This window comes from Marmota monax, unplaced genomic scaffold, assembly GCF_021218885.2.
Source record: "Marmota monax isolate L192 unplaced genomic scaffold, Marmota_monax_Labrador192_F-V1.1 WCK01_AAM20220418_F8-fsc00160, whole genome shotgun sequence".
Classification (NCBI taxonomy): Eukaryota; Metazoa; Chordata; class Mammalia; order Rodentia; family Sciuridae; genus Marmota; species Marmota monax.
The window spans coordinates 1,694,360-1,810,952 of NW_026694183.1; the positions used below are offsets into that span (position 1 = coordinate 1,694,360).

Sequence of the window (116,593 nt, forward strand, 5' to 3'; positions counted from 1 at the left end):
TGGCTTTGAACTTGTGATCCTCCTGCCTCAGCCTCCTCTAGCAGCTGATTTTAAAGTCCAGATATCACATTATTCCAACAGAGAATAACTCAGTATCTTTGGTATGTTTCAGATATGGGTTGAGTGTGCCCCACCCCAAGCATTCTGTGTTGCAATTTAACCCCAAATTTGAGGTATTCAGAGGGTGGAAGCTTCCAGCTGGGAAGGCTGAGGTGGGAGGATCACAAGTTCAAGACCAGCCTCAGCAACTTGGTGAGACCTTGTCTCAAAATTAAATTTAATAAAGGGCTGGGGATGTGGCCCAGGGGCAGAGCAACCCTGGGTTCAATCCTAAAAAAAAAAAAAAAAGTGGAAACAGCATAATCTAATTGTGATGTTTAGGGTTGGGGACTTTGGGGATGATTGGAATTGGATAAGGTCATCAGGAACCCCAAGACTGGGTCCCGTAGGCTTTACAGGAAGCCCTTCTAATTTTCTCTTAACTATTATAAGGTTTGGGGGCGGGGTGGGAGGCCCAGCTCGCCTCAATCACTTTTGACGCAGAGTCATTCAGGTGCTTAGGTTTCTAAGCCATAGCAGCTCTGTGATAGCTAGGACAGGGCTTGGGAAACGTCCCTGTAAAGTGACAGAGAACAAATGTTTGGGGCTCCTGGGGGAACACAGCCCAGGCTGCCAGCACCAGCTCTGCCATCGCATCAGTAGACCAAATCCACAGAAAACAGGATGTGGCTGTGGCCGTGCCTGGAAAATTTTCTTTATGAATGCCGAGTTCTGAAGTTCATATCACCGTTATGTGCCATGAATATTCTCCTTCTTTTGATCTTGTCCAGCTGTTTAAAAAATATGAAAACCATTCTTAGCTCAGAGGTGGCACAAACAGCGAGCCCTGGGGCCCAGAGTCTGCCGTCCCTGAACCGGACACCAGCCCAGCTCCGGCCAGGAGGCTGCTTCAAAGATGGTGAGAGCCCAGAATCGTCACCACGGGGCTCCTGACCCGCTCTGCAATTCCGCCTTATCATCAGCATCTCCAAATACAGCTCCATCTCCACCAGCTCCTCACCTGTCCCCACCCATGCCCGGGTGGCGTCAGAGGTGTGTTGTCAGAAGATCTCCTGGCTCAGAGGGGTCAAGATGTGCTTTTTTGAATCATCAAGTTCAAGTTCAAGACCAGCCTCAGCAACTTAGTGAGACCTTGTCTCGAAATAAAATTTAATAAAAGGCTGCGGATGTGGCCCAGGGGCAGAGCAATCCTGAGTTCAATCCTAAAACAAAACAACAACAACAACAACAACAAAAAAAACCACAGAATTTCAATACACAATGCCCAGGGTACAGAATACATGGTACCTCTTCCAAAGGCGGAGCCTCCTTAACCAGAGCCAGTGACTTTTCTTTTTCTTTTAGTTGACAGGGGACTTTATTTTATTTGTTTTTATGTGGTGCTGAGGACTGAACCCAATGCCTCACACATGCTAGGCGAGCACTCTGCCACTGAGCCCCAGCCCCAGCCCCAGCCGGTGCCTTTTCTAAAGGCAACACAAGACAATCTGTGAGGCTGTTCTCGCCAGGCTGTGCTCTACCTGGATTTGGGGATTGCTTCTCGCTGTGGTGAAATCCTAAATGTATTTCTCCTGCTGCTACATAATCTGCAGCTTTTTAAAATCATGGTGCCCCATGAAGTGTTAATGGCATCCTTACCCAGTCCTTTCTTGGCCCCAATGGCCCAAAAGTCAGGGGTGTTTTTTCTTCCTAAGTGTTTTGCTATTATAAATAGGGCTGCAGATCATGTCTTTGAAGATAAAGCTTTTCTCCACATTTAGGATTATTTATTTGTTCTGGATGCCCACAAGTGCCCCACAGAAGAAAAGATCTTGTCTTTACCATCCAGGAGGATATGAGAACCTTACGACAGCACAGGATGGATTCTTCCCCAGCCTCATCCAGTGGCTCCGGGGATTCTTGTTAGATTCCCCCCTTTACTGGGACAACTGGTGGTGTGTGTGTATGTGCGCGCGCGTGCGTGTGTGTGTGTGTGTGTGTGTGTGTGTGTGTGTTTTGCTGGGGATCAAATCCAGAACCTTGCACATGTGAGGCAAACACTTCACCACTGAGCGACAAACCCAGCCCCGATTTTGGGTCTTGTGTCGTGGAGTGCCTTCCTGAAATGGTCTGTGGCTGTTTCTGTGTGTGAACCATCTCCTCGCGTCTCTTGTCTACCTGCCTCCTGGAATCCAGCTGCCCCTCCCTTTCCTATGCCCTTTACAGAGAAGATTATAAACTCTGCTTCTGTCACAGGGGAGACAAGTGCTCCCCCCACTCTAAGTCTATTTCTTGACTTGTCAGGAAATTTTAGGCTGAGGGTTTATTTTTTTAATAAGCTGAGTTATTAGTTCAAAGGCTGTCAAATCTGTATCCTTAATACAAGAAAAAAAAATTAAGTATGTTAAAATTCAAGCTGTGTTGGCACACAGTATGATCCACACTTTTTAGGGGCAGTTCTGAGATTCCTCAAATGCATAACTTGTGTGGCCAGCCCAGTCGTGACACAGAAGAGTTCTGTTGCCCCAGATTCCCTGTGCCCTTTCACACCTGAGTATTTTAAAACAAAAGAAGAATGCAGGAAGATGGGAGTCTGTCAGAGTGGCTGCTGAAAGATGCAGGGCTTCTTCTTGAGGTGGAGAAAATGTTCTAAAATTGGGGGGCAGTTGCACAAATCTGTGCCATACACTTGAAGTGTGTAAGTTGTCTTCTACGTGAATCTCAATAATCATTAGCTCTAAACTAAGCCACACACGTTTGCTTGCAATTGCATTAAACCTATAAATCATTTGTCAGGTCTTGACACCCGTGTGACCGTCAATCACCCCAACCAAGAGCCAGGGACATCTTTGTTTTTATTTTGGCTATCCTGAAGTTCCATTCAAATTGGAGATTAAGTTTAAGCAGCAGAAGTTTATTCTTTCTTCTTTGCTAATTTTTGCACGATTATTAGCTTTGGGTGGGATTTAAATGGTATATTTAATATAGGATGTTTGTTTATTGCTGATGTAAAGAAATGGAATTGATTTTTCTCGGGTTCATCTTGCCACAGGAGACCTTGCTGAGATCTCTTATTTGGGGTCTAGTAGTTTATCTGCTCATTTATTGACTTTACCGGGTATAAATTATATCATATTTAAGTAGTGGCAGCTTTCTCTCTTCCTGTCTAGTCTCCACACCTCTTGTGTCCTTTTCTATTTCAAGGAAACGTTAGTCAGGACTTATCTTCGGCTCTACACAGAGCAACAGCCGTAAGGGGGACATCCTGGCCCGCTCGTGATCCAGAAGGAACGCCATCCAAAATTTCTGTGGTGTTTGCTGGAAGCTCTATGCAGTTAAGAAAGTTCCCTCTTTCCTGGGTTTGCTAAGTATTCTAGCTTTTAACCATGGACAGGTGGCGAGCCTTATCAAATTGGTTTTCCACATTAATTGAAACCATGATATTTTCTTCCCTGGTCCACTGACATGATGAATGACACTGAAAGATTCTACAAAGTCCGAACCATCTTTGTATCAGAGGCCCAGATTCTACCTGATCATGATGAATTTTGATCCAACATTAGATTTAATAGGTTATTTATTATGTGATTTGAGTGTTTTGCATCTATGTTCATGAGAGAAACGGAACTGTATGCAGTTCTTTTCTTGTATGTGGTCATTTTCCAGTTTGGAAATCACGAGAATCATCAATGGATGCTAAATCTAGGGGAAAATTTTAATGAGGAACCAGATTTTACCTGGTCTTAAAAGTATCTGTCCACAGACTGCTCATTAGTTACAGAGGAGAAGAAAAAAAAAAACAGCAATTACACAGTGGAAGAAATGGACATCATGTTGGCCAAGCGATCAAACCTAGTGACAAAACAAAGGACAGTCGGGCACTGACTGTCCAGATGAGAAAATCAGAAGGACGCACTTCACCTCCTGTATCCTGGCGGAGACCAATCATCATGAGGAAACGTCAGACAAACTCAAAATGAGGAACTTTCACTTTTAAAGGAGGGGCAGAGGGGATGTTCTTCCAAAATGTCAGTATCATAAATGGGGGAATGTTCCGGATGAGAGGAGCTTGGATCATCCCTGAAGAGACCTGAGAACTAATGCAGTGAGACTCCACACTGGATCCTGGACCAGAGGGTGAGTGCTGTGAGGCACATCACCCAATCAACTGACAAGACTGGAATGTCACCAGGAGATCAGACAAAAGTGTTGCGTAAATATTGTGTTTACTGAGGTTGATTACTGCAGTTATGTAAGAGAGTGCTCAAATGCTTCAGAAAACACCTATATAGTGAGAAAGGAAAACTAGCTAGGACTGTGAAAATCTTCCCTGCCCTCCCTTTATGGAAACAGATAAAGTCAGCTGCAAGGTTAACTGGAAATATTTCATCCAGGGATGTGCCGGGCCAGTACCTGTAAAGTGTCATTGCAATCCCTTTGTGAGTAACTACTGCTGTGCTATCACCAACAGCAACATTATTGCTATTTAAAAGTATACACATAAGAATGGAACACCAGCCATTTGGACACAGATGAGAAGCACTGATTTCCAGCCCTGGTGGAGAGCTTCAAATAAAGGTGTCTGAGCACAACATGATACATTTATATTAACATTGTAGTTTCCTAGGAAACAGGACCCTGGGTCCACTCTACTTTTGGGACTTGATGCTTTGAACTATAGTTCTCAAACATCCTTTCAACTGTCTTTCACCCAGATTCCTCTCTTCCTCTAAATCCTAAAACTCCAGCACAGCTTGGATCAATCCTAAAGAAAAGGGAAACAGTAAAAAAGCACGTCCCTGAATGCCCCTCTGTGTTCCCCAAAACCTATCCAAGTTAAGGGAACAACAAAAGCAATCCTGGGCCCGAAAGTCCAGATATGAACCATCTTGAAGGATTGCACACACTGGGAACTAGGGCGAATCAGAGTGGCTGTAGAAAGCTACTTTCTTGCATGCACAGCAGGACAGGTGCTTCCTGGGAAGCTGTTCACACAAGCACACTCAGCAAGTTGATGCTGATGATGCCGCTGCTTCTGCAGCCTAAGACGTAACAGCCCTCTCCTGAGTGGGAATAGGTGCGGAACTAAGGGTGCTGTAGAAAGGATAGTGTCACTCATCCAACTGACCACCACTGGACAAAACACCCTGAGGGAAAGGAGACACTGTTTGACAAAGCACCCTGAGGGACAGAGGTGCTTTCAGTCAGAATGTCACCAGTGAATATTTTGCAGCAGATTCTGATCTCTTGTAAGTTTTCCCAATAAGTTATGTCTCCAGGCACTTTCTTTGGCCTATCTGCAACCTGCCCCACTGCCCTGGCACACCTGGGCTGGGATGGGAGACAGCTCTTCCCTGAAGCGTGGTCTCCTTCATTGCAATGGGGTGACATTGTCCCTGGTGGCTGGTCTTGGATGGGTGGGTAGAATGACAGAGCTAAAGCAAAGGAATAAACAGTTACTCACTAGCATTAAGTCTGGATAAGCGTATTTGTGCAGGTTGTGTGTAAATTTAAAATTATTTCCCAATTAAAAAAAAAAAATGTTGTTGTTCTTTTCTTTAAGAAACTAAGTTGGTGTGGACCAGTGTGTAGCAAACATTTCCCAGGCAAAAGAAATTTTGTTGTATTTGAGATGGTAGTTCCGTACAGACTACGATGTTCAACTTTTTGAGATATATTTCTTGCCATTTTCTAGGCACACTGAATTCATTTCACCGTTAAATAATGGTTATGATCGCCCCACGGTAAGCCAGCCGTATTTGCAAAACTCTGGGTGGAAAGACATACACAAGTGGACTCTGCTGCTTCTGGTTTTCCTACTCCTGGCCCAGGGAATCCACTACATTTCCCAAAGCACCTCAAGGAGCGGGGGGGGGGGGGGGGGGGAGAGGTCTGAGCTCTGATTGGGGACTGCTGAGCTCTGACCTCACTGATGAGGGCGTGGTCACCAGGTTTGCTGGGAAATGTAGGCGAAGCCCACGTGGAAGGAGGGGGCGGGGCTTGTGAGAACGCTGCAGGAGACTCCCGACGACTGCTGGGACGTGAGAACGCGCCTCTCAGCCTCCTGGGATTCGTAGTCCTGAAAGTCCATAGGGCCCCTGGTTTTTCCTGCTCCTCTGGACTATATATTTTCGTGCTCTTTCTGGACTATAATCTGGGATCCTTTAATGCATCCGTCCCAGTCAGCTGCCCTGGCGTCCTCTGGTCCATAACTCTGGCCTCGAAAATTGAAAAGCCAGAGAAGGAACATTCCCAGCTGTAGTCCATGGGACGCCTGGAGGACTTCCTGGCAGAGTGGGCAGGTTTCCCAGTCCTTGACCACATAAAGCCACGTACGCGCGCGCTGCTCTGGTACATAAACAGTCCTCGCCAATGTGCACCATTCCCCACCCATATCCTCTCTTCATGCCATAACACTTCCTGAGCTGGTGTGGTGGCCCTGGCCACCTGTCAGGGAGAAGACCAGATAATAACACCTATGGTGATGTGGAAAGCCTTCCCCGTCCCCAGGACCCAGTGGGTGCCTGACTTATCCTAGGCAGGGCAGGGAGGAAAAACTGCAGAGATCCAACTCATTTTTGGGTTACCTTCACCATCATGGTCCCACATTGTATCTTCATTCAGTGGGCTCCCATGTGCCAGGGAGGCTGCGGGCAACAGTTGGTCCTACCTATCCACACCTACCCCTGCCATCAGTGTCCCCCAGCCTGGCTGAGTCAGGTGAGCAGGCAGTGGTTTTGGAATACAGAAGAGGGACATTAACTGTGGGGTATTGAGAAAAGGCTGGCTCTCGTAAATGGGTGTTCACCCTGCAGAAAAGGGAGGACAGGGACTTCTGCGTGTGCAAAGGCAGGTGTCAGGAGACAGCGGTGAAGGTGAGGTTGGAATAACCAGTGGATTGCCTAGGTATTCCAGCCATCTTTTAGAAGAGGTGGGAATTATTACCATTCCTGCATAGCAAGGCAAAATCCCACTCAAACTCATCTCGTAGATAAGTGGCTAAAATAGAATTAGAACCTGGGCAGTCTGGCTCCAGAATCCAGGCAGGTCTCTATTGTATAGTCTCAACCGTGTCCTGTGGTGAACCCTCTGGAAATGGCACATACTCGTCATTGTGGCCTGATCTGTCCTGGTTTGCTGTAAGTATCCTGTTGTCTGTCCCCTCTAATCCTGGGAAGCTGCTTAGAGTGGAAAGACTTTCGAGCCATGTCTGTCCCCACCAATTGAAGCCCTCCTGACCATAGGCCATTCCCACCTCCATTTTCTGTACTTCCTGTGCAGTCCTGTAGCTGAAAGATAACTCCACAATGGACAAGAGGAAGTGCTCTACTCTGCTAGAGATGACAGGAGTGGCTTGTCCCCCACCCCCACAACAGTAGATCCAATGATGACACTTTAGGCATGTGGTGCTATGGTGGAAGGAAGGTCAAGAGCAAAGATGTAATGGCAGCCGGGGTCACATCCCTATTCCTGGACTCCACAATAATGTCAGGGTCAGGCCCATGATGCCAACATTGGCAGTAGCATTGGGATAATGCCATGAGCTCCTCCCCGAAATAATGTGGTAAAAATGCTGAGGCCCAGGCTGGCCAACTCCTGGGTATTTTCACTGCTCCCAGGGAATAAAATTATGAAAAACAGCAAGGGAGGAAGATAGTGTGTGGCTTTATGTTCAACCTCTTCCCAAATACTCATTTTCCCAGCCTCACCTGAACATCACAAGAGCCATACAAAGTAAGGGAGATGGTACCCATGTTCAGATACAAAAATTGAGGTTCAGACAGGAAGAGCCTGACTCATCCTTTCATTGGCCAGGAAGTAGAGGCAGCAGCATTGGGAAGGAACCTGAGCTTCCTGGCAGGGAAGGTTGTTAATCTCTGAACACAGAGCCCAGGAGTTTGGGAGAGGGAAAAATAGTAGGAGGTGTCTCTCCTTTCAAATCAGGGCTTGATGAAATGGTACCATCTGGAAAAAATGAGCTTGAGACACACTAATTAACACTAAATAAAATTAAATGGGTTCTTTCCAGTAGGACCTGCCAGATCCTTCAGCACCTTCGTGTTTCCCAGATCTCTGACCAGGACCAAGGCCAGGGTCTGGGGCAATGATTGACAGAACTTGGGTCCCAAAGGCCTTCAGAGGGGACACAATGGAGGTGAAGGCATTTGAAGTGTGTGCACATTTGCACTCGTGACATATGTGCAAGGGAGCACATAATCGTGCACACATGCACATATGTTCTCAGTCATTGATACTGGGCTCACATGTCAACCATAAAAAGCAGGTCTGTAAGGTACCCAAGTGCCAGAATCTGCTTCGCCGAGGCAAGATAAGTCAAAAGTGCCTCCAGAGTCCCTCAAGACATATTCCACAAGGCTTTATTGGCGCCGGACCAAGCCTGGTATTCGCAGCTTCAAGAAAAGGCACAGACACTGAAGGGACCCCGAACCCGCAAGAGTCCTCCCAGGAGCGCCCAGCCCAGCCGGGGATGGGGACACACTTTCACCGCGGGGCCCAGGGAGGGAAAGGCGTCTTGGTGTGTGTGGGGGGGTGGGGGAGGTGTGCACAGTGGAGGGATGGAACGGAGAGGCGGGGGACTCGCCCGCTAGAAAGGGAACTCGCAGACGAAGTAGAGACGCCGCTGGCAGTCGTGGTCCCACCAGGAGCCGTCGTCCGAGGCCTGTGCCACGCAGTTCTCCAGCGCACCGCCGTTTGGCTGGTCGGGACTAAGCGGGTGCGGCGCGGCGCTGGGTTGAGCGCCCGGCTCGGTGCTGGGCGAGCGGTGCCAGGCGAAGAAGGACACCCGCTGGCCGTTTTCGAAGAGGTAGAGCCCTTCGGCGCGCCGGTCGTGCACGCCCAACCACACCGGCCAGTTGTAGGGAGCGAGCGCTGCACGCAGGTAGCGAGTGAGCGCTTCCATCTGCTGGCGGTCGGCAGGCTGTGCTAGGCTACCGCCTCGCGCCACGCACCGCGCCTGCGCCGCCGCTTGCACCTCGAAGTCGCGCGAGAGCAGGAAACACTTGTGGCCCAGGCGCAGCCCCTTTAGACAGCCTGTGGGCGGGGCGGGGAGGGAAGGCGGGGTCAGAGCTTTCGGGGCGGGACCAGGGTCTGTGCGGGAGGAGGCGGGGTCAGAACCCCGGCGAGCTACAAGGCCGACCACCAGGGCTGCCGGGGGTGGGGCCAGTCTGCTGGGGCGGGCCTTTAGGGGGCGTGGCGCGGCCCGAGTTGGTCAGCACAGTTGCGAGGGGAGGAGTGTCTCGCGCTTGGCCCATCCCAGTTACTCGAACCTCCTGGGCATCAACACACCACAATTCTCTCGGGACACTCTCGCCCAAGACATCCAGGGTCCCCAACTCTTTATGCCTCTCAGGGCCCCTCCTCCCACCAGTGCCCAGCCTGGTCCGGATCGTCCCATTTTCCCTTCTGTGTGTGGTGGGGACTTACCCTCCAAGCGGCCGTGCTCCCGCTCCGCTCGGCCCTGCGCCTCCTGCAGGACTTGCACTGCGTCGCGGGTGTCACCCGCTGCTTCCCGCAGCTGCCGCAGCCCTTGGGTCAGCTCGACCACGCGGGTGTCCAACGCGTGCAGACGGACGTGCAACTGGTGCAGGCTTGCGTCCAGACCGGCCAGGCGTCCCACTGCGGAAGCACAGGGCAAGCGCTGGAGGAGGAACCTTGGGGTTCTGGAACTTCTGGAAGTTCTGGATCAGTAGCCTAGACTCTTGGAGGCGAGGACTGGGGCGGGGCCCCCTGGGATGTGGGGGCTCTGGGCTGGGCCGTGAGCAGCTGAAAGGCCACACCAGGTTCTGCTTACTCACAGATATAAGTGATGGTGTCCTCATGGGTGGGAGAGGGACTGGGGATGATGGAAGGGGTTGGCGTTGCTTCCTCCTCCTCTTCCTCCCCCTGATCCTCTTGAGTCTCCCAGGCCAGTTTGCCTTCAGGAGTAACAGCAAGATTCTCATCCACCCCCACAGCTGGCAGCCCCAGAGCCTCCTGCAAATGCTGGGGTAGGGGAGGGATGGTCAGCCCCAGCTTGCCGCTCCTGATGCCCCACTGTCCCCTCTCCAGCTCAGCTCATGCTCTGAGCCTGAAGCCTTTCTCTGAACCCATCACCCCCATCCTCTGAGTCTATCCTCATGACTCCCCCTTAACCATTTCCCTAACCTTGGAATACCCCCTCCCAAGCCCACAGTTCCCCAAAACTCCACAGCTCACCTTCAGCATCAGGGCCTCCCTCTCCCGCTCCTCCTCCAGGGCACCTCCCCAGCCTCCCTCCCATTCCCTCTCGACTCCCCGAGCTCCGTAGCCAAATCCTAAGAGTTGGGGGACCACCAGGGCCCCAAAGAGCCAAGCTGCCTGCATCAGGCTGGGCTCTCAGCACCCAAGGTTGCAGATGTCAGGGTGTCTGGTGTAGGGCTAGGGTCTCTGGAGACTGGTGAAAGCTCCTGTCCTGTGTGCAGATCACTAGCCCCTGGTTCCCGCTTTTGCCAGCCTCTTTCTTGTGCCTCCCCTCCTGCTCCTGTCTCTGTCCGTTGGTCTCCTCCGCCCCTCTGTGTGTGTCTCCCCGCCCTCTTGGCTCCCCAGAGGTCCTGCCTCTGTGGCCGGAAACCTCCAACGTTCCAAAGCCTTGATCCCGCCTTGGGTCTCCCTACACCCCCCCTCTTTCCACAGAGCTCGCTTCCGCCCTGTTCTTTCCTTCTGCCTGGCCAAGAGCTCAGATGGTCAGGAAGAGGATGGAGCTGGATTTCCAAGGGATCCTGGGGATGGCAGGCCCTGGCCTTGGAAAGGAACCCCTCAGGACCAGGCTGGCAGTAGTGGGCTGCTGGGGCTTCAACCTTATTCCTTTCTCGCCCTCCTGGCCATTCCTGAGGAGGGGGGAGAACTCTGGGACTCACTAAGGTTGTTATTACCCTGCAGCCACCATCGCCCACACACCCTGATGGAAGAGACTTTTCCACCACTCTCAGGCTCTGGGGCACCTCCTGCACCTGGATGGCCCACCCTTGGCCTCCCAGCCCTTGCCTAGTGATGCAAGTGGGTGTGAGAGGATGAGTGCCTGTGGGGACATGTGTGAAAAGCATGCTATGGTTGTGTGTGCAGCCCCAGATGGGGTTCCTGGATTCAGTGCCTACATTTTACTGGAAGCCTCCTGCAGGCCAAGCACTGGGCAGTGCTATGCTGGAGACTGCATATGCTGAGCTGCTCACAGTCAAGCAGACAGAGAAGTCCCCAGGGTAAGAGGCTGGGCAGAGGGTGGAGACTGGGGGCTAGTGGCCAGAGAAGTTTGCTCCAGGTGGTAGAATAGACAGATGCTGGGCTCTGAGCATTCGGCAAGCTGTCTCAACCCAGCCTGGACCACTGCAGTCACCTCCTCCCTGCCCTCCCCCTCCTTCCTCCCAAGCCCCTCCAATCCCGGCTGCTTGCCGCAGCCAGAGCAATCCTTCCAAACCATAAATCAGATCACATCATTCCCCACTCCCCTGCTCCCCCACCTTCCCATCATAAGCAGGAGGGAAGCCAAACCCGAGCCTTAGTCCTCAGCATAGCCTGCCTGGCTGGGGGCTGGGAAAGAGGAGCCCTTGCAGGTTTGCAGGTCTGCAACCTCATCGCCCCCACTGCCCCTGCCCCCATGGCTCCAGCCTTGCTGGCCTCCTTGCTCTGCCCCACCTCATCCTTTGCACTCGCCTTTCCATCCTTCTAGAAGGTTCTTCCTTCAGCTCCCCCTCATTATTGGGGTCTCAGCTTCAAGAAGCCTTCTTTGGAAGCTTCAGGTCCATAAATTGCTTTATAAAGTGCCTCTCCTTATCAATTTGGTGTACTCACTTGGCATGATCCTATCAGTTAACACATATGCCTCCTGCTAATGAAAGCAGGGATTCTTGTACACGCTGTTTCCCCCGAGCTTCCCTAGCACATAGTAGGTGTTGACTCTCGCTGAGTAAGGAGGTAGCTGTTCCTGGTGTGGCAGAGCTTGGTCAAAGGCCCGGGGCTTGGCTGGTGTTTAGCATGCATCCTGAGTTTCCAGGGTGGTGGCTGCAGCTTGGGTGGAGGCAGTGAGGACAGTGGGAGAGAGGCTCAGAGGCAAGGGGAGCAGAGGCCATGCCATGGCCACCCTGTGCCAGCCCTGTGAGTCATGCAGGGCTTTTCCAGCGTCAGGCTGGCTGGTTGTGCCAACAAGCATGGAGCTCATGAGCCAGGAATCAAGGGGTCCGCGCTTCAAAAGAGGAAATGGAGGCTCTGAGAGGGGAAATAGCACAGCCCTCTGGAGGTCACCAGCCTGGTGGCAGCTGGCCAAGACTTCTGGCTCCTACAAAGAGCAGGGCATCTGCCCTCGGCTACTGGGAGCCCCAGGAGGGGCCTTGGAAATCAACACATCCAGCTTTCCATTTTCCAAGAAAGCTGGTACACCGAGGGCAGCGTGACCTTGGGCAGGCTGCTCACTGCTTTGGAGCCTGGGTCTCTCCAGTGCCCATCTGGGCCCAGAAACCCCTCACTAGGCCTCGAGACCTCAAGAGGTAATGTGTAGGTCCAGAAAGGCCTTGTAGGCTGTAGAGGGGGCACCGCTTCTCACTGCTGGCGCCCAAAAGAGCAGCTGTTTCCCCTGGGCCCAGCTGCTCACCACCTGGCGGGTGGGTGTGCATCAGGATAGGGGCCTCCCTAGGCTAGGCTGGCACCCACTCCAGCTCATCCCAGGAGCCCTGGAGAGCCTGCAGCTGGAGGCAAACTGAAGAGTTGACTAGAACTCTCCACTGTAGGTGCCTGTGTTTACTGGTGACCAAGGTGGTGCCATTGGAGCTGGAGTAAGGTAGAAGTCTGGGCTGCCCTGTGGAGTTCACTCTTTCTGAGTGCATCCTGGGCACAAATGAACACAGCTGACTGTGTGTGTGTACATGGGCTCTGAGCACATGGCTGTGCAAGACTATTTGTGATAAGTGAAGATATGCAACTATGGCGCCCTGTAGTGCACATAGAGGACAAATGAAGACTTTGGATCCAGCCTGCCTGTCCCTAATTCTGAATGCTGCCTCTTTATAGCTGGGCAACCTTGGGCAAAATACTTAGCCTCTCTGTGCCTCAATTTTCTGTGCCTTTGGAACACAGGAAAGGTGAAAGTCTCAGAGCCTGGCACACTGCACCTGCACAAGAAATGTCCTGGGGCGGAGTTATGGCACAGTATTGTGCAACTAAACAGGTGTGTGCAAACCTGTGTGATGGGTGGTACTGTGGGTGTGTTAGGAAGGCACACACACTCCTCCCTACCATGTGCCTCTGTTCCAGTTTGTGAGATATGAGCACGCACCCCCAGGTGTGCTTCTGGGCGTGTGGTAGGTGAGCCCTGCACTGTGCTGCATGCATGCTCTGGAGGGCACAAGGGTATGACAAGCACAGGCAGCTGGGTATGTTTGTAGTCGTGTGTCCCCAAGTACCTTGTGCCTGGACGGCATGCCCAGTATGCACACTTGGGGTTGTCTGTGAGTTCTATGCAGGCTGGTGACTCTACACACCTGTGCCTTGGGGGACACAGTGCCTGTCAGGTGTGCCCACGTGTGCCTTGCCCTGTGCTTAAGTAGTGTGGGTATGTGTGTGTGTGTGTGTGTGTGTTGTGTGTTTAGGGGCACAGGACAGGAATCTATAACCCTCAAAATCCAATTTGGGGATTCGGGTGCCTGACAACAAATACTTAATGCACCCCACTGTGTGTAGAGGGGGTGGGAGGCACTCTGGGGCAGGGCAGTCTCCGGATGTTTGTTGGGTACCCTTGGGGGGGGCGGGACCCCATCGTTGGTGCACGGGGGCAAGCAGGGTGGAGTCCGGGGTTGGGGACTTGGCAGTGGAGAAGAGTGGTGGGGGAGGGCAAGGGGAGGGGGCGGAGCCGGCGGTGGGGGGGATGGGCGAGGTTTGGGGGCGCGGGGAGGGGCGATGTCTCCTCTGCTGGCTCCCGGAGGGAGGGGAGAGGGCGGAGGGAGGGGAGGGAGGGAGAGAGGGAGGGAGAGAGAGACAGGGTGAGGGAGAGACAGTGAGAGCGAGAGAGCGAGAAGGGTGGCAGAGGAGGCGCGGAGCGGGCGGCGGCGGCGGCGGCGGCGGCGGCCCGAGGAAGAGGAGGAGGAAGAGCAGGCGGAGACGCGGCGCCCGGAGCCGGCCGGACCGAGCCGGGGGCGGGCGAGGAGGGGCGCGGCGGCCGCGGCAGAAGGGGGGGCGCTCTGCGGATGGCCAGGCCCGGCCCGCGGGGGGGGTGAGGTCCTCGGCACCCCCGCCCTCCCCCCCGGCCCCCGCCCGCCCCCTCCCCGGCCCGCTCGCCCTCCGGGGCGGTGGGGCATGGCCTGAGGGTCCCCCGTCTCCGGGGGGGTGGGGGGTGGGGGGAGGGGGGAGGGGCCGCGGGCGCCGCCGACCGGGACTCAGCAGCCCCGCCAGGCAGGTAAGGGGGCCGGGAACCTGGGGTTTTGGTGGAGCTGCGGGGCTGGGGCTGCGGGGGGGGGGTGGACGGGGGCGCCCCGGATGTCCTTGGCCCGGCGCCGGCTCCGGGCCTGGGTGTGCTGTGGGGGGTGCGGGTGAGGAGGGGATCGTTGTCCCGGGTGACACCAAATTGGGTTACGCCCCGGTCCCGGGTGCCCCGTCCCAGATCGCATCCTTGGTGAGAGGGTGCGCCCCATCCCCCGCCAGCGGAGCCCCTAGCCCGAACCCGCCTACCGGCTCTTTAGGGCCAAGGGTCGGTGGCGGTACCGCCTCCTGGCCCTGCCCGGCCACTCCCCCGCCTCGCCCACCCTGGCGCACCTGGGCCCCTCCCTCAGGTCACCCTGGTTCCCACCCCCTTCGGCGCGGGTCTAGGCCCTAGCATCCTCCGCCCCCCTCGACCGCCTCTAGCTCCCACTTCTTCTTCCCGGAGCCTCGATCCCTTCCCACCCCCGACCCAGGCTCCCCCCATCCCCACCGTCTCCAGCCCTTTCACCGCCGGCCGGCGCACCCCCTCGGCTCCCGCCCCCGAGTCCCGCTCCCGAAGCCCCCGCCCCTCTCCCCGGCCCGGGGCTCTCCCCCACCAGCCTCTCGGCCTCAGCCCGAGCTCTCTCTCCTCCCCCCTCCGCCTCCATTCATTCTCCCGGGCCCGCTCTCGGCCACGCCAGTCGCCCCCTGTCCCCCCCGCAGCCTCCCAGGGCACCCCCTCTCCCCTTTTCCACCCCCCCTCGCCGATTCCTCAGCCCGTCTCAGTACCAGCTGCGTGCCAGCTATTCTTAGCCGCGGAGCGTTTGATTCATGCCGCCCCGGCGGAGTGTGCCCGCTCCCTCCCTCGAGGCCGGAGGGGGAGGGGCCGAGCTGGTCCTGGGGGCTGGGGCAGTCGTGCGCGCGGGTGGCCGGGGACCAGCTTTTCTTTCATCCAACTGGCCACCCCATTCCTGCGGGACTGGAGCTGGGGGTCAGCCAGGGTCAGCCGAGGGGGAGTGGCTGTGGCCCCAGATAGAGGCGGGACGTGTGGTAGGGCGGACGGAGGATTGGAAGTAGGCTGGGGTCTCTGGCAGGGCACGGTGGGTGGGGCAGCCGGGCTGCGTACCTGGAGGGGGAGGGGGCTTCCAAGCTCCGGCCACGCGTGGGGGAGGGGTCCTGGCCGTGGTTAGATGCTCACTCGCCCACAGTTCTTGGAACTCTCTTCTCTCCACACACATTTTGTCTTCCCTTCCCCAACCCCCTAACCCATCCCCACTCCCCCAAAGTCAGCAGTACCCTCCACTGCTTCCCATCTCCATGACAACGGTGCAGGAGCCGGGCCTGGTGTTGGGGGTAGGGACCAGACCAGACATTCTGGTTTCCGGTGCTGGGGTGGGAGTAGGGGAGAACATGAGGGAGGCAGACCCCATGTGGAAGGGACCCACCTTCTTAGAGCCACCTTAGGGGAGAACCGTGAGGATCCAGAGGTCCTCTACCCCTACCCCTGCCCCCAGATCTTCACCTCACTTCTTAGTCTCCTCCCAGCCACCCCCCAACCAATGCTTCTCCATGGAACCACCAGTGCAGGCAATGCCAGCCCAGCTGCCCTGCAGCGCCAGTCCTGAAACACTCCCACAGGTTATTCACAGCATCCCACACCCACCCAGGCCATCACACCTGGGCAGCTGTCCCTGGGACAGCCTCCCCACCCAGCCACATGCCCTCTTAAGATGCCCCAATAACTGTCAAAGGCCATTGCTCCTAGTTCCCTAGGGTACACCCCATGCAAGATGCTCTGATCTGTGACAACCCATCTCAATGCCCCTTGCTCCCCTGGAATGGCCAACTCCCAGCAACCCTCTGCACATGTAGTCAGCCACACTCAGTGAAGTCACCGACTCCACCTGCTCATGGGCACCTCCTGCTGCTCCAGGCTCACCACACCTCCATCTCCCCTTTACTACAGCTCAGCCTCAGCCTCCCTCAGGGTGAGGGGCCAGGCCAAGGCCAGGAGGGCGGGATGCCGGTGGGTTGGTCCACCTGTCTGTCCTTAGCTAATTTTAGCTGCATTTTCTGTGGCCTGACAAAGTGGGCCAGTAGCTCCCGCGGTGATTCTGCGGTTTCTGGGACACGGCCACACTAGGTCAGCGGCAAAGTGGGGCGCAGGGGGGGCAGGGGCTGCTAGCAGGGCCAAGGGCACAGAAGGAGACAGGTGCTGGGAGCATGGCAGGATCGGGGGTGATATGCACTTGCAGAGGTGGCACATGAGAACAGTGGGGAAAACCTGCCCTTGACCACTTGTCCATTAAGTGGTGCCAGTGGCCTCAGAGGGGTTCTGGGCTCCTATTCTGACAGTCACCCTTGGCCCCTGCAGCCGCCTGTGATGCTGCCGTCCCCCATCGCCCCGTGGCCCCACGATGACCCACAGCCCTGCCACAAGCGAGGACGAGGAACGCCACAGTGCCAGCGAGTGTCCCGAGGGGGGCTCAGAGTCCGACAGCTCCCCAGACGGGCCAGGGCAAGGCCCTCGGGGGACCCGGGGCCAGGGCAGTGGGACACCTGGTAGCCTGGCCTCTGCCCGAGGCCTCCAGGGTCGCTCCATGTCTGTCCCAGACGACGCCCACTTCAGCATGATGGTCTTCAGGATTGGCATCCCGGACCTGCACCAGACAGTGAGTGACCACCTACTTGCCAGAAGCAGAGGTGGGGACAGAGTCTGAATGGCACCTGGGGCTGGGTGTCCTCCCAGGAAGCCCCCTTGGCTCCCATTTCAGACGCCATGTGCTTCCCCTTCTCCTGCCCCTGTGTCCAGAATCACCCCCCACCCCAGCTGTCCACTTCCTTCCCAACCTACCTTGGACCCCTGACTCACCCTGGCCCCGGTCCCCCCCCACACCAGAAATGCCTGCGCTTCAACCCGGATGCCACCATCTGGACAGCCAAGCAGCAGGTGCTCTGTGCCCTCAGTGAGAGCCTGCAGGATGTGCTCAACTACGGCCTGTTCCAGCCGGCCACCTCAGGCCGGGATGCCAATTTCCTGGAGGAGGAGAGGCTGCTGCGGGAGTACCCCCAGTCCTTTGAGAAGGGGGTACCCTACCTGGAGGTGAGGTCCACAGCCTCCTGACCCCTTCACTGACAACATGAGTCCTGTCCTAAAGCCATCAACCCCCAAACACATACTGGTTCCAGTTGAGACCTTAACTAGGGGAACCCCGGTGAGCTCTTCTGGATATCCTAGGACCCACAGGGAGTCCGAGGCTGAGTTCAGATCACCATTTGTTCTGAGTGGCCTTGGGGAAATCCCTTCACCACCCCAAGCTTCTCTTGCCCCATGGATTGGGGAAGGACCCCCAGTTACAGTAGGCATTCTAGAACATTCCTTGTGGGGTCCTCATGCCTGCTTCTTCAAGGTAGGAGTTGTAGGGAACTATGCCTCAAGGACCCAGCACTCTCAGGAAAGCTCTCTGCCACTGTCTGCCCCCCAACCGAGGCTCCAGAGCTGTTTCCACATCAACCCTGAGCTCCTCCTGGGGGATGAGAAGGGGTCAGACCTACCTGCCCAGGTTTCCGCTTCTAAGTCTGTGTCTCTCCCCACACCCTACTGCTGACCTCAGTTCCGATACAAGACCCGCGTTTACAAACAGACCAATCTGGATGAGAAGCAGCTGGCCAAGTTGCACACAAAGGTGAGAGACCCCTGCTGGCATTGCCCCCAACCTCACCCCTTCCTTCTTCCCTCTCAGGCCGCTCATCCTTCCCAGGAGCATTCTGTGTCTACCTGGCTCCTTTGCCTCCCGCTTCTCTTCTCCTGAGACCCCATGTCCACTCAGGGTCATTTTCTTACTCCTGCTTGCCCGTCTGGGGACTACTTTATAGATGCCCTGAAACTCCCCAATCCCATAGCCTGAACTTCCACCAAATTCAAGGATCAACCCCTCTTCTCCATTGATATTTGTTCTGGGATCTAACCCTCCAATCCTGGGGCCTCATCTCCCCGGTGTCTCCCCTAGTCACCTAAGAGCTGGAAGGAAGTCAGGGGCCGCTGTGGCCGGAGAGGGAGGATTCTTGATGCTTCAGAAGGAAGAAACCCTGACCCCCTTCTTACCTGCTCCCCCACACTGTGCACCCTCTTTCCTCCCCAATCTTGCCATCCACTTTGGGAGCCACTTGCCTTATGTGGCTTCTGTGCACCTGCAACATGGAGTTGGGTCACAGGGGATTGCAAAGACTCTGTGAAAAAAAAAAAAAGTGAAGTGTCTTATTAATAACTTTCCTATGGATTGCCTGCTGAACTGGAGCACTGTGGATATATTAGTACAGAACATAGCTCTTCAGATTGAATTTCAATATAATTGATGGTTCCTCTTTTCTTTTGCTTTGGAGGTGGCCACAGGAAATTTCAATGCCACTTGCGGCTAGCTGTGCATTTCCACTGGGTGGTGCTGCTGGAGACCTCTGCCCTTCCCCCCAGTCCCTAACCAGCCTGTGTTCTCTCTCTGTCCATGACACAGACGGGGTTGAAGAAGTTCCTGGAGTACGTGCAGCTTGGGACGTCAGACAAGGTGGCGCGCCTGCTGGACAAGGGGCTGGACCCCAATTACCATGACTCAGATTCGGGAGGTAGGGAGGAGCCCACGTCGTGGGGGACAGCAGGGGCCAGATAGGGCAGCAGGGGCAGGAATGCCAAATTCCCTACCACTGTCACCATGGGACAGGGGGACCATGGGACCACAGGTTGTGGGTGTCAAGCTGGGGAGCCAAGGAGGTGGTGTGGGAAGGGCTGGAGGCTAAGGGCCTGCATGTGACTGGCCTTTCTTGCCCCTCAGAGACCCCCTTGACCCTGGCGGCCCAGACTGAAGGCTCGGTAGAGGTGATTCGAACTCTGTGCCTGGGTGGGGCCCACATTGACTTCCGGGCCCGGGATGGCATGACAGCACTGCACAAGGCCGCGTGTGCCCGGCATTGCCTGGCTCTCACGGTGAGGCTGCCGTGACCACCCCCTCGCCCTGGGACCCTGTCTCCATTCCCCCTGGTCCTCTCTCAAACCCTAGTTCTTTAGTTTGTTATAAATAGCTGCTCCTGCTATCCCTGGTACAAAGCCCCCTTCCACGGACTGACAAATACACAGTCCCTATTGTCATTCCAACTCCTCAGGCCCCAGGTGTGCCCACCCGTGCAGCACTAGCTGCCCAGGTAGCTCCTGACTCTCCCCAGCACAGCCTCCTCCCTCAGACACCCAGACCCTCAGACACTCACCTGCGCAGCACCCATCCTACTTCTGTCTCCCAGGCGTCAGCCCACCTCATGTTCCTTAAAACAGCGACCTGCTGTGCTCCCACCTCTCCATGCACACGGTGGCCACCCTCCACCTGCCCTTCCTCAGCCAGTGCCTGCTGCCCGTGCATCGCCTCTCCTCTCACGTGCAAGCTCAGCCCTGCTTCACATCCCCCTGTGCCTCAAATGCTCTTTTCCAAATAGGCCCCCCGGTACCCACAAAATACATCACAGAAGGACCCCCCCATCAGCACACTCCATTCTCTTCATGCACAGCCCAGGATTGGCTGCACCCAAGGGTGGCCATGGACGAACACCCCTTTTCTCAGAGGATCCAGTGGACTTGGCACACCATTCTCTTCTCCAACTCTTTTCTTGAAGAACCCTTAATGTAGCCAAGCGCCAGCCACACAGAGCTGCCTTTTATCAGTGGAATCAACCCCTGCATACTCATCCCCAGACCTCCACCCTGGACACACACACCCAGCCCCTAGGCCTCCCCCAACCCATTGCCACCGGCCACAGTGGGGTTGTTTAAATTCAAATTAATTAAAATGAAGTAAAACTGCAATTTACATGCCTCAGTCTCACTAGCCACTTTCGGGTGTCATTGCCGTCCTGTGGCCACCATAGGGGTGGCACCATTGAAGATCATCTCTAGCATTGCAGAATGTCCCCCTGGACAGTGCTGCTGCAGGCTGTCCTCACACAGGGTTCCTTCAACGCTTTCTCCTATTAGTATTCGATGTCACCCACCTTCCACACCCAGAGGTATCTCTTAAATAGGATAATTCCCCACTCCTCAGCCTGCACCCCCAAGGAGGCTGGCTCAGGACTTGCCTCACCCCACGCTCGCCCTTTCCCAGGCTCCCTCCTGTCCCCTATCTTCAGGACACCCACAATTTATCTCTCATTGTCCCCCAGTGTGCGTCCTCTGGGGTGAGGGGCACTGCAGCTACCGACATTCTTTAATGACTCATCCACGGTCACCCGTGGATGAAAGACTGGGCAGTACGTGAGAAGGAGATGTCCTCGGAGGCATCTACCTTGTCCCTTCATTGTTCCCCAGGGATGGGAATGGCCTGGCAAGGGGAAAGGCCTGGCCCGAGGCCTAGAGGGCGTCATGATGGGCAGTCATGCACGGGCAGCAGGCACATGGCCTAGAGGGTCACCAGGATTCCTCACCAGCACTTCAGAATGAGCTGGTTCTAGTGTGACTGTCATCTGTCCTTTCTTCCTTGGCTCTCTCTCCCTTCCTAGGCACTCCTGGACCTTGGGGGCTCCCCCAACTACAAGGACCGCCGTGGGCTGACCCCTCTGTTCCATACGGCCATGGTGGGGGGCGACCCCCGCTGCTGTGAACTGCTCCTGTACAACAGGGCCCAGCTGGGCATAGCTGATGAGAACGGCTGGCAGGAAATCCACCAGGTGCTCCAGACTTGGCCCCAAGGGGTAGGGGTGGGCAAGGCCCGGGCCCCAAGGCATGCCAGGGGCTAGAGCTGGGGCAGGGATCCAGATGCTGGGGTCCTGGCAGAGGGCAGGAGTGAGAATAGAGTGGTCTGCACAGGGTAAAAGGTGGCTGCATGGACATCAGGACCAAAGGGGTCATAGGCTGGGGAAGTGAACATCACAGAGATGTGCGGGCCTGGCCTCTTGGCCCTCTTGAGTACCAGACTGGACACCCAGGCGTGGAAATGACCAAACATTCAGACTTGTGAAGCTGACAGCCTCGTCCTTGGGCAGGAATGGGGTGGAAAGAGAAGAGCGGGTAGATGTGGGGGTTCCTGGCTCCAGGGGAGAGAACCTGGACGGTTTCAGGCCGTGTCTGATCTGGCCCTTGATCTCTGACCTCCCAGGCCTGCCAGCGGGGCCACTCTCAGCACCTGGAACACCTGCTCTTCTATGGGGCTGAGCCTGGAGCCCAGAACGCCTCGGGGAACACGGCCCTGCACATCTGTGCTCTCTACAACAAGGTCTGACCCCGCAGGGCCCAGCCGGCTCCGCACAGCCACCTCCCCACAGCCACCTCCCCAGTGCCCAGCCAGGCCCGGGGACTCCAGCCTCCACACCTCCACAGTCTCTGCTCCTCCACGGTTTTCACCCTTCATCCTCCATCCTTCCATCCGTCTGTCCAACCATCCATCTATCCATCCAACAGATACCGACAGAGTGCCTTCCCTGTGTCAGGCCCAGAGCTGGGTGCTGGAGACAGTGTGCTGACCTTGTGGCCCGGAGGGGAGCAGACAGTAGCCCCTGTTGGTACAGTCCAGGATGCTCAGAGTGAAGTCACAGGGAATCCAGGTCCCCACAGAAGCCCACCCCCAGGCTTGCCTTGGGTGGAGGTGCCTTCCTGGAGGGTGCGCCCTTGAGACGAGCCGGAGACGGCCGAGCAGAGGGCACAGCCTGTGCAGAAGAGCAGAAGGAGGGCAGGTGGGACCACTGCAGGAAGGAAAAGGGGTTCAGCAGGTCCCTTGGCCATGTGTCTCCAGCCAGCCAGCAGGGTGCCTGGGAGCTGTGTGGGGGCACAGCTGGGGACCGAGGCAAGGCCAGAGTGCAGCCCTGGCAGGGATGAGGCAGGGTTGTGCCTTTAGCAACTTGAGGCTGGGTGGACACTGCCCCCAGGAGGTCCCGGGAGAGGTGGGCAGTCACAGCAGCAGGAGGGCTCACGTAGGCGGGGGAGCTGTACTGGACAGCCATTGGCCCCCGCCTGTTTCTCCATGCTCCCTGCCCTTGAAGAACTTAGGGAGACAGGGCCTGGCATGAGGCTGCTGGTCTGGCAGCCCCCTTCCTCCAGGAAGTCTTCCAAAACAGCCCAGCCCCTTCTGCTTCAGGAGAACTTGCAGTGCTGGGGACTTGGCAGGTGGCCACGTGCTGCCTGGTGGCGGTGAGCAGTATGCCGAGCACTGAGGAAGGACTGTGTTTGTCAAACCAGACCACTTCCCCTCCTGCTTGCTTCTGTCTCTCCTGCTCCCTGACAGCAGACTTGGTGTCCAGGTCCTCTGATTCTGAGGCCACTGTGCAGTGGAGAAGGGGGACCCCCCAGTCCTGGGCAGCCTGGGGGACCCTGGACAGGCCCCTTTTCCTCTCCAAGACTCTGTCCTTCTCCCTGAAATGGGAATAAAGCCAGCTGATTGAAAGGGCTGAGTGATCATGTATATTAAGTGTTCATCCCTAGAAGACAGTCATGATAATAATAATTGTTATTATTATTATTATCATTTCCAGTGTCAATCAGGATTCACTCGGAAGACATACCATTCATTTGAGCAGGGAATATTTAGCACCAACAATTAATGATATAGCAGGCACAGTGACTCTTAGACTGGTTGAACACATCATTTCCCCTTCTTGGGCTTCCCCTGTCTCAACTGTGAAATGGGTCAGTAATTGATGCCCACCACACAGAAGGATTAAGTGGGTTAACATTTTGCTTGCTCTTGGCATGGTGGTAATAAATGGGAGCTCACCTTCCACTTCTCAAGATCCCCTGGTCTTCCCTCCCAGGCTTTAAGCTTTCCAAAGGCTGGGGCTGGGGCTGACCATCTTTCCTTGATCTTGCTCCCTGGCCTCTTGGTCTGCCTGTCTAGCCTCTGTGGTGAAGGTCAGGTCCATGTCTAGACTGTTTGTTCTTGTGGGTGGGGGTTGAGTTTGAGGACTTGCTCTGTCCAAGCCCCCAGCATATAGTAGGCCGGCTGCATCTTTGTGGAGCGAATGAATGAATGACGAGTCAGCCATCCTGGGTTCCTGCAGGGCTGTGCGCAGTGCCCACCTCAGAATGCTCCAGGGGTGTCTGTTTCGACAGATTGAATGACTCAGGGAATGAGTGAATGAATGAATGACTCAATGAACAAATGAATTTTGACTGACAGTTCCACATCTTCCATCTCCTCATCCTTTCCATGTGCATTTCTTAAGCACCTACTGTGTGCCCCATGCCAGGTGCTGGGGATGCAAGATGAATCAGAGACAGCATCTGCCCTGGGAATGGTGGGGGGAATTCACAGTCTGGCGTGTGAGATAAGCGCTAGTTTGCAAGTAAATATGCGGTTCCCCAGGCATCCAGAGGAGGGAGCTACTAACTAAGACTTGGGCATTTTCTGGACTAGGGTAGAGTAGAAGGAAGAGCCCGGGAGCTAGTGGATGGTGCCTGGGCCCTGTACCCCCATCGTGGGAGCTGGAAGTGTGTGAGAATATGCAGAAATACAGGTGGAGGTAATACCAGTGCCGTTAGGGGACAGTGTGTACATACTCGGACACACACACACATTCTTAGCACACACACACAACACTAACTGGAGTGACTCTGCTGTTCAGGGGGTGGTCTTGGTGATCGGATCCTCCTCTATGAGGGGTCATTTGTAGGAGACAGAGGAGCACCAGCATGAGAAGGCCAGGGTGGACTCCTGGCTGCTCCGCTAACTGCCTGTGGGTCTTGGGCAAGGGATTTGGCCTCACTGGACCTGGCCTGTGGATGGGCCTGTGCCTGTATCCCTGGAGGGTCTTATCTGGACTTGGCCACGCCAAGGCAGGGCAGAAGAGTTTCCCCACTGACTGACTGTCCACTGAACAGTCCCTGTGTGCAGGTACTATTCCTGGTGGCAAGTGCCATAGACAATACAATGCCAAAGAGAAAAATGACATCAAAACGGAATGTCAGGACATGGTGTTAGAAAGAAATGAGTTAACATTGGCTTCAAAGAATGCCTGTCACATGCAAGAGTGTCACATAAAAATAAATAAAACAATTAGAAAGGAACAGAACAAGGGAGTTCCTTTAGACAGAATGTTCAGAGAAGGCCTCTCTGAAGCATGGCGGCACATGCTATAATCCCAGCTCATTGGAAGGGGAGGCTGAGACAGGAGGATCAAGTTCAGGCAGGCAAGTTCAAGGCCAGCCTTGGCAGCTTAGTGAGACCCTGTCTCAAAATGAAAAATAAAAGATTAGGGATGTAGCTCAGTGGGAGGATGTTTGCCTGGCATATGCAACACTCTGAGTCGCATCCTCACTACAGCAAAACAAAACCAAAGCACTTATCTAAAGAGGTGGCATTGAGTGGAAACCTGAATGAAGTGAGAAAGCAAGCAGTGGGGAGACCTTGGTGTGAAGAATTCCGAACAGAGGGAGCAGCAGGTACAAAGGCCCTGGGGCAGGAGCATGCCTGACAGAGGACGAAGGAGGCCAGTGTGGCTAGAACATGGGCAGCAAGGAAAGATGGTAGAAGGCGAAGTTGGTGGGTAGGGGCAGGGCAGACAGCTCAGGTGGGGCCTCCCAGATCATGGCAAGGACATGAGGATAGACCAGAGAGCACTGAGGAGTGACATGCTGTTGATATTGATACAGAATCGATAATGGCTGCAGATGGCATCCCTGTCCCCACTGCCCCCAGTCCTCAACCCTCTGTCCTCCATGGTGTGTGCCCCCTCCCTTCTGGACCTGGCAAAGTATGTGGTTAAGATCAAAGGCTTTAGAGTCAGACAGATGTGGGTTCAAATCCAAGTGCTGATAGTCATTCACTGTGTGACCTTGAGCTCCTCTGGAGCCTTAGTTTCCTCATCTGTAAAATAGGGACCATAATTTCCATCTCACTGAGTTGTTAGGAAATTCGGTGAGCTCAGTTCTGAAGGGCTGAGCACCCGACCTGCCACGTAGTAAGCCCTTCCGAAGATTTAGAGTGGTGGTTCTCCACCGGGTGCTTCTGCCCCCCAGGGGACAGTTAGCAATGTCTGGAGACATTTTTGGTTGTCATGACTGGGGAAGGGACTGCTACTGGCATCTAGTGGCAGAAGCCTGTGATGCCACTCTACACTCCACAGTGCAGAACATAGCCCCGTGTGACAAAGGCTCATTGGCTTCCAAAGCCAGTATGCCAAGGTCGAGAAGCCCTAGTTCCGATCAGCACCCTCCGGCAAAATATAACGCAAGCCACATCTTCCACATGTCCTTAAACACCTCATGGCCACGTTTAAGGAAAAACCATCAAGCGAAATTCATTCATTTTAGTAGCATCTTTTATGTAACCCAATGTATTTAATATCTTCTCACCTCAATACAGAATCAATACAAAAATTATTCGAGATGTTTAATTTCTTTTGCACAACTCTGTGTAAGTCCTTGAAACAGGAGTCCACCTTTAAAGTGCTGGTGGGCTACACTCACCGTGAGTGGCTGCGCCCTATGCAGCATGGGTTCAGGTGGGGTCATTCCCAGAGTTCCCAGTGCAGTGCCTGCGTCCACTCATGGTGACCTTCATCTTTTTTTTTTTTTTTAACTTTCATCCTGTGCCCCTGGCTGTCACCTTCAGGAGACCTGTGCAAGGATCCTCCTCTATCGAGGCGCCAATAAGGATGTGAAAAATAACAATGGACAGACACCCTTCCAGGTCTGGGGCTGGTAGGGGGTCTCATGGCTGCAGGGGCCGGGAGGGAGGATAAAGAGGACCCAGTGGACAGACAGTTGGGACAGGAATGGTGGGAGGGGTGCCCCTGGTCAGGGAGAGGGGAGGGTTTGGGCTGGAGGGGACCTCAGGTGGTTTCCTGTCTTCTCTCCGCCACCTGGGCCACCCCCTCCCTGTGCCTCTCCGTCCAGGTGGCAGTCATTGCTGGCAATTTTGAGCTGGGGGAGTTGATCCGCAACCATCGGGAACAGGACGTGGGTGAGCGAGTGGGGTCTAGAGCGAAGAGGGGGGTCGAGGGCAACTGGGGTTCATGGTGGGATTGGGGGGCTGGGGTCTTGACAGAGGAGCCAGGATGGGATGGAGAAAACCCCAAAGGGCCAGAATGGCCTCAAGAGTGGTGGGGGGAGCAATCCCAGGCCCCTGCTCTTTCTCATCTCTGTCTCTCTCCGGCCCCTCCCCCACCACCTTTTGCCCATACAATGCCACCTGCCTTTGTCACCTCTACCTCATCTGCCCCCAACCACCACTGCCCTCTCAGTGCCCTTCCAGGAGTCCCCCAAGTATGCAGCACGGAGACGGGGACCCCCAGGTGCAGGGCTGACGGTGCCCCCCGCGCTGCTGAGGGCCAACAGCGATACCAGCATGGCACTCCCTGACTGGATGGTGTTCTCCGCCCCGGGGGCCTCGTCCTCTGGGGCCCCTGGCCCACCCTCGGGACCCCAGGGCCAGTCTCAGTCCTCGGCCCCCAGCACCAAGCTCAGCAGTGGGACCCTCCGAAGTGCCAGCAGCCCCCGGGGCGCCCGGGCCCGCTCCCCATCCCGAGGGAGGCACCCCGAGGAGGCCAAGAGGCAGCCCCGAGGACGACCCAGGTAGGGAAGGACTTGGCCCTGGTCCCACAGTGCCCTGCCAGCCCAATGCCCTCCTCAGAGCTGACACGTTCCCCAAGGTCAGCCCAGCTGTTCTGCTCCTGTCCTAAGAGGGGGAGCCCCCCCATCTAGGCGTCAGTCCCCAGGGATAAGTGGGGACATACCAGCTGCCCTCCTGACCCCCTCCCCAAATCACCTAATTGTAGCTAAGCACCTGTGCATGACAGGGGCCTGGGACTGGGGGTCCCCAAAAGAAAGATCAGTTCCAGCCCCTGAGGACAGACAGAATGTCAGGGTGGGGTGAGCAGGAGGAGGGTTGTGGGCATGGGCAGGGGCTTTGGGAGGGGTGTCCAGACTTGGGGATGAGCCCAGGGAGGAGAAGAGGTCACCAAGGGCAGAGGGAGGATGGGCAGGAGTCATTCGAGGGCAGGGAGGCCGGCCTGGGCAGAGAGAGCAGGGCCAGCCAGGCACAGCGAGGAAGTGGGAGAGGCTGGGAGTGGTGGGCAAAGGACCTGGACCAGACCCAGGAGGAGTCTGGGAGTCGCTGAGGGCTCCTGAGCTGAGGGATGACACAGTCCCAGCTCCGTTTCAGGAAGCTGAATCAGGCAGTGTGTGCAGGACTGCGGGAGGGGGCAGAGCGGAAGCTGGGAGCCAGGAGAGGGGGCTGGGGTGCATCGGCGGGCAGGCAGAGGGAGCCTCTAAATGCCCTCTTCCCCGGAGGACTCCAGAGCTAGGAAACCCACTCACCCCTCCCCCACTCTGGTGCGCCATCCCCCTCCCACCCGCGGACCCCTGTTCTCCCAGAGATGCCCCCTCCCTCCACGCCCCCTGCCTCTTACACCCTCTGTGTATGCAGCTCCAGCGGGACGCCCCGGGAAGGGCCAGCCGGGGGCACAGGGGGCTCAGGGGGCCCTGGGGGCTCCCTGGGCAGCCGCGGGAGGCGGAGGAAGCTCTACTCAGCGGTACCTGGACGCTCCTTCATGGCTGTCAAGTCGTACCAGGCCCAAGCTGAGGGGGAAATCTCCCTGAGCAAGGGCGAGAAGATCAAAGGTAACAGGATGGGCCACGCAGCACTGTGGGGCCAGGCGGGGGCAGGCGCGCCACATTCGTTTGGGAGGAGACATGGTGAATCTGAGCAGCACCTAGGCACCTAGAACGTCCCTTGCACTCTGGGGACCCCAGTGAGCCCCAAGAGGTCCCTCTGCCTTGGAAGAGAAGGCACACTGAGAGGATCCTGCCAGGAGCAGGGTCCAGGTGAAGGAGGGGAAGGAACTTTCGCGGAACCCTGATAGCTAGGTTGGAGTATTTCACCCCTGTGATGTCTGATCGCCCTTTCAGGAAGGGATCCTGAGCCCCATTGTATAAGTGAAGGGACACAGATGAAGTGACGCGCCCAATGTCCCCAGTCCAAGCCCAGCACCCTTGACTTCACCTCCTGCTGCAGCCAGGTGTTCTCATCTGAGAAATGGGAGGGTGCTCTGAGGAGGTGGCAGGTGTGTGAGGCTTGGCTGAGGCCAGGGCTCCGTCAGTGGGGGCTGCTGATACCAGGGTGGCCTCTCTGGTTTTCCCATTCTCCCCTGGAGAACAGTGCACTGGCCCCCACATGCAGACCCGGCCGGGCCTTCGGTGTGTTCTTGGATGGCACAGTGCTTTGGAGGAGGGAGGTGAGCTGCAGACACAAGGTCAACACCAGGAGAAGGAGCAGTGTGCTGGCTGAGAGCCAGGCTGCCTGGTTCAAATCCTGCCCCACCACTTCTGAGTGGGCCTCAGTTCCCTCATCTTTAAAATAAGACCCTTACAAGGCTGGAAATAGTCTTATAAAGCATTTAGACCAATGCTTTGCACATAATAAGCCCTGAGTAAGGGCTAGCCATTGGTGTCATAAGTGGCCCTACTTCAGGCACTTAGAGGAGGACAGCCCGGCCACCCAGACTAGCAGAGGAAGGCCTGAAGAGGCACATGGGGACCAGGTTGATTCCTTGGTCTGCTTTGTAGTCTGTCTCCCCATAGTCTGAGTTCCTGCAGACAGTGAGGTCACAGGTCATTGGTCTCTGGGTCACCAAGGCCCAGTTTAGTGACCCAGCACACAGGAGGCCCAGTGCACATTTGCTGAGTGAATGGATGAATGACAAGATGCGTCAGAGCCAGTGGCCTGGGAAGTGGGGGGAGAGGATGAGGGAAAGAAGAAAGGGGAGCCGAGGCCAGGGCAAGGGACCTTCAGGGTGCCCAAGACCAGAGCAGTATCTTCCACTGTCTTTCTGTGTAGGGAGAGGACCCACTTCCTCCTGTTTTCACATCCCCCTTTCATTAAAGGGACTTGGTTGTCTCAAGGCTGGCCTGCATGCATGAGGCCCCTGAGCTCCCCACCAGCTCCCTCTGCTGTCAGAGTCAAAGCCCAACCTTGTCCCCTGGCCTCGGCGCCCTCCTGCCCACTCTTCCTTCACGCATGCGGTTCTGGAGACCTTCTCCTTCTCTCCGCTCTCCACACACTTTACATCCTTTTCTGTGCCAGACTCTTCCTTCTGCCTGCAAAGCCCTTCCTCCCGCTCTCTGCCTCCTCAACTCCTGGGATCCTTCTGCTCTCCAGCCAATATGTCAATCCTCAGGGACCCCAGGGCCCTGTGCCATCTAGTTTATGCACGCCCATCTGCCCTCTCTCCCAACACCCTGTTCTTTCCCTTTGATTTCTGGCCTCAATTTCCAATCCTGCAGTGGCTTGTAGAGTTACTTCTCCAACAGCCACTTGTCTGGGACCTCCATGAGCCACAGTGATTGTGTGCAACAGTATCTACCCTGGTCATGACTGGCACTAAATAAGTATCCATCCAGTAACAAATGACTGATTACAAGACTGCCCAGCCAAGCATGGCAGAGCCAGCCAGGAACCCAGGCCCCTGGACTTGCTATCTCTGCTCTTGTCCATGACCCTGGACACCTCAGCTGAATTCCCCACATCCTATCAAAGGAGGCCGTTTGTGTAGGGAAAAGGATCTCAACTCCTAGAGTGGCCTGAGCCATCTCCAGATAGGGGATTTTTTTTTTTTGTCACCTTCAGTGTCCTCATGCACAAAGTGGAAAAACAGTTGTTCCCTCCCTGGGTGGGTGCAAAGACTGAATGAGGTGGAGGAGTGGGGACAGAGTCATGAGGAATGCTGAGAACAGGGAAGACAAGTGTCTATCACTTGTCAGCAGCAGCAGCAGCAGCGAGCCTTGGATGAAAAGTTAGCAGCACATTAATGACTCAAAGCATCAGCTCTGGAAACTGATCTGTGTTCAAAGCCACCCTGCCAGTGACGGGCCCTAGAACCTTGGGCAAATGATGTCGCTCCCTGAGCCTCAGTTTCCTTGTCAGTAAAACAGCGATAGTGAAGATGCTCACTGTAGGGTTCTGGCACAGAGTGATAGCTGGGTAAACGTTGCTAGCCTGGTCACCTGTCTCTGTACTTCAATGCCAGGCATGTAACAGGCAGAGGGTGAAGATGTGCCCACTGGCCAAGAGGTGGAGCTGGCAGCAAGCATCCTGAGTTGTGGCGAGGAGAAGGAAGGAGGAGATTTTAATTTCTTTTTCTTTCTAGAGCCAAGGGAGGCAAAGAGGGAGGGCCCTGGAGGAAAGGATAAAAGACTAAGTGGCAAGGACACTTCAGAATGTGGCAGAAGCAGGGTGGCAGGGGGAGCACAGCTTGTCCTTGCAATGGCCACCCAAGTTCACAGGGCCTAGGATGGTTTAGGGGAATTATACAGCTTGGCTGCGGCTGATTATCAGGGGAGATAGATAAGGACGGAGGACCTGCCCCTAACCTGGGAGGACCATGTCAGGAAATGCCTTTTCCCCCGATGGCTCTTTTCTTTCTTTCTTTTTTTTTAAGTTTAATTTTAGTTAAACAATACCTTTCTTTTATTTATTTTTATGTGGTGCTGAGGATCAAACTCAGTGCCTTGCACGTGCTAGGTGAGTGCTCTACCACTGAGCCACAACTGGTACTGGCGATTGAACCCAGGGTTGTTGGCACTGAGCTACATCCATCCCCAGACCTTTTAATTTTTTGAGACAGGGTCTCACTAAGTTGTTTAGGGTCTTGCTGAGTTACTGAGGCTGGCCTCAAACTTGCGATCCTCTTGCCTCAGCCTCTGGAGTCCCTGCGATTACAGGCGTGCACCATCAGGCCCAGCTCCCCTCACTCCTATGTTTCTTGATGTCCCCCTTGGGTCCAGAAATCTTGAAGGTAATAGTGACATGGTTTGGTTCTCCCATGATCCCCTCACCCTTCTTCAGACATTTCTTGAGGATGCCCGTAAGCCAGGTGCTAGGGATTGTGGGCAGGCTACTTGTTCAGGAGTGTGCTGGCGGCTGGGGAGCAGCATAGACACATCAAAATGTTCCCATGTCTCTGCTCCCGTCCAGTGCTCAGCATCGGGGAAGGAGGCTTCTGGGAAGGCCAGGTCAAAGGTCGTGTTGGCTGGTTCCCTTCTGACTGCTTGGAAGAGGTGGCAAACCGTTCCCAGGAGGGAAAGCAAGGTAACGAGGAACTCCCAACTGTCCCCAGTACACCCTAGAATCCTCATCTCCCTTCCTCTCCTCCTCCTGGGGAACGGGTGGGGTGCTGGAGGTAGAAGAAAGGCTCAGGCCAGGAGCCTGGGGTAGGTTCATGGATTCCAAAGCAAGGGTTCAAGATTGTTCCTTGTCCTCCTGCAGAAAGCCGCAGTGACAAAGCAAAGAGACTCTTCCGGCATTATACTGTGGGCTCCTACGACAGCTTTGATGCCCCAAGGTAAATGTCTTTACACTATCAGGTGCCCCCCGCCCTAGTCTTCCTGCAGACTCCACACTTTAGCTATGTCCACCAGCTCTAAGCCCCCATCTCATCTCCTCCCAAAATTTGAAGGGGTGTCAAGGGTGGGAGAAGGCATTGGCTTCAGACAACTCAGCCCAACTTCAAACCATGCTTGGCAGCCACTGAGACTGTCCATTTTGGGGTAGCCAGAGACTAATGAGGTGGCTGGGTACCCCGGGGGTGTTCGTGTGTGTGGCTGGGTGGAGGCTCTGGTCTCCTTCATGTGCCCCATTGTGCAGTCACATGCAGTGGAAGTGTGTGTGCATCCCCTGCCTTGCACTGGTGTAGGGAGGGGACGGGCAGGGCCAGGTGGGATGGGGTCGGGAGAGGGGCACACTGACACCTTTCCCCTCCCTGGCTGCTGGCTGACTTGCTTCTGAAGCTTGATGGATGGGATTGGCCCAGGGAGGTGAGAGGGGAGGGGCAGGGAGGGGACGGGGTCAGGATGGGAAGGACGGGGTGCCTGTGGGGTGAATGAATGTGTGCGTGTGCACGACCAGAGCTGAGGTTTCCCAATGTGTGGATGTGTGTCTCTGTAGGTGTGCATGACACCCATCTGTGTGCATGTGTGGCTGGAAGGCCTTTAGATGGAGGTCCCTGTAAAAATGCTCTGTCCCACTCGATATATCCGGGTGCATTTGTGACTGTGCTAACTGTGCAACTGGCTCTGCATATCTGTGCTTCTCTGAGTCTGTGGGCAAGCACTGCCAGAAGTGTTCATGTGTCTGATCACACATGTGGACAGGCGGGTCTCTGTACACATCTGTGGGTCTGTGCATGTTGCTGTGTGTGTCAGCACAGAGGAGTGTGTGCATGCATCTGCATCTATCTGATTGATCTGGAATCCAGGATCTGGAATGCTGGGGGAGGGGAGAGCAGAGGAAGGGAGAACTCCAGGGCTTGGACTTCCAGAGGGCAGGGCTGTGGGAGAGGGAGGGTCATAATCTGGTGTCTGAGAGATGACACTCTCCTCCGCCGCCCCACAAGCCAAGGAAGGGTCTCCTTGTTCATAGCGTCCTTCCATTAAATGTGTCCAAACCTATGTGTCTGTGTTCTGGCCAGTGGGGAAGGGTCAGGGTTGGGGTGGGAAGAGAAATGACAACATGGGGAGAGGGAGTGGGACTGGAATGCCACCCTGCGCCCCGAGGGTCTGAGGCGCTTGACCATTGTGCGTGTTCACCTGGCACGTCTCCGGCTCTGGGCACCGGGTGAGTATCAAGGTTTCCCCCACCCCTGGTGTTCTTGCTTCAGAGAGTTGGCCTCTGCTTCTGTCTCTGTCCACATCTCTCTGGGCCTCTCCTTGGCCTTGGTCTGGGAGGTCACTTGCTTCACCAGCTGTTTGGGGATGGTCCACTCTCTACCTCCTTCCCCTCCTGTTAGCTTGTCTTGCTGTCTACTGTAGTTCCTGTCTTTTCTCCTCCACTGCTCCTGGGGCTCCCTGTGCTGCTGTGTGTGTGGAGTGCCTGAGGCCCCCTCCTCCTGCCTTCCCTCTGTTCTACCTGGCCCTTTCTGTGGTGACCTGGCCTGGCCTCTGTCTGTCCTGCATCCCACTACTGGGCCCCAGCACCCCTGCTGGAGCAGGGCCATCCAGCTGTATATCCCCCTCCTGGTGTGTGCCACTCTCCCCTCTTGCCGGCTCGGGGTGCTGTGTGTCTCCCTCTGGCAGGGCTTCTGGGCCATGGGGGAGTGCTGTCTTGCCTCCCCAGGGGCCAGGTCTGAATGTCCTGGACTTCCTTTCTGGGCCCTTTCAGGCGGTGTTGGGGTGCCTTGTGTGTTGGTCTGTGGTGGTGGGTTGCGTGTCCGCTCCCGGGGCCTCTCTCACCCGTGGTGTCCCTGCCCGGGAAGTGAGGCTCTGTCCATGCGTCCCTGCACGCGGTTGCGAGGCATCTTGTGTGATGTTGTGCGTCCCTCTCTCCGCTCTCCCTCGCTCTGCACCTGCGCGGGAGGGCTCTGGAGGGGGGAGGGGGGTTAAGGGGGGGCAGACCGGAAGTGCCTCCCCCTTCTCCCCCCGCGCCTCGCCCCTCCCCCTTCTCCCGCCAAGGGGGCCCCCGCGTTCCCCTCCCAGCCCCCTCCCCCTGCCCGGCCCCCTCCGCCACCCGGCGCAGGACGCCAAGGGGTTAAGCCTCCCGCCCGCCGCCGCCTCCGGAGCTGTCCGCGGTGCTGAAGCCGGCGCCGTCCGCGGTCCTCGCGCTACCGCCGCGGCTCGACCCCGCGCCCCGCGCCCCCGCGCCCCCCGGCATGTGAGCCCCCGGCCCTGCCCTCCCTCCCGCGGGGGGGTGCGCGCCCCCTCCCCCTCCCCCCTCCCGGCGCGGGTCAGCATGAGGCGGGGCCTGGGGGCCCGGACACGGGGGTTCGGCCGAGCGGGGACGGGGACGCGGCGGCGGCGGCGGCGGCGGGGGCGGCCGGCACCGGGACCCGGGCCGGGGCCGGGGCCGCGGCGGCGATGGCTTTGTCTGCGGTCGGCGGCGGCGGGGGTCTCGGGGGCGGCCCCGGCGGGGGCTCCCTGCCGCAGCCGCCCCCCGCGCTCTCCTCCAGCTGGCCGGCCCTGGGGCCCCGGCGGCGCAGCGTCTGGTACATCTACAGGTAACCCAGCGCGCCGCCCCTTCCCTGCGGCCTGGCCCGAGGCCCCGGCCCGCTCCCGGGACCCTGGCCGGCCGCCAGCGCCCCTCCGAGGGCTGCCCCCAGCCCAAGACTGCCCCTGTCCTCCCTGCCTGTCCCTAACCTCGGCCCGGCCTAGAACCCTTCCATCCCTCCTCGCGATCCCTCGGCCGGCTCCCTGGGCCCCTCTGCCAGAGCCCCCGCGCACACTCCTCAGCCCCGGGACCGTCCTCCACCCCCTGACGGCCGTTCCTGGCCCCCTCTCCTCTTTCCGCAAGACCCTTCCCCAGTCTGGCCCTCCAGACGGACCCCACTCCAGGTTCGGCACCCACTGCCCCTGCTGCCGCCGTCAGCGCCCCCGTTCTGTGCAGCCCTCCCCGGGGAGCCACAGTGGCTTCCCTCAGGCACCGACACCCCCAGGCCCCTGTTCCACTGATCCCCCTTTCCCTGCCCCTCTTCCCGGAGTTGGCAAGTCCCCCCATTCATACCCCTCTCTCCCATTCACAGTCGTCCCCCCATCACACACGCAATCCGCCCCCAGTCTCCCCTCCCCTCCCCTCCTCTTTTTCCGCTGCGTGTCACTGTGCGACTGTGCCTGTGTCAGTATGGCTGTGTCGATAAGCGTGTGTGTGACCGCCTGCAGCCGTATGTGTATGTATGTGTGTGAGAGGGAGAGAGATGGGGAGCTGGCGGGCTCCTAGCCCACCCCACAGCTGTGTCCATCTGTGTGGCCCTGTGTGACAGTGTTTGTCTCTGTGTGACTTGGAACTGTAGTGAGGCTGTCTGGGGAGTCGTGTGTGTGTGTGTGTGCGTGCATGCGTGTGTGTGTGTGTGTGTGTGTGTGTGTGAGAGAGAGAGAGAGAGAGAGGGAGTGGATCTGTCCCAGGGACTGCGGCTATGTTTCCCAACACCCCACCTCCAGTGCCCAGCCTGCCCCTCCCCCACTAGCCCCTTCACTGGTCCCCCTTGTGTTTCTATCACCATGTGCCCCTCCCCTTGCCCCCAGGGGGTCTTGCGTGGGAGGGGACCCTTGTGAGCCAGAGGTTCTGCCCTCTGCCCATGCCGGGCACGTGTACTGAGCCACAGCTGAGCTTCTGCATGGGGAGCCGCATCTGCTTGTGTTTGCCACTTCTCAGCATGGAGAAGGGGGCTGGCCTCCCTGTGTGGGGGCCTCTGAGCTTGCTGTGGAGATGCCCATGGATATGGGTACACGGGGAGGGGCTGAGCACCAGAGGGGCGTCATGTACAGCCGCAGGCGTGGGGCTGTGGGATTCTGAGTGTGTGAGAAGGACCTCCGCGTGGGGGTGGGGGAGTGGACGCCGCAGTCTCCGCGTGTGGGATCCAGGGAACAGGAGCTGGCCGCCGAGCTCCAGAGGCCTCTCAGGGACGCCGAGGGATGGCCTGGGGGAGAGCGCATTGCCAGCTCCTGACAGGCAGGTAGTCCGCACCAGAGAGCGTGAATGGGGTGCAGTGTGGATAGCACATGTGGGGGAGGGGAAGGTGGAGAGGCCTGAGTAGGAGCGGGAGGGACAGGGCGAGTGGGGGTGCTGGAGTAGGGAGTGGATGCTGGAGCATGGGGTGTGTGGAGTGTGCAAAGAAAGGAAATAGGGTACAGAGGGAATGCGGGAATGCGAAGAGGATTTGGGGGTGGGGATCTGGGCAGCCTGGAGAGCAGGGGAGAGGACGCAGGGAATGTAAATGAAGGCAGCTGCGAATAGAGCTGCGGAGGGTGCTGGAGGGTGCTCGGTGGGTGCTGGGGAACTGAGTTGAGGATGCAAGGAGGAGAGCTTCCCATGGATGAACCGGTGGGGTGGAAAGTAGGAACTGGGGGTGATTTAGGGGACACATACAGAGGAGGCCAAAGAGGACGTTGGAGAGATGAGGCTAAGGAAAGCAGGGAGAGGTGGCATGGATAGGGTGAGGAGGTCACAGGAGCCTGAGGAGGACATTTTGGGGAAGGGAATGTGGGAGGTGGAAAGATGGTCCCCTGGGGTGGGATGAGGGTCTGCAGGGGGCTGTGCAGGCTGGTGGAGTGGTTAGGGTGAGGAGGAACTGCAAGATGGTATGGAGTGAGGTCAGGGGGAGGGGACAGGGGAGATGAAATACAGAGTTGCAGGAAGCTGAGGGACAAGAGGGCAGTTGAGAAGTTGGCGGGATGGGGGCCACCACAGATAGCAAGGGCCCATGTGACCCAGTCATGAGAACGAGGAGAGAGGTCCCTTATGGGATTTAGAGGTGGGAATTGGGAGGGAAGGACAGAGGGATGCTGTGGTGATCTGGGGGTGTTTGGACACTTAGGGTATATGGATTATTGGGACATACTGCTTGTGGGAAGTTTAAATCATGGCTTCCACATTTTTTTGTAGCTGGTGTGATCTTGAGCAAGTTTTTTCTCTGTGCCTCAGTTTCCTCATCTGTAAGATGGGAACAATAACAGCTAATGCCTCCTAGGACTGATGTTAGGATTAAATGGATAGATAAACATGAAGTGCTTAAAACAGTGGCATTTAGCAGTTTGATACGTGTTACTCGCTGGGTGGTTGGCATAACTTGAGATAAACTTTAGGTGCTGGAGGACATTTCCTGGTGATTTTGTGTATGTGCTCAAGGTATTTGGGTGCAGTGGAGTAGAGGGTATTATTACTGCAGTGGCCCGGGTATTTTCTTGGATATTATTGAATGTTATTCACCCTGTGACTTCAGGCAAGTTACTTAACCTTTGTTTCCTCTGTTCCCTCACCTGCAGAGTGGAAATGGTACTTACATGTACCTCACAGGCTGGTTGTGGGGGGACACGTGAGTGCTTTGCCTGTGAGGGGCTTTATGTACTGCCTGCCCATAGCAAGTGCCTCTGGGTGTATCACAGCATGGGGTTTTACTGATTGTGCTGTGGGACAGAGGATTCTGAGGCTTGTGGATGGAGAGTGAGGACGGTGTGGGGTAAGGGGAAGGTGGGGGAGGGAGGGGTGAGAGGTATGAATGAAGGAAAGAGGTAGTGCTGCTGGTGAGGGATAAAGGGTGCTGATGGGCACTCTTGGCTGCAGGCGGGGCCTGGAGAGCTGGAAAGGATATGGGAGTAGCAAGGACATAAGGCTTGGAGGAGGTTGTCAGGTTGGGGGCGGGGCAAAAGTGGGGATGAGGATGTCACCAAATGCATGGTCAGAAGCAGGCAGCCCTGACCTCAGAACCAACTTCTGCTGACCCTGCCTCCCCACTGTACCTGCGCCCAAGGCTTCTTGGCCCCTTGTCCTTCCTGTTCCCCTCACCTTGCCTCCTTCAGCCCTTCTCTCCCAACAGCAGCTCCATTAGCTGCAAAGGTAGCCAGGCCCTGGGCTGCATAGAAGATCAGGGGGGAGGAAGACATGGTGGGTGTGGTGTGGATGTGTTTATTGGACCAGGGTGAACTCTCCAGCAAGGGCTGCGGCTCAGATGTGTCTGTGTGTACATATGTGCTGTCGAGCACATTAAGGCGCGCTAAGGAGGGTGGAGACAGGCTGGCAGTACACGTGCTGAACACGGTTGCTATGATACAGATGTATAGATTTTACAGTGGAACTCGTGGGGTTCATGGGAGTATACAGGGGTGCCTGTGGGGGTGATGCCAAAATACACTAGAAGCACATTGGGTATTATTGGCATGTGCTGGGATGTGTCAGGGGGTGTGTTATGGGAATACACTGAGATCGGAGTGAGGGGGAAGTTATTATTGGAGCATACTGGGATATGTGGGGGTGTTACTGAAATATACTGGAGTATTCGTGGAGGGCTGTTTTGCTAAATCTGTGGGGGTAGGTAATTGGGGAGCACGCTTGGCTATTATTGGAGTGTGCTGAAGCTGCATGGATGTTACTGGGGTACACTGAGGGGGTCTGGGCCTTGTTGGCATACCTGAGGACGTGAAAGAGGAACAGTGGGGAGGGGCTACAAGGATGCAGTGTCTCCAGCTCCAGTTATTACTGAAGTATGTTTGGGACCAAACAGGTGTGCATTCTGTGGCTCCTAGGTATTCTTGGGGATTCTGAAGGGAGTGGTCTGGGTCCAGGGTGTTTGAGCATTCTTGATGGACCTGGGGGTCTTGGTCTCCCTGGAGGATGAGCTGTGCATTGCTGAGGTATACAGTAGTGATGTTGGAGTTTGGGACAGTGGTCTGAGCAAACCTGCACAGGCAGGGATATAAATGCAAAGTTTTCAGTTTCATTGATATTTACTGGGTTTGTGAGCATTGCCCAAATGTACTGGTGGGACTTGGTGGCTTTCCTGAGGACTGTCAGCATATTCATGGGGAGTTCACATTTTACTAGGGCATACTGATGGCATTCAGGGGATGCACTTGAGATTTACCAAGGCCTAAAGAAAGCCCACTGGAACTTTCTGCAGCGGTGGAAATGTTTTGTGTCAGCACTGTCCTGCATGGTAGTAGCCACCAGCCGCATGTGGCCACTGTGACTGAGGAACTGAATGCTTTTAGTTTTGATTAACTTTCATAAAAATAGTCACATGCAGCCAGTGGCTGCCATATTGGGTAGTACAAAGCAAGTAGAGTCCCACTTGGCTTGGGGACCTCAGGAAGTGTTACTGTAATGTATAGTAACGGAGTTGAGAGGGGGTCTCGTCAAAGGACGTGTCATTGTGACTTAATACCTTGATCCCAGGATGGTGACCTGTGTTCAGGTCCCACTGAACACAGGCTTTTGCCAGGCGCTGTGCCATGCACCATGCATGTTACCCACTCTGAATTCCCTCATGACCCCATCAGGCAGGGTCTGTAATTATCCCCCATTATAGGTGAGGAAACTGAGGCACAAATGGTTAAAGTCATGGGCTCAAGGTCACAGATAGGAAGTGGCTAGCAGGGACCCAAGCTAAGCTCTGCGGGTCTCCGGAGGCTTCTCTCCCCAGCCCTCTGCGTTCCTGGTGCACAGTGGGCCCCGTAACTACTTGCTGAATGGATGGGTGGCTGGATGCATGGATGGATGAATGAGGAAAGAGTGAGTGGGAGAGAGAGCACTCTGGGCTCTGAGGGGGAGGCCTGTCAGGGCTGCTGCCAGCACATGCACACGGAGAGACATCCCAGGAGGTGCCGTGAATCGTCCCGGAGCAGAGCAGGGGCTGGGGCACCGGGTTGCTGGGTGGGGCGCCAGCTCTGTATCTCATGATCCCTTCTCCACCCCCATCCCTCCTGCCTTCCTGCCAGCGATTACATCATTAAGGAGAAGACAGTTTTACTGCAGAAGAAGGACAGTGAGGGGTTTGGGTTCGTGCTCCGGGGGGCCAAGGGTGAGTGCCGGCCGGGGAGGGGCTGGGAGCAGGGCTCTCTGACCCAGGAAGCAGGGCCAGGGTGGGAGGAATGGAAAGAGGAAGGGACCCCACCCCTCCCACCACCCCACCCTGGGGTGCTGGTCCCTCAGCTACGGTGAGGCCTCCGTGACTTGGGTCTGAGCCCCATCCCCTGCTTGGCCTCTCCACCCCCTCCCCTCCGACCCCGCCGGCTCCTCCCTGTCTGCAGCGCAGACCCCCATCGAGGAGTTCACCCCCACCCCGGCCTTCCCGGCGCTGCAGTACCTGGAGTCAGTGGACGAGGGCGGCGTGGCATGGAGGGCTGGACTTCGAATGGGAGACTTCCTCATCGAGGTGAGTCCTGCCACCTCTCTTCCATGGGGCCATGATGACAGGCCCCCAGTCCCCTCATAGTCCACACCAAGATCTGCCTGCCCAACTCCAGAGTCTCCTTTGGCACCAGGCTTCCCAGCTCCCTGGCCACCCCCAGCCACAATTCCCTCTGAGGTCTCTTCTGAAGTGTCTTGAAAGAGTGGCACAGAGCTGTCTCCAACACATGCGCATGCATGTGTGTGTGTATGTGTGTACGCGCGCGCACACACACACACACTTCTGGGGGATGACAAGGGGACCGGGATGAATAGGGTACGCAGAGCCTCCTCCTGGACCCTGAGCCAGGGAGTTCAGGAAGGGGGTAGGGGCCTGGCCAGGGCAGGAATGGTGAGGAGGTTCAGAGGGAGGGGAGAGTGGTGGACGGGGACAGGGCAGGGTAGGAGGCCACTTTGCTGGGATTCTGAAGGTAAAAATGATCCTCCCTCATCCAAACCTGTGCCACAGGTGAATGGGCAGAACGTGGTGAAGGTCGGCCACCGACAGGTGGTAAACATGATCCGCCAAGGGGGCAACACACTGATGGTCAAGGTGGTGATGGTCACCAGGCACCCGGACATGGATGAAGCTGTCCATAAGAAAGGTACTTCGCACACCTGCATGGCAAGGCCTGGGCATCTCAGATACCAGATCAAGACCCTCAGGAGCCTTCATGGCTGGTCCCCACCACCCAAGGCCTGCACTTTCCCAAGGCTGCTTGTTCATGACCCTTCTGGGGGCAAAAGGAGGCAGGGAGGGCTCAGCATGCCGGAGGTGCTGTTCTCTAGCTCTGGGAGCAGTGTGGTGGCAGGAAGTCATGGGGTCTTGTCCCCATGGTTCTGATGACTCCCACCCCCACGTCGCCTTTTCAGCACCCCAGCAGGCTAAGCGGCTCCCGCCCCCAGCCATCTCCCTTCGTTCCAAGTCTATGACCTCAGAGCTGGAGGAAATGGGTGAGCCTGAGGGGCTGCTGGGGCTGAGGGCCAGGGAGGGGTGGGGAGGGGGCTGGACGGTCCCTCGAGTTTGTTAGTGTTGTTAGTGATCAGGGTCCTCGTCCTCCTTCTGTTCCCCAATCTATGGGCCAGACTCGGTGGCCTGCCTGTGTGTCGCTGAGAGAACACGTTCCCCTGTCCTCTTGTATCTCTGTTTCTCTGTCGGGATCTCTCTTAGGGTCTATATGTGTCCCGCTCTCTGCGGGTCGCTCTTTCTTTCCTTCAGGCCTCCCTACATCAGTGCCACCTCGCCCCCACCCCATTCTCTCTCTCTCTCCTTCCACTGGCTCCCCCCAAATCCCAATAACACGGGAGAGCGAACCCCTCCTTCCAGACAGGGCCCATTGGACCCAGGGGGGTCCCGTTTCCGCCGTCAGGGGCGGGTCGGGCAGCTGACCACCCGCCACCCGGGGCCCTGAGGGAGGGGGGCGTTCCAGAGAGGGGGCTCTCGCCTCCCCCTGAAGTCCTAACTCTTGGCTCCTCTACTGCCTCTCCCCCGGGCTAGTCTCCCCTTGGAAGAAGAAGAGTGGTGAGTGGGTACAGGACTGGCGGGAGGGCCCCTGTCTCCCGATCCCGCCGGTGGACTCGCCCCTCCCTGACCCCCGGCCCCTCACTGCCCCCACTCGCGCTTGCGCAGCCGCTGGCCACGCCCGCCGGCCTGCACCTGCTAGCCACGCCCACGGGCCGAGCCTGCTCCGCCCCGTCCGCTGGGGCGCCCTTGGGCTTCATCCGTCTCTTTTGCCCACAGAGTACGAGCAGCAGCCTGCGCCAGTGCCCAGCATGGAGAAAAAGCGGACCGTGTATCAGATGGCTCTCAGTAAGATGACCAGCTCTGCTCCGGGTCTGCCCGCGTGCCCCACCCCTCGGCCCTGCTGGGCGCCACGTTCACTCTTTCTCCCCGCGCCCTTCAGCCACTTCCACTTAGCGCGTGTCTTGTACCCCAGCCATGCCACGATCTCACCCCTTCCCTCTGTCTGCCGCCCGCCCCCTCCCCTGAGGGCTCTCCTACTCTCTGCCTCACTCTTTCCCATCGCTGGGCCCTGCCTACTGCGGACAGAGGTGTCTCCCAGCAGGACTACCGGTGCGCGGGGTGGAGGATAGCAGCCCTTTTCTGGTTCCTTCACAACGGTGTTCGGGCTTCCCCCACACACGCGCCAGCTCTGCCTTTGTGGCGGGGTCTGAGCAAACTTCATCTCTCGGTCTACCCACCCACCTTTGCCTCTGTCTAGACAAACTGGACGAAATCTTGGCGGCAGCTCAACAGACCATCAGTGCAAGCGAGAGTCCTGGGCCTGGTGGCCTGGCGTCCCTGGGCAAGCACCGGCCCAAAGGCTTCTTTGCCACCGAGGTAGGCAGCCTGGGGTGGGGAGGAAACAGCGGGGTGCACGTGCCGCCCTGGAGCCCCTTTCTTCTCGCCTTCCAAAAGGCTTCCTGACTGCCTGTGCTTCATGCCAGCCCTGGAGGGACATCACTTCCTGGGTCCCCTCCTTTCTCCCCACTTTGCTGGCTCCCTTTCTCTCGGCCCGTCCTCTTTCCCCTCATTCTCCCGCAGATCCAGTCTCTCATAGCCTCGCTCTACTGGCCACTCCTGCTCCTCATGTTAGTTCTCTTGTCCTGCCTCTCTCTGCTCCTCGGGGGTCTCAGGGAAGGCAGAATGATATCATAGATGGAGATCCTGGCATAACAGCTGCTCAACAAGTGGTAGTTGTTGAAATATTAATCATTAAGCCGGGCACGGTGCTACACACTTGTAGTCCCAGCCACTTGGGAGACTGAGGTTGGAGGATTGCTTGAGCCCAGGGGATCAAGGCCAGCCTGGTCAACACAGTGAGCCCTCATCTCCAAAAACATATGTATGAATTATTATTTTTGTCCCTTCTCTGCAGCCTTTCCCCACTAGAAGGTGACCTCTGGAAGGTGGCTGTTGATCAGTTTGGGATGCTGTTTTTGGCAAAGATGATCTCATTTGTTCCTTAGAATCACCCTGTGCGGTACATACGCTTATTAGCCCATTTACAGAAGCTGAGGCTCAGAGAAGGGGACAGGATTCCAACCCAGGAAGTCAGGCCCTAGACTCATAGTCCAGTCTCAGCCTGGATTCTTCTGGAAGAACCCTGCTGGCTTCTCCCTGGCTGTGTACTCTCTGAGATGTGCCTTTGACACCAATGTCCCCCCACCCCCAGATCTGACAGTACCTCACCCCACCCTCCACCAGTCACCTCCTGAGGCCACCCACTGCCTTAACTCTCCCTGAGCCCTCCTCCTTCTCTGCCCAGGTCCTGTCCTCTGGTCACACCTACCATCTGGTGGCCAAGGGGCCATTTACTCTAGAGCTGGGTTCCTTGGCTTTTAGGGGCCATGGTCCCCTTTGGCAGGCTGATCAGTTGTCTCAGAATAATGCTTATAGATGCAAAATATGTACAATTAAAAAAAGGACAGTTACACCAAAATAGTAATCAAATTTTTTATTATTACTTTCTTCTTTTGCAGTACAAGAAATTGAACCCAGGGGTACTATACCACGGAGCTACATCCCTAGCTCCTTTTATTTTGAGACAGAGGGTCTCCCTAAGTTGCCCAGGCTGGCCTCAAACTTGTGATCCTTCTGCCCCAGCCTCCTGAACTGCAGGGATTACAGGCATGCACCACCATGCCTGGCTTAAAATATTTTTAAAAGGCAAAATTTGTGATATCGTAATATTGGTCCCATTTTGTCAACACAAGATCTGGTGGTGGATCTTAACTACTCTAATTTCAAAATCATGAGGAGCATAAACACTATTTTGAGAACTGCGTACCACTGTGATGGGATATGGAAATGCCTGTGATTTCTACTGGGCATGTAGGCGCTGGTCTTGCTGAGACTAGCAGAGTTTGTTGCCTACATCCTTAATTGAGGAAGAGTTGAATATTCACTGGAGGATGTAAAAATAAAGACTTGTAGTTTATTCCTGTCTAAGTGCACAGTTGTGCCTGAAGTCTACCCACAGCCTCCCCAAGGGTTAGGCCGCATCCTATAGAGGGTCTCATACTTTCACGAGATTCAAGAACTGGTGGCCAATTTTGCCCCAGGACTCCTGGAATTTCTGTCCAGTTTAGAGGCAGTACGTCTTTAGCCACTTCTCAGAGCTTGGGGGAGTGCCTGTAAGCAACAGGCCCTGTCTTTATGCCCTTTTCCAAAGAAGTTTGAAATCCCTGCAGCTGTGAGTCTATCTTCCATGCTCACCTCCCCACAAGTTCAAAAGTTCAAAAGTGCATGGTCAAGCGGAGCGTAGGCACGGTGGCACATGCCAGTAATCCCAGCGGCTCAGGAGGCTGAAGCAGGAGGGTCACAAATTCAAAGCCAGCCTCAGCAATTTAGCAAGGCACTAAGCAATTTAGTGAGAACCTGTGTCAAAATAAAAACAGAAAGGGCTGGGGATGTGGCTCAGTGGTTAAGCACCCCTGGGTTCAATCCCTGGTGCAAAAACAAAACAAAACGTGGCCATGAAAGTCAGGGAGATGTGACTTCAAATCCTGACTTCCTTGGCTAACTATATCATTTTGGATTATGCTACTTAATTTCTGGGCATCTCACTTTCCTGCTCTGTAAAATGGGGTGAAAGATGACTGTATTGCTTTTTAGGAGAATTAAAGGAGCCCAACTCCTCACGTAGCAGGTTCTCAACAAATAGTGGCCTCCCTAGAGCCCAGCTCTTCCTCCCTCTTCTCAGAGATGCTTTTCTATCACCTTCTGATCTGGAGCAAATCATCTCCCCACTTCCCAAAACTTTCACTCTGGGGTTTTTGAAATTTCGCATCCAGCTCTGAGTTGCACAGATTCCTGGGCCATCATCTGGGAGCATCAGCCAGAATCTAGTCCACCTCTTTTTTTTTTTTTAATTAATTCTCTCTACCACTTACTGGTTCAATCCTCTTCCAGCCTGAGCTTGAAGACAAAGAGCTCTTGTCTTCAGAGCTCATCACCTCCTGTTTTCTATGTGTGGACAGGCTTCCAGAAAGTTCTTCCTTATATGAGGCCCAAATCTACTCCCTCTGGGCTCCTAGCTTTTTGTCACTGTTTTCTCTGTCTGTGGTCTTCTCTCCTCACCCTCTGGTACCATCTGGTACCAGCAAACTTCTCTCAGGGCAGGAGGGAAGGGCAGGAGAGAGAGAAAGCATCCCCATTTAACAGAGGATGAATAGAGGGCCTCAGAGATTTGAATTTGCTGGCCTTGGATCTCTCATCCAATGTATGTTCAATCAGAGCCGAGGTCCAAGTCCTCTTGACACACACCAGGGTTTCTTGGATCCTCAGTAATTGAGGATTCTATATTTGCAAACTCACCTGCTCACTAAAATTTAATTGGACCCCCAAATCAATATCTGTGGGTCTTTCTGTGATTCATCATGGACATGGACAGAGTCGCAAAATTTTCAAGTCACCCAACATGCGTGCTCCTGACTAAGGTGGACTAAGCCAGCGCTCTGCCCAGTGCACACCCCTGTAGACTGGCACCCTAGAGTCACTGATTTCATACCATGGATTTTTTTTTCATCTTTGTGCCTTTTGTTTGGCGATTTCAGTGTTTGAAATGTCCCCCAAGTATAGTTCTGAAATGCCACCTAGTATTTCTGAGTGCAGGAAGGCCGTGATGTGCCTTATGGAGACGAGCTTTCTCAGGCATGAGTTGTGGTGCTGCTGGCGGTGAGTTTAATGCCAATCCACAAACTATATTAAGTAAGGTATGTCTCTACAGGAACACATACAAACAAGGTGACGTACTGACAGGTTGACAAAAATGCAAATTGACTTTACAGACCCTAACTACCACAGATAACCAGAATTGTTTGTGTTCGGGGCCTGATGGCTCTGGGTTGCGGGACCTGTCCTGTGCGTTGTAGGATGTCTGGCAGCGTCCCTGGAAGATCCTCCAGGACTGCCTCCAGTCCACCACTGTCCCCAGAGATGACCCACTGTTGCCGGTTGGGCAAAGCCACCTCTGGTTGAGCACCACTGCCTCACCATTCTGAGGCTAAAAGAGTCTCAGCCTCAATGGACTCCGATCCTGTTCCCTCCCCCACTCATTCAGGATTTGCTGGTGGGCTGGCACGTGACGGCTTTTCTTTCCTCAGGCTTCCTTTCCTCCCTTTCCTTCCAGAGGCATCCCAGCCTCTGCTCTCTCTGAATGTTCTTCCCTGTGAATCTGCCCCAGGTGTTTCCCTTGGTTCGCAGACCCCAGAAATTCTGTAATTCACCTGTTAGGTGAATGTGCATTTAAATCCTTCTAACTTCATGTGCCACTTTTGGCCACATTACTTCATTTCTCTGCATCTCAACTTCCTCTTCTGTTACATGGGGTCAGAGCTGACCTTGCCCATTCTGATGAGGCTTAATGGAGGGTAACTCTAGCATGGCAAGGTGTTGATGAGAGACCCCACTGTGACTCGTGAATATCAGATTAGTGAAAGTAAATCTTACTTTCATTCATTCAGCAAATACATGGAGCCTCCAGGAAGTGCCCTGAAGCCCCAGTGTGGGGGCCACACTGTGAACTTGGTTACAGGAGAGACAAAATCCCGAGCCTTGAACTAGTCATCTGAGCTCCAAAGACCACCCAGCTGGGCTCAGCCACCAGCCAGTAATGAAACCAGATGCCCACCTGCTCTCTCCCCCTAGAAGTGAAGCTCATGGCGTTCGCCTGATTTCTTCTCTGAGTCCTCCTGTTGCTCCTTGTCCAGGAGTCCAGGAGCCTGTGGCCATCTGCCCAGTAGAACCTCTGTTTCTTTTCTCACTCCCTGGATCTGTCCCTGGGTCCTCTCTAAAGCTCCTCTTATGTGGGGCTCTCTGCCCCTCTCTGCTCCACCCCACCTGCCAACCTCATCTTTCCTGCTCCGGCAGCCAATATGGAGGCTTCTGCATCTCACTGGCCTCTCGAATTTCTGGGAGTTATTCTCCTCTCTATCTCCACCTCTGCTTCTCTCCCTCTTCATCCTTCGTGTGGACCCCTCTGTGTCTGTACTAGAGGCAGCACTCGGGCCTTGAGAGGTTTCAATTCCCCAGGACATTGTTACACTCAGCCTAAGGGGTGGGGAGGGAGACCCACGGCTGCAGTGGGGGCACAGAGCCCAGGCAGATCAAGGCCAAGGCCCAGGCCATGTCTCCTCCGAGGGATCTGCTGTTCGCCTGTCTGTCCTTCTGCATGGCTTTCACTTTCTTGAACACTGTCTCTGCTCTCTGGTCCCCCCAGTCTCTGTATGGGTGCTAGTTTAAGCCTTTCTCTCAACTTAAGGTTCTCCCTCTAATTATATTCATCACTCTGGGCTAGTGGCCTGGAACTGCCCCAGCCCTCCCCGCCTCCAGGCCTACCAGGCTCGCCCCTCTGGGCCCCTCTTTCTCCCTGTTGCATTTCATTTCCCCTCCTGTCCCCCAGTCTTTCCCGCCCTTCTGAGCCCCCACCTCCCTCTCTGCCCCCATCTGCCCCTCCATCTCCATTCCGGGCCCTCCCACACCCATGGTTCTGCCTCCTTTACCCCTCTCAGGAGCTGTATCCTCTTTCCCAGCCCCTTGGCAGCCTGCGCCCCAGCAGGAGGACTCACACTCTGCCACGGGGCACCCTCCCCCAGGCCACGGGAGAGCTGGACCCTCGGGCCGACTCCTTCTAAGGAGGATCTTGCCCGGCAGCCAGTGACGTCACGGGCCGCTGGCGCACTCTGATTGGCTGCCGCCCTGCGCGGGAGAGGATGCCCTGGGCTTGGTGATGGAGGTGGGCTGCCACATCTGGAAGCCAGTTCTCCCTGCAGGCTGTCAGACCCAGACCGACGCCTCCAACGGTACAATGTCTCCGCCGGACACCTCTGAAACGGACCCTTCTTTTATCTTCTTCTCTCCTTCCTCTAACACCTTGAAGGGTCTTTCACTGATCTTCACCCTCTTCAGCCAGGAACACTCTGGGCTCTCACCCTGAAGCTTATCGGTCGCCCTGACTGCCTGGGCATCACTCCAAACAGTTCCCAGCTGCTCTCACCCGACCCCCATCTCCCTGACCCCACTAGTCCCCTGGCTCTTCCGGGCCCTTCCCCACCCTCCTGCCTCCTGCCTCCTGCCCTCCTCCCCTGCCTTCCACCTCCACAGCCCCACGTCTGCTTCAGCTTCCTCCCCTCTCTTTCCACCTGTATTTGATCTTGGCTCTCCCACCACCCTGGTCTGCTTTCTCCAATACCTCTTTAATCTTCTCATTCACCGGCTGATCTAGGACAAAATCCTTGTCCCCTCTGATCCACAGCCTCTTTCATGATCATCAGAACAGCCTCATTGACCCCAGATCAGGAGTTTGAGGGCTTAGGGGGACCTGTGTAGAAAGCAGCTGGCCAGTGGCTCACACAAAGATGTCCCCTTCACCTGCCCCTCCTCTTTCTCTGCACCTCTGAATAATACCTTTACCATTCACAGGGTTCTGTTCCCTGAGACAGACAGCTGCAGGAAAGGACGGGAAACCAAGCAGGGCCTTTGGCAGGAGAAGAAGTTTGAGCAAGGTTGAGAGACTTGGGTGGCTGAGACCACTCAGTGGAGAACAGAGGAGGGGAAGTGGTCACAGCTCGGAAGACACCGTCCTGTGCCCTTTGGGAGCTGGCGCTATGCTGTTTGATGGGATGTTCAGAAGGACAGGACTGTTTTGCCCTCAGGGTTCACTCACATCTTGTCAGTGGGTCTTGTATGGCCTCCAAACAATTCTGCATTTTATACGTATTTATTGAGCACCCACTGCTAGGGTCTGAGGTTGTAGGAGTAAACCAGTCAAGTGAGGTCACTTCCTTCAGAGAACTTACACGTGCGGGGTGGGATGGGGCAGAATTGGGTTCTGCTGTATGTGAGAGAAATTTCCAGATTACCGTGGTTTGGCAAGGTAAATACTCATGTCTCTTTCATGTTAGAGAAGTCTGGGGTAGGGATTCCCAGGAAGATGGCAGCCTTCATGGTAAGGGAGACCTGGGGTTCTTCTCACTTTCTGCTCCGGTATCTTAGCTTTGCTTCTGCCTGCAAAGCAGCTGTAGAGCCCAAGAGGGCTGCTGGAGCTCTAGCTGTTGCACCAGCAATTCCAAGTAACAGGAACTTTGCAGGGTTGAAAGGCAGAAAGGCAAGAAAGGGCACCTTGCTGCCTCTTGGGTTATGGCTAAAGAGGCGTCCCAGAAGTGACATACACCTCCACTTACCTTCATCAACCCATTATATTTTACTGACTGATTTTGTTTATGGCTTGCCTGCCCTTCATGTGGCTGGAACATTTGTCGAATTTGCTGCATCTGCAGCATTCACATCAGCCCTGGCATGAGGAGGTGCTCAGTAAATATTTGTAGAATGAATGAGACAAACACAGAATCAGGACCAATGCAGGAAGGCAGTGCAGTGACGGGTGACCCAGACCTTAGGAAGGTCTGGGCTCTACTGCACCAGGGCCACCAGGGCGGTCCAGTCGAATTTCCTGTGATGATGGGAATGTGCCACATCTGTGCCACCCAGCATGGTAGCCACCAGTAGCCAGTGCCATAGAGAGACTGAAATTTACATCTAAATGGTCAATGACTGCCCTGAGACTGCACAGATGCCCAGGAGAGCCAGCCAGCATGGAGGGGAGTCTTCCCAAGCAGAGCAGCAATACAGGGAAAGGCTGTCCCAGGCAGAGGGGCCGGCAAATGCTGAGGCTCTGAAGCAGGAAACGCAGAAGCTGGATCAAGGGGAAAGGAGGGGCCTGGTGGCCACCCAGAGTCCTGTCCCAAAGGCGGGAACTTTGTCTTGATCCGGTTTTCTGTCTCTGCACTTCTGGTCTCAAAAACGGAGAAGGGAGGCATCTAGGGCCACCAGGCAGAAGCTGGGGAGTGTGCGCCAGCAGCGCGGGACGCTGGCTGGTTCTCGGTCAGTCACCCTCATTTGACCCGTTGCTTGTGGAGCATCAGGCAGGGGAGAGGGCTGCCCGTGGCTGCCCTCAGGCAGATTTCTGTTTTTACTTTTGCCTCTGTGAGCCCCTCCTATATTCCATGCTTATGTGGGTACAAAGGCAAATACAGTTGGCCCTCTATACCCTCAATTTCCAAATTCTCTGATTCAACCAACTACAGATTGAAAACATGTGGGGGGAAAATGGCCTCTGTACCAAACGTGTCGTTTTTCTTATTACCCTCTGAGCAATATTAGTAGAGCAACTCTTTACAGAGCATTTGCACTCTCATAAGTATTATAGATAATCTAGAAATGACTTGAGGTATACAGGAGGATGTACCTAGGTTGTATGCAAATACTGTGCCATTTTAGATAAGGGACTTGAGCTTCCATGGGTTCCGGTACCCACTGGGGTCCTGAAACCAATCACCGTGGATACCAAAGGATGACTGTTGGTGGCCTGTCTTCCTTTTGTTCCTTCTGCTTTTTAAAAGACATTAAAACACTTCCCCTAGCAGTACTGTGGCCCTAGAGCTGGCAGCACGAGTGCCGGGAGAGGTTGCCCTGCCTTCAGGGAGCTTCCGTGTTAGAGGCTGGTACAGAGAGCAAGCAAGTGAACTAGGTCATTTCAGATGAAGACAGGCGCGACAGGAAAACATGGCAGACAGCTATGGGACAGGCAGAGGACGGTGGGGGTGGAGGAGTCAAAGATGAAAGGATGGTGAGACGGGAGGACAGGCTGCAGGGAGAAGAGCCAGGACTTGTCAGCTCTAGGCCAGGACAGAGCTGGGGTGTTGGGGAGCAGAAGAGGTGGGGTGTGGTGGGAACAGAGGGAACAAGTGAGAGGTGCAGGCGAGGGCCGGGTGACAGAGGGCGTCTTAGCGTGGGTCATCTGGAATGGGAGCCCAAGATGGTGATTCCCGTGCCGGCCGTTTGCTATGGTGGAACCTTCAGAGAGTGACGCCAGCAGACTGGTCCCCACTGGAGTCTCTTCAGCCTGATCCCACAAGGAACTCTGGAGTGTGAGCTGCACCCCGGAGCCAGACCTGCCTTGTGCCTGTGCCTTACTAGTCCCTCCTGGGCACTGCTCTGAGAAAGAAGCTGGCTCCCTCGGGGAACCTGCGATTCTCTGGTGCTGCCAGCAGGAGCCGCCCACGGCGGGGAGCTCGAAGGGAGGGGTCTGCAGGGCACCAGCAGACCAGAATTGGGAATTCAGATCTGCTTCTAACCAACATGGGATGCTGCTTGAGAAGTCCAGGCGGGGCAATTGCGTGCCCTGAATTTCTTCTCAAAACATCCCTTTGACTTTTGTATGACCAGCAGCCCAGAAAGGGGTGTGGGGATAAGTAGGGGCAGGAGTAGGAAAAAAGAGGCTCCTGCTGCCCTCCAGGTGAGCGCCAGTGGGGACATGGGCACAGGAAGTGACGGCAGGAACTGCCCAGCTTAGTGATGGTAGCGCCATGGGGTTGGCTGCTCATCTGCTCTGTTCTCCGTCCTTTCTCCCCCTGCCCACACTAAAAACTTTGCCCTGACTTAGATGTGTTTCCACTTTCTCCCCACGGTCCCCCCCTGCCTGTCAAGCTCTGGCAGAGGAATGCGGGGTGGTTGTGTGGGCAGCCGGGAGGCTCCATGCCCTGACTGACTCTCCTCTGCTCTCTCCTCTCCTGCTGGCTGCCGCCCCAAAGTCGAGCTTTGATCCCCACCACCGCTCCCAGCCAAGTTATGAGCGTCCTTCTTTCCTGCCTCCGGGACCTGGGCTTATGCTCCGGCAAAAATCCATCGGTATGTCCCTGGAAGGGTGCATGTGAGGGACATGGGGTGGGTGGCTGATCATTTACGTGTCAAGCAAGGGCGCTTGGAGGTGTTTTCTACTTCCACATGTGACCACGTTCTGTCAGGTCTGGCAAAGAGCTCAGACTTTGGAACTGGGGAAGTGCGGTGTGAATCCTGGCTCCTCTCCTGAGCTGTGTGACCTGGATGGAACAGGTGGCTGCTCTGGGCTTTGGACATTTTTGCATTCCTGGATATAGGATTAGTGCTCAGAAGAGAGGATGGGGCCCTTAGTCAACTGGGAGTTGACAACAGGTTGGGAGGAAGGCAGATGCGGGATGGGAAACAGGTGAGAGGGTCAAAGACAGTCCTGACAGTTGGCGAGCAGGCAAAGACCTAACTCCTCCAAGCTTCCCAGAGTGGTTTGCCCATTGGATCCAGCTGTCCCCCGGCGTCCAGTGTTCACAGTCTCCCCGAGTCTTGCATCTTTGGGGTCTGTCTGCGTCTCACTGTGTGCCCAGTGCTTTCTCCGTCACTTCTCTTAAACATTGCTGCGCCCTGCGCATTCTACCTGTATGATCACAGGTCTGAGGCGCTGACTGCGTTTCCTTCCTGCATATGCATGAAAAGAAGTACACACTACCCCCATAATCACGGCGATCCCTTCCCAGCTCCAGCTACTTTGGCTCACCCCAAGCCACCACCAGCAGACCGCAGCCTTTCTGCAAATTAGAAAAAGGCGCCCCCTCATGGCTCCAGGAGGAAATTCAGATGAATTTCGCCCCCTGCCCTCTTCCTCCCTCTGCTGTTTGTTGTTGGGCAGTGCACAACCTGTATCAATTGGAGGCGTTGGGCTAATATCTGAAATTTTTAGCATGTGATACTAGGTTATCCTTATCATCATCATCATCATCATCATCATCATCACCACCATCCCTACTACTGCTTCTGTCTTCTATGGGATAGGGGAGCGGGAGACTCCTGCCCCTAGGCCCCATCCTGGATTCTCTCTCTGTCTCCCTAGGGGCTGCAGAGGATGATAGACCCTACCTAGCACCCCCAGCCATGAAGTTTAGCCGCAGCCTGTCTGTGCCTGGTTCGGAGGACATCCCCCCACCACCCACGACGTCCCCACCAGAGCCTCCCTACAGCACACCTCCGGCCCCCTCCACCTCCGGCCGCCTTACCCCCTCCCCCCGGGGTGGCCCCTTCAACCCAGGCTCAGGTGGACCCCTCCCCGCCTCCTCCCCCGCGTCCTTTGATGGACCCTCCCTTCCCGACACCCGCGTGGGGGGCCGTGAGAAGAGCCTGTACCACAGTGGCCCCCTCCCCCCTGCCCACCACCACCCGCCCCACCACCACCACCACCACGCCCCACCCCCCCAGCCCCACCACCACCACGCCCACCCCCCTCACCCCCCAGAGATGGAGACCGGTGGCTCCCCGGACGACCCCCCTCCCCGATTGGCTCTGGGGCCCCAGCCGAGCCTGAGAGGCTGGCGGGGCGGCGGGCCCAGCCCGACCCCTGGAGCCCCGTCCCCTTCACACCACGGTAGCGGGGTCGGGGTCAGCAGCTCCTCCCAGGCCCCGGCCCTGCGCTACTTTCAGCTGCCGCCCAGGGCGGCCAGCGCGGCCATGTACGTGCCAGCCCGCTCCGGCCGTGGCCGCAAGGGCCCGCTGGTCAAGCAGACCAAAGTGGAGGGCGAGCCCCAGAAGGGTGGCCTCCCGCCCGCCCCCTCGCCCACGTCCCCCGCCTCCCCACAGCCGCCGCCAGCCGCGGCCGCGCCCTCCGAGAAAAACTCCATCCCCATCCCCACCATCATCATCAAGGCTCCGTCCACCAGTAGCAGCGGCCGCAGCAGCCAGGGCAGCAGCACGGAGGCCGAGCCCCCGACCCAGCCCGAGGCAGCCGGCGGCGGCGGCGGCGGCGGCGGCGGCGGCTCCTCGCCGAGTCCCGCCCCGGCCGTGTCGCCCGTGCCGCCGTCTCCCTCGCCCGTGCCCACCCCCGCCTCGCCCAGCGGCCCGGCCACTCTAGATTTCACCAGCCAGTTCGGAGCGGCCCTGGTGGGGGCGGCCCGGAGGGAAGGGGGCTGGCAGAACGAGGCCCGCCGGCGCTCCACGCTCTTCCTGTCCACCGACGCGGGGGATGAGGACGGCGGCGACGGCGGGCTGGGCCCAGGGGCGCCCCCGGGGCCGCGGCTGCGCCACTCCAAATCCATCGACGAGGGCATGTTCTCGGCCGAGCCCTACCTCCGGCTGGAGTCGGCGGGCGCGGGCGGCGGCGCGGGCTACGGGGGCTACGGAGCGGGCGGCCGCGCCTACGGGGGCAGCGGGGGCAGCAGCGCCTTTACCAGCTTCCTGCCCCCGCGACCCCTGGTCCACCCGCTGACCGGCAAGGCCCTGGATCCGGCCTCCCCGCTCGGGCTGGCCCTGGCCGCCCGCGAGCGGGCGCTGAAGGAGTCCTCGGAGGGCGGCGGGGCGCCCCAGCCTCCTCCCCGGCCCCCGTCGCCGCGCTACGAGGCCCCGCCGCCCACCCCGCACCACCACTCGCCCCACGCCCACCACGAGCCAGTGCTGCGCCTCTGGGGGGCCTCGCCGCCCGACCCCGCGCGCCGGGAGCTGGGGTACCGGGCAGGGCTGGGCAGCCAGGAGAAGTCCCTCCCGGCCAGTCCACCGGCCGCGCGACGCTCCCTGCTGCACCGCCTGCCCCCCACAGCTCCTGGGGTCGGGCCGCTCCTGCTGCAGCTGGGGCCCGAGCCCCCGGCCCCGCACCCTGCCGTGAGCAAGGCCTGGCGGTCCGGAGCCCCCGAAGAGCCCGAGAGGCTGCCCCTGCACGTGCGGTTCCTCGAGAATTGCCAGCCGAGGGCCACCGCGTCGGGCGGACGGGGGCCCCCGTCGGAAGATGGGCCCGGAGTCCCGCCGCCCAGCCCGCGCCGCTCCGTGCCTGCCTCCCCCACCTCCCCGCGGGGCGGCGAGGAGAACGGGCTCCCCCTGCTGGTCCTGCCGCCGCCCGCTCCTTCGGTGGACGTGGACGACGGCGAATTCCTTTTTGTGGAACCTCTGCCTCCGCCTCTGGAGTTCTCCAACAGCTTCGAAAAGCCAGAGTCGCCTCTCACGCCTGGGCCTCCGCACCCGCTGCCGGACCCTCCCACCCCCGCCACTCCCTTACCCCCGGGGCCACCCCCGGCTATGGCCCCCGCCCCTCCCACCCTGGACTCCACCGCATCGAGCCTGACGTCCTACGACAGTGAGGTGGCCACACTGACCCAGGGGGCTCCTTCAGCTCCTGGAGACCCCCCTCCACCAGGCCCTCCGGCCCCAGCAGCACCGGCTCCCCCAGTCCCTCAGCCGGGTCCAGACCCTCCACCAGGCACGGATTCTGGTATTGAGGAGGTGGACAGTCGGAGCAGCAGTGACCACCCCCTGGAGACCATCAGTAGTGCATCCACGCTGAGCAGCCTGTCTGCTGAAGGTGGTGGGAGCGCAGGGGGTGGTGGAGGTGGCGGGGGTGGGGCTGGTGTGTCCAGTGGGCCCGAGCTTCTGGACACCTATGTGGCCTACCTGGACGGCCAGGCCTTCGGGGGGAGCGGGACTCCTGGCCCACCGTACCCCCCACAGCTCATGACTCCCTCTAAGCTCCGGAGCCGGGCACTGGGGGCCAGTGGAGGGTTGCGGCCTGGCCCCAGTGGGGGACTGCGAGACCCTGTCACCCCTACCAGCCCCACCGTCTCGGTGACAGGGGCTGGAACTGATGGGCTGCTGGCCCTGAGTGCTTGCTCAGGACCCTCGACAGCAAGTGTAGCTGGGGGTTCAGTGGCAGTAGAGCCAGAAGTCCCACCGGTGCCCTTGCCGACGGCCTCCTCCCTGCCTCGGAAGCTGCTGCCCTGGGAGGAGGGCCCCGGCCCGCCACCACCACCCCTGCCTGGGCCTCTGACCCAGCCTCAGGCCTCAGCCTTGGCCACAGTAAAAGCCAGCATCATCAGTGAACTCAGCTCCAAGCTCCAACAGTTTGGGGGCTCCTCGGCAGCTGGAGGGGCTCTGCCTTGGGCCCGGGGAGGCAGCGGGGGCAGCGGGGACAGTCACCACGGGGGACCCAGCTACGTCCCCGAGAGGACCTCCTCCCTACAGCGGCAGAGGTGAGCATGGGCTAGTGGCTGGCAGTGGAGGCCAGAGAGGCCCATGTGGGTACCAGAGTCCCTCTTCCCCATAGCTGTGTCCTTTTAGGGTCTCTGGGTGACAGAAAGGAAATAGAAACGAGGCTGGATTGCAGACCTGGCCCTGAAGATGCATGCCTTCCCAAGTGCCTCGGACTTCCTCTCAGTGGCCCCTTTGGCCTCCTCCATCCCCACCACAGCCCACACCCCAGGATGAGACCGTGTTAGGAACAAGAGACTCAGAGCGGCTTGCTGAGGTCTCTCTCCTTGGTGGGGTCAATTCCTCTGACAGTCCCTGGAATCTCCTTGAGATCTGTGGTGTGGCTCAGGATGTAACGTTGGGGGACACAGTGGTTACAGGTGTGGCTCTGGGGCCCAGTTCCTTGGGTCCCAGGCCTGGCCCAGCCCTGAAGCGAGGTGATTTTAGACAAAGGAATTCCACCTCTCTGTAGAAGGGGGCAGCACAGTGCCTGCTCAAAAGAATTTGAAGTGGGCCATTGTTAGGAGATGGAGGAGGACAGGGGCCTCGTGTAGGTGGGTAAATACAGGAAGATGCCCCAGTTTCCCCCAACAGCTAGTCTGAACCCGTCAAGACCTCTGAGCCTTAGGGAAAGTGGTTACTGTCCTGATTCAGACCCACAGAGGGAGGGAGAGCTCAAGAATGGCATCCGTCCCCAGAGCGCACTGGACTTCCATTTGAGAATTGGGGATCATCAGGATTAACATGCAAGTGTGGGTTTATTAGGCCATTGAGATTCTAAAGCAATTCACTCGTGATTCTTGAATATTCTGAGTTGAGGAGAGGACACTTAATTTAGCCAACAAATTTATCCCTTACAATGCCTGCCATGTGCTGGGTACCATTCTGGGTGAGGAGGGCTCCAGAGTGGACAAGGCAGGGCACAGACCCCACAGCCCACAGTCTAGTGAGGCTGGGCGGGGGGGGGGGGCGGCACAGAATGATTTCAACCATCCTTAAGAAAAATAAAATAATGGGATGGTTATAGAAGGTCTCTCAAAAAACAGGCAAGAGGAGCCGAGAGTGGAGAAGGGAAGGGGCCCATCACCAGGCTGTCTGGGGAAAGAGTGAGCTACCCAGAGGGAACAGCCAGTTCAAAGGCCCTGAGGTGGGCCTGTACTGGAGGGAGGTAAAGGGATGAGGGGAACCTATTTCTCCCCTTGTTTCTTCTCTCTTTCATCTCCCTCTCTTCATCTCTCTTTCTCTCTCTCTCTCTCTCTCTCTGTCCCCTGTCCCCATCCATCTTTCTCCCCTGAATGCCCGCCCTCTTTTTGTTTCTCTCTCACTGTCTCCCTGTCTTCCACTCTGCTATGACTGGCCATAACCCGAAAGGCAGTATAGAGTAGTGGTTAAGAGCTCAGACTTTGGTGCCATATAACCCGGCTCTGCCACTTCCTGGCTGTGTGTCCTTAGGCAAGTTACTTAACCTCTCTGTGCTGATGATGATGATGATGATGATAATAATAGTAACCTGCGTCAGGGCTGTCGTGGGGATTAAATTGAGATGCAATATGGAAAGCACTTAGAACGATGCCTGGCACACGTGAGCAGCAGTGAGTGATGGCGATTATTATTATTATCACTTAATGTCTCTTTTTCTTTCATCTCTTGACTGTCACCCTGTCCCTGTCCTCTCCTCTCTCTCTCCCTTCATTTCTGTCCTGACGTCCATCTGACCCCTGTGCTCCTCCCATCTCTCCCTGCCTCTCTTCTCCACCTCTCTGCCCACCCTCCTGTCTCTCTCCCTATATCTTGACCTCTGCCTCTCTCTCACCCTGCCCTGGCCCCCTGCACCCTTCTCCTCCACCCTCGCCCCTGGTCATCTTCCAGGCTCTCCGACGACTCCCAGTCCTCCCTCCTCTCCAAACCAGTCAGCAGCCTGTTTCAGAACTGGCCCAAACCACCTCTGCCACCACTCCCCACTGGAACTGGCGTGCCCCCTTCAGCAGCTGCAGCCCCAGGGGCCACCTCACCCTCAGCCTCCTCCTCCTCCACGTCCACCCGCCACCTCCAGGGCGTGGAGTTCGAGATGCGGCCCCCTCTGCTCCGGCGGGCCCCCAGCCCCTCTCTGCTGCCCACCTCGGAGCACAAGGTCAGCCCTGCGCCCAGGCCCTCGTCCTTGCCCATCCTGCCTTCTGGACCCCTCTATCCGGGCCTCTTTGACATCCGTGGCTCCCCCACCGGAGGGGCAGGAGGCTCTGCTGACCCGTTTGCCCCTGTCTTTGTGCCGCCACACCCGGGGATGTCCGGGGGCCTTGGAGGAGCTCTGTCAGGGGCATCGCGCTCCCTCTCACCCACCCGCCTGCTTTCGCTGCCCCCGGACAAGCCGTTTGGCGCTAAACCTCTGGGGTTCTGGACCAAGTTCGATGTGGCCGATTGGCTCGAGTGGCTGGGCTTGGCTGAGCACCGTGCCCGGTTCCTGGACCACGAGATCGATGGCTCCCACCTGCCCGCCTTGACCAAGGAGGACTATGTGGATCTGGGTGTGACCAGGGTGGGCCACCGCATGAACATTGACCGGGCTCTCAAATTCTTCCTGGAGAGGTGATGGCTGGCCTGGACGGACCAGCCCGTCCACAGTACCCTTGAGCCTGCTGGCCTCCTGACCTCTGAACCCTGACCACCATTCTCTCCCTGGGCCAGGGACTCTGCTGAAACTGCGCCCTGCCCTAGTCTCCCAAGGCCTTGGGCCACCAGGTGGCCCTGTGCAGGCCGGACACTTTGCGCCCTACAGGAGGGGGCGGCTGACACAAGACTGCATTGTGACAGGGGGCGGAGGGGGCGATGGAAGAAAGGACACGGGGATCCAGAAGGAGGGAAGGGTCGATTCTGGGGGGAGGGGTCAGACAGAGCCATAGAGGGTCAGCCCTGAGCCTGACTGGATGGGGGCCTGACTCCCAGGCCACAGGGGAAGGGGGCACCCTCAGATTCCACCACCTGCCGCCTCTCAGCAGCCTTCCCACCTTGCCGGCCCCAGCCCCCCTCGCCCCTCCCCTGCACACACGGCTGCCCCTCCTGCACGCGCGCTCCATTGCACGCCCACTCGCCTCTACCCGCTTCCCTGGGCTGCAGTTTTGCACAGATTGGCCCTCTCGCTGTCTTGCACACTCGCCTTTGCGTCCAGGCTCCGGGGGCCCCCTCAGCTGTCAGACATGCTGTTTTCCTGGCACACGTTGCGTTTCGCTCCCTCCTCCGCTCTGCGCCCTCCGCTCTGACTCTGCTCACACTCTTCCGCTGGGACCCTCTTGTGCACACCTCACTTCCTACAGCCTCAGACTCCTCAGCCTCTCTGAACCCATGATGCAGACACACGTGGGACACACCTTCCCTGCCCATCCGGACCCCACCCCCACCCCCACCCCCCGCCCCCGCTCCCTGGGAGCCTTCTCTGCTCAGTCCTAGCGTCTGTCCGACTGTCCGTCTGTCGGTGCTCTCTCGTGCAGCCCTCCGCACACAGTTACCTCCATTTGCTTACGTCGAAGCACTTTCTCTTCTTTATCATGAACCCCCAGATTCTTACTCTACCCACCTCTTCCTCCAAGTGGCACTCTCACCCCTCCCCTGCCACTTTCTCCCTCAACCTCTTGCACTGTCACTTTTGCACACTTGCTTCACAGAACTGTCTCTCTCACAAATGCTCACTCCCCTCCTCTGCCAGGCCCCATTTCCCTGCACCCCTCTTCTTCAGGCCCTTGTCCACCTCCACTTTTGACTCTCACACACCCTCTTGCACACTCGCCGTCACGTGCACCCTCCCCTGCGTTCTCACTGTTCCCCGGGAGCCTCTTCCTTCTGTGATGCTTTGCACCCGGGGACCTGCTGCACCCCTCTGCCTTTCCGCTAATGCAGCTCCCAGGAGAGCGTGCACTGCCCCCTCTTTCTGTTTGCACACCCATCTCCCCGCTTCTGGGCTGCACTGCCCCTCCTTCTCCTGACACCCTTCTCTTCTGCTCCTGTCCAGGCACAGCTCTGTGGCTGTTCTCACGCTCTGCGCCCCTCCCGCGCTCCTCACTCCCTGGAGAAAGGCCGGTGCTTGCCTGCTCCTGCTCACCAGGCTTCTCACCCCTCCTCTGCCGCCAGCTCCCCTTCTCTTCCAGCTCTCTCCCCTTACTCTCCCTGCCCTTCCTGGGCCACCTGTCCCTCCGTTTTGCACGAGGATCCCACTCTCCTCCTACCCTCCTCTTCTCTCCTTTCTCTTCCCCTTCTCCCTCCAGCATGGCTGCTCCGTCCCGCACGCTTCCCCTTTCCCCTTATTCCTGGGGCTTGGGAATTTTAAGCCACCCCTACCCCTTGGAAGCCCCCTCCCCTGCTGTGGGTAAAGGGGGGAGGGCATAGCCCTCAGGTCCCCCCCCATGTTCAGCTGCCAAAGAAGGGAGCTCCCCCTCCGTCCCCCAAGCCCATTCCCCTCTGCTGCCCCCTACCCCCGAGGGGGGGGGGGCGCTCCGCCCATGAGGGGAGGGGGCTGCCCCCTCCCCTCACCACGTCAGGGATCTGCGGGGAAACTTGCGGGAGGGTTGTGGGAGGGGGGAGGGATGGCGAGAAGAGGAGCAGAAGTCGCGCTGGGTCCCTACCCGCCCCCTCCCCCTTGTCGGATGCCCCCCAGTCCGCAGGGGGCCTGCGCGGCACCTGTCTATCAAGGGCTTGTTCATTCTGGATGGGTGCCGCGGGGTTGAGGAGGGTGTTGGGGGTGGGGAGGGGGAGGAGAGGTGGGGGAGGGGGGAGGGACTGGATGGGGGGGCAGCGCGGGGTGGAGAGGAGAGACAAAGCAAAAAGAAACAATAACAAAAGAAGAAAATACAAAGCAAAAGAAACTAGAACACACACACACACACACACAAATCCAGAAAAAAAAAACCTGAAATAAAAGCCCGAGAATTGTCTTCCACGGGGGGGTGGGAGGAGGAAGAGGAGGGGGCGGATGAAGACGTCTGGTTCTAGCCAAGACAGGGATGACATGCGTTGAAAGCCCCGGCGCCCGGGTCTTCCCTTCCGCTGGCCTCGGTTCCTCCCTCGAGGGATTGGGACCCCAGCGTCCATTTGCAGGGACTGGAGTACGATTAGGGAGGCGGGGTTATAATGTGGGGGTTCGTCCCTACCCCCCATCACCTCCCTCCCCCTGACTCCCCACCAAGATTTTGCAGAGAGAAATGGCTTTTGTACCAGGTCATTCTTTATAATTAAACTCACAGTATCCACCCCCTCGAGCCGGCCCCGCCTCCTTCCTGGGGAGGCAACGCCCCCTTTCCTCCGGGGTTTGGCGTGGGACGCCCAGGCCCGCGGGACGGTGTGCAGCTGGGGCCCGCCCTGCGCGTCAATCTTCCTCCGTAGGCTCCGCCCCCAGAGCCTGGAGCATGTGCCGCCGGACCAGGGCGCGGCGCAGGTGCAGGCGGTAGTCGCCCAGCAGCAGCTCGTCGTGGCGCACCAGCGAGTGAGCAATCCCTCTCGGGCTGATCCCTGAGTGCAGCAGGCGCGAGCGGGTCTGGAAGTCCGTGACCGTGATGAGCCACCTGCGGGGGCGGGGCCGAGGGAAAGGGGCGGGGCGAACACCAAAGGGGAACTTGCTCCGCAGCCCTCTGTCCCTCGCTAGGTCCCTGTTCGTTTACTGACTGTAGCCACTCCGTCCCTGAGGTCCTCTCCTGCCGAGGTCAGTCCGTGCCCTGACCCCCATCAAGCTCGGTCCTCTCAGCCTGGCTCTGCCCCCTAATCACAGGCTCCCCCTTCTCAAATCGCCGCTCCAGGCCCCGCCCTCCCCTGATCGCCCCCGGACCTGCCACTCCTGTCTTCAATCCAGTGCCCCTTCATAGCCGCTTCTCCAGGCTCGGACTCCACATCAAGGCCTTGCCTTGGTCTTGGTCTTGTCACTGCCTGATTAACTCAAAGTCGGGTTCCCCGCTGCGCCCAGCTCGCGCCGTCTCTCAGTTCTCTCCCGGCCCCGCCTCGGCGCCCTGCCTCCGCCCTGCTCTTTCCTAGTCTCCCAGCCCTTACTCTGACTCCGCCCCCAGCTCCACGCCCCGCCCCCCACGCTCCCAGCCCCGCCTCCACGCGGGCTTACCGGTCCCGGCGGCCCGCGGTTCCACAGATGACGTTCACGTTCTCAAAGCGGATGCTGCTCACGCACCCGCTCTCCATGGCCCCGGGCAACTCGGCCTCAAGCGCCTCCAGCACCTCCAGGTGGGTAAAATCCTCCTGGGGGAGTCGAAGAGCTTCAGCCCTTGATGCCCTGGTCCAACCCTTCAGTCCTAGTTAGAAAGTCACCACCCTAGACGCCCTGCAGAACCTGCCGAGGTCCCAGGTGGCGTTTGAGGGGCGGGGATCGCACTCGATCCCAGGGTCCTATTGCTTTTGTCAAACGGGAGTAGGGTATCTTTCAGCGTCAACTGTCATTCGAGGTCATTCTCCAGAGACTCAGTTCTCGCCAAGCCGATTTGCCCAAGCCAATGAACAGTTGCCTGAATGATTCCTAGGGTGGCCAACTTCAGCAGTCTACCAAAAACTTTTCCAGCAATGCGATGTATGGTACTATAAGCTCCTGAAGATTTCTGCCAGGATTTAAATTGTAACTTTTCCTTTTAAAGCCATATTTGCATTTTAAGGATGTTCATTTATCAAAACATAAGGGTCATGGCGTTTTGACGTCTTATCAATCTATTTAACATTCAGAAGAATCTCTTGATCACCAGCCACGTTTTCAGCATGAGACTGCAATTTCAAAAGCGATTCAGAGTTGTTAAAGCATATACCGTTACTGAGGAGCTAAGTGAAAACGCGTTCTCACCTCCAGAGAGGCAAGGATTAGGTGGGGAGGAGCAGGAGCTGAAGGGTCCCTTCCTCAAAACTCCACAGGAGAGGAGTGATGGGGTGGGAGTTGGTGCCTAAAAGGAGAACAATCCCTGTGTTGGTACCAAGGCACACAAATTAGGGACACCTCAGAGGCTGGTGCCTGGTGCACCTTAAGTTCCCATTAATATCGGCTCTTCTCGCTGCAGTTCCAGGTGCCTGGAACCTGCACATTACCTACTCTAAGAGCAGGGATTGCCCAGGGGTCCCGATGACCTGTTTGCTGAATCTGTCAAAAGCCTGAGTAGTTCCTTATGAGTTTTTGTTAGACTTGAAACTTTACAGAATTTTCTAGCATATGGATTGCAGGACCCCTTTGTCCTCAGTATTCCCTCAAACCTCTCAGACCCCTCTGGGATGAGCAGTGATAAATTGAATGACTAATCCTTTGACAAATTCACAATCAATTTTCAACAAACTGTCCCAGTGCCAAAGCCACAGCTGGTAAGCCACAGAGCCTGAATCAAAACCCTGGCCACCTCAATCCTGAGTCTGTGCCCTTTCAGTCTCACCACCCAAGCTGCAGAAACTAAGGCCCTGGGCCACAAAGGTCAGGGGTCACTCACCGAGGTCTCCATGCAGAGGCAGAGGGGCTGGGCAGCAGGCGGCATGGAGAACTTCCGAATGCATGGGAGCTCTCTGTCCAGTGCCTCGTATTCTGCAATGACCTGCCGCAGGTACTGCTTCCTGGGGAAAGAGTGACAGGCAGGGACATCTGAGGTCAGGGGTCACTGCTGTCACATCTGTGGGAGCTGAGGTCAGAAGTCATGGGGCCAGAGGCCACTCACGAGGATTTGATGGGCCTGCCCTGGATCCGGGCCTGTGTGTCTTCGGGGATCTCCAGGTTCACAAGGAGGGCTCCTGTGGACAGAGAATGCAGTGTCACTGCCCTGAGCCCTCCTCAGTCATGATTCGGTTTAACTGGGGATCACTCAGTGCTATCTACACCACCCCAGGGTAGCTCCTAGGTCAGTGCTGTGCTACTGTCCCTCAGTTCCCAACTCAGCTTTGTCTGAAATCCTGGGACTGGGACCCCACTGATCACCTCTCGAGATGCTTTGACACCTGGTTCCCATCAGGCTCTGCCTGAAGGGGGCGCCAGAGGGAGGTTGGAGTGAGACCCATTTGGAAGGGCTTGCTCCTTTCTGTGACCTCTTCCGGTGGCCCTGCCTGGCTTCTCAGGGCAGCATCATTACTTGGCTCCAGGAGCAACATCTGCATCTAGTTTGCTGTTTTTCCAACCTTTCAGAACCAGCCTCCTCCTCTGGCCCCTTCTTGACTACCCGGCTGTGGGTTAGCCGCTCTCTGCCTTACTCCTGCTGCCCACATGATCTAGCTCCTCTTCCCCCAGAGGTACCCAGCCTCCAGCTGCCCAGCCTCCCTGGCAGTGACCAAGCTCTCACCCACAGAGTGCTAGCAGAGTGAAGGGTGAGATTCTGGGGTCATTTCCTTAAAAGAAATTGCTTGTCTTGGGGTTTTCCCCTTTCCTTGGGCTGGAATGTGGGCGTAGCAGTAACCCAGCTTGCTCCACGCCAGGCTGTGCTGAGCACCAACATGGAGGAGCCTGGGGCTCTGAATGATCTCGTGGCCCCCAGGTGTCCCATAGCCCAGATCACGTGCCCCTGTTACATGAGCTCATGAGAGAAGTAGACTTCTGTCATCTTTATGCTATTTTGTTTTGGGGTCTCTTTGTTAGAGCAGCTGAAGAGAGAAAAGCAGCCCCTAACAGCCAGGAACTGTTGTGCTCAGAGCCAAGCCCTGGTGCGCTCCTGTAGGACATGAGCAGCTTCCCACACCACACCCCTGGCAAGGCCTCTGTGACTGCAATGAGGAGACAAGACCACCTTGAATCGCATCTCTGCACACACAAAATCACCAACATTGTCCACACCACAGAAATGAGCAAGCACTCCCTCCTGGCTCAGAGCCGGCGGCTGCTTCTTTAGTAGGCCCAGCAGCTGGGGATTGAACCCAGGGGTGCTTAGCCACTGAGCCACATCCCCAACCCTTTTTATATTTTATTTAGAGACAGGGTCTCACTAAGTTGCTTAGGGTGTCACTAAGTTGCTGAGTGTGGCCTCAAACCTGTGATCCTCCTGCCTCAGCCTCCAGAGCTGCTGGGATTACAGGCATGTGGCACCGCAACTGGCGCACCAACTGTTTTAATAAACAGTTTGCAGAAGTCAGCCTTTGGCACCTGTGTTCCAGTATAGGCATCTCCAGCACACCACTTGCCGGGTTTCTGTTCTCGCAACTAAAAGGCTCAGGGGTCACTCCAGTTAAACTGGGCTAACTGGGCTGCAAGAAATAACCACAAAAGAGACACAAATACCTTTTTCTCTGGGGTTGCTGTGACGGCTTCTCTGACCTTAAGGGTCCACAGAAAGAGAGAGAGAGAGCACGCGCTGACCCCTTTTACTGAGGAGAAGCTATTCAAATGAGGCAAGGGGTCAGGTTTCAGGGGCTGAGTCTATCTTCATGATGTCCACTGTCAGCAGGTTGACTGACACCTGGGTAGGCCACACCCAAGGGCACAGTAAGAGAAGGGGACACACACAAGGCACTTCCATGGAAGATTCTATCCTAAACAGGGCAAGGGGTTACATTACAAAGGAACAGATGAGCATAGCTTCACCCATGGGGCTGTAGCAAGACACACCCATTTCTGTGACTGAGCGCCTCAGCACCCAGCTGGGGAGTGTAACTCAGTCACCCGGAAGGTTGGCCTCCCACACCACTGCCACCTGTGCTCCTGGAGGTCTCTGAATCCAGGCTGTTGACACTGTAGGCACCCTGCTCTGTTCCCATCCTCCCTCTTCCTCTTTTCCCATCCTCCCTCCTCCCGTCTGTCCCCTGGGCAGCTGGAGTTGAAGCCCCCAGACCCCTGCCCCCAGAATACAGTCCTCGCATGGTGGAGGCTTGCTCTCTGCCCAGACCTCCTGGGCCAGAATCTGCATTTTTAAAGGCTGGCCTGTGAGAAGCCCTGCCCTCCCGGATCACAGGTTGACCCTCCTCCCTTTCTTCTTGCCCTGCAGGCCTCCCCCACCACCCTTAAGCACAGAGCCTCCAGCTCCACCCCGTCTAGTCCCAAGTCCTGAAGAGCTTGTCATGGGCTTGCTCACGTAGTGCTCAGGACAGCTGCACTTTGACCTTTATGTCTGTGATATATTAATTGAACCTGTCCCCCCACATCTTGTGAGGGAGGAGGGCAGAGGCCCCGTTTTTTGTCCCAGCATCTGGCACTCTGCCAGGCACATGGTTCATAGTAAGGACTGAATAAAGCTCAAAGGGACATAATCATCAGAAGCCATGGGGTGTCTTTATTTGGGTCCTAATCATCATTTTTTGGTACCAGGGATTGAAACCAGAGGAATTTAACCACTGAGCCACATCCCCAGCCCCTTTTCATATTTTATTTAGAGACAGGGTCTCCCTGAGTTGCTTAGGGCCTCGCCAAGTTGCTGAGGCTGGCTTTGAACTTTCAGTCGTCCTGCCTCAGCCTCCCAAGAGGCTGGATTACAGGTGTATGCCCGGCTTATCTAGGTCTTAATTCTGAAAAACCAAATAAAAAACAAATGTTTGACATAAGTAATGGGATATGAGTATGTAGTAGGTTTGGATGACATTCAAGAATAATTGTGAATTTTGCTAGTGTAATTATGGCACAGTGGGTATGTAACTAGTAGAGATGTGAGCTGAAGTATTTTTGGATGAAATGGAATTATGCCTGCAACTTTCTTAAAACAAGTTTGTCCTATAGAATGGCCTCCTAAAAGCGTGTGTGTGGGGGAGGGTGCCTGGATGAAACAAGACCAGCAAAGTATTGCTAGTTATCGGAGCCACTGCCTGTGTGAGTTCATTACAATGTCGGTTCTATTTTTGTACACCGTCGGTTCTATTTTTGTATACGTTTAAAATTTTTTGTAATAAAATTCTTTAAAATTTTATCACAGATAACTTAGAAATAAAAATCATATGTCCTGCAGGCATGGTGGCACTCACCTGAAATCCTAGTGACTTGGGAGGCTGAGGCAGGAGGATTGTGAGTTCAAAGCCAGCCTCAGCAACTTAGTGAGGCCCTAAGCAATTCAGTGAGACCCTGTCTCTAAATAAAATATATTTAAAGGGCTGGGGTTGTGGCTTAGTGGTAGAGCGTTTGCCTAGCATGTGTGAGGCACTGAGTTTGATCCTCAGCACCACATAAAAATAAAAGTAAAAGGAATGTAAGGCAAAATTAGATAAATAATATATATACACACACATATACACATATATTATGCATATACATATATATATAAAGGGCTTGGGATGTGCCTCAGTGGTTGAGTGCTTCTTGGTTCAATCTCTAGTACAAACAAAACCAAAATGATATGCCCTGGAAAAGTGTGTTCAATGACTCATGAAGTGGCTTTGGTGATGTCAAAGATGCTTATGAAAAACTGCAGCTGCAATGGCTTCTCATACAACATGACATTAGGAATAAGAAATACTGGGGCCGGGTTGTGGCTCAGCGGGAGAGCGCTTGCCTAGCAAGCATGAGGCACTGGGTTCGATCCTCGGCACCGCATTAAAAAATAATAATAATAAACAAATAAACTAAGGGTATTGTGTCCATCTACAACTAAAACAATATTAAAAAAATAAGAAATACTTCTAAATTACAAGAGTGATGTCAATACAGCCCTTTAAATGTACGTGAATATGTATGTGAAAGGTATGCAAATTATATTTAAATTTAAATGTATGTGGATTATACATTTAAATTAACTGAAGTAATAAAAGCATAAATTTAAGTTTTTGCTGAATAATTATCATTTATTCTGTCACAGCATCTCAGAGGCCTCCTCTGTGCCTTGGAGGATGCTGGACACCAAGGGCTGAGTGAGGCCTGGGAACCCCCAGTCTGGGGAGCAAGGGAGGAACTGGAAAGTGCAGGGGAAGCTCAGTCCGGGAGCAATCAGGGAAGGCTTCCCAGAGGTGCTGTCCACGGTGACACCTGAGGGGTAAGGAGGAGCCTGCCAAATAAAGAGGTGGCAGGAAGAAGGATATTTCCTGCAGAGGGGCTGGTGTGAGCCCAGGGAGCCAAGAGAAACAAAAGGACAGGGTCATCTGCAGGAACTCCCCAGAGTCCTCTCTAGCCCAAGACCAGAGCACTTCCTGCAGTCATAGGTGATTAATTATTCCTGCCCTGTTTGTCCATTAGGCCCTCCAGGCAAATTGCCGGGCGTCCACAGGCTCCTGGCGGCCTCGGTCAAGGTCTGCAACCTGATAAACTGAAAGTGCTATTGGTTCCTAAATGCCACAACAGCAGCGCTGGACCTGTCCACCCACACAGCTGCCCAGCTGCCCGGGGCGCACCGCTCAGCTCTTCTGAGCTTGTCCATAAATTACCTTCAGCACGCAGGGCCTCTGGGGTGAGGTGGTATGGGGTCGGGCTCCCTTAGACAGCTTCACAGGCACAGCATGGCACCGGGAAGGAGACCCCCAGCACCCCCTCCTGCAGGCCCTATTTGGCAGAGTCCACTCTACACCCAAGTGACACAGGAGGCTCATGCACCGCCAGTTCCCTTGGGAATACTCATCCACCTTGAACCCGTGTCTCCCAACTCTTGCTGTTCATCAGAGCCACCCAGGAAGCGTTCACAGAAACCATAAGTACTCACCCCACCCCACCCCCACCCCAAACATTCTTGTTATGTGAGGTCCGAGGTAGAGTTAGCTACAATTTTTTTTTTTTCCAATAAGCTTCTAATTGGGGAAGGGAAGTCTAAGATCCCTGGCTAAAATGATGATAATCCCATTCCTCTGCCTGGTAGGAGTGGGCAGCTGACTGTGAGCGCTGACCAATGGGATGTGAGAAAGGTCACTTGGGGGATCTAAGAATGAAGACCTCTGGAGGTGATGCCTGGGACAGTAGCGACCAAATATGACCATGAGATAAGCAAGATGGTATGCAAAGGTGACATATCCCAAACCAAGAAGCTGGACTACAGAAAGAAACTGGGTCTTCTGTGATACGGCTGAGCAGCTGACTCAACAAAACCCAAACCCCAAACGTGTACTTCTAGGTTTCTTTTGGGGTGAGATAATGATATTCCTAGTCTTTATCCTGAGTCCAGTTGTCTATTACTTGCAGCCAAATGCATCCTCACTGAAATATTAATTACTGTTGAGGAAGTGAATGAACTGTGCTAACGCACAGAGTGCAAGCCGGGAGAGCTTGCAGGGGGGCCTGAGGGGACAGACCACAGAGGACCTTAAAAGCTGGTGGGGAAGTGGGAAGCCAGAAAGGGTTGTCAAGAGGGACAGCCAGGGTCAGTGCCATGTCAGAAAGACCACTTGGGAGCCATGTAGACTGGGGGAGAGAGACTGAAGACCAGGGAGAAGGTGACAAGAGGGTCCACGTGGAAGAGAACAAGACCAGGCAGACAGGAGAGTCAGAGGACAGGAAGACGGGGACTGAGGAGCTGTGGGAGGGAAAGGAAGGGGAGATGCTGAGTTCAGCATGGAAGAGAAGGGAGAGTTCGGGCCTCTAGGGGAAAAATGGCCTCAGAATTGCTGAGGCCCAGAGAGTCATGGGAAATGTAGTTCTGGGCTCAGAGGATTGGCCAGGGGCCTGCGGAGGCTTGTGAGAAGTGTAGCTGGAGGTCAAGGAGCCACTGTCCAGGATTCTGTGAATGAGAATGCCCGTGGCTCACTCAGGACCACGCGGAGGGCTTGGGCCACCCCCCCAGGCCCAGCTGGTACCTGCCTCCTTGTGCACGCAGGGGCTGCCCAGGGTGGCCGAACACAGAGGCTCCACCTCTTGCTGCATCCTGGGAAGGCGGGTGGGGGGTGTCTCAGGAAGGTGGGAAGGGGGGCTCTGCCTAGGCCACCCACCCCCGGTCCTTCTCCCTGCTTCCTCTTCTTTTTTGAAGCCCGGGAGGGGAAATGAAGAATTGGAAGGCGGAGACCACATGGTGACCCTGGTGCCCCTAACCTCAGGGACGTCCTGTGCGGCCCAGCGCCTTCTTCCCCACTTCACTGCTCCTTCCTGGGCCTCTCCCTGTCTCCTGGGGTCCCTTTCCCCGTCTCCCTCCTGCTCACTCTCTCCCCACTTCTCGGCCCCACTCCCCCCCACCCTCTCCTCCCTCTTGCTGGGCCTCTCTGCCCCCCTCTTCCCCGTCGTCCCTCTCCTCCCTGGCTCCATTCCCCGCCTTCTCCCTCAGTTTCCCCAGCACCTCCCCAGCCCCACGGCCCTCCCGCTCTTCATACTCTGTGGCCTGTCTGGAACTCTGTCCCCCTCTCCCCCTGACCCTGCCTCTCTCCTCGCCTCTCCCCAGCCTCCTTCCTCCATCTCTCTTCTCTCACAGCTGCCTCCCCACCGTCCCAGCCTCCCCTTTCCTCTCTCATCCCTTTCTGTTCCCACTTGCCCTCCGCTCATCCCTGTCTGACGCAGGAACTGGTTAGACACAGGCGACTCAAACTGAAACGGCGTTCTCTAGGGGGAGGGGGAGGGGAACAGAGGCCCGTTGCCGTGGAACCTGGGGGTGGGGCTGAGGGTTCTGACCCGGATCAGAGAGGAGAACTGGGTCCTGGACCCTGGGCCTAGGGAGGAGGCTGGGCCTGGACCCCTGGGCCTAGGGAGGAGGCTGGGCCTGGACCCCCGGGTCTGAGGGAGGAGGCTGGGCCTGGACCCCTGGGTCTGAGGAAGAGGGAACTGGGGCTGGACCCCTGGTTCTGGGGCTTTGGGTCTCAAGTGTTGGGGTGAAGGGTCCCGCCCTGTGTGTTGGTAGCCGTTCCCTTTTTGGGTCTTTAGAGCTGTACCGGGAGCTGCAAGCAGGAGCCTGGGCGTGTTCCCTCTGACCTCCGGGCCCTCTGCCTCTGTCACTCTGATTTCTGTTTCCCTTTCTCTCTACTTCCAGAGGGTCCTGCCTTCGCTGACTGTTGTCCCCACTTGCTGAGCATCAGTTTCCTCCTTTCTAGGCAGTAGCCCCTTGATTCCCTTAGTGACCTGCTTGGGGTGAAATTAAGAATCAGTCTAGCCTCCACAGACTACTCTTTTCATATGTCTCTTTTCTTTCTACACTGAAGTTGCTGGGCTGATCAGAGTCAGGCTGGAGATGGTGAGGCCACTGTGGCAATGTGCAAGGACAGAACCTGCCTGAGAGCGAATACAATTGGAGGGAAGCAGATCCCAAAGATGAGACAGTCAGGTTCCTGGTGATGATGGAGACAGCTGGATCTAGCTGAACCTGAAGCCCTCATCTACCCAATAAATTCCTCTTATACTTAGGTAGATTCAATGTGAGTTTTTGTCATTGGCAACCGAAACAGTCTTGATAAATGGTCTCACTCCGTTCTTCTGTGGCTCTGACTCCCTTCCTGCATCTTGACATCTCTTTCTCTCCTGTCAATCTGTCCCTCTCCAGTGCCAATGCCATCTTTGTAGGGTGGGGACCCTTTGCCATGGCCATAGGCACACCTAGTCCCCACAGCCCCTTGGTCCGTGAGCTCTCTGCCTCTTGCCTCTCAGCCCCTTCCTCTCTTCCTCCCTCTCCACTCCCACTTTCCCTCTCTGTCTGGAAGCCATTCAGTGCTGCTCTTGTCCCGCCTGGACCCGGGTCCTAGCCTCCTCCCTGTCCTCCCCACCCCCAGCCTCTTTCCCTCACCCCCTTTCCCACAGGCAAGACTCCAGAGAGGGTCCCTCGGCACCCAGAGCTGGCGCCGCCCCTGCCCTGCTTGTGCACTCTCCCTAGCTTTCTGGTGCCCTTGGGTGGCGTTCAGTCTTCAGTCCTGCTCCCCCCACCTCTGCCCCTCAGGCTCTTTCTTCTGCCTCCCTCTGTGAGTTAGTGGTCCACCCTCCCTCACCTCCCCCCATTCCTGTCTGCACTCCATGTGGGAAGCCACATGCTGGACCTCCGCCCACCCTCCTCCCTCACATCCCACCTGTTCTCAAAATAAGAAGCCCAAGTGCCCCCTCCTCCAGGAAGCCCTCTCTGACTCCTCCTCCTGCCAGGAGTGTTTCTGGTCTCCTTCAGCTGCGGCTTCTTTTCTGCTCCTGTTCCAGACCTGTCAACACTGTCCCTGCTGCCCACTCTCTGTCTTGCTCAGGGATTGGTCCGCTGACCCATCTGTGCCCTCCAGCTCACCTCACAGTGGCCAGCCCTCTGAGAAGTTCAGTCCATGTGAACTGAATGATCAAACAAGTGACTATTTCCCCTCTATCTCTGTGACTCAGCAGCCCCCAACCCCATCTGCCCTGACTGTCCTGGTCCCCATGAGAGAACAGACGGCAGAGAATAGGGTACAGGCTCTGGAGTCAAGCAGATCGGCATGGGATGCTGTGCAAACCCGGGCAAGTGTCTAGCCCTCTCAGAGCCTCAGTTTCTTCATCTCTAGTCAATAATGCTGCCTTGAGGGGCTACTGGTGAATAAATGATGATATCTACCCACCCGACCCCAGCCAGGCGCACAGGGGCGCTCAGCAGAGTGTCTTCCTGGGTTCTCTGTCTCTGCATCTGGATTAAGCTGGCTTCTCTGGAACCCTCTCTCCGGTGTCCTTGTCTCTTCCCCCCTCTAGCACTGAGCCCTGTGTCTGTCTCTCTCTCTCTCTCTCTCTCCCTCTCTCTTTCCCTCCCTCCCTCCCCCTCACTGAGTCCCCATCTCTGTTCCACTGTGTCCAGTCTCACTGTCTCTGGGCCTCCCTCCCTGCCTTGCCCCCACCTGCACCCCTCCGCCCCCCATCTCTCTTGGGCCCTCCGAATCCCACTCTCTGGCCTGGGGCCCAGCCGGGGACAAGCGGTCCAGAACCAGCATTTAGAGGTGATGTCAGCACTGCGGGGATGCGGCCGGTCACAACTTGCGTGGAGGGGTTCCTGCCCACCTCTGGCGCACGCCAGGCCCTGGCCAGCTGGACCGACCTCTCCTCCCTGCAAATACCCCCGCCTTGGGGAGCATGTTTCCACATATGGGTGCCTATCCCTGCCGTGGGTCTTGTCTATGTCCAGGAGCGTCTGTGTGTGAATCGGTAGGTATTCGTGCAAATCCGTCCATCCATCCATCCATCGATACCTTTATTTATTCTTCCAACACCCGTCCATCTATTCAGTTGGTAACTGACCCATCCATCCTCCTGGTATCCATCGGTCCAGCACCTTCCATCGCCACTCCTTCCATCACCACCCACCCAGGGGTCCGGCACCCACCTAGCCATCCGTATGTAATGAATACACCCCTGTATCCACGCTTTCCTCCATCCCGCCCAACAACAAATATGTCGTGAGTGCCTGCCATGTGCCAGACCCTGCGCCTGGTGAGCCGCGAGCCGTGTGCCCCCAGCCCTCCTGTGGCAGAGCCCTCCTGCCCCAGCCTGAACTAGGTTGCACCTTTTCCCTGGTATTTCCCCTCCTCCCTCTCCCCTGCTCTAACCCACTCCCCCTCTGTGCTCGGCTCAAATGGGGCTTACACGGGGAGCGCACCCTCCCTGACTTCTTTCTCAGTTACACAGCACCCTGGACTTGCCTTGGTAGCGTGGATCCTAGTTAGGAGCCTGGGACGTTGAGTTATTTGATCATCTGTCTTCTCACTAGATCATGAGTTCTCCCTCCACTGGGATTTTTGTCTATTTTGTCTATTTCCCAGCTGAATCCCTGTTGCCTAAAAAAAATGTCCAGGACACAATAGATGCTCACAAAGCATACATCAAATGACCGCGTGAATTCAATGGGATAAATATGGAGGACTCTCCTTCTTCTCCTGGTTCCTGTTCTTTATACCATTCTACATTCCCAGGGGCAGGGGCTTGCAAGGGCCTTCCCACATCCCAGATGCACTAAAGTTGTGGCTAGGGCAGGGGCTCTAGGTTGACACGCACATGTTGCCGATCTCAAACCTGACACTTGCCAGCTGTGTGGTCCTGAGCAGATGTGTCCCTCTCTGGGCCTCAGTTTTCTCACTTGTCAAATGTGATTAAAGATTAAATGAGCAAACACACGCAATTATTAATTACGCCAGCACTAATCACTAGCCATTTCTTCTAAGCACCTCCCGTGCATTTAAATTAGTCCTTAAAATAAAGAGATCGAGTCTGATTTTCAAAAGTATCATCATCCTCATTTACAGAGGTGGAAACCAAGATGTGGAGAACATAGGAACCCGCCCAAGTCTCCATAGTGAGAAAAAGCAGAGTGGGACTTGAACCTGATGCTTGGCCCTCAAAGCCACACTGGGTGCCAAAGACTGCCCCTCAATGCCTGGACAGCCTCAGAGTCCAGGGCTCTGGAAACGTGCACATTTCTGAGTGTGTGCATGCCTCCTGGCCTGAGGAACGGGGGCTGTTGGTGGAGCCTGGACAGGCCCCTGCTGGGTGCAAGATCTGGCTGTGAGAATGGCCATAGAGCAGGGCCGCACTGCACTCTTTACAGGTATGGGCTCAGGCAAGTTTCCCTGGGAGTGAATGCAGACCCATCTGCAAAATGTGAGCAGACAGGAGGATGGGAGTCTGGGGTAAGCCAGGGGGCATTTTGGGAGGATTCTGCCATCTAAGGACTGTAAGATGAATACAGTTGCCCAGTAGAGAGGGCAATCTAGTTAGGGGAGAGCCTAGAAGACCTGTGTTACAGTTGCATTTGCAGAAGCAAGAAATCTTTTCCTTAAAGGTTGTATTTATTTGGGTGTCCCTGGTTGGGGGTAGGCACCAAGTGAGATTGGGGGCCTTCCAAAGCCACCTTTCTGGGCTGAGACAGTAGCTAGGTAGATCTGGACTTCGTCAAGGGAATTAACCTCCACGGGTCTTGTTTGTCTCCTCTGTGAAATGGGAATAACATAATTGCACCCATCTCAGCACCAAAGTGAAGATTAAACGAGAAAATGCTTTCAAAGCACTCAGCACATTGCCACTTTATCATAGGAAGAGGCAATTATCATTAACTGCTATTAATATACCAGAAACTGCTACTTGCTGCTTTTAAGAAGTATTCATTAAAGCACCGACTTGGTGCTAGGGCTTTATCTATCCTGACTGGTTTTTCAAACTCTGCATCCCTTAGGAAATAAGTGGATTGTTTACAATCTGCTGGTGAGAACGGGGCGAAGAGCCAGGATCATACAGCAAGGAGCGCCCGGCCCGGCCCCGTTCGGAGCCTCCAGCTCTGCCTCTGCCTGTGAGGCCTCCTCCTGCTGCCAGCCCTCAGAGCGGCTCAGGGGGAGGCACCAGGGTCCGGGGTTTCTAGGTCTGAGAGCCGCAGAGCCCTGGTGCCTGGGGGGACAGGGGTCCTGATCCCGGATCTCTGATGTGGAGGCGCACTGGGTCTCTGATGCCTCGGTGCGGGGAAGTCTCCCTCCTTCCTGCTGCAGCCTCGCGATTTTGGCTTTCGGGCGGCGGGTGGGGAGGGGAGAAGGAGGGGGTGCAGGGGGAGGAGCTGCGGGCCTGCGACAGGGGCGGAGGAGGAGCCGGGCGGGCACCGCGGCGGGCGCGCGGGGCTGCGGCGGCGGCGGCGGCGGCGGCTCCGGTGAGTCCGCTCCTCCCCCTCCCCTGCCACAGCCCCCGCCCCAGCCCGAGCCGGGGGGCGGCCCCAGCGCGTGGGGCGGGGGTCGGTGCCGAGGCCCGTGGCTCTCGGGTTGGGCAGTGGGAGTCTGCAGCGCTCGCTGGCCGCTCCGGGGGAGGGGCACGTGGCCCTGGAAGGGGGATCCCAAAACACCTGGGTATACCCCACCGCTCGCCCACCGATCCCCGACTCGCGGGGATCGTTTACCCATTCCCTGGCCCCTAAGGACTTAGGTCCCCGCTGTCTTTCAAGGTCCTGGACATCGTTCCGCTCCCCTACAGTGTCTTGGGACCCTGGCATCTTAACCCCCCCACCACCCATACCTCCAAAAAAAAAAAAAAAAAATCTTGTCCTCTCTGCAGCCCAGAGAGGCATTCAGAACTTCAACTCCCAGCAGCCTTTGCAGCGCCCGGTCTAGAAAGCCTCCGCAGCGCGAGCGCGAGGCCTGTCGGGAGTTGTAGTCTCCGAGCTTTTACCGGCGCGGGGCCCGGAGGTGGGAGGGGGCAGCGGGACCCCCCGGGTCGCCTGGGGTTGGGTGACTGGTTCCAGTAGGGCAAGATGTATGGCTTTGGCTGAGCTTTCCCCCTCCTTCGGCCTCGGCCCCTAGATCAGTCATCCCCTCTCACCACCCGGCGCGCGTGGGGACGGGTCTGCAGCCCCTTGTCCGCCCTACAACCCCCATGGGCTGCCGCCCGCCGCCGCCTCGGCTGCCACCCAGGACAAGGCAAGGATAAGCGCAGGTGAGTCTGACCATGCCTCTTTCGGAGTCCTGGCCTTTTGCAGCACCCCCATGACACCTGCCCATCTGTGAGCCCGGATCTGTTCCTCCCTAATTTCCTTCTGCATCCCCCTTCCAACCCCTCTCTGATGTCTGGTTCCAAGCCATGTGTCACTAATTCTCCCCCCTCCCACATTCACCTCTCTCTCCTGGACCCCTCTCATTTATGTCCCCATGCAACCTTCCCTTCTGGACCCACTCTGTCTGCCCAGCTCTCCTCTCTACCCTTGTGTCTGTCTTGAGCTCAAGCCATTATCTGTCTGGGCTTTGTTTCTGCATCCCTTTATCCTCTTCTCCTGCTGTTTCTCTTTGGAAGCTATTTCTGCTCACACTGCCACCTGCCCCTCATTGCTGCCCCTCTGTCCATTTTTCAGCTCCTACGAATTACATACCAGCTCATATTTTTGTCTCTGTCCAGCCCAAGTCACAATTCTTGACTTCCCCTCCATCTGTCTGTACCTCTCTCCTTCTCCTCTGGTCTCCAGGTTGCCCTCTCCATTATCTCTGTCTCTCCTCCCATCATCTCTCCCTTCCCTCAACTTGGTTCCCGTCTCTGCATCCCCATCCCTCCCCATAATTCACCATACCTATCACCTCTTCTCCTCTGTTTTCCTGGTCCTCTAACTGCCCGCCCCAGTCTGGTTCCTTCTCCTTCCTCTGACCCTCTAAGCACTTTCCAACCTGAAGCCCTTGCTCATGCTGTTCCTGCTGCCCAAAATGCTTTGCCCTGCTCTAACCTCATTGCCCACTACTCATGGCTGGCTCCATCTTGTCCTTCAAGTGCCAGAGAGCCCTCCCTAACTGTCCCCTTCTTGGTTCCTTTGTGGCCCGTCCTCCAGCTGTTTCTTTTGAAGTGGAGCGTGTCTTCTTGTTGGTGTTGGTTTGTTTACTTGTTTGCTCTTTGTCTCCTGTCTTTGGATTGTGACACTGAGGGGCCCCCGTACTTTGTTCTCTGCTGGATCTTCAGCAGCCGGCACAGAGCCTGGTGTGTAGTTGGTGCTTGGTGAAGATGTGTTGGAAGAATGAATGAATGATGAATGGCCGTCTCCTCATGGGTCCGTCCCTAATCTCTGTCCCTTCCTCTGTGCAGCCCTAATCTCTGTCTCCTTGTCTGCCCATCCCTTTATTTGTGCATCCTGACTCTGCCCCTTTGCTGACCTTCCCATTCTGCCCCTCCAGGTCCACTTGTCCCTGTCCTCGGTCGCCTTGTCCACTCACGCCTCTCTCTGCCTCCTTAGTGTGTCCAACCCATGTCTCTTATCTTCTTGTCTGTCCACCCCTGACTTCTGTCCTCTTGTCTATCTGCTCCTAATTTTCTTTCCTTGTCCATCTCTCCCTCATGTTTGTGTTCTTGTCCTTCTTCCTCTGATCTTGGTCCCTGATTCACCTGCCCCTGCTCTCTGCCCACTGCCCACCCCTTCTCCCCACCCCCCTCCCAATCACAGGACCAGACGGACACCATGTCTGGAGACTATGAGGATGACCTCTGCCGGCGGGCTCTCATCCTGGTCTCAGACCTCTGTGCACGGGTCCGAGACGCCGACACCAATGACAGGTGCCAGGAGTTCAATGAGCTGCGAATCCGAGGCTACCCCCGGGGTCCAGATGCAGGTCAGCACCCCAGCTGTCTTGGCTGGCTGCCCGCCTCCACAACAGCCAGGACTTCTAGGAATTCAGAGCAGGCTGCTCAGCTTCCCGTTTGGGAACAGTCGCACTTAGCACCTTGAACCCCTCCTGCCTGCGGCTACCCCATTCCCCAAACCTCTCACCTAAGGAGAAGGAGCTGTGTGGTTAGTCACTTGACTGCGGAACCACTTGACCTCTGACCTTTTGCATTTTGCTCTGTGGCCTCCCCATAGCTGTGGCCCTTGGTGCATCTCACACAGTGGTTCCAAGCTCAGGTTTGAGTCAGACTGTCTGACTTGTGTGTGTCCAAATCCCACCTCCCTGCCTGGTAACTGGATGGCCTTAGGAAAGCGGCTCCTCTTCTGTACCTCAGTTTCCTCATCTGGAAAATGGGGACGATAAAAGTGACTACTTCATAGGGCAGATGAGAGACTCAAATGATGCAACCCATGGGAAGCACTTAGAACACTGGACACACAGTGATCCTTCAGCCAATCCTGGGATTTACTTATTGAGCACCCGCTGTGGGTTGGGGACCATGCACAGTGGTCCTCTGTGGTACATATATCCTGGTTTTCTACAGGGAAAACTGAGGCTCAGAGGGTAAGGTGACTTGCCTGATGTCAGAGAGCTAGGAAGCAGCAGGGTTCTGAAACCAGGAAATGTCACGCATGCCACCACAGCCTCTGGCCGAGCACCGGGGCAGGGCTGGGCCTCCTGTGTGTAGGACAGCCAGGGGCCACTGATGAGGAATGAGGGCCAGAGAGTGGCCGTCGCTTGCTCAGAGTCTTAGGTGAGTAGTGGGGCCAGAATTTGATCCTGGAGAGTCTAGTCCTTGGGATCCCAGGGACCCCCCTCAGGTTCAAGGATTTACTAGAAGAACTCAGAACTGAGAAAAGCTGTTGTATGGTCCCAGATCCCAGTGAAATAAGCCACTCCTATCAGGCCCTTGTCTGTCTGTCCTGGCAGTTTCCCTCCCAGGAGCTGGTCAAGGGCCAGCCTTCTCTTCAGGGAGGTGTAACTCCTTTGCTGTGGAGTCACACTCCTCCCCAGACCTGGAGGCTCCCGGGCCTCGCGTGGGACTGAGGGACCCATCAGCCCTGGAGCGCACACGGTCTGACTTGGACAGTGAAGGCTATTCAGTCTTCCTCCAGAGGGACCCCCGGCCTCCGCTTGACCCGCATTCAGGAGGCTTTTAAAGTCCGTGCCTCTGGTTTCTAACCGTCCCCAGAACTTGCAGCAAGTTTGGGTCACTTAGAAAGGAGCACCTCGAGGGAGGAGGCAGGGGAAATTTAGGATTCCTCTGCCAGTGGTTGGTTACAGCCCTGCAGGGTCACGTTCTCTCTCTCTCGGAGCCTCGGTTTTCCATGTGTAAGATGGGACAAGTGATCCCTAGGTTACACACAATCAAGGATTAGTGTCACACACTGCTGTAGCTTCACTGAGCAGTACAGGACCAGGAGGTGTCTGTTCCCTCTGTCTGTCCCCTGAACACTCAGCTGTCCTTGCTGGTAATGACTTAGCCACCTACTTCCCCACCATAATCTGCCACCTACACAGGCAGGGCTCACCTGTCTTCTATCTCGCTGACCCCCAGGAGCCAGTCCCAGAACAAGTGCACATTTCCAGAAAACCCCACTCCTGGTACCAATCACTGAGCAAGCCACAAATTTTGAGTGCAAGAAACAGGCTGTTGCCTGGGTTTCTCTGAGGCAGAGCAGCATGTCACAGGCATTTGGAAGCTGGTGTTATGGTGCTGGGTCACTTCATGGAAGCCAATTATTCCAATATGACTAATTATTCCAATATGAAGTCACACTGGAACTAACATTTATTAAGCATGATTGAGGTAAGACAGCACAGTGGTGAGGACCATGGGTTCTACAGCCAGGCATCCCAGGCTCAAATTGTGACTCTACCATCTACCCGCTGAGGGACTTTGGGCAGGTGATTCTAATGACCCCAGTTACCTTTTGTGGAAAATGGGAATAATTGTGTTGCCAGCTTCATCTGAGGCACTGAGGTGTCTAGTATGTGGCCACCTGTGAGCGAATGTCTTAGGGTATTCCACATTTACCTCTGCATTTCTTCAAACCAAAAAGCAGGATGATCTTTCCCATCGGGCAAATGGAGAATGTAAGGCTCAGAGTGGTTCAGACAGGTTCCCAAGGCCACAGAGCAAACTGTGATTTCAGTCCTGACCCTCCGGACACTGCCATGCATTCCCACTTTTCCTGGACCATCTCTGAGTGTTTGGGAGCGGCCTTGGTCTTGTCCCGGGTGTTGTGTTTTCTTATCGGAAGGCGGCCCGGGCTCTGATCAAGAGAGTAAAATGTGGAGGCAGACAGCTGGGGCCAGACCTCAGCTCTGTCCTCCACAACCTAATGCAAACTCTCAACCTCTTTAGACCGGTCCCCGGAATAGCTCCCTCCAGGGCTGGGGAGTTTAAATTGCCTGCATGAGAAGTGCTGGGGACAATGCATGCCAAATACCGAGAGAGTCGGCCCCTTGGGGACTCAGCGGGAGGATGCACTCTGACCCACCCTGACCCCTGACCTCTGTCCTCACTCTTTCCAGACATTTCCGTGAGCCTGCTGTCGGTCATCGTCACATTCTGTGGCATTGTCCTCCTGGGTGTCTCTCTCTTTGTGTCCTGGAAGTTGTGCTGGGTGCCCTGGCGGGACAAGGGAGGCTCGGCAGTGGGCGGCGGCCCCCTGCGGAAAGACCTAGGCCCTGGGGTTGGGCTGGCCGGCCTGGTGGGTGGTGGCGGGCACCACCTGGGGGCTGGCCTGGGTGGCCATCCTCTGCTCGGCGGCCCACATCACCATGCCCACACGGCCCACCATCCGCCCTTCGCCGAGCTGCTGGAGCCGGGCAGCTTGGGGGGCTCCGACCCCCCGGAACCCTCTTACTTGGACATGGACTCATATCCAGAGGCGGCAGCAGCAGCTGTGGTAGCTGCTGGGGTCAAACCAAGCCAGACATCTCCTGAGCTGCCCTCCGAGGGCGGGGCAGGATCTGGGTTGCTCCTGTTGCCCCCCAGTGGTGGGAGCTTGCCCAGTGCCCAGTCGCATCAGCAGGTCACAAGCCTAGCGCCCAGCACCAGGTGAGAGCGACTGCTGGGCCGGGGTCTACTCTGAACTTCTGCTCCTCTGTGTCTCTTTCCCATCTGTGATTTTTCTGAGTTCTGGGTCAAGAAGATTGTGGTCTGGACTCCTAGATCCCAGGAATGAAGAGGCGGAGGCCCCAGACTCGGGATCTAAGGGAGGATGGGGCTAGAGGGGCCTTTTTTCTTCTGACCTGAAGGAGAGGGGACTGGAGACTTGGGGACTTGGATTCTTGGGTTCAGAGGCAGGAGAGGGCTGGGGACAAGAATATAGGGTCAGGAACGTGGAGGAGAATGGGAGTTGGATCCCCAAGGCAGAGGCAATTATTCCTCTCATTCACTTTAAGCTGGGATTAGCCCTGGGGACCTGGAGCCCATTCCAGGGTAGCTCATTCTGCATGTGGACATTGAGCACCTGGCATGAGCTCAGCCTGACTGCCCTGGAGCACCCCTGAAGGTCCCGAGGAGACCCTGTTCCCAGGCTGGGAGGAGACCAGGGGCTTCCTGGAGGTGGAGGTGCCTCTGCTGAGTCAGGCAGGGGGGCAGGGGAGTGGCTGTGCATTCTGGGAAAAGGGAGCTGCCCGCGCAAAGGCGAGAGGGGAGCTGGAAGTCACTGGGGGAACAGCCAGGAGTCACTGGGTGGGAGAGGGACGTTGGAAGATGTGGCTGCAGACACCAGACCACAGAGGGCCTCAAGTGCCAGGTAGGGAGGCCGGGGCTTTGTCCTGGGGGCCCTGGGGAGCATTGGAGGGCTGTGAGCAGGGGAGGAGCAGGGTCAGCTCTGGGTGTAGAAGGACCCCTCTGGGGCCACAAGGAGTGGGCAGGAGGGAGACTGGAGGCTGGGAGTCCCGACCGAAGAGGACAGGCCTTGGTTGGGAAAGGGCAGTGGCAATAGAGAGGACAGGTGGGGGAGAAGAAGATTCAGAGGGTCTGGGCTATGTGAGACCCCAGGGGCCCAAGAAGTTATTCTGAGTCACCAGTTTGAGGTCCAGAGGAGGCTTCTGAAAGCCGATTCACAGGTCTAGGGACAGAGCTGGCCTAGCAATGGGGCTAATTCCCCCCAGATGCAGATGAAGAAACAGGCTCAGTGAGACGTCAAGGTCACAGAGTGGGCACAGGAAGGGATCACAGCCACCTCTCTGGGAGCTGAGGGGGAGGCAGGGAGGAGTCCCCAGGTGGTCAGATGCAGCCAAAGATCAGAGCCACTGGGTCTGACCTGGACCCCTGGGTCTGAGGGAGGAGGCTGGGCCTGGATCCCTGGGTTTGAGGGAGGAGGCTGGATCTGAGGGAGGAGGCTGGGCCTGGACCCCCACCTTGGTCTCCCCTGCCCACAGGTACCCAGCCCTGCCCCGGCCCCTCACCCAGCAGACTCTGACCACCCAACCTGACCCGAGCAGCGAGGAGCGGCCACCTGCCCTGCCCCTGCCCCTCCCCGGTGGAGAGGAAAAAGCCAAACTCATTGGGCAGATTAAGCCGGAGCTGTACCAGGGCACGGGACCAGGTGGCCGGCGGGGTGGCGGGGGCTCTGGCGAGGCAGGGGCACCCTGTGGCCGCATCAGCTTTGCCCTGCGGTACCTCTATGGCTCCGACCAGCTGGTGGTACGGATCCTGCAGGCCTTGGACCTCCCTGCAAAGGACTCCAATGGGTTTTCGGATCCCTATGTGAAGATCTACCTGCTGCCAGACCGCAAGAAGAAGTTTCAGACCAAGGTCCGAAGCCGCGGGCTGCAGTTCAGGGTTCCAAAGAGCAGGGACCTAAGGGCCTGCACCCCTGGGTCTGAGGGAGGAGCCTGGACCTAACCCCTGGGTCTGAGGGAGGAGGCTGGGGTTGGACCCCGGGTCTGAGGGGGGAGGCTGGGTCTGGACCCTGGGTCTGAGGGAGGAGGCTGGGGCTGGACCCCTGGGTCTGAGGGAGGAGGCTGGGCCTGGACCCTGGGTCTGAGGGAGGAGGCTGGGGCTGGACCCCGGGTCTGAGGGAGGAGGCTGGGGCTGGACCCCTGGGTCTGAGAGAGGAGGCTGGGGCTGGACCCCTGGGTCTGAGGGAGGAGGCTGGGGCTGGACCCCGGGTCTGAGGGAGGAGGCTGGGCCTGGACCCTGGGTCTGAGGGAGGAGGCTGGGCCTGGACCCCTGGGTCTGAGGGAGGAGGCTGGGGCTGGACCCCTGGGTCTGAGGGAGGAGGCTGGGGCTGGACCCCGGGTCTGAGGGAGGAGGCTGGGGCTGGACCCCGGGTCTGAGGGAGGAGGCTGGGCCTGGACCCCGGGTCTGAGGGAGGAGGCTGGGCCTGGACCCCGGGTCTGAGGGAGGAGGCTGGGCCTGGACCCCTGGGTCTGAGGGAGGAGGCTGGGGCTGGACCCTGGGTCTGAGGGAGGAGGCTGGGCCTGGACCCTGGGTCTGAGGGAGGAGGCTGGGGCTGGACCCCTGGGTCCTGGGAAGGGGCTGGGGGCATGTTGTCTGCTTCCCTCTCTCACCTGCTGCCAGGTGCATAGGAAGACCCTGAACCCTGTCTTCAACGAGACGTTTCAGTTCTCCGTGCCCCTGGCTGAGCTGGCGCAGCGTAAGCTGCACTTCAGCGTTTATGACTTTGACCGCTTCTCGCGGCATGACCTCATCGGCCAGGTGGTGCTAGACAACCTCCTGGAGCTGGCCGAGCAGCCCCCCGACCGCCCGCTCTGGAGGGACATCGTGGAGGGCGGCTCGGTCAGTAGCACCTGCGTCCCACCGGCCCTCGGCTGACTCCCCCTCCCCAGCCTGAGACGCTGGTTTTGTGCCCTCCTGGCCCTGGGACTTCCTAACTTCTCATCCCTGGCGGGGGTTTGTTGTTTGGTTGTTTTAATGGGTCGTGACACAGCAATGGGCCTCTCATCCCCGACCCCATCTCTGTCAGACGTTAGCATCCGCCTGGATCCCAGATCCCCGGGCTTCGGGCCCCCTCCTCCCCCATCTGATGATGTCACGGTGCAACCCTGTGACATCTGCCCTCTGACCCCAGGTTTCTGACTCTCCAGCTTCCTTCACCTCCCACCTCCTGACCTTCCAATTGCCAGACTTCCGAAGCCGCAGGCCTCTCTGATCTCGGGACTACTCCACTTTTCAAACCCATGACCTTCAAACTCCCCCCTCCCCCGGCCCATCCTGTTCTGCCCACTGTTCCTTCCTGCCCCCTCCCCTGAGTCCTGATAGCCTGATCACCCAGGCCCCAGGCCTGATGGGATCCCCAGTCCCCCATGCCTCCCAGGGCCCGGATGGTGGTGCCCACAGGCTCTCTCCCAGGGCGCCCTCCTCCTTTCTTACAAACCCACCCTCTGGCAGCTCATCTGTGTGACCCCAGAGTCAGCCCCAGGTCTGCTCCCCGGGATACCCACCTCCTGGTTCTCTGTCTCTGGGAGCCGTGGATGGGCAGCAAGGCCTGTTCGCACACCAGGACAGGGCTGTTTCCCTGTCTGGCCAGTGGCACACTGGGTACCTACGGCTCTTGCCACAGGCCCCCACGGGCTCTCCCTGGCCGTGTGCCCGTCCTGCAAGCCTAGCCTCTGGACCTAAGTGCCTAGTGTCAGGGACCCTGCCTGCCGTGCTCCCATCTGTCACACCTCTGCTCTCTGATGCTGCCTCAGCAGCCCCACAAGGCCCTCTCCCTTGTCCCCTTGTGCCTGTCCCCTCCCATCTGCCCCCGGCTTATCCACTCATCCCTCCTCCCCCCCAGCCTGTCCTTGGGAGCTCAGGTCTGGGTGGACACAGCTGGTGTCAGGGGCCAGTGTTGTGAGGACACACGGGAGGAGAATCTGCCCAGGACTTGTGGGAGGAGGTGACCACGAAGCTGAGGCTTGAAGGCTGGGGAGGTGACAGGAGGCAGGGAGGGAAGGGTATTCTGAGCCGAGGGAGCAGCCTGGGCAAGGCCTGAGGTGAGTGGGGGAGGGGTGGGACGCAGGGCTGCTGGTTCCTGGCCAGCCCCGGCCACTGCTCCGTCTCTGTGTCAGGGACAGGGGGTCTGTCTCCCTTGAAGCCTCACTGCGACTGGGGAAGGGGTTCAGTGATGCCACCCTGTCCTGCAAGCTCCTGGGTCCCCTCCTACTGCCCTGAGCAGATGATTCGCCTCTGTGTCCCCAAAACACTGGCCCCTAACACGGTCGGTGATGACCTAGACCCGGGCCCCAGGTCTGCCTCCTGTCCCCTGCCCTCTCTGGAGCTAGCTCTGTGTCTGTTGCCAGTTCTTATCCCATCTGTCCACGTCGGTCTCTCTCTGCACGTTGGGGGTCCAGTCGCTGCTCCCCCTCCTCCCCTTCACACCCCTAGGGTTCCCACGCCCCTTCCCACCCAGTCTCCCTCTTGCTCTGGTCTCTGCTCCCTCACAGGACCCCAGCCCTGCCTCTCCCTCCCCCACTGGGTCTCTGGGTCTCTGTCTCCCACTTCATCTCTGTCTTCCTCTCTCTGGGTCTCTGTCCCCCTCTCTCTCTGGGTCTCTGTCCCCCTCTCTCTCTGAGCCTCTGTCCCTCTCTCTCTCTCTGGGTCTCTGTCCCCCCCCCTCTGGGTCTCTGTCCCCCTCTCTCTCTGGGTCTCTGCTGTCCCCCCCTCTGGGTCTCTGTCCCTCTCTCTCTCTGGGTCTCTGTCCCCCCTTTCTCTGGGTCTCTGTCCCCCTCTCTCTCTCTGGGTCTCTGACCCCCCCCCGGGTCTCTGTCCCCCTCTCTGTGGGTCTCTGTCCCCTTCTTTCTCTGGGTCTCTGTCCCTTCCCTCTGGATCTCTGTCTTTCTCTGGGCCTCCACCTGTGGTCTCTTTCCACCTGTCTCCATCTGCATCCTGGCCCCTGGCCCCATCCACTACTCGCTGGTCCTCTCCTCCCCTGGCTCCCTCCCCTGGCTCCCTCCCACCTTCACTTCAGAACACACAGGCTCTGACAGTGGTGGGCAGCTATGTCCAGGGAGCTCAGGCCTTGGCCCAGAGTCAGGTGCTGAGTGGATGGGGCTGAGCCTGGGTGTCAGAAGGAGAGAGAGGAACCAGGGCAAGATGGGCCCGGCATCACTGAACCCCTTCCACCTGCAGGAAAAGGCAGATCTTGGGGAGCTCAACTTCTCACTCTGCTACCTCCCCACGGCCGGGCGTCTCACCGTGACCATCATCAAAGCCTCTAACCTCAAAGCGATGGACCTCACCGGCTTCTCAGGTGAGTTCCAGGGGGCCACTAGACTAAGGGAGGACTGGGGCCTGGGTCTGAGGGAGGAGGGTCTGGGACGTGGACCCTGGGTCTGAGGGAGGAGGCTGGGCCTGGACCCTGGGTCTGAGGGAGGAGGCTGGGCCTGGACCCTGGGTCTGAGGGAGGAGGCTGGGCCTGGACCCTGGGTCTGAGGGAGGAGGCTGGGCCTGGACCCCTGGGTCTGAGGAAGAGGGAACTGGGGCTGGACCCCTGGGTCTGAGAGAGGAGGCTGGGGCTGGACCCCTGGGTCTGAGGGAGAAGGCTGGGACCTGTGTCCCTGGGTCTGAGGGAGGAGGCTGGGCCTGGACCCTGGATCTGAGGGAGGAGGCTGGGCCTGGACCCTGGATCTGAGGGAGGAGGCTGGGCCTGGACCCCTGGACATGAGCCCTGTGCCCTTCCCTCTCCCTAGACCCCTATGTGAAGGCCTCTCTGATCAGCGAGGGGCGGCGTCTGAAGAAGCGGAAGACCTCCATCAAAAAGAACACCTTGAACCCCACGTACAATGAGGCGCTGGTGTTCGACGTGGCCCCCGAGAGTGTGGAGAACGTGGGGCTCAGCATCGCCGTGGTGGACTATGACTGGTGAGCGGCGCTGCCTGGGCGGGTGGCGCGGCCGACCTCCCCCTTCCCCTGGTAATCACCACCCGCACCCCAGCATCGGGCACAACGAGGTGATCGGAGTGTGCCGCGTGGGCCCCGAGGCCGCCGACCCCCACGGCCGTGAGCACTGGGCAGAGATGCTGGCGAACCCCCGCAAGCCCGTGGAGCATTGGCATCAGCTGGTGGAGGTGAGTGCGGCGGGCAGACGCTCCGGAGGGAGGAGCCGGATGGTCTAGGGTCAAAGCCTGCTCTAGGACCCCTGTACCACCCGGAGCAAGCCCATTTACCTCTCTGTGCCAGAGTTTCCTCTGCTGGGACATAGAGCTGTTAATAGCAACTACCCTTAGGGACAGATGTAAGGATTTGGTGGGTTAAGGGTTCAGTCAAGGGTGGGCTAATATTATTACCCCTGGGTGCTAGATATTAATAAAGGGGGAAACTGGGTGATAAAATGAAGCATTTTGGAGCAGGTCGTGAAAATTAGTGGATGTGGTGTACTGGCTGAGGACACTTATGATAAATAAGAAAATAATAAAGTCAAAATGGAACTCAGCAGCTAATCCCAAGGGCTCTGGAGGCCGAGGGTGGAAGATCCCAAGTTCAAAGGCAGCCACAGCCACTTAGTGAGGTCCTAAGAACTTGGTGAGACCCTGTCTCAAAATAAAAAATAAAAAAGGGCTGGGGATGTGGCTGAGTGGATAAGCACCCCTGGGTTCAATCCCTGGCACATAATAGTAATGATACAACACCAGGGCTGGGGACACAGCGCAGTGGTAGATTGCGTAGTGTGTGTGAGGCCCTGGGTTCCATACTCAGTAACACACACACACACACACACACACCCCACAAAAAACACGTCTGTAGGGGTGCACACTGGCCCAAAAGGGTCAACAGACCCTAAATCCTCGGTCAGTCCATCTGATGGCATGGGACCACTATCCTCATTTAAAATTTGGTATTTTGTTCATCATGGATTTTTGCATTCATTTTGACTTTTAAAGAATATCACATTAATATCTTCCTCAGCTTGATGGCTAGGTGGGGCCACAGCCTCACCCATGGCACTTGGGTGAATTCCCCATGGCCTCAGTCCGGTCCTGCCTGGACTTCCTTTCTGGTGGTGATGAGGGGTTGACCCTCTGGGTACAGAGCTTGGATCGGAGACTTGAAGACTCTGACTCTGGTGGGAGGGGGGCCCCACCAGAGCCCCCCACTCCTTTAGTCCTCCAGGCTTCTAACTCACTTGCTCATTCATTCCACAAACTTCTCTGGAAGCTTTCGGTGAGCCACAGCCCAGGCCGGGCGGTGCTGGAGGGCTGGCTCCTGACTCTGCCCCTGAGTTTCCGCCCACAGAGCTTTATGGGGCCCCAGAGCCGCCCCTGCTCCTCCCCTGCTTACAGCCCTCTCTGGCTCCTCAGTTCCCCCAGGACGAAGCCTCAGTTCCTCGGAGGCCTGTCGCCCTCGAGCCTCATCTCCCCTTGCACTTGCAGGGACTGGCCTTCTTTGTGCCGTGGTTCCCTGTCCACAGAAGGAGATAGTCATACCGATTGCCCCGTCCCCCCGGAGCTGAGTGTGAAGAGCACACAGGCAGGAGTGCTGTCTCTCCTGTTGATCCTTAGTGGTCATTTTGCCTCTGTCCCCTGCTGAATGTTCTGGATTTCCCCTTCAGGAAAAGACTCTGACCAGCTTCACCAAAGGCAGCAAAGGACTATCAGAGAAAGAGAACTCAGAGTGAGGGGTAAGGAACCCAAACAGGGTGGGGGGCCAACCTAGTCTGAGGGAGGAGGCTGGGCCTGGACCCTGGGTCTGAGGGAGGAGCTGGGCCTGGACCCCGGGTCTGAGGGAGGAGGGATGGAACTGGACCTCAGGGTCTGAGGGAGGACGCTGGGCCTGGACCCCTGGGTCTGAGGGAGGAGGCTGGGCCTGGACCCTGGGTCTGAGAGAGGGGAGGCCAAGGCCCAGTCTTTCTGGTCCCCACTGATGGGGACCGGAAAGGTCATGACCTTACTCTCTGGTTGCTGACCTCCCCTCTCTTGCCCTGTTGTGCAGGTCTAGCCTAGGCCCGGGATCGGACCAGGCCCCCATCCCTTCCTGCCCGGACTGTGAACTCATCTCCTCGAAGCCATAATGTCCGAGCTGCTGGTGCGGGGCAGCCCTGGGCTTGCCCTTTCTCCCCCTGGAGCGGGAGGTGGGGAGGCAGGCCCAGCTCCCTGTTTCAGGGTGGGGGGCTTTCAGCCTCCACTGTCTGTCTTCTCTTTCCTGGGGCTCCCCCTCGAGGCAAGGGGCCGTGCATGTCTGGGGGACCCCCGCCCCACAAACCCTCTGTCTCTGTCTCTTGACTGTTGTCCAAGACTTGGTGTCCTGACCCTTGTACGTGTGTGAATGTCATCAGACCAGTCCTCTGTGTCCCCCAACACTCGCTCACACCTATGTCCGCCCCTTGTGTTCGCCACACCCCGTGTCTGGCTGATCCCCCCACCGCTGCTGCTATCAACGCCAGAATAAACACACTCCGTGGGTCTCACTCACCGGCGGCTCCTGTCCTCTCTGGGACTGAGAAGCTGTCCTGGAACATGCCGGCCGTGCGTTGAGACACAGGCGTGTTTCCTTCCATGGCTGGGCAGCTTCATCCATCCCTCTGAGCCTTAGTTTCTAAAGATTCCATTAGCCAAGACTGTTGTGGTTATAGGTCACAAAATGTTCCACAGATCCTCAAGAGAACCGAAAGACCTCTGTACATGCGGAGTTTGGGGGCACACAGGGACTTCAGGCATAGTTGGAGGCAGGGGTCAAGTGACTCTTCCACGTCCGCTGCCCTCCACTGTTGTCATCTAGGTCTCGCAGTAGTAATGAGATGACCGTTTGGCATCCAGCCTTGTTAAGCTGCATCTGTTACAATGCCTTCGGCTGCAAAAACCAACCAACAAAACTGAATGGGCTTAAGGGATGGAGATTTCTTGTGCTCACAACAAATCTTTCAAAGACAGACAGTCCCAGGGTTAGTTCAGGCACCAGGCTCCACAACACCAGCCCCTGAGTGTTTTTGGCGTCTCCGAGACTGGCTTTGCCTTCCCCTCACGAGGACAAGCTGTCTGAAGCCACACCAAGCATGATGTTCTCACCCAGCGGCATTAAAGCAGGCCATGTCGACGGGCCTCGCCTTATGTGCTCAGCTCTTTCTCCCCCGAAGGGCTCTAGTTTCTCTTTTGCCAGAACTGGGCTCTGTGGCCACCTGAAGTTGCAAAGCACTCTGGGGAAGTGGGCATCTGTCATGTCTGGTCTCCATCACGGGGCGCAAGGCTTTGCCACTGAGGAAGCAGAGGGAGGGAGGTGGTGTCTGAGTGAGACATTCACAGGACCTGCTGCAATTTTAAGAGATTAGCAGGTCCTGCTATATTTGCCCACAGGGCAGATAATTTCTGAGGTAGCAAAATGTGGCTCCTCTCTGTCCCTCCATATTAATCAGGGAAAAAAATTCTGATTGGTCTTGTTCAGGCTTTAGATGCCCACCACCAAATTTGCACCCAGCTGGGCAAACATGCTCTTGGGTCCCTTCCCCCCCATCACTGATGACTCCTGCCCTGCCCTCTTGCCTCTGATTGGCCCAGACCCCCTCGGGACTCCTCTCTTTTTCCTGGAAGGGTGAATTCATCTCCTGGAAGCCATAACATTCATATATATTTATACATTTTTTTTTTAGTTGATGGACCTTTATTTATTTTTATGTGGTGCTGAGGATCGAACCCAGTGCCTCACACATGCAAGGCAAGCGCTTTTACCACTGGGCTGCAGCCCCAGCCAGCCATAACATTCTTTAGCAGAGAATGTAGGGGGGTCCCTTGATTGTCAGTCCTGAAAGACTTGCATGGCAGTGGACAAGGGACAGTCCCTTAAAATAGATGTCTACTACATTCTATTACGTCCTGCCCTTGGCTATTTGGAGTTAATTCACACCTATACACCTTTTTTCCAGAAATCTGTGATGCCAAACCACATGACTGCTGTCCTTGCTTGGTAGGGCTGCTGTACCAGGTGGCTGCAGAAGGGCTCACGGGAACAACACTACCTATTCCCTCACAGTTCAGGAAGGCGGAAGTCTGGCGTCAAGGGGCCCACAGGGTTGGTTCCCTCTGAGGCCCTGGGGAAGAGCCAGTCCATGCTTCTGTCCTGGCTGCTGGCAGCTGTGGGCAGACCTCGCATTCCTTGGCTGGTAGATTGTCACTCCAGTCTCTATGTCCACCTCCAGATGGCTTTCCCCACAGCCCCCGCGTCTTTCTCTTAATAAGGACCCTTGTCACTGGGTTTGAGCACCAGCCTAAATATAAAATGATCTCCTTTGGAGATCCTTAACTTAATTACATCTGCAAAGACCCTTTTCCCAAAAGTTTCCATTCACAGGCTCTGGAGGTTGGGACGTGGACTGTCTTTTGGGGTCTACCGTGACCCTACGCCCACCTGGAGAAGGGGTGTCCCTTTCTTACACACATAATCTTAACATGTGACTCAGTAATCCCTCTCCTAAGTATTTACCCACAAGAGTAAAAACATGGGCCCACAAATATTCATAATAGTCCCGACCAGGAACATTGGAAAACAGCCAACTGCCCACCAGCGGGAGAAGGGAGAGTGGAGGGCAGGACTACATGCGACTCGGCAGTGAAGAGAACCACCTGCCGACAGGTGTCGCACTGCAGGTACCTCTCGGAAACCTGTGTTTGGTGAAGGGAGCCTGGAGCAGAGGAGTCCAGGCGCACGCTGTGTGGTGACCTTTACATGAAATTGTACAACAGGAAACTCTCATCCACAGGGACAGAAAGCAGATCTGTCGCCTGGGCCGTGATGTGCGGCGTGTCAGGATGGGCCATGATTACAGATGGGCACCAGGGAGTATTCTGGGATGGTGGAGCTGCCTTCTGTCTTGATGATGGGGGTGGTCACACCACTGGACACACCGGCCAGAACTCTTTGAACGGTGTGTGCTCAGAGTTGGTGCACTAAAATATTTTAATTGAAAAGGCTAAAATTTTTTTAATTGTTCCAAAATACATGTAAAATTTACCGTTATTTTTGTCCTGTGAAATTTCTATTTAATTTTTTTTGCTTTTTAAAATTGGTTAGCTACACATAAAAGTCATATGTAATTACATATAAAAGTGGGATTTATTGTTATTTATTTGTACATGCACACAACATGATGATATAATTGGGTCAGTCCTGTCCCCACAATACCTCCCCTCTCCGCTCCTCCCTCCTCCTCCTGGTCCTCTTCTTCTACTCTACTCCTTTCCCCTTCCATTTCCGTGAAGTCCCCCACCCCGTTTCACACCCCCCCCCCATTTTCCTCTCTGGCTTCTACATATGACCCTTGACCTCCTGACTCAGACTTATTTCAACTTCCATCCATTTTTCTGCAAATGACATAATTTCATTTTTATTCGTGGCTGAGTAAAACTCCATTGTGTATCTCCACCACATCTTCTTTATTCATCTGTTGATGGACACCTAGTTTTCTTTCCTAATTTGGCTATTGTGGAATTGTGCTGCCATAAACATGGCTCTGCATGTGTCCCTAGAGCGCGCTGACTTTAATTCTTTTGGATAAACACAGGGGAGTGGTCTGGCTGGGTCGTATGGTGGTTCCATGCCTCGTCCTTGGAGGAGGCTCCATACCGATTTCCATAGTGGTTGTACTAGTTCACGATCCCACTAACAGTGTTCCTTTCCCCACATCCAGCATTTATTATTTGTACTATCCATGGCTGTTGATCTAACTGGAGTGAGATGTAATCTCAGTGGAGTTTTGAGTTGCATTTCCCTACTTGCTAAAGATGTTGAGGATTTTTCATAGAATTATTGGCCATTTGTATTTCTTCTTTTAAGAAGTGTCTGTTTAATTAATTTGCCTATTATTGATTGGATCATTTGTTTTCTGGGTGGTAATTTTTTTAATTCTTTGCATGTTCTGGATTTAATCCTCTGTTGGAAGAGTAGCTAGCAAAGATTTTTCTCGCATTCTGTAGACTCTCTTTGTGCTCTGATTGTTTACTTTGCTGTGCAGAAGCCTTTTAATTTGATATCGTCCCATTTATTAATTCTTGGCATTATTTCCTGAACTTTACAAGTCCTTTTGAGGAAGTTATTGTCTGTGCTTCTATGTTGGAGTGTTGACCCTATGTTTTCTTCTAGCAGTTGCGGAATTTCTGGTCTAATTCCAATGTCTTTGCTGCACCGTTGATTGACTCGCGCAGGGTGGGGGAATCTAGTGTTTCTGTCTTCTACATAGAGGCTTCCAGTTTTCCCAGCACCACTGGTTTAAAAGGCTGCCTTTTCTCCAATGTAGTGTTTGGCATCTTCGTCAAGGATCGGATGACCGTATCTGTGTGGGTTTGTCTCTGGGTCTTCTGTTTTAGACCACTGGTCTGGGTGTCTGTTTTGATGCCAGTTTTGCTACTAGAGTCCTGTGGTGTGGTTTGCACTCAGGTGTTGATACCTGGCCTTTCTTGCTCAGGTTTGCTTTAGCTGTTCTCACTCTTCAATTCTCTCAACTGAATTTTAGGACTTTTTTCTAGTTCTGTGAGGAAGCAAACCACTTTTAGGTGAATGGGAACATCAGACACACTCACACTGTTGTGCACACATCACTGCCTTGTCTCCAAAATTGTTCCAGTTTCACATAATTGGAACTCTGAACACAGGAAACAACTCCCATGCCTCTCCTCCAGCCCCTACCACCCACCATTCGGTGTGGGGGGGATCCTCTATGAGCTCAACCACTCTAGGTACCTCATGTAAGTGGAATCATACAATATTTTTGAGACTGGATCATTTCACTTGGCATAAGGTGCTCGGGGGTCATCCATGTTGTAGCATGTGCCAGAATTTTCCTCCTTTTTAAGGTGAACTGTTTTATGTGTTGACCACCTTTTTATCCATTCATCTGTTGGTGGACATTTGAATTACTTCCTATCATATTTTAGCTATTATGAATAATGCTCCTGTGAATATGTGGACACAGATACCTATCTATACACACACTAAGGTTAACAACCCGGGGTGCTCTGCCACTGAGCCACACCCTCAGCCCTCTTTTATATTTTATTTAGAGACAGGGTCTCACTGAGTTGCTCAGGGCCTCATTAAGTGGCTGAGGGTGGCCTCGAACTTGTGATCCTCCTGCCTCAGCCTCCTGAACTTCTGAGATTTTAGGTGTGCACCACCATGCCCAGCAGTATATTTTCTTTTACTTGAAAAAATTTTTGGATGTTGACGGACCTTTATGTATTTATTTATTTATTTTAAATATTTATATTTTAGGTGTAGATGGACACAACACAATGCCTTTATTTTTATGTGGTCCTGCCCGTGCTAGGCGAGCGCTCTACCGCTGAGCCACAATCCCAGCCCAATGGACCTTTATTTTATTCATTTATTTATATGTGGTGCTGAGAATGGAACCCGGTGTCTCACACGTGCTAGGCAAATGCTCTACCATTGGACCACAGCCCCAGCCCCTAGTATATTTTCTTAGACATAAATTATAGCTCACCAAGGTTGATTTCTTTAAAAAATACTCCTACCTAACAAAATACAATCACCCAAGTGCAATGGCATAAGCCTGTACTCCTCCCCAAGGAGAGGTGGTGCAAAGTCATGTGGAACTTCAGAATGGGATCTCCGGATGCTGGGCCTGTCTCTCAAGGACCACACACAGCCTCCCTTGATGCAAAAAGGAATGCCAGGTGAACGGCCGCCCTCAGCAACCCATCCTGGGGCAGAACAGGGAGGGATGATGGGAAAACCAGCACAATTTATATTTGAGAAAGGGAAGAAGAGAGACACACAGGGTGGCCATTTGTTGTCTGTGTCACAGAAAACTGGCCTTTAAAAACGAAGTAGAATATGGCTGCAGGAAAATGCAGAAGTGTGCAGTGTGTATCACTCAGGTCACCAGTCCCCACATTCCCCCCAGCTCCCTGCAGGCTACTCCTTCATGACCAAGGTAACTGTGTGATTACTGCCTCCCTAAGTCTGTTTTGCCTGGTTTTGGAAACTCCTTTGAATCTGACTTCTTCCAGGTAGCACATCTGTGAGATTGGTCCAGGTGGTGGCTGGCTGGTCTGTGTAATTTACTGTCATTGTCCTATGAGAGCATATTAGGGGACTAGCATGCCCATGTTACTGTCACTCAACCTTCGGGGGGTTTCTGATTCGGCACTCACTGTTTTAGGGCACAACTGTAATCCCAGCAGCTCAGGAGGCTGAGGCAGGAGGATCACAAGCTCAAAGACAGCCTCCAGCAACTTACTGAGGCCCTAGGAAACTTAGCAAGACCATGTCTCAAAATAAAATATGAAAAGGGCTGGGGATGTGGCTCAGTGGTTGAGCGATGCTGGGTTCAATCCCTGGTACAAAAAACAAAACAAAACAAACAAACAAACAAAAAAACCACACACACACACAAAACAAACAAACAAACAAAAAAACTTCCCTGACTCTTTGGCTTGTCTGTTCATTTTTTTAGTGACTTTTTTGATGAACATAGTTTCTATTTTAATGACGTTCAGTTTATCAATAGTTTGCTTTATGGTTAAGTTTTTTTGTTTCTTAAGAAATCTTTGCCTACCCTGAAGGTCCCAAAGATATTCTACAATGTTTTCTTCTAGAGGTTTTATTGATTAAGCTTAAACATTGAAATCTACAACCCATCTGGAATTCTGTGCCTGGTGTGAAGTAGAGGTCATTTGGAGATATATTATATCTCCAAATGATCTTTTGAAGAAATGATCTTCAAAAAGATCATTTTTAAAAATATCACTATACTTTGATTTTACTTTTGTTATAAAGCAGGTGACCATATATGTATGGACATTCAGGTGACATATATGTATGGACATTTAGTCTTGTTCTTTTGATCTATTTGTTTTCCTTGCAATAGCATGATGCTCTAATTATTATTATACTGTTTCACTTTCTGGATGTTATTCTACCTTTTGGGTTTTTAATTTTTTTTAGTTGTTAATGGACCTTTATTTTTTCATTTATATGTGGTGCTGAGAACTGAACCCAGTGTCTCACACATGCCAGGCAAGTGCTCTGCCACTGAGCCCCATGCCCCAGCCCTATTTGTTTTGTTTTGTTTATTTGTACCAAGGATTGAACTCAGGGACACTTGATCACTGAACCACATTTCCAGCCATATTTTTATTTATTTAGAGACAGGCAGGGTCTTACTGAGTTGCTTAGTGCCTCGCTCTTGCTGAGGCTGGCTTTGAACTCATGAACCTCCTGAATTTACAGGCATGCGCCACTGCGCCAGGCTTACCTTTTTGTTTTCGACAACGGGAATTCATTGCCTTCTGGAACTGAGCTACATAACTAGCTTTAGGCAGGCTGGATCCAAGTGCTCAGATGAATTTATCTCTTTTCCTATTCGGGCGTTATTTGCTGTATCTTGACTTTTGTCTCAGGTAGAGACTCTCCCCTCATAAGGCAAAGAGAGCCCAGGCTTTCATCCTATTAGCTCATCAACCTAGCAGGAAGAGGACAGCTTTGTGCTAAATGCTGATTCCAAAGTCCCAAGATTAGCTCTCACTGTCCTAACTTGGGTGGCATGTCTATTTTCAGACCAATTATTATAGCCTGGGTGATGAAATGCTCTCACTGACCTGGCCTGGCTCTTGTTCCCACTGTTGGATCCCTGGAAGAATACAAAGAATGTGGATTTCAGCTGAGGAGGGATGATAGGAGAATCAGGAGTTTCAGAGAATGGAAACAGAAGCTACAGATGATGGGGGAAATCTTTGCAAAACACATATCAGATAAAGGGATGGTATCCAAAATATACAAAGAACTCTTAAAACTCAACAATAAGAAATTAGGCAACCCAATTTAAAAATGAGCAAAATAGCTGAACAGAAAAAAATAAGATATACAGATGGTTGTTACAGTGCGTGCATGTATGAATATGTAACAACAAATCCCACTATTATGTACAACTACAATGCACCAAAAAAAATGGTGAGGGGGGTGAGAAAAAAGAAGGTATACAGATGGCAAATAAGCATACAAAAAGGCATTCAACATCATATGTTGTAGGAAATGAAAAATTAAAACAACAATGAGATACTGCCTCTCCCCATTAGAATGGTCCAAATCCAAAACACTGATACCACCAAATGCTGGTGAGGACACGGAGCAGCGCGCACTCTCATTCATCGTTGGTGGGGATGCGCGCTCACGCAGCCACTCTGGAAGACAGTTTGGCCGTTTCTCACAGAACTAAACATACTCTAACCATATGGTACAGCAGTCGAGCTCCTTGGTATTTACCCAAATGAGTAGAAAACTTATGTCCACACAAAAACCCGAACATGGATGTTCATAGCAGCTCTATTCATAATTGCCAAAATCTGGAAGCAACCAAGATGTCCTTCAGTAGGTGAATAAATTATGGTTCATGTAGACTGAGTGACAAAAAGACAAGAAGGAATCTAAAATGCACAGTGCTATGTGGAAAACGTCCATCTGGTAGGATCCCAATGATATGACATTCTAGAACAGCGAAACTAGAGAGACAGTAAAGATCAGGGGGTTAAGAGAAGCGAAAGATAAATCAGTGGAGTTCTGGGGTGTTCAGGACGGTAAAACTATTCTATGTAACGCTGCAAGAGTGGCTACATGTCATTACAGCTTTGTCTGGCTCTATGGAATATAGGACACCAAGAACCAGGCTCAATGGCGCATACCTGTAATCCCAGTGGCTCAAGAGGCAGAGGCAGAAGGATTACAAGTTCAAAGCCAGCCTCAGCACCTTAGCAAGGCCCTAAGCAACTTAGTGAGAACTTGTCTCAACATTAAAAAATAATAATAAAAAAAGAAAGGCTAGGAGCCAGGTGCAGTGGTGCTCGCCTATAATCTCAGCAGCTTGGGAAGCTGAGACAGGAAGATCGTGAGTTCAAAGCCAGACTCAGCAAAAGTGAGGTGAACTCAGTGAAATCCTTTCTCTAAATAAATTTAAACACAAAATAGGTCTGGGGATGTGGTTCAGTGGTCGAGTGCCCCTGAGTTCAATTCCCAGTACACAAAAATAAAATAATAGGCCTGGAGATGTGGCTCAGTGGCTAAGCATCCTGGGTTCGATCCCCATACAAACATATGTAGAAGGAACTCTATTGTCAACTAGGACAGATTCTGGGAGATAATGATGTATCAGTGTAGCAAGTTATCAATTATAAAAAATGTACAATTCTGGTGGGGGATGTTGGTAATACTAGAGGCTATTAAACAGGTGTATGAGGTGGGGGAAGGAAGGGTATGAGAAATTGATGTGCCTTCCTCTCAATTCTGCTGCAAATCTAAGGCTGATCTAAAACACAAAATCTGGTTTTTAAAAACCATATACACCATAGAATGTACACTGTGCAGCTCCATGGTGAACCCTAACATAAACTAAAGACTTTAGCTAATAACATTGTATCCAGTGTTGGCTTTTTGTAACAAATATACCGTAGTATTGCAAAATGTTAATGGAGGCTTTGGGAGAAGGAGGTAGTAAAGGAGTATATTAAACTCTGTATTTTTCACTCAAATTTCCCTATACACTAAAACTGCTTTTTAAAAAAGTAAGTTAATGAAAAAGAAAATCAGAGATTAACAGATGTCAGGCAAAAACGACAGGCGTCCAAGCTGCAGTAGGTGCCCACTCTAATAACAATTTGCACGTTGGGACCTGATTACGGCAATTAGAAAAGACAAATGTCCTTTGCATACTTAAGGATTTAAGAACAGAGTCACAATTCCTGGACACACAAATTTCTCCCCGTGATACGACTTTCCAGCCTTCTCTTTGTGACTTTGCTATTTGCAGGGACAGAGGAAGCCAATCACGAATGGACCACTACCGACGTCACGAGTCACCAAGGCTTCCCAGGGCTCAGCCCTCTGTGGCGCCCTCTGGCGAGAGGAGAGGTGGCTCGACCGTGAGAGCGCGCCAATCTTGTCCGTTGACTCTGGCCACGTTCCCGGGCCACGTCCAACACCCCTCACGCCCCCTGGCGACTCCAGTCACTTTCTGTCTCCACACCGCCAGGGCTTGCGGAAGAAACCCAACTGCGAGGGAAAAATACTGAGAGGAAAGAGAATAGCCAAAATCCCTGGCATCCAATCAGATGCGGGCATTAGCACTGCAGCTACCCAATCAGATCAGCCAAAATAGCGCAGGTATCCAATAGGATGGGGCCGAGTTGCCATGACGACATGAGTTTCCATAGGTTTCCAGGGTCCGGCGCTCCAACGCTGAGCGCCGCCTGGCGCCTGGCAACGCTGAACTACCCGCTCCAGCCCGCGCGAGCCGGTCGGAGGCAGCCAATCAGGCGGGGCCGAGCCGCTCCGTGACGTCACTAGTGGCCCAGCCGCCAGCGCGCACTTGCTTCCGGAGTGGTTGGTGCGCCTGCGCACCTGGGTTCCCCTCCCTCCCTTTCCCCACTTTGAGGAAGAGCTAAAGGGCGGGAAAGCGCGTGAGGCGAGGTGTGAGGCGAGGTGGGGACAGCCAGACTGACTGACTGGCCGACTGTCTGATAGACCTCGAGGCGGACTCTTCTGTTTCAGTAAAGGCCTGGGAGATGTTGTGACCCCTTAAAATTCTGAGGGACAGAGCCCCGAAGACAAGGCCACCCAGAAAAGGGCTGGGAGGAAGAGCCCCGCGGGCCGGGGAAGGCCAGCAGCAAGTGGTCTCCGCAGAGACCAGGGCGGAAGGACAGCGCAGGGCCAGGCCAGGGACCCTGCTGACCAGGAAGGACCGTTGCCTAGAGGGAGGGGACAGAAGTGGCCTGTGGTCACAGATGGAGGACCCCAAGGCAGATACGGAGGCAGGGGAGAGGGGACAGCGACAGGACAGAGGACAGCGTCAGGGCTGGAATGGACAGTGAGGAAGAGGATTGTAGAGGGTTAGGGAAGGTAACAGGTAGGGACAGTGGGTCAGACAGGAGGGAACCCGAGGTGGAGACCCAGGGCACCCGGCAGCGTGGGAGCCGGCCGCACAGACATCCGGGGGTCTAAGAATAAAGGAAGAGAGACCACAGAAGGCAGCAGTGCAGAGCGATGGGACGGTGACAGGAGGGACAAAGGCCAGGGAGACAGTGGTAGGAATAGATACAGACAAGAACGTGGCAGTTGTAGGGACAAGAAGACAGGCTCCAAGGTGATAGCAGTGTACAGGGCAGTGACAGAGAGAAGACAGAGATAACAGAAGCAATACCAGAAGGAGTGACAAAAATAGAGAAGGTGCCAAAGACAGAGTTGGAGGCAACAGTGACTGAGGCAAAGAACAAATTCAGACAGAGCAAGCAGGGATAAGGGTACCCGTGCTGGAGAGGCAGGAAGATATTCCAGAAAAGGAGCACAGCAATACACAGAGGGGACAGAGAGAGAACAGAATCAGAGAGGACAGAGACAGATCAAAGGCAGAGATAGGGCACCATGACATAAATAGAGGAAACAGAAGCAGAGCAGGGGGCGGAGATGGTGGATTCAGAGTGGAAGGAGACAGACAGGGGAGACAGATTCCGAGAAGACAGCCACAGAATGCACAGACTCAAAGTGGAGAGCAATAGTGGTGACAGTCCCCAAGTGGGAGTAACAGAACAGTCAGTGACAGAGATGAAGAAACAGAGGCAGAGAGGAAGGCAACAGAAGAGACAGTGACAAAGATGAGAGCCACAGAAAAGACATGGAGATAAGATGGCAGTAAAGAGATATGTGGTAAGAGCAGACACCCTGGATGTAGAGCTTGAAAAAGGGGTACAGACAGAGTCAGAAGCAGATAGAATTGTGTCCTCGGAGGATGGCTATGGGGGATAACATGTCCAAGACACACCAGAGAAAGATAAGGACACAGACCAAGTCTCAGAGATGAATGGGGACAAGGGCAAAGAGGAAATTAGAGGGTCAGATTCCCTGAGAGATGAGGGTGATACACAAAAGCAAAGATGGCTGGAGATGCCACCAAAGACTCGGAGAACAAAAGGGTAGTTACCAACTGAGACCTACCACCCAGCCTAATAGCTGATTCTAACAAGTATTGAAAACCAGGAAGGATTAAGTTTCTTTATGCCACCTTGGTAAGTTATGACCTTAATTTGAGAGTGTATTTTGCAAGGTCTTCACCCAGGTTCTAGATTTGTGACCATGTTTCTGAATTCCCTTGTCTTTCTTTGGCCCACTGTACCCAAAGCATAAAGATGAAGAGATAGAGACAAGAGAGGTTGGCAATAGAAGTGACAGTGACAAAGGTATAGAGACCAGATGGGGATGTAGAAATAAAAGTAAGGGTTATTTCATTCATTCTTGAGGAAATGGCAGTAAACAAAACAACATACACTCACCCATGTAGTTTTCAACCTAGTTGGTAAACAAATGAAAATATCAACGAGTGTAATCTGCTTACAAGAAAACTTAAGCAAAGCTAAGAGGAGAAAGTGATGAGGTTGCTGGCTAGGTTATACAGACCAACGTTAACCGTCAAAACAACTTACAGTGTTGGATGGTTTTTTATTTTAATCAAAGGCATTGAAGGTCTCACAGATTTATCAGGCTGTAACTGAAGGGAAATCAGGAACCCAGGGAAGTAATCAGAATAGTTATCCTATACTGAGGAAATTTTACAATCCTGACAAATTTGAACTTTTTTTGTAATAGCATTTCTGATGATGAGAATAAAAATAAGATGCCTATCCGAGGTTGGTATTTCACATTAAACTATGAAAGCAATGGTTGTACCTTCAGGATAAGGGGAACCAAAGTAAATTGGCCCTTGGTTGTGAATTTGCATCCTGTTCCTTGTGTAGTCCAATAGCTTCAAGTTGTCGATTTATTTAAAGTTCTAGACTACAACTGTATTTAGCACATATATAAAATTCTCTCTGGAGAAAAAAACTTTTGTTAATGGCCTCCATTATTCCTGTAAACATATTTCTTTCAAAGACTGAGTAGCACTCAGTCAGATATAACCAAGGATCCTAAGTACCAGGATTGAGAACAACAGAAATAAGAAACATTGAAGAGACCCACTAATACTTATGGTATTGGCATTACCAAACACATAACATATGCTTCCTTAAATAAAAAGTTGTAATTTTGTTGGATCCAAGAAACTATTTAAAAAGTATCTAGATGGTTTGAAAATAACACTTTTATAAATTGAAAATGGTGAATGGGGTTAAAAATAAAATTAACATCTGAATAGAGAAATAGTGAATTGGAACATAGGGCAGAACAATTTATTCACAATATAACTCATCACGAAGAGACAAGGCAGGAAGCATGTAAAAGAAGTGAAGTTATCTGGTGAATGGAGAATATAGAGTAAGAAGGGTTTATTGCTATGATTGTTGTGTGGGTTTGTGGGGTTTTGGTTGTTTGCTTGTTTCAGTGCCGGGAATGGAACCAAGGACCTGGCACATGAGAGGCAAGTGCTCTACCATTGAGCTACATCTCTAGCCCAAATGAGAAGCTTTTATCTATACTGTATTTTAAATCCTAAAAGAAAGGAGAGGGTAAAAATGTGGCTAACGAAATAATGGGCCTCACTCTCGTACCCCACTGACCACTCCCTCAACGTCTCCAGGATTTTCACCAACAAATGTCATGCAGTAAACCTTAGAGGCACTGTTGAAGAAACATACCAAAAGGCCCAACGATCCACAATTGTGGACCTCAACCAAAGAACCTTGAAGCTATGTGGGATTTGCCAGTCTCCCAAATCAAGTTTACAGAAAATCGGTGAAGAGTAGATTTGAATTCACATTTATGTAGTAGGTGAATCTGGACTGGGAAAACCAATGTTAATCAACTCCTTATTCCTCACATCTGTATTCTCCAAGTATCTAGGTCCTTCCCATAGAATAAAAAAGACTGGGGCTGGGGATGTGGCTCAAGCGGTAGCGCACTTGCCTGGCATGTGTGCGGCCCGGGTTCGATCCCCAGCACCACATACAAACAAAGATGTTGTGTCCGCCGAAAACTAAGAAAATAAATATTAAAATTCTTTCAAAAAAAATGTTAAAAAAAAGACTGGGCAGTGGAACAATCCAAAGTTTTCACCAAAGAAGGGTGGTGTTCAGTTGCTGTTCATAATAGTTGATACCCTAAGGATTTAGAGATGCAGTGGATAATAGTAATTACTGGAAGCCTGTTATTGACTAGATTTTAAGTAAATTTTAAGATTACCTAAATGCAGAATCTCAAGTAAACAGACATCAGATGCCTGATAACAGAGTGCAGTGTTGTTTATACTTCGTTGCTCCTTCAGGACATGGACTTAAACCATTGGATATTGAGTTTATGAAACGTTTGCATGAAAAAGTGAATATCATCCCACTATTGCCAAAGCAGACACACTCACACCCAAGGAATGCCAACAGTTTAAAAAAACAGACAATGAAAGAAATTGGAGAACATAAAATATATGAATTTCCAGAATCAAATGATGAAGAAGAAAATAAGCTGGTTAAAAAGAAAAAGGACCGTTTACCGCTTGCTGTGGTAGGTAGTAATATTATCATTGAAGTTAATGGCAAAAGGATCAGAGGAAAGCCATATCCTTGGGGTGTGGCTGAAATTGAAAATGGTAAACATTGTGATTTTACAATTCTAAGAAATATGTTGATAATAACACACATGCAGGACTTGAAAGATGTTACATAGTAATGTACACCATGAGAACTACAGAAGCAGAAAATTGGCAGCTGTAACTTATTATGGAGTTGATAACAACAAAATAAGGAACAGCTTATGAAGAGTCCCTGGCGCAAATGGAAGAAGAAAGAAGGGAGCATGTAGCCAAGATGGAGAAGATGGAGACAGAGATAGAGCAAGTGTTTGAGATGAAGGTCAAAGATAAAGTTCAAAAACTGAAGGACTCCAAAGCTGAGCTTCAGAGATGCCATAGGTAAATGAAAAAGAATTTGGAAGTGCAGCATAAGGAATTAGAGGAAAAATGTCATCAGTTTGAGAAGGAGAAGCAAACTGGGAAGCTCAACAATAAAATTTAGAACAACAGAACTCTTCAAGGACCTTGGAAAAGAACAAGAAGAAAGGGAAGACCTTTAAACTCTGTACTGACCCCCAGTTACATATCAATTGCCAATAATCCAGTTGGACATCAGTGTTTGTTGGATCCGTTTGACCAATTTGCACCAGTTTTATCCATAATGATGGATTTAACAGCATGACAAAAATTATTTTTTATTGTTGTTCTTGATGGAGATTAAGATGCTCTGAATTTTTTAGGGTGTTGTATACTTAGAAAGTAACAGCTCTAAGTACCTTTCTACATTTTCTTTTCCTTTTTTTAAAATTTTTATTTAAAAAGATGTCTTCAATTTAATGCAAGAGAACAGTTTACTGTTGTAGAGTCATGTTCTGTGGTTTGATTATTTTCAGGATATTCCAAAACAAAAGGATCCCAAAAGGTTAAAAGAAAAAGAAAGAAAGAAAGGTGAATTTTTCAAGATTGATAAGAAATCCTAATCCAAAGATTTAAGAAGCCCAATGAGTCACAAAGATTAAAAAGATCGATACTTCACAAGATTAAAGAAATCAACACTTTGAAACATTGCTGTATGTTTGCAGAACACCAAAGGCAAAGACAAGATCTCAACATGCTAGAGAAAAGAGGCAGATATCCTTCAAAAGATCAGCAATTTGAATAACAAGTGACTTCCCACAGTAACAATGGAAGCCCAAATAAGATCAATGTTCAGATAGCAAATAACTGCCCATTTTATACCCAGCAGAAAATATTCTTCAAGAATGAGGTCAAAACACATTTGGGGATAAATAAAATGAGATTTTCACCTTAGTAAAAATATTTTAAAGGATTTAGTTTAGGCAAAAAAAAAGTGATGCTAGATGGAATATCTGAGATGCGAGATGAAATAAAAAGCAAAGAAAGTGATAGATGTGAATAAATTTGAACAAATCTTGGCTGCATGAAATAGTCACGAGGACAGTAATAATGAAATACTGTGTTATTCATGACAGAATGAAAACACATAAAAATAAATACACTAGGAAAACTTGCCTGGGGTTTAAGCATTCTGCAGCCCTTCTGTTATCTAAGAGGTGAGTAAAGGTGCTGGCTAATTTTAGACTTTGTAAGTTAATTTATAAATTTTACTTTTTAGAATAATCGTAAAAGGAATACCACTTATTGTTTTAAAAGCACATAGGACTAAGCAACTCAGTGAGACCCTGTCTCTAAATAAAATACAAAATAGGCTGGGATGTGGCTCAGTGGTCGTGAGCCCCTGAGTTCAATACCCAGTAGAAAAAAAAAAAAGTATATGGGAGACTGAGGCTGTAGCTCAGTGGCAGAGCACTTGCCTGGCATGTGTGTGGCACTGGGTTTGATCCTTAGCACCACATATAAACAAACAAAATAAAGGCATGCTGTTCATCTACGACTCAAAGATTTTTTTTTTTTAAGTACATGGGAGCTGCTGGGGTTGTGGCTCAGTGGTAGCGTGCTCACCTAGCATGCATGAGGTACTGGGTTCCATCCTCAGCACCACATAAAAATAAAGAAAATAAGTCCATCAACAACTAAAAAAATATTTTTTTTAAAAAAGTACATGGGAATTATAAAAATTAACACATTTGAAAGAAAAGAAACAGGAGACAGCCTTGTTGGGTTCCCATCCATCCAGCTTAGCAGCCCCCTCTAAGTACTACACTCTAGCCTTGCTTCGTCACATGCCCAGTGTGACTGGCTGGAGATGTTAGGTTCTCTGCCTGACCAGGCCTGAACCATGTGCCTGTTGCTCACGAGGATCAGCCCTATCCAAGTCACACAGGCTCCTTGCCCCTCGTTCTGCCAACAAAATGGAGCCACCTTTGTTGGAATCAGGGAATGTATAGTTTTGCTGCTGCCATAAGAATTACCACAGCATAAATCTGCTGTGGTCCAGTTCTGTGATGAGAAGTCCAGCAGGCTCCATCTGGCTAGAACCAAGGTGTTGTAGGGCCTTCCTTCTTCCTGGGGAATCCATGTCATTCATTCCCTTTGGCTTCCACTGGCCTTGTCTAGTGGCCCCTTCTACCATTTTCAAGGCAAGCAGTGTAGCATGTCACTAATCTCTGTTATCATTCACCTCTCTGATCTCTTCTGCTCACTCTTCCACTTTTTTTTAAAGACCCTGTGATTACTGTAGGCCCAACTGGGTAACCCAGGATGTTCTCCCCTCTTCAGCTCAGCTGTTAGAAACCATATTCCATCAGAAGCCTTCCTCTTTGCCATGTCCCCACACACGTCCACAGGTTCTGGGGTTAGGACTTCTTTGAGGAGCAATGATTCTGCCATCACAGAGGCATGAGTGCTAAGGAGGCCCCACAAACCGTCACCACAGCTGACATGGATTAGAACCAAGGTTAGGGCCAGCAGGGGCTGGGAGGTAGGAGAGAAGGAAATGATAGTTTAATTGAACACATACTAGCTGTCAGACACTGTGCTTGCTATTTTATATACATTATAATTTACTTTTTAAAAAATTGTTTATTATTATTATTTTATTATTACTTTTGTTAGTTTAAGGTGAACACAATATCTTTGTTTTATTTTTATGTGGTGCTGAGGATTGAACCCAGTGCCTCATGCATGCTGGGTGAGCACTCGACCACTGAGCCACAACTTCAGCCCTATAATTTACTTTTTATGACAAGATTATTATATGTAAATGAGTACCCCTATTTTACATTTGAGAAAACAGGTTTAGAGGGATAGAATGACCGGTCTAGTGACAGCTGATGGCAGAGGCAGGATTTGGATTTGGACCTCTGCCTCTAAAAGACATTTAAAATGGAGCCTTGTGCTTAATTCTTGGTATGCGTATATAAATTCATATATATTTCTTTGAAAAATATTTGTACAGGTAATGAATGGATAGACTGTCCTTGCTTCTTAAAAAAGTATTGAAAATAAAGCTAAAGTTCCCTTTGTTCACCTCTCACCAGGCTGGATCTTTTCCCTGTAAATAATCTCTGTTACCAGTTTATGGTGGACTTTTCCAGATCTTTGTCCAAAAGTTAAGGGGGGTATGCAGTGCATATGTACAGTGCATGCATAGTATTGTATAGTAAATGACTACTGCTGTTTTGAGCAAGCATGTGAGTGTGTTTTAACATAAATGGGATCATACCATACATATTGTTCTGCAGCTTTTTTAACTCAACAATATGTCTTGGAAATCCATCCAGATTTATTTAAAGAGCTCTGTCCCATGCCTTTCAAGAACTGTGGTGGTATTCCAGAAAGCTCGCACTTTCTACATTCTCCTGTTACTGGACGTTCGGGCTCTTCTTGGTTTCTTTGCTCTTATAATATTGTTGTGAACATCTTTGTATAGGTCTTTTTTGGGTTCCAGTGTTTCCTTGGGGTCAACAGGGCAGGTAGAGGGCTGGGGTTGTGGCTCAGCAGTAGAGCACTTGAATAGCTTGCCTGGGTTTGATCCTCAGCACCACACAAAGTAAATAAATAAAATAAAGGTATGTGTCCAACTACAATTGAAAAATAAGTATAAAAAATAGGGCAGGTAGAATAATCAGGCCATATGAGTATATTCATTTTACTTTTCATCAACACCCCCATAATTGTCAACTATTGTTGTATAGCAAATGCCCAAAACTCAGCAACTTCAAACAACAATCATGTGTCATTGGTCTAGCCTGGCTTGCCTAGGGTCTGGAGCCCTGCTGAAGAGGGTCAGCTCCTGGGGGGTGCTTCTTGTGGCGATAGCAGGGACAAGAGAGGCCTAAAGACAACATGCAAGACCTCTTAAGGCCTAGACTCAGGGTTGACACACTTTAGCCAAACCAAGTCACATGGTCTGTGGAGAATACCTTACCCGCTTGACGAGGGCGAGGTAAGGCTGTGTAGCAGTGCAAGGGCCAGGACAGAGGACGGCTTCCCCGCACATTCACCAGCACTTAGTGCACCAGTCATCTTGGTTTCTGCCAGTGCTATGGGGAAATAGCTATTGATTTTCCCCCAGATGCTCTTCTGGCTACTGTCAGTGGAGACAGACAGCACAGCCCGGGGGAAACACCAGGTGGGAATCAGAAGAACCCGCGCTGTGGCCACGGCCTGTGAGTGAAGAGTTGCTTCCCAGTACATACCTCAGCTTCTCCATCAGAAAATGGAGACTTGGAGCCACAGACCAGAGTTCAACTCTCAGCAGCTCTGGGTGTCTGTTTCATGTGACCTTGGCCAAATCCCTTTCTCTCTCCCAATTACCATATCTAAGTTGTAGAATAGGATCTGCCTTCCCTACTTCATGTAGCAGTATTCCTCTAAAATTGTGAACATACAGTCCGTGTGGGAATAGGAAGCATGTTGATTCCAGGCTTTCGTTTTGGAGTTGAGTACTGACACCCATAGAGGGGCGATGAGTGTGCTGAGCACCATGAGAGACTGGGGAGAGTTGGCTGGCAGTCCCTAACAGTGCCAGTCACTTCCGTTACACTTGCAAATAACAGAACCCCAGTGCAAATTCCTGTAAGCTGGTGTGGGAGGGGGTGATGCATATTTCTTGGCTCATATAACTGACAATCTTAGGACTAGCATCAACATCAGGAATGGCTGGATCAGGCACTCAACTGTTGCTGTCAAGAACTGTCTCTCCATTTCTCCCCTCTGCTTTCCTCTGCATTGCCTCATTCTCAAGCAGGTTTTCTCTATTATGGTAGAACCACCAGGTCACTTTTGGGGAAATTTCAAGAAAGGGAGAGGCCCCTGAGATATACAACTTAGAAAAAGCCACTAACTCTAGGAGGATACATTTCAAGAAAGCATTCCTTCCATCTGGCTAGAGCAGTCCTGAATCCAGAATGTATGGTTTGGCAAGAGGAACACAGGAACAAATTGCCCGAACGTGGGCAGCAGCCCTGAGTGCAGCAAGACTGTCACTGGCAGCTCGAGGTTGCACTTTTACCAGTATTAACACAACACACTAGCCACGCCGTGGCCCATGCCTGTAATTCCAGTGACTTGCTTGGGAAGTGGAGGAAGGAGGATTCTGAGTTCAAACCCAGCCTCAGCAACTTAGCGAGACCCTAAGCAACTCAGTGAGACCCTGTCTCTAATAAAATATTAAATAGGGCTGAGGATGTGCCTCAGTGGCTGAATGCCCCTGCGTTCAATCCCTGGCACCAAAAAAAAAAAAAAAAAAAAAAAGACAACACCTTTTTCCTGACAACTTGGAAAAGTTGCCTGAGATTCATTCTCACTGGCTCCGAGAATCCAGTGCCAGGCCTGGATCGTGCACTTTCCCCCAGTTAATCCCACCAACATCCCAGAGAGTGAAAGGCAGGCAGGGAGAGCTTCCTGGGAGAACAACGGCGTCCTCCCACAAAGAGGGAGAAATACATGCTAGGCCAACAAGACGGTGGACATGTACTATAACCCTCAGGGAGATTTCAGTCTAGCAAAGGGGAATCACAAAGCAACCAAGTAAACTTAACAGATGGATTGTGAAAGTCATGGAGGGTACCTCTTCCACCTCCCCTACTTTAAATTTGGAGAAACTAAGGTAAAGAAACCTTCACTGGGCTTGGGGTGCAGCTCAGTGGCAAAGAACTTGCCTAGTGTGCTCAAGGCCCTGGATTCCATCTTCAGCACCACAAAAGAAGGAGGAAGAAGAGGAGGAGGGAGAGGAGGCGATGTTCCATTGAGGTGTGGCAGTGGGCTGGTCTCTCTCCATGTCCTGTTTTCCACTGTTTCGTCCATCATTATTCCCCTGGCAACTGGCAGAGCTTAGTCCAAATATGAGATGAATGGATCAATTATCAATAAATAGGGCAGGAGTGATTAGAAATGAAAACAGGATGCAGGTACATCCCCAAGGTCACACCTCCTCCACTAATTTTTAACACTTAAGTTATTTTCAGACTTGGCTATTACAAGTGATTCTGTGATATACATTTTGGTGTGAATACTCTTATCTACTTCACTGATTATTTCCTTAATATAAATCCTTAGGAGTTGAATTCAGGATCACTAACAAAACTTCTATGCAAAAGCAAGAGTGATTTTCACATTAACTGTTTCACTTAGTTCCTTTTAGATAAAGCCCAAGGGCAAATGATTAAAACTACTCAGCGGTTCTTTCTTCTGCCCATTCTGTGAGCGACAAATATTTTAAGGTCTACTGAAGGCTAGTCAGAATGCAGCAAAACAGACATTCATGGGCACACACTGTCGTCGGAATGTAAATTGCTACCTGCCTTTTAGAAAGCAATTTGGCGGTAGATGTCAAATACAGGAAAAATGTCTTTGCCCTTAAATGCCCTGGCCTCCCATCCCTGGGAATCCACCTGAAAGTCAGAGCCTTATATACAAAAAGGTCCATCATGATGTTATTTATAATAGAATAAAATTGCCAAAGTATCCCACTAGAAGGGAATAGTTAAATTAACTATGCTACGTCCACACAATAGAATATCACACAGCCATTTAAAACTGCATTTTGGAAAAAATATATGAGCATGGAAATGTTGGTTAGTACAAATGTTCAGTGCAAAAGTAGAATGTGAACATTTTATATGAAGCACGGATCTAACTGTGCTTTTAAAGACTAAGTGGAAATGCACTGACATGTTAAGAGGTGGGTGTTTGGAAGGTGAGCACACAGAAATGTTTTCTGCCTTTCTTGTTTTCATTCATTCTTTTATGATCACTGTGGCAGACAGAGATGCCCATGTCCCAGTCCCTGAGACCTGTAAATATGTGACCTTGCATGACCAGAGGGACTTTGCAGATGACGAGGATAAGGATCCTGGGTGTCCCACCTGGATCATCTTGATGAGCCCTGTGTCATCAGAAGGGTCTTAACGAGAGGGAGTCAGAGGGTCAGGGTCTAGGCAAGCAGAGGTTGGAGTTATGTGAGGTCACAAGCCCAGGAATGCAGGCAGCTTGGAGGAGCTGGGAAATGCCAGAAATGAATTTACCTCCAGAGCCTCCAGAAGGAACCTGCTTTGATCCTAGCCCAGCAAGACTGACTCTGGACTTCTGATATTCAGTACTGTAAGACGGGTAAATCAGTGTGGTTTAAGCCTCTAACTTTGTAGTAATTTTTTGTCATAGCAGCTGCAGAAAACTAATATAGTCTTGAATCACGGTATTATTTTTTTTAAAAAACAAGCTTTTTAAAAATATGTTTTGCACAGGGAAAAATACATAAGTTTAAGTGTCCAGCTCAGTAAACTTTCATAAAACATATGTGTCCATGTATTCAGCAGGTAGGAAATATCTCTGTTCACTCACCTTCCAATATAGAACACCAGCCCCTCGGAAGCCTTCCCGTGCTCCCCGTCCAGGCACCATCCTGACCTCCAGCCCTGTCAATCACGTTTGCCTCTTTTGTGATGAGCTTTTTTCACTCTGTGTTTGTGATTTCTGCCTATGTTGTGGTGTGTGACTGTAGGTCCTTCGTCCTTACTACTCTGTGCCGTCTGGGAACACAGATGACTCATTCATCCTACTGCTGTGTACGTTTGCATTGCTTTTCAGGTTTGGGCTATTACGAGCCGTGCTACTATGAAAGTCCTTAGGCATGTCTGTGGGTGAACACATGCATGCATTCCTGGTGGATGTGCACCTCAGAGTTGGGTACATGTGTTCAGCTGAGGGTACTATGCACAGGAGTGGTTATAATCAGCTGTGTTTCACCAAAAGTGTGTGAGAGTTTGACCACTTTTCTATTGGTTTCTCTGACTTTTTAATTGATTAGAAGGAATTCTTTACGTATTTCACATAAGAATGACCCCTGCCTGTGACTTGCCCTTTTACTCTCTCTCTCCCTTTTTTTAAAAAATTTATTTGTTTATTTTTATGTGGTGCTGAGGATCAAACCCAGGGCCTCATGCATGTGAGGCAAGCGCTCTACCACTGAGCTACAACCCCAGTCTCCTTTTAATCTCTTAATGTTGTTCTTTGATAAACAAAAGTTCATAATATAGTCCAAATTTACCAATTTTTTCCTTTATGGTTAATTTTTTTTGGTCTTGTTTAGGAAATATTTCCCACCCCAAGGACATGAAGATACTCTTCTATGCAGTCTTTTAAAAGTTGTATTGTAGCCAGGTGGAGTGGCCCACACCTTTAATCCCAGAAACTCAAGAGACTGAGGCAGGAGGATGGCAAGTTCAAGGCCAGTCTGGACAACTTATGAGATCCTGTCTCAAAATAAAATTAAAAGGGCTGGGGATGTAGCTCAGTGGTAGACAGCCCATGGGTTCAATCCCCAAAACTGGGGGGAAAAGTTACACACTGTTTTTTCTCTAGATTTACACCCATAACCTGTGTAGAATTAATTTGTGTAAATTATACAAGGTAGAGGTCAGTGGATTATTTTTTAGGGACAACTCATATACAGTGAAATGCAGGTATTAAAGTTACAAATCAGTGTATAGTTTTGACAAACCTATACATAGGTGTAACCACCACCCCCATCAAGATAACAGAAATGCAGAAAACTGGGGCTGGGATTGTGGCTCAGCGGTAGAGCCCTCGCCTAGCAAGGGTGGGACCCGGGTTCGATCCTCAGCACCACATAAAAATAAAGGCATTATGTTGTGTCCATGTACACCTAAAAAATAAAATTTAAAAAAAAGAAATGCAGAAAAGTCCCTTGCATCCCTCTCCAGTTAATTCAGACACTGATAGGTAACCTCTGTTCTGATTTCTATTACCAAAATTTAATTTTGCCTTTTCTTGAACTTGACATAAATAGACTCATGCAGTGTGGACTCTTGGTGTCTGGACTCTCCTTGCTCAGCTCACCCCTGCTATTGAATGTTCTAATGGCTTCTTGCTGCCAAAAAGCATTCCACTCCGTGAAGACACTGCCATTGGTTTCTCGGTTCTCTTGTTGGTGAACACCGGGATTGTTTGCAATTCTGTGCTATTATTAATAAAGATGCTCCAAATTCTTACCTAAGTCTTTGTGTGGAATGTGGATATATATTTTCATTTGTCTTAGGAAAATACCTAGAAGTGAAATTACTAGGTCACAGGGTAGGTTATATAACATTACCAGAAAATGCCAACACATGATTGTGCCATTTTATATTCCTATAGCAATATGTGAGAGTCAGTTTCTCCACCCAGACACTTGGTATTATCTTCCTAATTTCATCCATTCTATTTGGTATGGATTGTTATCTCACTGTGGTTTTAATCTGCATTTTCCTGACGGCTAATGATGTTGAGTGCCTCTTAACGTGCTTATCAATCATTTATGTATCTTTTTTTGAAGTGTCTATTCAGATCTTTTCCCCATTTTTGGATGGGTTGTCTGTAGATATTGATCTATAGGAGTTCTTTATATTTTTGCAGTTGATTCCTTTATCTGATACGTGTCAGATGAGTGTTTCCACAGTCCGTGGCTGTCTTTGCATTTTCTTGGTAATGTCTCTGGTCGTCACCCACGTTGTCGTGTATGTCAGTAGTTCCTTGCTTTTATTGCCTTCTGTTCTATTAACATGTCACAATTTATTTGCTCGCTCTCTTATTGATGGACGTTTCAGTCGTCTCTAGCTCTGACTATTGTGAATAAGAACAATATGAACATTCTTGCGTTAATCTTTTGTGGATATGTGTTTTCATTTTTCTCAGGCAAAAGAGTGCTGTGAATGTAGTTCAGTGTAGAGCGCTTGCCCAGCATGTCCAAGGCCCTGGGTTCTAGCCCCAGGACTACAAAAAAAAAAGATAGGTTTGGGTAAAAGAAACCAGTGAGCTATTTTCCAAAGTGGCTGTGTCACTGGGCATTTTTGTAGCTCTCCATTGTCATCAATATTTGGTGTGGCTCATCTTCTAAATTTCCACCATTCTAATTAATGAAAAATGGCATCTTATTGTGCCACTTCATTTGCATTCTTCTAATGACTAACAATGTTGAGTATTTTCTGTGTGTGTATGTCTATTGGATGATGTATATTTTCTTTGTAAAACGTCCTAGTATTTTGCCCACTTTTGATTGATTTGGCCATCATTCGTTACTGGCTTTTAGAAGCCCTTTACCCGTTCTGTTCATTTCTTCCTCATGGGTGTGTACTGTAGATATCATCTGCAGGCCTGCGTCTTGCCTTTGCATTGACTTAATGATGTTTTTGATAAGAAGCTGCTTTAGACTTGATTGGATCTAATTTATCTAATTTTTATGCTTACTTCTTTCTGTGCTTTGTCTAGGAAATCTTTGTCTCTCTCAGATTGCAAAACATGCTCCTATATTTTCTTCCTGGTTCTAGTTTTTATGCCGAGGTCCACGATCCACCCTGAATGGGCTCTCTGGTGTTGAGAGGCTGGGTTGGAGGTTAATCATTTCCCAGGCATTTGTCTACTTGCTCTGGGCTCTCCTTTCCCCAGCGAATTGCTTCTACTCTTTTGTTGAAGAAATCATTTGATTATAAATATGGGTCTAAATAAGGGCTCTCTGTTCTTAATTGTCTGTTCTAATGCAAAACCACATTCTCTTGATTACTAAAGCTTTATGGTTACTTTGAATTGGGTTGAGTACTGCAACTTTGTTTTTCTTTTTTAGGATTGTTTTGTCTCTTCTTAGAGCCTTTACATTTGTGCATAAATTTTAAATTGAACTTGTCAACTTCTACAAAAAACCTGTGAAATTCTTACTGGACTTGCATTGACTTTACAGACCAGTTGGGGAGAAGTGACATCTTAACACTATTGAGTCTCCCAGCTCCTGAACATGATGTCTCTTCCTATTTATTCTTTCAGTAACTTGTATAGTATTCAGTTAAGACTCACACCTCTTTTGTTAAGGTTATTTTTGTGCATTTCACATTGTGATGCTATTTTAAGTGGCATTTAAATTTTTCATTTTGCTCTAGTGTATAAAAATATAATTTTAAAAACTCTATATCAACCTCTTGTCTTGCATTGTAGCTAAATTCACATATTTGCTCTAGAAGTTGTTTTTGCAAATTCCTTTGAGTTTTCTACATACATGATGTTTTCTATGAATAAAGACAGTTTTATCATTTTTTTCTACATCTATTGAGACAATCATATGATTTTCCTCCTTGTATTGTGTTACATGCTAAATTCTACTCACTGCTTTTTGAATGTTAAACAAATATTGTTTTCCTGGTCTAAATCCCACTTGCTCATAATGTATTAACCTTTTCATATATTACTATTTTGATTTTCCAATATTTTATTAAGAACTTTTCCATCTGTGTTCATAAGGGATATTGGTCTGTAATTTTATTTTCTTGTAATGTCAGGTTTGGATATTGAGATTTGCTGCCCTGTAAAACGACTTCAGAAGTGTTTTTTCCCTTCTCTCTTTTTAAAAAAGTTTGTGTAATGTCTGGAATTTCCCCTGGATTATTCTTATAGTTTATCTCTGCTGAGATTTTCCATCTTTAACTCACTGTGCTATCTTGTCCTTTAAGTCCTTAAACATATTTATGATAGCTGCTTTAGGGGGCTGGGGATGTGGCTCAGTGGAAGAGCAGTTGCCCGGCATGTGCAAGGCTTGGGTTTCATGTATACACACACACACACACACACACACACACACACACTTTGTATTTGCACATAAAGTTTTAGATTGAACTTGTCAATTTTTTGTCTACAAAAAGCCTGTGGACTCCTGACTGGCCTTGTATTGAATTTACAGACCAGCTGGGGAGAAGTGACATCTTCACTATTGAGTCTCCCAGCTCCTGAACATGATGTCTCTTCCTATTTATTCTTTCAGCAACATTGTATAGTATTCAGTAAAGACTCGCCCATCTTTTGTAAGGTTATTTCTGTGCATTTCACATTTTGATGCTATTTTAAGTGGAATTTTAAGTGGAACTGTGTGTGTGTTCTTTAAAGTTTTGTCTCTCAGTAGCAACATCTGGGTCATCTAGAGGTCTGTTTCTGTTGACTACTTTCTTGGTCTTCACCTATGAACACACCTTCCTGTTTCTTTGGAAGTTAGCGCTTTGAACTGCTTGTTGGAGACTGTGACTGGCACATAATATGGGACCTGGATCATGCCGTCTTCCCTTGAGAAGTGTTGAGCTTTGCTCTGAAGGACAGTGATGAGAACATGTCTTGGACCCTTATCCAATTTTCATTAGCAGGTCTGCTTCATTCTGCTCTTGGTCCTCAGCTGTGCCCTGACCCTAGGGAGTGGGTTTGTTCCTAAAGCTTGGCCCTCCCGTTTTCGGCTGGGTGCCTGGGGTCTCAGTGAAGCCCCTGTTTTGGCTAGGCTGGGCCCTCCACATCGGTCTCCCAGTACCACACGGCCTCTGGTTTCTGTTCAGCTCTTGTCTCCTGAACAGCTGTTCCCTGGGGGCCTCGTGGAGTCCTGCCCTCTGCAGATACAGCCAGTCTAAGCCAGGGGCCTGGGGTGAACCCCTATGAGACTCTTGAGTGTCTGCCTCCTGCAGCTCCCTCTCCTCCACGTCCCTGTCCCACAGAGTCCAGCCCCTTCAGCAGCCTCTCAACTCTGCTCTTGCCTTCTATGCTCAGCAAGGTGGTTCTGTGGCAGAGACAGTGCTCCCAGGAGGAAGCCCAGGTAAAGATGGGGTTCACCCTCCCCATCTCTGTCCTCTCAAGGACCACAGTCCTCTTTCTCTCGTTCAGTGTCTGAACACAGTGGCCTGCACTTTGTCCGCCCTCATGGTTGTTTGCTGCAGGAGGGAGGTCTGGTGCCAGTCACTATCAGGGCCAGTGCAGGAGTTCCCAGGTGTGGCATTTGAAATGAAAAACACTCTTGATTCATTTTTGTCCCATGCTGTGTGGCAGAGTCAAACGGGGCAGGTCCGTGATCCAAACTCCAGTACTTCCCTCCGGGTGTCTTGGGCAAGCTCTTCACCTCCCTGGACTGGGTCTCCTCTGTAAGATGAGGAAATCGCATCTTCTTTGCAGGGTTGTTGGTGGGATAGGCTCCCTGTGGCAGGCGAAGCTGGAGCATGAGTGAAGGGCCGATGAGGTCAGCGAAGTGT

The 116,593-nt window shown here is 53.6% G+C and overlaps 4 protein-coding genes and 1 pseudogene across 6 annotated transcripts; 3 read left to right on the plus strand and 2 right to left on the minus strand.

Annotated features, from left to right (window-relative positions):
- Positions 1-8,400: 8,400 nt before the first annotated feature.
- Positions 8,401-10,576, minus strand: Clec11a (C-type lectin domain containing 11A). Its single transcript, XM_046466186.1, has 4 exons — positions 10,255-10,576; positions 9,855-10,041; positions 9,484-9,675; positions 8,401-9,090 (listed from the first exon to the last, which is right to left on the minus strand). Exons 1-4 carry the CDS (start codon positions 10,399-10,401, stop codon positions 8,645-8,647), a joined length of 972 nt encoding a protein of 323 aa, XP_046322142.1. The 5' UTR covers positions 10,402-10,576; the 3' UTR covers positions 8,401-8,644.
- A 3,816-nt stretch (positions 10,577-14,392) lies between these two features.
- Shank1 (SH3 and multiple ankyrin repeat domains 1) lies at positions 14,393-58,729 on the plus strand. Of its 2 annotated transcripts, XM_046466187.2 has the most exons (24): positions 14,393-14,455; positions 16,832-17,129; positions 17,357-17,560; positions 18,072-18,143; positions 18,969-19,077; positions 19,284-19,435; positions 20,992-21,159; positions 21,588-21,704; positions 26,034-26,111; positions 26,318-26,384; positions 26,665-26,995; positions 27,849-28,042; positions 31,395-31,508; positions 31,686-31,761; positions 32,207-32,233; positions 39,617-39,699; positions 39,929-40,053; positions 40,537-40,672; positions 40,941-41,021; positions 41,809-41,877; positions 42,290-42,408; positions 51,663-51,759; positions 52,772-55,883; positions 57,751-58,729. In XM_046466187.2, exons 2-24 carry the CDS (start codon positions 16,875-16,877, stop codon positions 58,466-58,468), a joined length of 6,504 nt encoding a protein of 2,167 aa, XP_046322143.1. In that variant the 5' UTR covers positions 14,393-14,455; positions 16,832-16,874; the 3' UTR covers positions 58,469-58,729. The 2 variants fall into 2 exon arrangements, with proteins under 2 accessions (XP_046322143.1, XP_058442008.1); XM_058586025.1 differs by lacking the exon at positions 32,207-32,233.
- Positions 58,730-61,075: 2,346 nt separating this feature from the next.
- On the minus strand, positions 61,076-69,571 carry CUNH19orf81 (chromosome unknown C19orf81 homolog). Its single transcript, XM_046466188.2, has 5 exons — positions 69,505-69,571; positions 63,546-63,618; positions 63,320-63,444; positions 61,973-62,123; positions 61,076-61,427 (listed from the first exon to the last, which is right to left on the minus strand). Exons 1-5 carry the CDS (start codon positions 69,569-69,571, stop codon positions 61,232-61,234), a joined length of 612 nt encoding a protein of 203 aa, XP_046322144.1. The 3' UTR covers positions 61,076-61,231.
- Positions 69,572-75,182: 5,611 nt separating this feature from the next.
- Syt3 (synaptotagmin 3) lies at positions 75,183-89,106 on the plus strand. 2 transcript variants are annotated; one of them, XM_046466190.2, is made up of 11 exons: positions 75,183-75,248; positions 75,892-76,024; positions 77,508-77,673; positions 80,266-80,794; positions 82,129-82,504; positions 83,273-83,491; positions 85,829-85,949; positions 86,389-86,560; positions 86,634-86,766; positions 88,248-88,316; positions 88,628-89,106. In XM_046466190.2, the coding sequence occupies exons 3-10, from the start codon at positions 77,523-77,525 to the stop codon at positions 88,311-88,313; spliced, it is 1,767 nt and encodes a 588-aa protein (XP_046322146.1). In that variant the 5' UTR covers positions 75,183-75,248; positions 75,892-76,024; positions 77,508-77,522; the 3' UTR covers positions 88,314-88,316; positions 88,628-89,106. The 2 variants fall into 2 exon arrangements, with proteins under 2 accessions (XP_046322146.1, XP_046322147.1); XM_046466191.2 differs by lacking the exon at positions 75,183-75,248 and adding an exon at positions 75,665-75,777.
- Positions 89,107-98,466: 9,360 nt separating this feature from the next.
- On the plus strand, positions 98,467-103,724 carry LOC124107805 (septin-7-like; annotated as a pseudogene).
- The last annotated feature ends 12,869 nt before the right edge of the window (positions 103,725-116,593 follow it).

Excerpts from the sequence above, each read along its gene's own strand:
- Clec11a (XM_046466186.1), bottom strand. The coding sequence starts at position 10,401 with ATGCAGGCAGCTTGGCTCTTTGGGGCCCTGGTGGTCCCCCAACTCTTA. Across the intron at positions 10,042-10,254 it reads GGGAGGCCCTGATGCTGAAG|CATTTGCAGGAGGCTCTGGG; the intron begins GTGAGCTGTGGA and ends CCCCTACCCCAG. Across the intron at positions 9,091-9,483 it reads GGAGCACGGCCGCTTGGAGG|GCTGTCTAAAGGGGCTGCGC; the intron begins GTAAGTCCCCAC and ends CCCCGCCCACAG.
- Shank1 (XM_046466187.2), top strand. The coding sequence starts at position 16,875 with ATGACCCACAGCCCTGCCACAAGCGAGGACGAGGAACGCCACAGTGCC. Across the intron at positions 31,762-32,206 it reads GACAGCTTTGATGCCCCAAG|CTTGATGGATGGGATTGGCC; the intron begins GTAAATGTCTTT and ends TTGCTTCTGAAG. Across the intron at positions 42,409-51,662 it reads AAGGCTTCTTTGCCACCGAG|TCGAGCTTTGATCCCCACCA; the intron begins GTAGGCAGCCTG and ends GCCGCCCCAAAG.
- CUNH19orf81 (XM_046466188.2), bottom strand. The coding sequence starts at position 69,571 with ATGCAGCAAGAGGTGGAGCCTCTGTGTTCGGCCACCCTGGGCAGCCCC. Across the intron at positions 63,445-63,545 it reads GGCAGGCCCATCAAATCCTC|GAAGCAGTACCTGCGGCAGG; the intron begins GTGAGTGGCCTC and ends CTCTTTCCCCAG. Across the intron at positions 61,428-61,972 it reads ACCGCGGGCCGCCGGGACCG|GTGGCTCATCACGGTCACGG; the intron begins GTAAGCCCGCGT and ends CCGCCCCCGCAG.
- Syt3 (XM_046466190.2), top strand. The coding sequence starts at position 77,523 with ATGTCTGGAGACTATGAGGATGACCTCTGCCGGCGGGCTCTCATCCTG. Across the intron at positions 77,674-80,265 it reads CCCCCGGGGTCCAGATGCAG|ACATTTCCGTGAGCCTGCTG; the intron begins GTCAGCACCCCA and ends CACTCTTTCCAG. Across the intron at positions 86,561-86,633 it reads GCCGTGGTGGACTATGACTG|CATCGGGCACAACGAGGTGA; the intron begins GTGAGCGGCGCT and ends CCCGCACCCCAG.